Genomic DNA, 144,179 nt, shown 5'->3' on the forward strand with positions numbered 1-144,179 from the left:
AAAATAATTTGGCGACCCCCCTGAGGGGTCACGACCCACGGTTTGAGAACCCCTGCTATAGCAAGACGATTTGAAAACAATGTGAGGCAGAGGTTCTTATTTCTTGGCCTCCTGGGAGTGTGTCTGTGCAGTTTCACACAGTTATGAATTGCAGGTTTATTAAGATATGAATACACTGGAGGAAAAATAAATAAAAATGCAGTATTAAAATACTGTATTCTTCTGCCTCCACACGTCATGTCCTAGTATGAGCGAATAGGGGAAGGGATCAACATCATGAGATCCCTTGTTTGAACTGGCAAAAATCTGGATTTGTGGTTCAAAGAATATGATTATTCATTGGCAGAATTAAATTACCTACACCACATTACTTCACTATATGTTGCGCTTTGACAAAATAAAACCATAAAATGCAACGTGTATGGTTCCGTAATACAATTCCAATGGTGAAAGCTGTGTTGTTTTACCCCATGAAGGAATGGTGGATTCGGCCACGGCTGGAAATACCTGTAGGCTAATGCGTTTCTCACAGAATACAGTAATAAGGCAACCAGGACCAGCGCATTGATCTTGTCTGACATTCACTTTTATTGTGTTAAATCTGGTTTTGGTTCATCAGCTGCTTGTCTTGTTTTCTGTTTAAACATCTTTTAAATTAAAAGGCAACCATTACACCATCGCCACCATCATCGTCATCATGTTGAAAACCATGCAGCAGCGTTTAATAAACATGAAGTCTACTGAGATAGTCATACTATATGTGTTCATTGTCAAAGTCTGCAATATCAAAATTAAAAGGAATCATAAAATGCACTTTTTTTCTTCTTTTTTCTTTTTAAAACACTTTTTGAAATCCGGCTATTCATGGTAAGCCGCACTCAGCCCGGTACAAACTGTACATACATACGCAATGTCTAGTACAGTTGTGTTAACAACATGGAGGAAAAATAAATAAATAATGATGGAGACAGAACAACATATACAGAGAACAGAAGTGCATTTCCTATGCATGAGAACTGAAAAGGTCATCTTAATCCTATGCATCGCTCACTGTACGCCGGGATTGGTCTGGTTTCACACAGACATCGAAATATTACATGTTGTCTAATAAGACCGGTAGGTTCTCAACCCCTTTTCCTGGACCAGGGCCCACTTTTACATCTCAAAAGTGTTTTTGAGATGTGCATTCTGTTTAATCGGTTGCGAATGAATGAATGTTGCATCATCATTCAAATCTTAGTATTTTTGTTGATTATTTGGGAGCCCACTTGCATATCTTCATGGCCCCGGACCACAAGTTTGAGAACCACTGGTCTAACAAAATAAAGAAAGGAGAAAAAAGAAAAAACATCATTCCTGCTGGAGGAAACGTAACAACTGACCGACCAATGAAGCCTTTCATCAGACTAGGCAACGACAATAACGATGCTGACAACAAATGCACTGGAAAATGACATCTTGACAGTCAGCCCAAAAAAGTTTACGAGTTCCCTTTTATGGGTCTGACATAATGCCGTCCAGGACCGTCCAGATCCGACTGGTCTGACTGACGGCAAGGCAAAGAAAGCAATCAAGGTGTCTGGAGTCTGTCAGATTGAGTCTATGAAGGTACCAGATTATTTTGGAGTGAACAACAAACGGCCTTAGCCACAAGCACAGTGACCCAACCCCTTTCAAGTTTCAACACGCCAAATAAATACACTGGCCAATATGCTCCCGTCAAGTCATATTCAGCACGTCATATGAATGAAATGAGCCACGCCTGAAGCAGTGAAAACAGCTCACCGGCGTCACTCTCACATAGCGTTTTGTATTGCATCTCGAACATGTCTAAGTACCATTAACACAGGTACACGCCAGCTTAAGCACACAGCTTTCCAATGCTTTCAGCCAGTTAACTCTACGATACTAGGCCAAGTTAAGAAAACCTGAGTATGGAAATAACAATAACGCGTGTACACACACACACACACACACACACACACACACACACACACACACACAATCTGCCTCTATCACTAAGTCATAAAAACATTACTGTAGCAGCTAAAAAGAACAAAAACGCACTAGCTGAACATTGCGAGTCAAAGAAAGGCAACGAAGATCCATTCTGGACCAAGACTGGACCACACTAGGAAGTGTACTGGGTCGCTGTGCTGATCTAGAGTCACTTTACATTCAATATGTACACGAGTAAAGATGATTCCAGATTCTGCGTCCACTCCACGAGGCTTCGCGGTTATGCATCAGAAATGTTCTGAGCTTGGAGTGAGATGACAGCGAATATTTTGATCTCAAATGAAGCATATCATTAGGACGTGCAGGAACCGCACATATAATAACCTTTTGACTGTCCAATCCCGGGTAGCTCAGTCGGTAGAGCTTTCGCTTTGGACCACAAGGTCTCGTGGTGGCTATGACTGAGTAGCAGGATGTGTGATAAGTACTGGGAGCTGATGGAAGGTGATGCTGAAATTTGCATTGGTTCCCGCAGGATCCCGTTCCAAATGCAGGGCTCATGCATGTACTATTGACCATATTCACATGGTGGCCATTTTGAACCAAGGGTCGATAGGGTTTGATTTGTCACTCAATCACTCACACATGTACAAGCAGTGACATTTTGTTTTGCTATTCGCCATGCGTGAATATGGTCAAGATCGATGTTGAAATTAAGAAAGGCTCTGCAGGGAGTCAAAATCCAATGACAGGACGGACTCATTTGTGGACAAACTGTGACAAACTATATTTGAGATCTAGTAGTGTGTCCCCTACCCAGACACTATATGCTGCTACAGTATGTTGTCTGTGAAGCCACTAATAATTGTATTACTCTTATATACCTGTACACAAGACGTAACAATACAATAACCTTGAAACTCTTTTGGAGCATGTCATTCAATATAGGCAAAATGTCTTCAAAAGAACAACATATTCAAAAAAAAGAAAAAAAAAAAAAAAACAGACCTACAAGCTCACGACCCGGTGCATTGCAATGCCACACGTTGTGAGATTGAGGCTGGACTATTTTCGTTATTTGTCGTGAATCGAAGTATATAGGGCTTACATTGTTAAGTTGAATGATGTCAGACTGCTAAAACTTCCACTGGTCTTAAAGGAGCACTTCGCCCATTCTCCAATCAAATCTTCATATAATTGGTACTATTTCATTATAAAATGGCACAATTTCCGTGTACTCTCTCTGTGTCTCATTGGTGGGCTGTGGACAGCTCAGAAACTGGCCTACCAATGACATCATCGATGGGGATTCCAAGCTAATAGAAAGTATATTCTACAGTATTTCTTTTTCGGGAAAGTTAGCATGCTCAAATAGGGAGCCATTGTTCTTGCATAAATAAATTAAATAAAAAGACTGCTTTTTAAAACTCGTTTGAAATGACCAAACCACGCCTACCGATGATGTCAGGTTTCCGAACAGTCTACAGCACAGATCAAATAGACAGACATGGCGCTGTTGCATAATGAGCATTCGTGAGAACCCATTTGAATGAAGATAAGGGTGAAAAGGGGTGACGTGGTCCTTCGATAGCTCAGGTCAAAAGGACGTGATCTCAGCCTTGCAGAGCACAAACATGGCACTCATTCTCAGCTCCCTTTCTGCCCTTCTAGTACTGTACATTAGTGAGTTATAAAGGCACCGGTGCTTACAGTCATGCAGTGAGAACATTTTGATCTGTGCACTACCCGTACCGAATCCCCCCTACTAGCCCAGCCCTCTCTCACACACACACACACACACACACACACACACACACACACACACACACACACACACACACACACACACACACACACACACACACACACACACACACACACACACACACACAGCCCTCACAAAAATAAAACAGTGACAGTAATGTGTTCAAAAACACTTCAGTTTTTCCTCTTAAATTGTCACCATTTCTTTAAACATTAATTAACTTAGGAATAAAGCCCGACAACTGTACAAACTTCAGGAAGCCTTTTCTCTTTCTCTCACGGCAGGTCTATCACTTGATGGCTTTGTTGTCGAGCTGGAAGAGATCCAAAAGCTCCAGCATGGCCTTACTGATGTTGGCACCAAAACGATGGGAGTCCTGAGACAGAGAGAGAAAATGAATGTGAAAGCTGAAACAATAGACTAGAAACTGAGAGAGAGTATGTGTCAAATGTGGGGGTTCGTGTGTGTCTCAAAGCCTCTGCCTGATGGCCGAGTGTTACATTGGTGCCGTGACCTGGATCGGGTTTCCACGTGGCTCAGAGCCTCTGCCTGATGGTCTCAAAAGTCTAATATCTCCCCCAGTCCATGGGGATATCCCTTTGGTCTAGTGGTTAAGATGTTGGACTTTCACGTGGGAGACCCGAGTTTGAATCCCGGGTGTTAGACGCGGCCAATTACATTATCATTTGGGGGTCCTTGGCACAAAAACGTTTGAGAACCACTGCTGTACTGTCAGGGGCCGATCCAATGTATACTCACAAGCTCTTGTTGATTCAATATTTATAAAAACCCATACACACACTTAAACCGCTTTCACTTCCAAAGATAGCAAAAATAGTCAACAATAATAGATCTTCTCTTTTGGATAATTTTGTGACACTGTGTGTTCATTAAAAAAAGGAAAATGTTGAAATATGGAGATTCAAGGTTTCTGCCCGACAGCAGCATCTGGGAACGGCGTGTCAGAGATCGTCATTGAGATCGCCACTTATTTTGAGAGACCCACCAGCGACAGGTTGTGAGCTGGTTGCCTCTGGCTAGCCTCCTGCAAAACTGTGGCGTAAAAAGCAGGCATGACAGGAAAGAAAACGGCTACACTTACAGTTTCTGGGCTGGAGTGTTTGCTGGAGATGTGGAAGTTGATGAGGTTCTCGCCAACGATGATATAGGAGACGCCGTAGCCGTCGTCAGCCACCTGGTGGGCATGAGGAAGACAGGATAAGATAAGATAAGGTTGGAAGGTTGAGTCAGGGACAGTGGTGGACAAAGTACCCCCCCCCCAGTACATGATTCAAAAGTGTGTGTAGTTTGCATGTTCTCCCCGTGTCCCCTAGGGCAGTGGTTCCCAAAGTGGGGTCCGGGGACCCCCAGGGGTACCTGAGGGAGTTCCAGGGGGGACCCATCTATTTTGTTCATGTTCATAAAGTGCTAAAGTGTTTAAAGCAGTGGTTCCCAAACTTTTTCATGTCAAGGACCCACAAATTGACACTACTTAGCCTGTGGACCCCCATTTGAAAAGATATGCCAGGGACCCCCATAAGTAACTTGAATCCACGTGGTGGTGATGATGTGAAGGTCAAAGGTCAAGGAGGAGTGTTGGGGTGAAACTCACCGGACCGAAGCCGCCTCCAGAGGACACATAGTTTGGGTATTTGACCAGGTCAAACAGCTCCACCTGCTGGAGAGGAGTCTGACTGGTGGACAGTCTCCACGGCTCTGACAGCACCTAACACACGCACACATGCACGCGCGCGCACACACACACACACACACACACACACACACACACACACACACACACACACACACACACACACACACACACACACACACACACACACAAACATACAGGGTCTTTAGGCACAGCGTCATGACCCTCATTTCATGATCATAGGTGAGAGTAGGAACGAAGATTGCTCGGTAGACAGAGAGATTCTAGCTCAGCTCTCTTTTAGTCAGCTGTACTGTGCAGTACAGCGACTGCAATACTGCCCCTGCTGCTCCGATTATCTGGCTGATCGCCTTCTCTGTCCTCCCCTCACTCGTAAACAAGACTTGTTGGAAGTATCTCGGGGCAGACACGTCAACACTCAACAAGTTAAACGAGGACAACGTACAGTTGTTCATAAAAACATAAAAAGTAATGGAGCTGGGAACTTCTTCTTTGGTCCATCCATTCCTGGGTCATGCGTATTAAACAGCTTATATCTTGGGGAAGTGAAAAACAGGCTTCTTCTCAGTGTGCACATGCTAATGCTAATGGTCAATGCCCATGTGCAAGTTGAGATTTGCTCAAGCCTCCGAGGAGAGCCGTGCGGAACAGAGTGACAAAGTGACTGTGAACGGACAGAAAAGTGTATGTAGGATAGTTCAGAAGTTATTGTATATTACATTTTGTAATGAGGTCAGCTGACAAATTGCTGCTTGTTGTCCATAAGCCACATAGTCAGAAACAGCTACCTAGAAAATGTCAGGCTGGCTCCCACACAACCTGTTTTTAAAACCTGATTGATATTTTTATTCTTGTTTAATTGTATTCTGTGTTCTTGTATTGCATTATGTATATATTGTTGTTATGCCTACTGTGCAGCACTTTGGTCAATTGTACATATTCCAGATGAGTAGCTTCAGCAGCAACCAGTATAGTAGCAGTGCACTGTACCTCCTTCAGGAAGGCAGAGTCCTCTTGGAGGTACTTGGAGATGACGTAGAGGCAGAAGAGGTGGCGGTCGATGCCCATCCCTGTCATGGCCAGACGGTACATGTTCTGGTGCTTCTCTGCCGCTTCCTTCAGCAGCCTCATGCGCTCTTCTCTCTGTAGAGTCACACACAAAACAGAAGAGAGGATGATGATGATGGTGTGACAGCAAAGAGGAAGGTTCTTTGTCTTAGTCGACGAAAACAACACTGCAGTCACGACGGCTACATACAGGGGAGATGTGGTGATGCTTGTGGGGAGAAAGAGGCTAACGACGTCTACATACAGGGGAGATGCGGTGATGCTTGTGGGGAGAAAGAGGCTAACGACGTCTACATACAGGGGAGATGTGGTGATGCTTGTGGGGAGAAAGAGGCTAACGACGTCTACATACAGGGGAGATGTGGTGATGCTTGTGGGGAGAAAGAGGCCAACAACGTCTACAAGGGAGATGTGGTGATGCTTGTGGGGAGAAAGAGGCCAACGACGTCTACAGGGGAGATGTGGTGATGCTTGTGGGGAGAAAGAGGCCAACGACGTCTACATACAGGGGAGATGTGGTGATGCTTGTGGGGAGAAAGAGGCTAACGACGTCTACATACAAGGGAGATGTGGTGATGCTTGTGGGGAGAAAGAGGCTAACGACGTCTACATACAGGGGAGATGTGGTGATGCTTGTGGGGAGAAAGAGGCTAACGACGTCTACAGACAGGGGAGATGCAGTGATGCTTGTGGGGAGAAAGAGGCTAACGACGTCTACATACAGGGGAGATGTGGTGATGCTTGTGGGGAGAAAGAGGCTAACGACGTCTACATACAGGGGAGATGTGGTGATGCTTGTGGGGAGAAAGAGGCCAACAACGTCTACAAGGGAGATGTGGTGATGCTTGTGGGGAGAAAGAGGCCAACGACGTCTACAGGGGAGATGTGGTGATGCTTGTGGGGAGAAAGAGGCCAACGACGTCTACATACAGGGGAGATGTGGTGATGCTTGTGGGGAGAAAGAGGCTAACGACGTCTACATACAAGGGAGATGTGGTGATGCTTGTGGGGAGAAAGAGGCTAACGACGTCTACATACAGGGGAGATGTGGTGATGCTTGTGGGGAGAAAGAGGCTAACGACGTCTACAGACAGGGGAGATGCAGTGATGCTTGTGGGGAGAAAGAGGCTAACGACGTCTACATACAGGGGAGATGTGGTGATGCTTGTGGGGAGAAAGAGGCTAACGACGTCTACAGACAGGGGAGATGTGGTGATGCTCGTGGGGAGAAAGAGGCTAACGACGTCTACATACAGGGGAGATGTGGTGATGCTTGTGGGGAGAAAGAGGCTAACGACGTCTACATACAGGGGAGATGTGGTGATGCTTGTGGGGAGAAAGAGGCTAACGACGTCTACAGACAGGGGAGATGCAGTGATGCTTGTGGGGAGAAAGAGGCTAACGACGTCTACATACAGGGGAGATGTGGTGATGCTCGTGGGGAGAAAGAGGCTAACGACGTCTACATACAGGGGAGATGTGGTGATGCTTGTGGGGAGAAAGAGGCTAACGACGTCTACATACAGGGGAGATGTGGTGATGCTTGTGGGGAGAAAGAGGCTAACGACGTCTACAGACAGGGGAGATGTGGTGATGCTCGTGGGGAGAAAGAGGCTTACCGTCTCGTCTCTGAGCATGGAGCGGACGAAGGCACACGTCTCCATGGTGCAGGAGCGCACCGTCTCCGTGCGGCCCTCTCTGAACAGACGGGTCATGGACGCTTCGTACGTCAGGCAGAACTTCCCCTTGTCCTGTAGCAAGGAAACACACCGCCCAGTTAATATAAGCGCATGATATCGTCTCCTATCTCCATATTCTAACGATGTGTGTATGTGTGTGTGACTGTGTGTGTGTGTGTGTCTCCATGCATATACCCTGTAGTGGGCGAGCTGCAGGGCGATCTGGATGAAGGCGTCGGGGCTGGTGCGGCACTTCTTGATCAGGCCCTTGCCAAAGTCGTTAAAGGGGATGATGTGAGAGTCCACGTCGTCCGCCAGTTTCCTGGCCAAGGTCAGAGAGCTCTGAATCACCTCCTGGCACTGTGGAGGGCAGAGGTGTAGGGTGGCGTAATGGGAGAGGCGTTACACGCATGGTTACACCACGTGAACTCTCCAACGCCCCCATTCTGAGTGAGACATGCGGCAGAAAATAACAGATCTACAAGCTCACAACGCGTTGCAACGTGACACATTGTGAGCTTGTAGATCTGTTGTTTTCTGGCAAAGAGGTTTGGTGGTGTAGAAGGAAACAACAGCATTCGGGGGTTTGATATTATTAATACATTGCTGTATTCTGACATTTCCATTTTGAGAACTACTGCTTTAAATTAATTGATTAACTAGACTTGTTAGGACTAATTGGATTAGTTAGACTTGCAGGTCACTTACATCATTTACTTACAACAGTCATGCACATAGCTAAACCTACCAGCAGAGGGCAACCAAGGTCTACATAATTCTAGCAGTGCTGGAAGTACTCACATTTTAGCCATACCACAATATAGAAATACTGTATTAAAAAAAAAAACTAGTATCATCAAACTGGTTAACTTAACGTATGTTTTTTTGTAAAATATTAATCTAAATATGCAAAGTAACTCGTAACCAAAGCTGTCAAATAACTGCAGTGAGTCGAAAGTACAATATTTGCCTCTGAGATGTGGTTGAGTTAGAAGTAAATAAATCATTGGAAAAAGTGCAAAAACCCCAAACTTGCACTTACCTACAGTAATTGAGTATACAGGTACAGTACTTGAGTATACAGGTACAGTACTTGAGTATACAGGTACTTGGTACTTTGCTGTTGTTGTTGTAGCAGTGTCCTATACCAGTGGTTCTCAACCAGTGGTCCAGGGACCACCAGTGGGCCTTGAGGGGGTCCCAGGTGGTCCCCAGCTAAATGATGGAGAGTTGCTAACCAAATGGCCCCTATATATCTTTAACTCTTGAGAGTGTAAAATGAATTAACCAAATAGTTTTACACTCTCAAGAGTTAAATTATTGTTACACATCTGCATTGCTTAATTTAAAGTCCACACAATTCAACGTTTGCCTGTTATCTCTCCTAATGGTATACCACCATCAATACAGAATGGAATTGTGGACAGAATCTTGTCCAACGACAACAAAATATAAGTTAGTTTTGGATCTGAGAGGCTAAGGGCTCCATTTTCGTCACCAATAAACACCTTATCCAAGTTATCCCTAAACTTCTTTGCCTTTTTTACTATTTTGCAAAACATTTTTTTAAATGGCCAGTCTACAAGCTCACAACGTGTCAATGTAGATTAGTTTAGGGATAAGGGGTTTAGTGGTGATGAAAATGGAGCCCTTGATCTCATCAAATGGTGGTCCGTCGCTCAAATACCCAATAAACAATGGGCCTTGATATTTTATTGGGATGAAAAGCACTGCCCTATACCTCAGCAGGGATGTCCCACTGGAGCCGCTGGGGACCAGGCAGGGCGGGATGGGGTTCCCCATGGCAGTGACCCTCCTCAGTGTATCCCAGTTTGATGGGGTCCATGGAAAGCACATGCTGAAACACACAAAGGTGTGTTTAGTTTATATGCTTGTTTATATGGTTTATATTGTTGCCCTGATAGGGCAAGTCAAGTCAAGTGGAATTATTATTTATACAGCACGATTCATACGACAAGCCCAAGACTCAATGTGCTTCAAAATGAATACAAATGCAAAGGTCAGCGGTGACACAAAATACACATCATTTTACACAATTACGCCGGCGACCCGAGCCTTGATCGATTGATTTAATACTACTAATACAAGATTCTGCTAAAATTATAGCACAAAAGGACTGTCAATTCAAAAAATTGCGGTTAACGATTTAATTGCATACTTTTAAAGTAAGTATAATAACAATAGTGGAAATAGCCTCGCTCAATTGCCATGTGTTTTGAGCTTGTAGATCTACTATTTCCACAATTTAGAAAATGTTTGAAATTTTTTCATGGAAATGATTATGACGATTATTATACCAAAAAAGGTGATTATCTCAAATAATCGTGAGTAAAAAAAAAAGGCCTACAAACTAGTTTATTAGACAAGAAGTAGTGACCACATACCTCCCAGAGATGTCCAATGATTGGAGCATCGGCCCATGAGTGCTCTGCGTTCAGTCCCATAGTACCGTTCTTGAACACGATGAGGTTGAAGGACTTATCAAACCATCTGAAGAAGAAAGAGCTCATTTTGAACCATACTGTATGCCAGCGACAGGGCTTCTCAAACATTTTCATGTTCATTTTAATTGCAACCAAAGGTCGCAGTTCACAATTTTTGTCACTGAATTTGTCACGTCACGTCATATATTGTGCCCGGGTCTCGTGACATCACTATGACATAGTAAATCAGGGATCATATCATAGTAAATGCGACCTGCTGTCGCAATTAAGCCCATATACTGTATGGAGATCCCTGATGTCATCAATATTAGTATATGGATATTATGTCAGAACCTGTTCTGACATTCCAGATGTTGATCCTTCCCCATCTTCGATGTCTCCCTTTTGACTGATACCTGTCTATTTAAACTGTAGACGGACCTGCCCCAAAGTTATTTGTGCAGCCGCGCCCGGCAGTCGGCTAGAGAGAACTAGAGTTCTCAACTGGTCCGAAAATTAAGGCCAGGCCCTACCTGGGCCCTCATCAAACCCTGTACACTCAATACACTGCCCCTGCTGCCACCCTTAGATCTCAATATATGTTCTGACATTCCATATGTTGATCTGACGTCATCAAACCCTGTACACTCAAGACACGCTCCATATATGGCCAGTGCGCTTCTCACCCCCAGGCGTCTTACTGGTTATTGTTGTTCAAAGTGTTTAAAAATAGCTGATCTACAAGCTCACAGTGCATCACGATATGACGTCTTGTGAGCTTGTAGATCAGCTGTTTTGGGATAGCCGAAGTATAAAATAGTATAAAAGTAGTTAAACAGATTTTGATGCTACATTAATTCATATTAGCTGGGGACCCCCTCAAGGACCGTGTCCAGCAACGCATTGTGAGCTTGTAGATCTGCTATTTTCAATAATGCATAATGAGTATTTTGTACTTTTTTATTATATTATTATATTTTTATTACCAATACTTTTGTACTTTTACTCGAGTAAATGTTGAATTCTGGACTTTTACTTGTAACAGAGTATTTCTACATAACAGTGCAGTATTGATACTTTTACTCAAGTACTTTTTTCCACCACTGATCAAATCCAGTTGAGAGGGACCACAGACGTACCTGTCATAGCACTTTCCATGCAGCAATGACTTGGCATAGCAGTCCAGAGACTTGACGGGGTTGTCCGCCTCATAGCGCTGCTCTGTGTCGTCCAGGGTGACCACGAAGGCTGCCTTCTCGATGATGTCCAGAGACTGCTTGTTCTTACCGCGGCCGAAGTATTCGTCGCGAGCCTTGGCCCACGGAGTTCTGCAAGGCATTAACAGAGAACAGTAAACCAGCCAGCAATAAGATGAAGAGACTTTTATTGATTCTGTGGGGGGGAAATTCAGTCACCAAAGGCAGCACAGCAGTTAAAGTTACAGGGCAAGAAAAGTACTGTAGATATAGAAAGGTAAAAGATATCGCACTCAAAGAAATGCCATCAATAATGAGCAGTATAACATAAAGTATAATGCTGGAATAAATGGTGCATTTACTTAGCACCTTTATCCATTACACTCACCCATTCACATTTCACACACAGATGCCGGAGGAAACCATGCAAGGCACCAACCTGTACATCGGGAGCAATTAAGGGTTCAGAGTCTAGCTCAAGGACACTTCGACACACTAACTCTGGGGGAGCCCAGGTTGGAACTGGGAACATCCGGTCACTCTACCCCTGAGCCACTGCCGCCCAGGCAGTACTGCCACACCAGAGCGGAAACCCGTTTTGCGCTGCCGACAGTTTCAGCAGAAAAAACGGGTTTTTAGACAGCTGGTGGATGGAGAAAATGCTCCACTTCCGCCGACGACTTGCGCAAAGGCCAGCTTACATCTGACGCTCTCCTCCGCGTCAGATGTAAGCTGCCGACAAGCATAAAAATGAAGTGTGTCACCCGGCAGTGATAGGCACTAGCCAATGGAACAGATGCAGCCTGCAGCCCATCCACTGGGCGGGAATTCACTTGTAGTTTTCTTCTTTCACGGAGTCAAACGCCCCCTGGGAGGGAATTGTGAAGCCATGTCGAGGGATACAGGGAGACATCTGGGCAGTGGGCACCTCGAAGTAACATTCTGTCCAAATTGTTAACAAAACATTGAAAAATCGTCTGAAGAAATGTAAAGCAGTGGTTCTCATGTTTGCTTCAGATCACCCCTGTAATCTTTTCATCCATGGCACCCCTGGCTGAATTACATTGTCATTTACTGTAACTCTGATCCATGATGACGTTGAAAATAACTTTATAAAATAGCCCGTTCTCTTCAGCCTCCACAGCCCTTCTCATCTTCATCATCCATCTTCTCCGTGGTGGTCTAGTGGTTAGGATTCGGCGCTCTCACCCCCGCGGCCGGGGTTCGATTCCCGGTCAGGGAACACTGTTTTATGATGAATTCCTGTTCTGTTCTTTAACTATATAGAAGTGTCTATTTGTACGTCTCTAAATGTTTTGATGAATTGAACAATGTGGACCCTGTTGTAAACAAGTGTAATGCTTAATTGGGTCGTCCACTCACAGTTAACAGTCTTTGTATTGAGTTTGTGCTTGAAATGTATTGTAATTCTGCAAACTGTTAATAAATATTTAAATCAATCAATAAAAAAAACTCTTCTCACCGCCACCAACACTAGTGTAGCCTCGGCCGGGAGGCGACCCCGGGTTCCCCATTCCAATGGCACGTACTGTACGTTAACCAGTCTGTGTCAACATCTTGTCAGTTGTCACTCACTTGTCACTCTCACGCCCACTTCGCCAACCAAGAAATAGAAGACTACAGGCCATCAAATAGGCTTCCGTGTGCGTCTCCTCTCTGGACCGCCCAAATAGCCCCGAAAGAAAAGTGTCGGCTGCCGACAGCCGAAACGGTCGGCAGCGCAAAATCTTTTTCCGCTATGGTGTGGCAGTACCCAGGAAAAAACAAAGAACTCACAGTAAGCATGACTCGTTACTGTAATGAACAGCTGTTAATTCCCTACAATTAGTCTATTGAGCCGAGTGACCATCATGTACCTCATCATCCCTCTTCATAGTTAATGGCTCCCAAGGGGAAACACAACACCAAAGATTTACAGTCGTCTGTGCTTCCCCTTGGGGAAGATTAATCTATCATTAATCAATATCACTGTTGATTCAGCGAGGTCACCAAAAGTACAGACCCAACAGCATGATGCGGAACTCGTATGAATATTTGAATGAAGCATCTATGCGTGGAGGAAAGCCTGGATCCCGAAGTGACCAGTGAGCAATTACTACATGTATGTTGTTACTGTCCACCACTGATGGTAAGTTAAGTACAGCACTCAAGTAAATGTAATTCATGACCGTCTCCCGCACCTTTCTCCAGCAGTGAGCGCGGCCAGCGTCTCCTCGCCGGCCTGGGGCTCCGACTCGTCCGCCAGGATCCTGGCCATCTGCTGTTCGATCTCCCGCGGCAGGAGCAGCCGGCCGTCGTAGAACATCCACACCTTGAAGTATCGGCCCTTGTGGTAGACGGCGATGTGCTTGCTCTCGTTCACGTGCTGAATGACGTCTGGCGACAGAAAGACAATAAGTAGGTGGAGGAAGACGTGGAGGGAGGGTGGAGGGGTAGGATTCATTATTTTCTTGTTCCGCCCCTAACTCTCCTGGTCCTGTAACTAATGTGTGAATGAAGCTTAATCAAGATGACGCTGACAGTACAAGGACCCGAAGAAGAATGAAGAATCAAGAGGCACTATATGGGGTAGGATCTGAGAGGATATCGTCGCTGTCAGGTATAAACCCTGTATGTCCAAAACTGTTACTTTAAACTTTTCATCGGTTCAATATTTACAAAAAAAACTATTCATAAAAGAAAAGTAGGCCATTGATTTACCTAAGAAATCAAAACATGGAGATATTAGGTTTCTGTCGGACAACGACGAGATGCTGATGTCATAGGATTTCACACCACAGTCAATTAACAAGATTTACCGAATACTTTGATCATCAAAGTTGGAGATAGAACAGCAATGACACATTGTGATATTGCCATTTTCCATCAAGTGTTATGCCACTTTTACTGATATTAATTTCAAAAAACAAAACATAAAAAGTATATAAAAAACAGTAGGTAACGATTAGACTAACCAATGCACCTTAATATGGGCAGGGTAGAGGGTGATGGATGTAGAGCGATTTGGGAAATGGGTTTTGGAATACAATGGGTTGGTGGTACAAATGATTGTTTGAGGAGCATCATTCAGAGCCAAAACAGAATAATGTTTTGTTTGTTTATTTGTTTGTTATACATACTATTTTGTGCGATGCCCCAAGGCTTCAAACAACCATTTGCCCTGTTACAGGTATGACAGGAAAAGAATGTCTATGTTAATAGAACAGTTTGGCCCCCAAGCACAACGAGCTCGCACCCAGGTTAATGTTTAGCCTGTACTGTACATCTTACTGTAAAGGCCCCGCCGCCAATGTAGTTTCACCTGGAATACAAGTCAGGGGGGCTGAGTGCAGAGAAAATTATAAAAAAAAATATAAAAAAATGGACAGGGGGAAAAAAAGCTGCAGAAAGTTTTTCACTTAACACCCCGAACGCCCGGGGGTATTTAGGACCATTAAATCAGGGCACCCAGCGGGCACCACTGCAGTTTCAGGGCCTATTTCAAGGTGACATGGCGCCATCTTGGAAGTAGCTAGATGTAGCCAAAACACCCCCGAGGGGATCGACAATAGCAGCAGCTATGATTACTTCTCACACGGCAAGCGACGGGACCGCGATGAGCGTTAGAATTGGAAGCATTGATTTAGATCAAGAGTTATTCAAGTTTTAAGATTTTCGATCTCATCCACTAAAATGGAGGGGGACCACTTTGGATGACGTCCCAACCGGAAATCGAATGTTGCCCAACAGGCGCTCCCAGCCTGTGGAGTGGTGCGCTCAGTTATGAAATGATTAATGTTCCGTCTTTTGATTAATCTCCGTCCTGGGCGCTGAGCGTAACTATTTGATAGGGCGGAGACCTCTGGGTGTTAACCAGCGGTTCGGCACCATTCAACGCTTCATCAGTAGCAGCACTTAAGTTACTTGCAATACTTGAGAACCAGTTAGATCATGCAACATGAGTCCTTAACAGACTGGGAGATTATGCTCAATGTTAGGTTAGCTCCTTGCAGAGGACTAACATATAATGAGTTTGCTCAACTTTGAACTTGGACTCCCTGTTCCTTGACGCAACATGAGCAGCAATCTTCTTATTTTTTTTATATATATATATATATATTTTTTTTTGCATTTTCTGCCTTTATTGATAGCTGAAAGTAGACTGACAGGAAATGGGGAGAGAGATGGGAGGGAAATCAGGCAGCAAAGGCCATCGGCATCAGGAGTCGAGCCAGCCTGAGGCCGTGCCGCGGCCTAGGTGTCCGGACAGTTGAGCTAACCGTCAGCAATCTAAATAATAAAATAAGTCTCCACTATAAAAAAGCCAGATATAACTGACAAAGTTAAGATTGAGGGTAACTGTGTTGCCACCTTTCAGATTCCTTGGATTGCAGATGTTATGCCTATCATCCTTTTATTGCATAAAGTATCGCTGAGCAAATAACTGGAATTATGGCTTATTTATGGGGTTTTTTAAAACTGGTTGAGATGCTCTTCTCTCAGAGCTCGATGTGTGACTGTCATACAACCTAAGGATGAAATGATATGCTGTGCATACTATTGACAGCAGAGGGCAGCAATCTCCCCCTCAGTGTCTAAACTGTACAAGTTTAAAAATATTCAACACACAGTTCCTAAAAAGCATAATCCATGGGCACATTTCTCCTGAAGATTTAACGCTATAGTTAAATACTGAATAAATACTGAATACAAAAATTACTATCTGATACAGTAGGGGTCTATCATTCAACAATCTTTTAAGAATCAAAATGGATAGATTAGTCTAGAAGGTAATTAAACCGCTTTTGTGATTATTGGATTAAAACACCAAAATTAAATGCTATTTTTATAATGAAGTTATACAGTATTACTTATTTTCCCTTTGTATAACTTGTGTGTACATATATTATCCTGCTATTTTGTTGTGTTTCTGCATCCTTTTCTAAATAGTGTCTTGTAGCGTTTATGTTTTAAATGAATAAAAGAAAAATAAACGATCCAATACTACTACTGAATATTATCCTATCTTAAAACCTCCTTAGCTTTCACCAGCCTATTATGCAGTGACAAGAGCTACAGTAAGCCTCCCCTGCACGGCTGCACATCTCTAGTAGGAGTTCTACTTAGTCACTGATCTACAATGGCTCGTAGATATATATTTTCGGCAAGTGACACCGGCGGCATAATTACCGGTAAGACATTTGTGTTCCTGCACTCCTGGCTATGTTTCATTCACATACCAAGATCAGTACTTCATGTACTTCACGTCATCATGTCCATACGGACCAGTGTGCATGCAGCATCATTATTATTATTATCATTTAGAGAGATCGGATCAATCTCAATTGCACGCAACGTGCAAAAAGGTGTTGGGGTGGAGGGTAGGAATGAGGCGGTGGTGCTGCTACCTGTGTCTACACCTGGGGTGCGACTGGTGTTGAACATACGCTCGTATTGGGATGAGCACATGGGGATAGTGTGGAGGAGCATGAGCTGGAAGGCAAAAGAGGAGAGGAGTCAAACACAAGAGAAGATGACAACTGAAACCTAAAAAAAAAACACCCCACCCCACCAGGAGAGCAGCAGAGGACAGGACACACACCTAAAAACAAAAAGAGGGACAGCGGCGCGGGTGGAGGAGGAGGAGGAGAATGGGTTTGGGTTGACAAGCAGTCCTAAAGGGTGGGGAAAACGGCCAAGATGGTCGATGTGAGTGGAGGAGGAGGGGGAGGAGGAGGAGGGGTCCATAAACCCACCTCGATGCCAAGAGCAGAGCCCTGAGAGCAGGCGGAGAATTTCAAATTAACCTTGCGCTTTTATAATGAAATTAAAGTGCCCAATTGTTTTGGCCTCAAATGTGTCTGCAAACAAAAGCAGAATGGGCTCTATATACACATGCCATTTTGGAAAGAACTTGGGCCTCTGCCCTACTTCCTTCGCAGGTGTTACCACTGATACTAATGAAGGCTCTGTTCCATTCAAACAGAGTCAGGGTGCTGCTATTGTGCGTGTTGGTTCACTCTAAGCCCTGAGCCCTGAACCCAAATTGACCTTAGTGACGTCAACTGTAAGTGCTTGAGGGTCACCGGTGAGAGGCTGCAAGGGCTCCAAATTGTTGTGAAAGGAATGGGACAGCACTTATAAAGTCATTCATGACACGTTGCATCACTTATTTAAAAAAACCTGTCCTTATTCACAGCCAGTGCTTTAAACATAATTTAACAACAAAAAGCATCAGCAGATTTTAGCATGAGATAACCAAGAATACAGAAATATGCAATCAAACATACACCCATGATCTGCCTTTATGTAGGCCTACATGTTTTCATGTCCATCTCAGCTTGGCCTATTAATACGTCTATTATGTCTATTTTAGTATTAGTTTTATAAATACACTTTCCTGTGTGATAGCGGTTGTAATATTATTCATTATAAAATGCATTTCCATATTATTATACTTAGTTCATTAGTAATTTCTCATCATGTTTCCCTTATTATTATTATTATTATATAGTGAGAAAGCACTATTGTGCACAATAGTACTTTCTCGCTGTTCTCAAAGGGAGACAGAATGGAAGGATAGGCTATATATTTAATAACAATAATAATAATAATAAGGGAAACATGATGAGAAATGACTAATGAGAAAAGTAAAAGAATATGGAAATGCCATTTATAATGAATATTATGAATATTACAACCCCTATCACACAGGAAAGTGTATTTATAAAACTAATAATAAAACGATCAGCTTAAATACTAAAATAGACATGATAGACATGTATAAATCGGCCAAGCATGTAGACACTGGCTGTGAATAAGGACAGTTTTTATAAAGTGATGCAGCCTTAGGATTTCTATCTGCGTTTCTCCATCGGTTTTCCGAAAAACGCGCCCAGTGTGCAACCACCTTTACTGCTGACGTCACAAGTCAATGAGGGTTCAGGGCTCAGGACTTGAGGGAGGCCATTGGGATTGGGCCAGAGTCAGCATCGATGCTGGTTTACGGAAAGGGTGCATAGAGGGGTGGGGCTAAGCCCTCACTGACTCACAGCCTGGGCACACCTGAACTTCCATGCACGGCCAAAAGACGCTGTCTGCAGCAGATTGCCGCGTCGGCCAGATTCCCAGAAAAGCTTGCCCCAGCGGCATTCTGCCGCGTGGGTGGAGCTTCATTTCCATCCACCAGCTGTCTAAAAACCCGGGAAGAGACCCCGGCAGACAGCTTCTTTTGTCCGCGCATGGAATCCTAGGTCTGTTTACACCCTTACCGATTTCAAATGGGACAGCCCTCAAGCCCTCGCAGACTTCACTTGAACACGCACCTAAGTCAGTGAGGGCTCATTGAGTCAGCAAGGGAGCGGATTGCAATTGGGCCAAAACGTCCTTGAGTGGGTTGCAAATGGCCCCGTACGGGTGTGTAACTCAGAGTGTAAAATGGAACCAAATGGACCCATAACTCTCATACACTCTCAGAGTGATGGGGGTCCTTGAAATTAAAAAGGTTGAGAACCACTGCACACAAAATGAACAGAGCCTTAATTAGTATCATCGGTAACACGTGTGAAGGAAGTATAGGGAACTGGCCCAGAAGTAGTAGAGTTATTCATGCTCGTCACATTTAGGCTGAGGGGGAGGAGAGGGGTTAGCCCCCCCCCCCCAAAAAAACTAAAAAACAAAACAGGTGGGTTCTATTCACGGCCGTGCTGGTTGACACCGAGTCCTATAGGTCAGGGTTTCCATTTGGCTGGATGTTTTGGGGACACGGGGTGGGTGTCAGAGGGTCACGGCTGAGCGCGGACGGACCCTCCTCTTACCTGTTTCCAAACCTGGGACACGGGAGGTGTTAAACATCCGCTCCCACTGAGCCGAACACAGAGGAACCTTGTTGGCCAGCAAGTAAATCTAACGCAGCGTCCAGGCAAGAAACAAAACAAGTAAAACAAGAGACAATGTTTACCCAGTGCAAAGGGTGTGCCTGTGTGTGTGTGTGTGTGTGTGCATGCACTGTGCATATACAGATACATGTATGACTGTATGCAACAGAGAAATCATGATGATTTTACTGTATGTTTGTATATATACAAACATACCGTATCGTATGTATACTAAAATGTATGCATTTCACAATGCTAAGCTTGCAGATTCAACATTTGGAATAATTCGGTCGCATTTTGGACTACTTTTGAAAACCTTCACATAATATATGAAGGCATGCCCAAAATAGGAACGCCTGGGTGAAGGTGATTAAGTATGCATGACAAATATTGAACTACAGTATTTGCATTAGTGGTGCATGAGCGTGTCTGTGTGTGTGTTCGTGTGTGCGTGTGCGAATCTACAGTCCATTCATTTAAGCATCAGGCAAATCAACGAAGGCAAGGAGAAGGGTTATGAAGTAGAGGGGCTTTGTAACAGCATGGCAGAGGGAAATATCCAATAAAACATGCACAGAACTATTCATGACCTCATGATCATAGTCCTTCATGCACAAAGCGCTCATGCAATGTGCCTTAAACTTCATCACAATCACTATAATTATGCAAACTGTTAACACAGACCAGAAAACACACTGCAGCAAAGAAAATAACGAGCATACGGGGGATATAACCGCACTCCTTGTATACCTATGGACAGATATACAAACTGTAAATAACGTAATAACATGGGAGATAATGGCAATGGGGAAAATGCATTTCACTGACGTCATCACATTCCTACGTGAGCAAAAAAACATATTCAACTGAATACACACTAGTATTACAACAGGGCATGCACAATGATGCCGTTTATACTAGTCAAATGGATGTGACAGAGCTAGGGCTGGGCAATATGACTTCAAATCACTATCATGATCATTTCAAACTAGAGAGAGAGAGAGAGAGAGAGAGAGAGAGAGAGAGAGAGAGAGAGAGAGAGAGAGAGAGAGAGGGATCTGCTTCTCGATGAATCGATTAAGCAACATTAAATGGGGTGCATACTTAGTTTAGACTAGTCATTGGTTAGACATGGGTTAAGGTTAGGTTTAGGTGTGCTGCCCCGTGGGAGGTTAGGTTTAGGGTGAGGGTTTGAGATAGGTTGTAGTTGTAGGACTACTGACTGGTCTAACCCAGGGGTTTTCAACAGGTGGTCCGTGGACCACTGGTGGTCCGTGGAGGTATTGCATGTGGTCCCTGACCATGCATTTAGTAATGTATATCTTGCACGTATTTGCCATTTTTACTATATATATATATATATATATATATATATATATATATATTACTATTATGAAAATAGTTATAATAGCCATAATGTATGGATGTAGATCTGCTAGTTGAACTATTTAAAATATGGAAGAAAAGAAGTTTAGGGATAAAGGTTAAGGCACGCCCCAGATATAGGGCCACATGTGTCAGTCATCAGTTAAGTCCGTGGACCATCGATTGAGAAACAGTATAAGACATGGTCCCCAGGTTGATCCTTAGTCAAGGTGGTGGTCCCTGGTTCACAATCAGTTGAAAACCCCTGGTCTAACCAATGACTAGTCTAAACCAAAAACTGTCTAAACTAAGTACAGCACCCACATTAAATTGGTCAGAGATTATAAAAAGAAACGTTCTATATCATTTTGTTTAACTGCCCAGCGCTATTAATCAAATGAATGGGAGATATAGAGCTGGAGAGAGAGAGAGAGACAGAGAGTGTACTCACTGGTTTGATCTGGGCTCTGTCCAGCTTCCTTCTATAGAGCATAATGGCGTGGATGGCATTACCTGCTCTGGCAGCCTGGATGGACGTGGGGAACACATACAGGAAGTCCTGGGGAAAAAAAAGAAATTTTGAGTTCAGTGTTTCTCAAACCTTTTAATTTCAAGCAAAACCCAGAACTCCTGAGAGAGTACAAGTAGAGCCCACTTTTGTTTTTCTGCATGGTGCAGGACAGTTACTTGTTACTTGTTTTGACGGCACTTCTTGTTTCATGTTTCTTGCCTTGTATTGTTGTATACGACGGTACTTTCTATACTCTCTTTACCTGTAACTGTTAACTGCAGTTCTGCCTCTGGGCGACTGGCTGCGGGATCAATAAAGGTATCTATCTAAGACCAAACTGAGTGATTAATCGATTCCTCGACTAGACAGACCTAGTTACCTCAGAAGGACCGAGCCGGAGGCCGGAGATGACTTTACTTGTTTTTAGTGATGTGTAGAATTTGTTACATAATGACCAAGGTTCATACGGATTCATTTACGATATGTACTTTTTATTGCTGGCTGGCTCAATGCCAAAGAGTGGGCATACACACATCTAAAGAAACGTGGGAGTCAGATTTAAATCTTACTATTAATGAAGGTTTGTGGTCGTGATAGCCTCTGTTACTGTTAGATGAATAGCATGGCCTGCGATGTGTCCTGCTATTCCAACCATGTGGGGATCGAGTTGTTCCACTGACCTCCACAAACCATGTTGTCCACCTGAACAGACAGCTGCCTCTTAAAGGACTGCCAGTCTGAGTGCTAATCTGTCGTTGTGTTTAACCTTGCTACAGTCACTGAGTTGGCAGACGAGTCCCACACAAACAAGAAAAGACTAGCATGAATACCTTCACGAACGCATTTGCGCGTTGCGTTCACGCACGCACGCACTCACTCACTCACTCACGCACACACGCACGCCTCACTGTCTCCATGAACAATGACCCATGCCTGGTCTGCTACAGTGCCGTCTACTGTCTGCATGCCTCGTTCACACACGAACAGACAGAGAAACAACGTCTCACATCAGATTATGACATAATAGAGTGCTCTCAATGCAAGACAGTTGCTATGGTTATGGGTGGGTGGCTTCTCCACACACATAGCTCTTCTTATTGCACAAATTAAAAGTCAAGGTGGAAAAAACGCTGCAATTGTAAACACACCAACCCAGCTGACAAGCAAGTCCCATGCTAGTACTGTGTTTTCAATTCTAATGAGCCCTCCAGGGGACTTTGGTGATGTAATGTAGCCCCATTCCTCACACACTATACTCTCCTAGGAAGTTCTGAATAAAGGCACAATAATGCTGAGTTCACACATTCATTTTCACTGAAGGCCAGCAACAAGAAGATACACAAGAAGATACATATCTAAGATACATATCACAACGGCTCGCAGTGCGAGGCGAGGCGTGAGCTTGAGGTTCGGCTATTTTCACAATATTTATCTGTGGAACCGAGTCAAACTAAATGAAATTAACTACAATTCCAAGTGCTTGTCAGGATGTGGTCCCCAGTTCAAATATGATTAGTTTGGGGGGTCGCGGCCTGAAAAGTGTAATAATGACCCAGTCACAGACTTCATTCAGTGAAAACAGCCATAAATCTAGAGAGAGGTCTTACCATGGCATAGTAGTTGCTGTTCACCATGATGGGCCCACGGCCATGCAGGTAGATGTACTCTTCCCACCAGTCACTGACCTGGGACCCACAACAAGAAGAGAAACATGACCCCATCAGTCACATGTCAGTCAGACTAAACCACTGTCAGACTAAACCACTGTCACTTTTGCTACTTTATTGTGACACTGTACTGTAGTATGACACATAGTACATTCATTTTATAATTTACCTAAACAATATAAAACGTTGAAATTATGGAGCTACAAGGTTTCTGCCCGACACCAATAATATTCAACACTAATCTGTGAGCAAAGTATCAGCGGCAGTGGCATCTAGGCGCAAAGAAAATAAACTGTGTCTAACTTACGTAGTTGGAGGCCCACCAGGACTTGAGTTTGAGGTACCACTGTAGTCTGGGTCCAAGGTTCTTCTCAAAGTCCTTAGCCAGGCCCTCCATGCGAGCATACTGGTCATCGTCCATCAGAGGGCGGGCTGACTCCAGGTACTGCAAAAACACGTTAAATTACTTGGAAGACAATGGGCTGAACACAAAGAGCTCAACTCAACCGTCGATGGGTTTAATGACAGATGAGCAGCTCGGCCAGAAAAACTGGCCATGTCTCTGCTTTGTTTTCTTGGCAGATAATTGGACGGATTTGTGTTTAGTTGTTAATACCCTAGGCAACAATATCCTTTCATTCCCCCCCCCCCCCCCCCCTGCCCCGCCCCTCCTACACTGAGTTTATCTCACATGGTTTAATCACACGCTTGGGTTTGAGAAGCTCAACATGAACCTTGTTTATGTCTGTTGAGCTGTGGACATTCTCAAGTAGAGTAGTGTTTGGTTTCTATAAATAAGAGCTTTGTTGTCGTCATCACACAAGTGATCAGATTACCCAGGTCCATCTTTAGCGGGAAAAGAAGGCTGGGCTGCCAAGAAGGCTGCCATGAAAAACACAAGACTGAATTCCACAACATCTTCCAATAAAAACGGAATGACGCCTGTTTTGATGGGCTGTTATTAGCCTACTCGTGACAAAATGATGTCATTTTTACAACTATTGAATGCCTCAAAGAGACAATGGGAAATGAAGTGCAGAGGGGCAAAAGATGAGTTGCTAAATCAATATGATGACTAGGCTCTTTTCAAAACATGGCTCACATGTTTCCTCTCCCTGCAGGCAGTTGTGGACAGTAACAAAGTACTTTATATGTACTTAACTTGAGTATTTGCATTGATGGATACTACCGACTTTCACTCAATATCAAAGACAAATATTGTACTAAATCAACTTCTTAAACCCAATTTCAAATAATGAAAATAGCAGATTTACAAGTGCACAACGCATCAATACATTTAGAAAATATCTAATATCAATACAGCAATGCATTGATGTTGATATTTACGTATTTTTTTTAAGCGCATGTGCTTTTGAACCTTTAAGTATTATTAAAGTGTGAAGGACTCAAGCACTTTTTGACAGAGAAACATTCACTTGGAGTATCGCTACTTTGAGTATTGTATTGTGGTCGGTGGAGTACTGGAGTACTGTCGGAGAGGACACGTGGAACTCACTCTTCTGCAGGTGTCCTTGACGGCAGGGACAGGCAAACGAGGCAGAGAGTTCTGGAAGCTGTACAGCATGGGTTTCCTGCCAGAGAACAACTTCACCAACACCTGAAAGAGCACAGCAGGGAGGGGAGACAAGAGGAGAGAAAAATTAGCAGTGTGTTTGACAACATACATGCATCTTACCACAGACCAGCAGACCCCTGATGGATATAGGCTTAAAGTGGTTAGACTGACCCCTTGGTGTCCCCAGGCAACCCTTTTTAGAAGCACTGACCTTAAGGATATAAACTAAGCTAAAATGTATGGGATCACACAGTGCACTTGTAAATCACTCCAGATAAGAGTTTGCCAAATGCCTAATTGTAAATTGTTAACCAGGGGGTTAAGCTGAATGAGACCACTAGCTCAGGACATAGTCCGTCCTTGGAGACGTACACATCGGCACACATCAATAATCAGTTATTTCCTTGTTAGATAAGCCAACGTAGATACAAAATGTACATTTGCTGCACTTCTGCATGACTTTGAGGAACACCTTGTAAACTCTGATTTCGATTATTATTATTATGGTTATGTTGTTAACATAATAAAGTGATGAAGGCAACAAGATAATCTTAATACATCCTCTCCAAGTCACAAGAAGTCTTTGAAACACATAGATCTATGTGAACATTGGCCTAATCTGCCTCAAAAGGTGGATGTACACAGTTCTGACAATGGCTCCGTTCTGACAATGGTCGTGCCTTCAAAAGTGATTCGAAAGTGAATTATGCTCCATTGGAAGATAATTGTATCCAATAACTGTAATATTGGTGGGGCCAGAGACTATATGATGTAATGCTAGGAGGAATTACATTTCTAGTGGGGATAAATGCTTCACTGATAATGGTTAAAGCCAAGTGTCCACCAGCCAAACCATGAGTAGTTTAATTACAGGATAATTCAATTAATTTAAATGTATTAGGCTATACTTCAAATCAAGACAGAGTGACATAACTGTCTGGCCTCCCTGTCCAATCTTTACATCTTTACAAAGGTAAGTATATGTGTGCAGTTTATGAACAAAGCCAGACAAATCAGTAGTGCGGTGCTCGGTGGTGAAGTTGTACTTTAGAATAGATATCCAAGTGTGGCGAAACACTGGGAAAAAGTGAAAGTAGCAATCTTATTAAAACACTAAGCCATTAACGAGACGATGTGCTTCACAAGATCAATATTAACAGCCCTAATAGATTTGCCAAGAATAATATAGTTTGTACTGTAATGTTACACATTGTCAACTACAATCAATCCATATGGTCACTAGGACAGAATCATTTGAAATGGGGAGGGTCCATGGTCTAATCTAATGCAATTCCATTTGGGGGTCTGTGACATGAAACTGTTTGAAAAAGCAGAGGTCTAACTCAGTCCGGGAACGCCTAGGGGTCCTTGAGGGAGTGCCAGGGGGTCCCCAGCAAAATAATGGGTCAATTTGGTTCCATTTAAACACTCTCAGAGTTAAATTAACTTTGATATTACAATATAAATTGGGTCACAGAAATCCCATTAAAATCCTTGAAATTAAACGGGTTGAGAATCACTGCTAGAGTCTTCTCTTAAGGAGGTCCCTGGCATATAATTTCAAATGGGGGTCCGCGGGGCTAATGAGTGTCAATTTGGGGGTCCTTGACATGAAAAGGTTTGGCAACCACTGGTCTAACCCACGTACTCCCCAGGACAGGTCCTTGTCTCACCATCCAGATCCGAGTGGCCCAGGACACAGAGCCGTGGCGGCTGTGCATCCAGCCATGCCACGACAGCAGGCACTTCAGGGCGTTCCTCATGATGAAGATGATGGTGACCCACAGGCCCGTGCCCACCAGCACGCCACCTACTACCTTCTGGGTGTCTGTGGATATGTAGCGCCTGGAGTCCACAGAAGATGGGACAGAGAAAAGAGGGAAGGGGAAAAATGTCACGGGCAGGGCAGGAGTTCGCAAACATTGCTTATAACCAGAACAACTTAAGCCCACTTATCGCCAATACTTTCCAGAAAGTTTTTATATATTAGTCACAGGCCCCTGTGACTAATAAATAAATAAATGGCTTAATAATAAAGAAATGGCTAAATAATAAATAAATGGCTAATAATAAATGTATTAGCCAATCTAATAAATGGCTCACCCCTGTGAGCCAACTTTGTGTTGGCTCAATATATGTAAACCCCACAGACAGATTTAACCACTTTCACTTAAAACCTTCAAAAATAGCATTGCATTAAAAAACCAGGCCGTGCGTGCGTCTGTCTGCCTGTCTGTCTAGTCGTTCAAAGAGGAGGAAGTAATTATCACACAATGAGGGTGATTTATCTAGAGTGGAATAAACTAATTTTTTATGCTAAATGAATCAATCTTGTGATACTCTGTGTACCAAGGAGGAAGCCTTGATGGTGTGTTTTACAGTGCTTTATAGGACTAACGTGGCAATAAACTCATATCTTAAGCCAAACCAAAATACTATCAGGTGGAACATTGACTGCAATGAAATTCCTGAGTACGTATTAATAACAATGCTTCCATAAACAGAGCCCTTGACCAAAGGATAATACACTAACACCACTGATAAGAAAGGAAACACAGACATCATGTACAGTACAGTGTACTGTACTGAGCTGCCAGCTCATTTTGTTTACGTTAGTAGTGTGTAATATATTCACTTGTACCAGACACATACGTGTACACGTATGTGTCTGGTACAAGTGAATATATTAGTAAAGGTAAGCTGTAGAAGCAGGGGGTTCCAAAACCTTTTCAGCTCGAGACCCAAAAGACAAATTTGTTACATCTGCTGTAGGCTGGATTATTGCAACTCGTTATTATCAGGCTGCCCTGATAAATCTCTAAAGACCGTCCAGCTGGTCCAGAATGCTGCCGTGCGTGTACTGCAGGAGCTAGAAAAATAGATCATATCTCTGCTTCATTGGCATATCTACACTGGCTACCGGTTAAATACAGAATAGAAATTCACATTCTCCACCTGACCTACAAAGCACTTAATGGCCAGGCACCACTGTATCTTAAAGAGCTCATTGTGACGGTAGGTCGCATTTACTATGAAAACCTGACCTGTTCTGACATTCCATATGCTGATCCTTCCCCACCCATCCTTCCTCTTTGATGTCTCCCTTTTGACTGATACCTGTCCATTCAAACTCCTCAACTTCCCCAAAGTTATTAGTAGAGTTCTCAACAGGCCCGAAAATGAAGGCCCGGCCCTACCTGGGCCCCCTGCACTGCCCCCGGTGCCAGCCTTAGATCTTCAGCGCTCAACTACTTGTATACCTGCTATTATTGTTATTGTTGTGAAAGTTGTACAGTTGTTGCTGCTACTGCTTGTCTCCATCCCTCTCTCTCTATTAAATTATTTTGTTGGGGTCTCCCTGTTACCCCCTCAAGGACCACCCCAGGGCCCAGACGCAACTTAACTAACTTTCTAGACAATGGACCGCATTCTCTAGGACTGCATTTTGTACTGATCCAGCCCGCAGCACAACCAGGTCACCATAGTGCCTGGCTGGTCTTATCCAGCAGCCTTACCCAACAGGTATGTGTCGGCTGAGCTTGGTAAACATCCCCAGGGAGGGATCCAGCAGGTTATATTTATTGACGGACATGTAGGACACGACCACCACCATGAAGCCGCCAGGGCTCCCTGGGTAAACGCCGGTCATTACCCCATTCTGTGGAACAGAAAAACAACAACAGGTTTAGGTGCTGTGCGCGCGGTGCAACAGTCAACCACTGAAACCCTATATGGTTGACTGAAGTCCCTCAGGGCTCTATGCTAGTGTATTTTCAGTTTTCAGCTATTGTGGGGAAAGCTCTCGCTGAAAATAGATGATCGACGAGCTTGCCAATGTGCAATTTTCTGCAAAAGCTTTCCCCACAATACGTACGGCTGCTGGGGTTAAAGTGTTTAACCACTTGAGTAAAAGTATGAATATCGAAAAATGTAAATACTCATGTAAGGTAAAAGTACCTCAAATTGTACTTGATAAAATCTATTTGCTCTGATGAAGGCCACACGCCGAAATGCCTCAGATTAAAATTGGTTAACTGATTCCTGCCCTGCACCAATATTTTTTGGAGGGCCTCTTCTTTCCACTTTGGTGGATTCTCTTTATTTGACATTAATGTCTTCCTTTGAATCATCCCCCTGGGGGGGATGATTCGCCCAGAACAGCCGGTAAGAGCTTGTAGATCAGCTATTTCTGAGATTTGGTGCAGGAGGAAACAAATCAACTCGGGTCTCTTTCATAAAATAATATCTGTCCACGCGACAGTGACAAGATACAAGCAGTTTTGGTTCACACTGCGTGCTACCTGCAAGTCTTGGGTTATCAATCAGATAAACAATGAGCAAGAGCAACAGGGTCATTGTATGTGAAAACGCTAGCATGTCAGAGGGTCGGGATGATTCAGTGTGTCTGTGTGTGTGTGTAAACAGATGAGATAAATAGGCCAAAGGCTAGAACACAAAGAACAGACAGGAAAGTTACCGTGGCATGTGAGTCATGTCATGTGGGTGTGCGTTCACTAGATCAGGGGTTTTCAACTGATTGTGAACCAGGGACCACCACCTTGACTAAGGATCAACCTGGGGACCACTGTTGTGTTGTAATGGGATGTGGGCTAAGATTAGTGCTTTCGTAACATGGAATGCATCCCATGTCTTATACTGTTTCTCAAATAGAGATGCACTAGAATGACTGAGCTTCTGTTTGGCACTTGATGGATTTCTTTTATCCAAACAGGCAGACATTTAACGCACTGTATGTCTGTATCTCCACATCATGACCCCAGTCAATAAAGAAACACATTTCTCAACAGCATTGAGAAACCCATCAGTCCAATTCATACATTTAAATGCTTGCTGAGTTCATTTCAACTTTGGTAGAGGTTTAGGGAATTATATTACATGGAACAGTTCTGTAAGGCCTACTTCTATAGCACAAAAAATAATTTAACTTGTTGTGATTTTTCTCTCCATAAATGAATGCCATACTTGATCATACTGTGTCACACAAAAGCATCAAATGTACCAGATCCGCAATCTCGGAAAGTGGCGCAGATTTGGTTACTTTGCAGATGCATGTAAGACATCTTATCACAAATTGCAAATAGCTTTTGTTTGTTTGTTTGTATGAAGAAAATATACTGAATCATCCTCCTTTAATGTACGGCGCAGCCGCGCAACTACTGAAGTAATCTCGCCAATGTTTTAAGTTGGCATGGTAAAGCACAATTTAAACTGTGGTAGAGGGTTTGGGTTGTGTAGTTAAGTGAGATATCACTACTGTTGTAGCCACGGTCTTGCCCTCTCACGCCTGTGGTGGCTCTTCTTACTCACCTTGAAGCGAATGAACCTCTTTTTCCAAGAGTGTATGCCGGAGAGATAGATCTGTCGCAGGGCCTCGTGGCACAGCTGTACGTCGATGCCATCAGGGGTGACAGAGAACTGGAAGGCCACCGCCTGGTGAGCTTCTGCCATGGTGGCTGCTGCTGCTCTGGGTCACTGGGGGAAGGGGCACCAAACAGCTGGATGTTAGCAGAGCAAAGTACACTATATACAGGCAAACATACATACACGGTACTGTATGTAGTAGGGGGTGCATACGTTGGCTAGACCCGAGTGGAATAGTAAGAGAGTGGCGACACGCTTTGATCTCGCCACATTGGAACTATCCCATTGAGATAGAATGAGCACTTCCACATTCCATTGTTACAATGGGAGTCAACGCTAGTGTCGCCACTCTCTCTAGATTGCTCTGGGCTAGACATACCAACCACTGCAGTATACATCTTCATAAGATGTGTTTGGCGAAGATATTTGGAGTAGAGGAGGAAAAAAAGGAGGGGGATTATGTATAGATCCCCCACAAGGTTAGATGCTTGCGTTACCATAACATCCTGTGACTATTTCTCTCACGAATGATCGGCTGCCATTGTGAGGGCAAGTCACATATTTAGTGGAGCTGTGGTCATATGAGAATGATGATCTGCCAATGTGCATGGGCAGATCACCCATATCCAGCTCTACCAGCTCCTGTTCCTCGACATCAAAGCCACTATAGGATTCAACAACTACGATGACAGCTAACTCAATTCCATGGTGTAATCTAGGGCTGAGCATCTGAGCGAGCAATAATGTGATTGGATTTGAAAGCAAGAGGGTTTACACAGAGTTAGAAGGCCAAGAGGCCATCGTGTCAGACACAATTAGGTCTAGGGCCCACAGACACACGTGGATACCATGGATATGTTTACTGTGCCACTGCTGATAGCCACCATATGGTGAGGGTCAAGCCATACGTAGTATGTACGTACCACTACCTTATGCATAATAATATGCCCAAAGTATGTAATGTTTATTGAAACAGAAGGTCTCTCCACAATCAAAATCACCATACCTTGCTAAATTCTCAACCGATTTTTAAGCGGTTTGGTTTGTTACAAATACAAGACATGTAAGTTATGTTATGAATGATACAGGTCGTCAAGATACTTTGTTCAATTGAAAATGTGGGTTGTCAACTTGTCATACCAAAATACCATCTTAGATGTTTATGAAACAGAAAATAGATTAGTCTCCTTAATGACTCAGAAGGTACATTTCTTGCAGTGGAGTTATGGCTACAAATATGGCAGTGATGTTGACTTATGATGAGTACGATCCTAGTGGGGTTTTCTTTTAATAATTAATTATGCCCATATAGTAACTAAGAGGGTAAAGGCAACAGAGCAAGAACAGTCAGCTAAGTTCTGAAATTGAAGTCACTTTATTGTACTGCAGCCATATCACAATATTATGATATCCAAATTTCCAAAATCCCATGGATCATGATATTGATGTATTGCCCAGCCCTATGTCTTACATATGTGTAATTGACACGTATAAACATCTCTGGTCTTCTAGTCTTCTAGTTCTCTTTTCACTGTGAGTGTGTGTAACTGATTAGGAAGTAGTCTATCGTTTATATCAGCACATAGTGCCATATAAACCTGGAAATCCCCCCATATAGTCTACAGGTGTTAGTCCAGGCCAAAGTCTATGAGGTCATGTCTATGTAGTATGTAGGTTTGTGCAGTTTTCCTCAAAACATTTATTACATTTAAATTAATTTAAATTAAAATCTATACAGTGAAACTATAGGATACCAGGTATGATTATAATTAGATGGCATATGTCATTATTTAGACTCTAAATAATGACATATGCCATCTAATTATAATCATAAATAGCACATGGCTCTAATTGTTGTGACCACAGGTCGCATATTACCATGAAAACCTGTCTGTCGATCAGTCAGTCACGCCTCCATATATGGTTGTCAGTCCATCACGCCTTGTGACATGCTCCATATATGGCCGTCTCCATACCGTTATATGAAGATCATAACACTGACCTCATCAAACCCTGGATAGCCATACATGGAGAAGACTGGATCACCTAGATCTGCATATATGGAGCCGGCCAGCAGCTCTACATCTGACCTCAAACCTCAAACCCTTAGATCTCCATATATGGAGCTGATCTGTTCTGACATTCCATATGTTGATCTGACCCCCCCATGCCAAAATGCCAGCGCTCGCCCAGCAGTCTGCCGTCACCCAGGAGGATGCGTGCACGTGACCTCGGGTGTCTTACTGGTATAGTATAGTTCTGTGAAACATCAAATACACACATGATATAGGAAAGGAAAATAAAACCATATGGAATTTTGTTTTTTCCTTTTTCTATTTTAGGATACCCGGCAGCACTCTAAATAGAAGTCTTAAAAGTTACTAAGAAGTTGTTGTTCAGAGACGGGAGAAGAATCACTGCATGTCAGGAATTGATCTCTATCTTTTTATTTTAAACTTCATCTCCTGTAGTGTAGAAGAGCTTCTCAATACAAATGATGCACAGATAGAATCTATACTGTTCTCAGTCACTCAACAAGAACAGCTGGTCAGTCCTCCTCTTCCTGACATGGTTGATTTACTAGCTATACAGTAGCTATACAGTATACATTTGGAAATACAGTAGGCGGTGTGAATCAGCTGCTGTAGGGGGTTTGTGTACTCCCAATCAAGGAAGAACAGGTGGTCAAACTGGTGACCTCGCCCCCCTGGAGAGGTTGCTAATCTGCATTAAATATAATCAATGCCACAATGACTCTTACATGAATGTTGTCCACCAATGTATAGATGTCTGAATAATTCAACATCTAATTTAACCACTTAAACCCAATAGACTAGTTGAACAGGGTCTCCAAGGGCTCTATAGGTCCACTAGTAGATTAGTAATTACTTCTACTTCCTTTGCCTAACTGTGCGATTTTCGCGGAATGCTAAAGTTTACACAGGTTATAGAGACATTACAGTTCATGTGGTTAAGAAAGCTTTCACTTTTTGGAAGATGCCTGCCAGAGGAGAAACCAATGTTTCGGACAAGTATACTGCCTTCTTCAGGGTATCAGGCAGTATACCTGTCCGAAACGTTGGTTTCTCCTCTGTGTCCTCAATAAACGCCATTGGTAGCTACGAGTGTGCGACTATACAATCTTTTCATTCAGTATTTTTCCCGTTGGCTGGCACCTCACGAGGACCGGTGTGCTGTGCACCTTTTGCCTATAACATTAACAAAATCACACCCGTGTGAAGTGAGGGGCGCTAATATATTAAAGTCTAACTCATGTTGATTAGGTGATGTAATGGTGATGTAAAACAAACGGTGCCAACACAAACATTAAATGCCATTAACAATAAAAAGACAATATGACGTAATGAGTTACAAAATGACGTAAATGTTCCCATCATTGTCAATGGCGTTTATAAAACAAACTTTGAACTAAAGACAAACATAGCACCCCTCAAAAATAACATTAAACATGTTTTACCCATGCATCATTCTATAGCAGCAGTCATCACTGCTGGTACCTGCAGCCACTGGAGTAGTCTGGCAGCTTGCCTGCCTTAACGTCCCCATAAACAAACAATGAAAACATGATCAAAATACAGCAAGGATGCAGTGTGTTTCTGCAGGTATAACACCAGCAGACTACTCCAGTAGCTAATGGCCTACTGGTTTAGAGGGGAATGAATAAACAACCATTTATTGCTTTATCATTACCGGTAACACAGGGCAAAGTTACAAGCTATGCATTTAAGTTGAAGGTTCTGCTGAGGGCCTGAGATAGCAGAGGTCAACTCCAAACTAGAGAGAGGTCTATAGGATTTTAGTGGTTTTCTCCTCATGTGTGTGCCTGCCGCAGTGCCGCCACCCCTATGGGCTTTCCCCCATGTGCCCATAATATTACTCTGTAGATGATAAACAAAGAAGACACAGATACATATCCAACAAAGCTGTGCTGTGTGTCTATTTGCAATCCCACACTCACTGGTCACACTGACACACTCACTAACATAATGCACTCTCCTGACCCTGGCCTGGGTGCATTGCTTCTCCTCCTCAACCATAAAGAGTAATTACTCAGCAATTACTCAGTACTAGCCTATTACCGCTGGATGTGCATAAGCAAGTCAATACAGCATCTCTGCAATGGGTTTTTTGCCCCATCATCATCAGCATGTACCTGCGAGTCTGATCAGCCTGATGGTACCAAATTGATCCAAAAGGAACCATAAAGGTATAATTACTTACGGGTCCATTTGCATGGTTCCGTTTAACCCATTTAAAACAGGAATGTCAGGTTTTTTTGCGTAATTATATATAAAATATATCTATAGACAAGCTCACAGCCTAGCCTATAGGCTACATCTGCTATTTTTGTGCATTTTTGAAAATTCTTGAAAGTGTTTTGACCCTCTGCAGATCGAGTTTGAAATGAGCACCGAGGATATTGACCGTGCCGTGCGGTGCCTTTCCAGCAGGCAGCCGGTGCCGGCTTCTTTCCCTTCCCTCCCTTCCCCCAGCCATGCAGCCGGTTCCTCCACATCACATGATCCGCCTGTGCTGCTGGAAACTAGGGGAAAGGTCGCCGCGGTGTGCCGGGCAAAAAAAACAGACCTTACCGGCAATGCGCGTTCATTCCGGTTCATTCACAATAGTAGGCAATGAACCACGGTGTCGCAATGCCCCATGGCGGTTTCACACAACAACACTAGGGCAGGTGATGTTTTGGTTATCAGAATAATGCTGCTATAACATGTTTGTTTCTTTGCTGGACCGAGCGACGTGTCCTCAAACTGGTTCAAGACTCAGACTATAGAACGACGGGGGGGAATGTGTCAAACACCCCCCTGTCTTCTAACCGCGCGGTAAACTCCAAGTCTCCAACCACTGGGACTGGGTTTTAATATAATTTCATTTCTGATCATCATTCTCGTGAATCGCCGCAGTAGCCTAGATTATGCAGGCTATAATGCCAATCCAAATTCGACGTGGACGGTCTTTGGGTTTGCATGACCTCAGTCCCTGACTCCACACATGGACAAGACGACTGGCAACTATGGTGCTCCACCTGCACATATAACTCCATTAATTAATTAATGACCTTCACTGAAGAGGTGTCACCCCTGGGGGGGTTGTCAGTCACTGTTGTCACTGTCACCTCAGGTAGTACACAGTAAACAGATGTAACGTGCACCGCCCCCCCCCCCAACCCCATATGTCACCTACAATTTGACCCAATAATAACTTCATTACAGCCAACACAATGGATGTGAGCAAATGACCTTTATACCTTGGGACTTTTGCCCACAAATGTAGGCCTATTGTTATAGTTTACCACATCAATCCATTATGTTTTCCAACATACCAGTACCGATAAGTTAAAGGATTCTTAGCAACAGCCTTTTGAAAACGTAAAAAGGCCAAGTGTGAAAACGACAGACAGAAGAATGCCTGAGAGAGGAGGAATGTCACAGCCAGGCTAATGTGGCGCTGCTTAATTTCAGTTTCATAATAAACAATAACGGACATTGTTTATCATATGCACATAATACATTGCTTCCCATGGCGTACGTGCCAACTATAGGCTACTAGGCCATACATACGAGAGGATGTGTGAGACTTTATCAACGTAAACACTGTGATGCCTGTCTGAACGTGGATGGACATGTTATCACACAGTCATTACGTCGGCGCAATATTTCACACAGGTTTTCTTTTTGGACCTTGCGAGACGCGGCGTCTCTTTCGACCCCTGCAGCCATGATGATGATAATGCGTAGCTACTAGCTACGGCAGAGCAGCACAGAGACGCGGAAGGAAAGGAAGCATAATTATGAGGACGGAAGGATGGTCAAAGGCGAAGTTATTATGAAATATGAACGACGTTTACTCACCAAGCCGCAACGCCGTCCACTAGTGCTGATCGCCTCGCAGATCTACAAATGGGACTCTGCTGGATAGACGTGATTGAGAGACGGTCTCTGCGGCTGATCCGTTTTGTGAGTGTTTGCGCTATATGATACGAGCCCTGTATGAATGAGCAGAGCCTACTGAACACTTGCTCACACACAGACCACCCCCCGTTTCAAACGTCACCTTGCTTGTTGCTTAATGCTATTCTCTAATTCTCTGTGGTTCTCAAATATCGGGTCCACCCCCCTAGAATAAATTAGTTTGACAATTTACCATAACAAATGAATTTCAATCAATTAGGCCACATTAAATCATTAATGACCCCCCCCCCCACACACGCACGCACACGCACACACACACACACACACACACACACGCACGCACGCACACACACACACACACACACACACACACACACACACACTCACACACTAACAACGGCGTCAACTCCGTGGGTGCGCAGGAGCCGAAGCACCCACTGGCAAAATAATAAGCCAATAATAATAAGTTGCGGGGCGGGTGGGTGGGCACCTTCAAATATATAGGCTACTCTAAGGTGGGCACCCACTGTCGTTAGAGGAACCCTCCGCTTATTGTAATGTATAGCCAGTACACACAAGCACAAGCAACTATAATTACATATACTTATTCTACCTATAATTATGTCTTTATATCAACATTCATTTTACCGGCTGTTTATACACAAACATGCAGGCATATAGTGCAGGGCTTGACATTAAGGCTTGTCCGGGACAATCTTTCCGGACATAAAAAGTGCATTAAATGTACTTGTCCGTTGGACAAGAGACTCTTGGTTTCACTTTTTCTGTGAGCCACAATATAATAGCTCAACGACGCCTATACATTTTCATGTCAAGCACTCTCAGACAGTGAAGGGCTGGAGATACAGCGCCCCCCTGAGGATTATTGCGCTACAGTAAGTTTGCTGCACCACCCGCAGTCCCGCACGGTGCGCACCCACCCATATACTAGTACATATGCCAAAATAATGTTTTGGCATTTCCTTCAGATGACCTTGATTTTGCTGATGACCTGTCACCTGGCCCTTCTTTCCCACACTCACCACCAAATGCAAGAGAAAACCAACATAGTATCATCAAACTCAACACGCCTTGGCCTCACCATCCACAGAGGAAAGAGCAAGGTCCTCAAAATAAATACAAACAGCGTTACCCTTACCCCCGTTACCCCCATCAAACTAGAAGGTGAAGCACTAGAGGAGGTGGAGAGCTTCACCTATCTAGGCAATGTTGTCGACAAACAGGGCGGAACAGATGCCGACGTATAAGTCAGGATTGGCAAGGCAAGAGCAGCTTTCCATCAGCTGAAGAATGTCTGGGGACTCGTGGGGAGCCTCAGATCTTCCCATGAACACGAAGATCAGGATCTTTAATTCAATGGTGAAGCCGGTCCTGCTGTACGGAGCAGAAACCTGGAGAACAACTCAAAACACCATGACAAGAATCCAGACATTCATAAATACCTGCCTCAGAAGAATCCTCCGAATACGCTGGCCAAATAAAATCAGTAACAGGGAACTGTGGCAGTGAACAAGTCAACACCCGGTGGAGGATCAAATCATCCAAAGGCGCTGGCGATGGATCGGCCACACTCTTCAAAAGCCTGCATCTAGCATCACCAGATATGCCCTGTTCTGGAACCCACAAGGGAAAAGGAAGAGAGGCAGACCACGAAACACCTGGAGCCGTGACCTGGATGCAGATGTGAAGAGATCTGGCCACAGCTGGAGAAGATGGCCCAGGACCGTGATGTCTGGAGAGCTCTGGTTCGTGGCCTATGCCCAAAGTTGGGCTATAGGCGTAAGTAAGTAAGTATTTCCTTCTAAACAATATTTCCTGCATACACTCCTGCCAAAAAACAGCACAGCATAGTTAAACTGCATGATATAAAGCTGTTTTAAAAGCTATGGTTATGTTTATCAGTACCATGTAGCCCGAATGATCATTACTTAAAGGAGATCCTGAATCAATATTAGATCAACATAGTCATGTGATAATTGAAAGCCTTGTGGTTTAGCCCAGTGGTTCTCAACCTGTGTCTCGGGGCCGCAAGTGGCCCCCCAAATAAGGAGTAAAATATTAAGATGATAATTTGTGGGGCAGAAATCTCTTACCGAATTTTTGTGTTTTTAGTCAGCACTCAGGTTTTAATGTGTGTTTCTGTCAGATATATGCAGGAGGCAGGGCGATTCTGAAAATGAGCCTTGTGTAAATAAAGAAGTAAAAAATTAAATATTACCCGGTACTCTCAAAGGGCACCTACGGACTGCTGCAATTTCAAACTGGCCCCTGTAAGATCTGAATCCCCCACCCACCCCTTCCCCCCCCTTCACTGTATCCCCTCCCCCCCTTTTATGATGATTTCCTATATAGAAGTGTATATGTGTACGTCTCTAAATGTTATGATGAATTGAAAACGGTGGACCCTCTTGTAAACAAGTGTAATGCTTTTGGTGTTGTCCACTCAGTTAACAGTTTTTGTATTGAGTTGTGCTTGAAATGTACTGTAATTCTGTAAACTAAATACTTCAATCAGTCAAAAGGTATAGTACCACTGCCATCATGTGGTCACTTACACTCATGGCCACAACCTCACAGCACAGTTATATGGATGCCACTTGAAAACAATGGTTCTCATTTGCCACTAAGTCTGTGATTAGATTATGATTTGGAGTGGAGTTGAATGTATCTACTTCGTGAGTTGATTTATGTAAGGAAGACACACAGGGAATAACACAGAATAGCAGCAATGGCACTACAGGTTCTGTTTAATGATTAAACTGGCTTCCATGAAACTAGGATTTGAAAATGCATTAAAAAAAGCAATTTCTGGCTTCTGGCTTTTCTCTGCAACACCAGAATTGACTGCAGATGCTTCTTAATATAAATTATAGTTACATCCCTTCCAATTTACTTCTATGCATGACTGACGGAACACAAGACGAAAGACAACACGGGTAATTCTGTTTTTGACAGATGACATTTATTTTCACCAGGCATCTGACATTAGAATCGCTACAGTCAACCATTTTGGAATAGCTGCTAAAACTCCAGTGGGAAAAGAGGGGAGGGTTCATCCTGAACACGTTGTATTAAGTACACCTCAACGATCAAAAAGACAAGAAGTAGGCCATTAAAACATCACCTGCTACCTCATGCAGGTCAGGTTTCATTTCAAATGCATCCGTCTCTGTCTCCGGACCTCTAGCTTCTCCTGCCAGACTGCCTCTAGGGTTGGTGGTCCCGTAAAACATTCAGTCACATTATACTTTTTCCAACGTTTGTTGAATACATATACAGTACATACTGTATTTAATGCCTCCGGTCGCCGTTCTACTGAACATTCAGAAGCGATGGCACACAATCTTTACAAATAGACCAGCTGAAGAGAGGGAGACCACTAGTAATTCACACACGGGGGGGAGGGGTCTCCCACCAGAACTGGGAGAAAGACAAGGGAGAAGAAATGAACACCAACCACATAGGCTACCACTCAAAGTTTGGCAGCGGTGGCTGGTGACTTTGACTAGCCAAATAGCCAAAACGCAGTCTCTTTTCTTATTCTGAAAAGACATTTGGCATGTACGTACAGTATAAGAGCAAAAGTGTTATGAAGTTACATTTCTTGCCGAGGGAAGACTGGCTTACAGCACAGGCAGAGTTCAAAGGCCCATCTTCTCAGAAAAGAAGATACAATTATATACAGTACATCACTACGATAACCAGGTGAACCTCACCTGGAGTCCATTGAGAAGCCCTCATCGTCGAGGTCTGAGGTGAACACACAACTTAGCAGCATTGGGTTTAGCTCTGAATCCAGTTGTGTGATTTGGGGGGTACATGTGAGAGTGAACAGTACATCGCTACACATAATGAAACAATGACAAAAAGTGGTTATCCTCACTTAAACACTGGTTTGCACATAAAGAGAATTTGTAAAGAACAAGAAGACAAGTAGTAGCAATACAGTAGTAGTGTAGGTATCATTCTTTTTCTTCTTTTTTATTTTTTACAAGTGCTAAAGTGTGAGTGGCTAATAGTGATGCGTGATTCACAAGTACAGAACCAGTACCAGTTAAAGACATTGTCACAATTTTGGTCGCCGATTTTAAGCAGCCGCTTGAACTTTAAGAAGAAAACACAAAGCGAGAGAGGACATTTTTTAAGGAGGAAGGGTGATTTCTCTTCTTTTTCTTTCTACATAAATAAAGCCACTTTGATATTTAATGGGGAAATGCCCAGGGGAAATTGATGCAGAGAACACAATCCTGGGGCTATCGAGGCCAGCTACTAACCCCGCTATCTCTGCAAAAAAGAAGGGGAAAAAAATCAACTATTAATTTCTCTTCCTTCTTGTGTGTTGATTCCTCTAAAAAACACCACAATTACCCTTTGAATTAGTATGGGCATATCGGTACGTATTAAGCTATATGCTAGCACAGAATAAGCTGAGCAGCAAATATAGCTTAATTATGTTAAAGTGTGTATGTGAGAGAGAGTGAGTGCACGTGAATTAGTCACGTCATATATTGTCTTGTGAGTGAAGGATATGCACGTGTGTGTGGCCTTGTTTGGATTCAGGATCCATGGCACGAACATTTGTATTAAGCAACAAACATGACAATGAGCGTTTACCTCCAAAAAGTCATGGATAGTAAATAATAATTCCCCTTATGGAGGAAAACCAGGCTTGTTTTACCTTATGCTAAAGTTAGGAGAGATTCCCCCTTTTAGTGTTTTCCTGTGCGCTCAGCCATGGAGTTAGCATCAGAAGGGTGTTGTAGTTAAAAGGTGCAGTGGGGAGGGGGAAAAGTGCAGGGCAGCTGCACCACAGGCCGCCGTCAAGATAGTGTCTTTTCAGTTTTGACCGGCAGGTGGGGGACGCCAGCGTTCAATTGCTGGCCACCTCATCCGCATGGTCAGTGCTGTCTAAGGTGCTTTCCAGTCCACCGCGGGCTCGCCAGATCTTCACTGTCCGGTCGCTGGATGGATGAAAGCAAAAAAAGAAAACCTCACGACTGAAAACGTCTGTATGACCAAGTCCTAATGAGTGATTTGTGAATTATTATAAAAATGCTAATGACAGAAACTGCAAGGTGGAAAACTGTATAATACAACAGCCATTTTCGTGCACACAATGAAAGAATAAATCAGTAAGTGGTTAAAGAATAAAGGTCCCTGCACACTGGACGCGTTTTCGGATTTCCGAAAAACGTGTCCAGTCTGCAACCACCTTTAAGACCAATCTTGGGCTTGCGTGTACTGTATGTGTGCATTGACTCACTCTGAGGCGGTGAACAGATGACTGCTGTTGGTGGAGATGCTGTTGATGGGACTCTCGTGGCCCTTCAGCTCCCCTAGCGTCCCCAGCGTGTCCGTGTGCCACAGCTTAAGAACCCCTGCCCTGCATCCACTCAGCAGGGCTGGAGAGCCGGGCACCACCCCCAGGGCACACACCCAGTCACGGTGGGCGTTGGGCACTTGCTGTTGCACAGGATATCATTATTATTTAACATTTTGAAACTTTTCCCCGTTTCTGTATTATTATGATAGCTACAGCGGAAAGGTGGATGGGGGGAGGTGCATGCTGTAAAACTATTATTTTCAAACTGTTATATCTCCAGGACATCCCAAATCTATTTGGTTGCGGACCACCACCTGGAAATATTTTATGCAGGGACCCCCCACAAAATATTTGTGGGAAAAAAAAAGTATAAAAATAAATAATCAAATAGCAGACCTACAAACTCACAGCGGGTTGCGAATCTCACGATGCAACGTGGCTATTAGTGTATAAGTACTGTAGCTTTACCATTTACACATAATCTCTGGTATCTCTCTATAGCTCCATATATAACCAACAGTATTGTCTAAAGTTCTCTAGACTTGAAATAATATTCCGTACCAAAATTGACCACATAAACTTCAGTTAAAATTGGCTAGCAAACTAAATTAAAGTTGCAGTTTCACGTGCTGTCTTATTCACTGTAACACAGAGAATGGTCTTTAATCATTTTTGTGTTAGAGCTGTGGTCTACCTGCAGCAGGTCTTTCCGGGACAGGTCCCATTTCTTGATGCCATTGTCTCTGGAGCCGCTGAATAGCACATCTCCCTGGACAACCAGGGACTCGATGCCATCGTAATGGGGAGGCTCAAAGTTGTGTGTGGGGACGACGCTGCCCAGAGAACCTTCACTCACATCAAACAGCTGCAACAGACAAAACATCAGGTGTCAAAAGCTACTCTCGCAGGCAGTCTTTAGTTTCGACCAGCAGTGTGACGCCCTTTTCAATCCTTATACTCCACCCACTTTCACTATTGTAGCATTACAAATTACAATTGGTTTTCCAAAACCCAGCTCAGTGAATGTCCCAGAATGTCTTAGCAAAGGCAGAACTAGTAATTCTATTTCTAATACTTAAATATAACAATTGGGAATGGTTCTGTGCTCTGTACCCTTTTGCTTCCTTCTTTGAATGTACTCGCTTGATAAACAGGTTTGTCTCAATTCAGATCTGCTCAGTCCATCAAAGCTTTTAAGTTGTTACTTAAGACTCAGTTATTGTCCCTGGCTAATGCTATCTCATCTTATTTATTCCACGTTTGTGCATGTGCATGCTTATGTGGGCACTGGGCAGTCATGTGTACAATGCTGTACAATGTTTGTTTTTATTTTAATTGATTTTAATTCTGAATATGTATGACCCTGACTCAATGAAACATTCGGAATGGGTGATGCCGGCCTGGGCTGGTAATGCAGCATGACAGTGTGTCGCAGGTTCGAGTCCCGATCCCAACAAACTTTGCTGTGTGTCTCCCCCCCCCCCATCTCTCTCTCCGTTTCACCTACTGTACAACTATCAATAAAGGCAAAAAAGCCACAAAAAATATTATATATATTTTTAAATGGAATGGGAGATGCCCACTTCATAAACCTGATAACATAATTATCCACACATACAGTACTGTATGTACTGTATACCAGTAGTTAGACATGTAGTAGACATTGGAACATGGACCTTGATGTAGTGGTCCTTGGAGCCGGTGATCACCAGGTCTTGGCCATTTCCTGTCTGGTCGACAGTCAGACACATGACGGGACCAATGTGACCCGTCAGCTTCCCTGTGGATGCAAACCTGTTGACCACATACAGCAGTTATTCCATGGTTAAAAACCTTTGACCACAAATTTGCAATCTAATGGTAATATTAAAATAAAAGGTGTAAAGGCAATATCTAATAATGGGGGGGGGGGGGTTTCTATATCACTGACAACTACTCCTTATAAGGTCATGTACATTTGCCCTCAATCAAATTTGACTCCCAAGGCAAAGAAAAAGGAAAATCCATCCTTCGAAACACTGAATATTCAGTAGGAGAGAGGTCCACAACCAACTACCGCCACGCGACAGCTACCAAATAATAATGTTTTGAACACACTGTACCTCCGGAGATCCCAGACCCGGACAGAGTTGCCCGCGGCAGCGTACAGGACCGTCCCGCTGGGGTTGAGGGCTATCTGGTAGATCTGGTTTTCTCCTGCAGGGATGGCAACCGTCCGGTTGGTGTTGGACGCACACATGTCTCCCATGCTGACCTGACCGGATGACCTGGAACATCAAGAAAACCATCCACACACACATGCACACACCACGAGAAGCAGAACAGAAGCTTGTGGATCTGTCCCCCTATTTTGGAGTGGTGCAGCCACTCCAAGGAACAGCAATTTGTGTCCATTTCCTTTTTCTGGTACCAACAGGTGACAAAGTGGTGCTGTTGAGCTTCATTCACACTGTGCACAGGTGCATGATGGGAAGCTGAGTTTGTAGTGTAACACAGTCCAGCACAGAGCACAGTGCAGTACAGACTATGGTGTAGCACATGCACAGGTGCATGATAAGAGGCAGTATAGTACAGCACAGTAGTCCGACAGCCAATAGTCCGACAACCAATAGTCTGACAGCAAATAGTCCGACAACCAATAGTCTGACAGCAAATAGTCAGACAACCAACAGTCCCAGGGATCCGCACGTAATTCCGACGGAGCATTAGTCCGACATGCGGGAACTGCTCGAACATGCGCTGCTCCCGTGCTTGCGGTTATGTTTAGGGTAGGGTTTGAGGTAGGTTGTCGTTTGTCGGACCAATGACTATTGGTGACTATAATCTAGCATTCTAGCTGATCTTGAGGGCTACAGCTAGAATGCTAGATTATAGTCACCAAGAATGTACACAGTTTTTAAATGTACACATTATTATTATCTTTTTAAAGAATACGTCGATTTTTTAGGTAGTTAAACAACTAGTCGACTACTAAACTAGGCAACTAGTCAACTAGTAAAAATCACTAGAAGTGAAAGCCCTAAGTCCCACTGTTCCAATAGTCCGACAACCCAACAGCACCACTCAGGTCAGACACTGGTGCAGACAACACCGTTGCACGATGGAGCAAAAGTAGCAAATCATTGCATTTCAAGCTTGTGGATCTGCTACTTTTGATGCGTTTGTGTGACGTAGTGTAGTATGATCAAATAGGGCGTCAATTTACAAAAATACACAAAAAGGTTACAATTTAAGAGGGCTCCGCACGATAGCAATGATATACACCACACTCACGTCAGGGTGCGGATGCACTTGGCGGAGTCTCGGATGTCCCAGACTTTGATGTAGGAGGTGGACACGGTGAAGACCAGGCTGGAGCTGTAGCGGACGGACACCACGTTGTTGGGATGACCTCCCAGAGACATGATCTCCTGTCCCGTCACCAGGTTCCACACCTTGCATGTACGATCTGCACACCGCCGGGAGAGATACACAATGACTAAATCATTCATCGACAGAATACATTTGTACTGGAAGGAATATTTGCTCAGACCAGCTCAGTGGCTGTGTGGTTAGCAGGGTGGTAATAGTAAAAAATAAATAAAACTAAAGCTAATGAAATAACTAAAGGTAGAATTTGGAAAAACACGTTAAATTAAAGGCAAACAATTCTTTTTAAAATAAACTGCTTTATGTATTTACAAAACTAAATGAAACAAAACCATAGAGAAAATGTCCTTCGTTTGAGTCTTTGTAAAAAAAAAGTCTGGTAATGGCTGGTTTTAGTCATTCTGACCTTTAGATCCAGTGAAGAGGAGGTCGTCGGTACAGTCCACACAGAGGACAGCCTTGCTGTGGCCCTCTGCTACATGGACACACTGCAATGTCCCTGATCGACTGCTCTTAGAGGATGGCACTGGGTTGATTACACCTCTGTGACACACACACACACACACACACACACACACACACACACACACACACACACACACACACACACACACAGTGAGTGAATAGTCATGAAAATAACAGTGTTGTGAAGATTAATAACCTTGGAAAACAAGAGTTAACACCACATAAATCAACAGCACACTCACAGTCAAGCAAACAATTTCACATGCATCCCACTGGGCCAGTTAGCAGCAGCATGCAGCAAATCATAAGAAAGACATGACTCAAACGGTGCACAGACGAGAAGGGCACAACGTGACGACGGACGTGAACAAAGCCACCACGATGAAAGACAAACACAGACACACAGAACCAACCCCCATTTGTGCCTCGAGGTCTGAGGAGCCTCAGCGATCCAGCCTACGATAGATTAACACAACCCAAGGAGAAAAGAGTCAAGACAGTCGAGACAGACGTCTTCATTGGAAACTAGTGACCGACTGGGAGTGGGAACACTTGTTCGATACCATGAAAGGCAGCTGGATCTATAAAAAGGTTGACTGATGTTGTCAGCACATCGGCTCATGGTGTCATTGAACTGTACAGTAATGAAGACATGGCTATTGACTGTTGCAGGGGCCGATAGCCTGGTAGGCGAAATTAAATTCCCTCCACATCACTTACACATGATCACAGGGGTGACATGACATTGTAATTGGCTAGCAAAATTAGTGGGAGGGGCCTATATTAGCGATTGCGGCAACCACACTATGCAAATCATTTTATTGCACCTTTCTAGTTGTCAATATAATCATCGGTGAGGATGATTAAAAGGACCATGCCAGTGTCAACCATTATCTATTGCCTTGTTTCTTTAAAAATATGTTTGAGTTTGCATGTTCTCCCCGTGTCCCCTAGGGTAGGTACCCTCACAAAAACATGAATAACGTGTTCCTTCCACGCGCTACGTCCGGCCGGGGAAACCCTCCCCTGTCAGGTGAAAAGAAGCAGCTTGGACTCCTCATGCATAGAAGGAAGCATGAGGTCAGTCCGCAGCGCCCCAGGTTGGCAGAGGAAGTGTAGCGCCCAGGATTACATTCGATAACACTGGGTGAAAAAATGGGTTACAAAATCGTGGGATAAAAAAAAAAAGATAGTTTGACAATATTTAATAGGGCTAAAACTAAGGACATTTTCTCTATAATTTCTACCGTGTCTAGTCTTAGTCAATGGGCTGCAAGGCGAAGCACCGGTATAGTCTGTGTAAGGGGAAGTCAGTAGTAAAATAAATACTTTAGAAGGTTACATAGGACTCGCAATTCACTTTCAGGTGCGATATTGTAGGTTGTGATGAGAGCTGGGAAACCACACCTTGTGAATACGCTCTCCACAATCACCTCCAGTTTGTGCCACACGGTTAAACAACAAATGTATACTTGGGGATGGCGTAGGGAACGGAGCAGAGGAGCCGGTGGAGGCGTCCATTCATCCTGGAGGGGGAATAAAGTGTCCCGCAGTCTTTAGTTTGACACATAGAATGACTGCAGCTCTCCCTGGCTTAGCTATCATTCGCTATCTCTTTCTTAAACCCTTTCCTTATCTTTCACTTTAGTTGCGATTACATTTATTTATTGTAATAATGCAATATAGGCAACTGTCTTTGAGGTAAATGTATTCTGTAGTACAGTAGTACTTATCTCTCTTTCCTAATCCTATCTAATTTTCTCTAATCTACAGATTATGTATAAATGATAAATCATGATGTCAAAACTAACACTAAACTACAGTATTAAGCACATAATACATCTCAGCTATTGCATTATGCAGCTCTTCTGACATCTAGTTTATTCATGTCACCTACTCTTAACCAGTACAGCCACATTGCATCAGACATTCAGGGTCTGTGACATATTATATCCCGATAAGGAGACATCCAATGTCGTCGTGTTACCTTGGGGATTAGAAAGCCAATTTGGACAAGTTGCCTGCACAGTCTGACGTATGATGGCAGTGCAATGTGCTGCACTGCATGTAGTAGAACTACACTGAAAACTGTATAGTCTCTCAAGCCTATGTCAGCCTAACATCAATCTCACTTCTCTCTCCCTCTACTCCTTACTCATTCTGCAGAGTGTCCGCAGTGCAGCCCCGATACAGACGTTTAAACACGTTGGGGTGTTTACGGGGGCGGGCGCTAGAGGACGGGGGGTAGAGCGGACAGGTCTTGGCATCTAAAGGGGACAGACTGAAAAGGTACAGTAGAGAGTAATCCTCCATTCATGCTGGTTGTAAAGTCCACCCTCTGCTCACAACGTATCGCTGTCGGGCAGAAACATCATATATCTCCATATGTCGTTGCTGTCGAGGCAGAAAGCCCTTATCTCCATATTCTACCATTTTGTGTCATTACGTAAATGAATGACATACCTGATCATACTACAGCATCACACAAATTATCAAAGTATCAGATCTGCAAACGTGGTGCAAAGCGACGAGTTTTGACTTGGTAGAGCTGCTACTTTTGCCATTTTTGAATCTGAATCCTGAACAGGATTCAGGACATAAGATTTCCATCTGACAGAGACGATATGAACGGATTACGTTTTTTTTTCTTTTTCGTAAATGAACGCCCCACACAGTGTCCTGCAAAAGTTGCAAAAATAACAGATCTACAAGCGTTTTGACATGTTGTGAGCTTGTAGACCGGCTATTTTCATCATGCATTCTTCAATCTTTCAGCTTCTATAAATCAAGGCATTCCTCAATACTTGACAAACAAGTCAATTTCCTAAATCGAGTAAAAACTAAACTGAAATCAAACGCCAAAGTGAAAAACTGAATCTTATTCCCAAGCAGAGGAGAGAAGCTCACTCAGGGTTTTTGGCAATCGCAGAAAATTAGTACCACATTTGTCAGGAAGTGTAAAGATAGCAATGTCTTCAATATACAGGTATGATACCTTATATTGTTTTGTTTATATTATTGACTGAGTAGTTAAATAACAAGTTCAACACTGAATTTATGCCTTAAAATTCCATGAATAAAACAGGCTGACTGGAATTTTCTCTAACCTCAATAATCAGGCTACAGCAAGACATTCTTAACCACCGTTGAGGAATATTATCCAAAGACATTGATTTAGGGAACAAACTGTAACAGATCATACCTTTGTGAACATAATGCAATCAGAAGTCCATTCATTCCTAAAGGGAAACTCTGTAATGTGTACTCAAATCAGTTGCTTGACTGTTAATTAACGATTAACCAAATAAAAAGGTAGGGATTTTCGTTGTTAAAATAAGTGTTAAATAGCTGAATTATTTCGATAGTAATCATTGCTAGTGTTTGTTCAGTAACAGGAATCTCCCGTCTCTTTATTAAAGAGGTTCTCAATGTTATCCAATGAGGATAGAGAACTCAGACAAGATGTATGGCAATGAAGTGCTTTAACCTTTTAACCAAAAATCTTACCCGGCCTAAAAAAACCTTACCCTTAAATGTTATGAACCAAACCAAATGGACCTGAATCCATTTTGTTTAAAATAAAAGGTTTGGTTGAAAAGAAAAGGTTTGCGAATCACTGGTCTATATACTGTACAGTACAGTACACTGACTACAGTATGTAGCCACTGGAACAATTACTTAAAATTCAGTGTAGAACTTGACAGACACACCAGGCACAGCAGAATTACTGATTTAGTTGACACACACACCATGCTTTTCTGAAGCAGGTAAACCCAGAGGAAGAGTCATTAGTGGAGTTGGAAGAAGGATACAGTAACAGTAAACAGTATGCGACTTGTTGGCTTCTCACAGCCTCACAATGTGGGACAAACTGCCTCCTTACTGTTTCATCTCCTTGACCTTGGAGCGGTCAGACACCGCTTGTGCCTTCTCATAGGTCTTCCTGCGAGAGAGCGGGGAAGGTTCCGGAACCCGCTTTTCGGAAGCTGCAGTTGAAGTTCTGGAAGCGGAACTGCCGTGTTTCGCGAGTTTGTTAGCGTTAGCCACGGAACGAACGACACAAGGACACCAAAAACATACATAACATAAGAATGATGTGAAGCCAAAAAGAAAATAACAATGCAATAATGAACAGCATGCAGTACACATAGAAACAACGTTACCTGACATTTTATATAGTCCCCAAAACAGTGGCTCTTCTTTCATCAAATTGAATAATTGTATTACTGTTGGACAGTGTGCATCATTCACGCTACACAGTGTCCGCCCCAAATCACTGCCTAGTTTTACTGCGAACACGCTGTCAGCCAAGTTACTCTTGCAAACAGTTACAGCAGTTTACATTTTGAAGCGCAGCCTTCTGCAAGGTATTTTAAAGCCATAATTGGTAAGAAGTTGAGCTTTTAGTGCATATGAATGAATACAATGCAATTAATAACATGAAAGAAGGAATAAGTTGCACGCTACTGCAGTGAAAAGAAAGGAAAGAATTTTGCGATTAAATAGTTATTTCCTACAACATGCCCACGACTAAGACTAAGACTAATTTCAGTTGTCTTGGTTAGGAAATTATTTAACATACAGGAGGGCTAAAGGACAATGTCAGGCAAAATTGTACAGTGATATAACGTAGAAAAAATAATATATATAAAAAAACTAAACAATATCAACGTGCAGGAACAACAGCAGCGGCAGCAACAGCAGCTTGCAGAGTGAGCGAAGCGTCAGGCCTGGACTTACATGCTGCCCATTTTAGAGGAAAAGCCAGGGGAGTGAGCAGTGAGATCCCTGTCGGCACATCCGTCAGGTGTTTCAGCCAGTGGCAACATGAGGGGGCTGGAGAAGTCAGTGGTGGGGGTGTCAGGGGCCGAGTCACTGTTAGCATAAAGCAACTCCATCTGGGTGGTGGTCCTTCTACGGGCCTGTAGCGGAATTCAATTCAATTACAATTTAGGCATTTTAGCAGGTGCCAGAGCGACTTACGTACAATAAGCAAGGTAATCGCATACATAGAATGCAATGAGACAATGTAGCGCCACAAGAAACTAGGATCCCAGGTGAACCAAGAACCCAACGTCAGTCTAAATCTAAACAATATATCAGAATAACAATCTGTACATTGAAACTATAGCATACCAGGTAAACAATAAACCTAGCATACGTTTAAATAACAACATAGCATACGTGCAAATAATATCTAAATGACATTCAATCTTAACATTGTGGAAAACAAGAGCGACAAAGACATGTCTGCATAGTATAGCCAATTAGCCATATATCTTGGTCTTTCACTAGCATCAATCAAGACAGGAATACAAGTGTGATTGAGAGATAAATCATAAATAGTCTGTCGGGTGGAAACCTCATTTACAAAACCAATACTTCTCACTCAGAAAATGGAAAACTGTGTTCCATGGATCCAATAGTTGTTACAAGCTTTTACTGTATATCAAATTCAGACACAACCACTTTCACTTCAAATAAAATGCTGATCTACAAACTCACAATGCGTCACAATGTCACACATTGTAAGCTTGCAGACCTGCGTCAGAAAAGCTGACATGATGCAAGCAAGACAATTCCAAAACTGGCATACCTTATTCCTCGATTTGGACTCGCCACAGAGTTTCATGAGGTCGGATGCCAATGTACTGGATAAAATAGAACATTTGATACATGAACACTACTGCAATACTGTACAATACAAAGGCATTTAGCAGATGACAACAATGTGCAAAGAGATATGACCCCTAGTCAACCAACTGGGTAAGTGGCCAAGCAAAAACAGTCCTTAGCCAACAAATATGTGCTAGAAACTAAAGTAACTTGGATACAATATAATACAACACAAATTCCCCTAACCATTAGATGGTGCTGTGTACTTACTTTCCATCAGCAGACGGGCTCTGGGCAGACTCATCACTGCTGCTGTCATCTCCATTTTCTGACAAACCAGAATGGAAAAAAATATTAAAGCTAATGAACACTCCTTGGGTGTGAAGTGACTGAAATGACAATGCTCTGAACTGATACTCAACTATTTAATGTCCAAATAACCCGTGGGTTCCAGAAACCCACAGGGTTCCTTAGGGGCTTCTAAATGAACCCTACCAGGTCTGTAAATCTGAGGGAGTACAAATGGAACCAAACTTGTGTACGCATTTATACACTCTCAGAGTTATGGGTTGTCCTTGAAATAAAATAACCGGGGTACTAAAAGGCTATGAGCTTTTCATCAATTAATGTTTATGGTGCTTTTCCACAGAATGGTACCGACCCAATTCAACTCGACTCTGCTCGCTTTACTTTAGCATAGCTAAATAGCGTGGGAAAGTGCTAAACTATTCTTTAGTTGAAGCTAATGTTAATGTTGTGTGGAAACTATCTCTTTCTCACCTGTACAGTTCAACAAAAACAGTTTAATAATATTTGATGCGAGAAATGAGCGTCTCAGTTGCTTAAAACTGATTAATTACCATTTACAACAGCTAGTTTAAGTTTGTTAACACAACAGTATTCAGGAGCTTCTGTGCAGTACAGGGGGAGTCCATGTGATGCAATGGTGCAATCACACTAGTGAGTGATCATTCTCTCTAACCAACCAGCAGTCTGCAGTGTTTACACGTCACCTCAGGATGACGTGACGATACAAAAAATAAAGCTACCAGAAAAACAAAAGAAGCTAGTAGAGTCGAGCCGAGCCAGTAGCACCATGTAATGGAAATGCGCCATTAGTTTTAGTTGATCTAAAATGAATGTTGGTAAAGATGAACGAGAGAACTCAGAGAAGCAAATGGTAAAACAATGCCAGCTGTAGCGCCATGCCTTTTCATCCATAAAATGATAAAAGCACGGTCCTTCATCCTCTCGCTGCTTTCAACGGTGTACCAAAACAGGAGAGAATAGGAGGTTCACAGGTCTAGAGACAGGTCAGTTGGGGAATGGGTTATAAAAGTGTGTGACTGTGTGTGTGTGTGTGTGTGTGTGTGTGTGTGTGTGTGTGTGTGTGTGTGTGTGTGTGTGTGGTCACTGTGGTGTGTGTGTGTGTGTGTGTGAGAGAGAGAGAGTAGGGGATGAATAAGCCCAGTATGATATGATATCATACAAGACAAAGAAGGGTCAAAGGGATTGTTAGCCCGTTGTTCCCAGGAGGTCTGAGAGGAATAAAACAAAAACTGTGTTTTAGAGTTCCTGCAGGAAGGTTCCGGAGGTTCTGGAGTTAGCTGGGAAGTGCTAAAGCATGGTGGCTGTAGCACATGGTGAGCTAGAAGGATGTGTGGAGAAAAGGGGAGAGGAAGAAAAAGAAGAATGCCTAATTTCTGCTCAGTTGTATAATAGGCGACAAGCTTGCACAACGCACTTTGAGCTTGTAGACTGGCTATGTCCGGCACGCGGTGACACGGCCTTACAACGGAAGTATAAATCAGGAAGAAGAGGGGTAAAGGGGTGGGGCAGACAAATGGAGGGAAGCCTGGTTGCATCGCACCTCATGCACCTGCATATGTTATGTTGTTTAGTTAGTTCCACAGTGTGGGGAGAGAGAGGGCGAGGCCACCATGCATTGGTAAACACATAGAATAGGAGTCTAATGTATTTTCCACTTACCAGCTGGGATGTTACCTAGCTCTGGAAAACAGAAAAGAATCAAGGCCACATGGGGAAACAAACACAAAATCAAAAACACATTCCCCCAGCGTAAAAAAAGAAAAGAAAAAAAGATTAAACAAACACAAGATAAACAGCTACTTTAACTGGACAGAGGCTGGCATAAAATACCACAAAATAGAATATATTGGCCTGATAAATTAATAAAAATACTTTCAAGGAACAGTCCGGTTCATGGGTTGAATATTAGTTCCATACCAAAACAAATACAAATTTAGTGGGACATTTAATACCAGCATCTCTTCAGTGAGAGGCCAACAGGCAAATGGCAGCTAAATAGGCCCAGTCATGCACTAAACCAAACTAGCCACACAGCCCTGGTTCTGGAAGCACAAATTCTTGGCTGGAATACCTGAAAAATGTCAACTGTCGTTTGATTAATATAGGTCAAATTCCTGATAGATGAATGGAGGTGTCATATGAATTTCTGTTTCTGTGTTGTCTGCTCAGTATTGTACAAGGGTGTTTCTGGGTGGACCACTTAAGGGTTTCAAGTGGAAACCTCATGTCTAAAACTGTTACTTTTCAGGATTCAAATAAAAAGCATCTACAAGCAGGCTTGCAGATCTGCTACTTTTGATGCTTTTTTGTGATGCTGTACGTAGTATGATCACGTAAGGGTGTTAATTTACGAGAAAAAATAACATACAAAAAGTTAAAATATGGCGATAAGAGGTTTCTGCTCTACAGCAACGATCTGCAACGGCTGTGGTGGGTAGCGGTCAATGTTTATTCCAATCCAACCTAGTATGGTCTATATCAATGGTTCTTAAACCTTTCAGTCCAAGTCCCAGAAGACACCTTTGGTATCTCCCTGGGACTCAAATGTACTAAATAAATGCATTGTGGATTAACCACTTCATTTTTCAATGAAATTTGTCACGACCAATACACAATTGGTCTCCAACCTCATTGTTTGGGAAACGCAGCTCTATAACATCCATACCATGAATCCCACTTCCAGGAGCAGGGCAGAGCCAAGGGGGGTTTTGAGCCTGATTCATTAGCTACTCCAACTCAAGAGCAAACATCTCAGCTACACGTTCCAGTTTGATGCGAGATCCAAGGTGCAGTTTACCTTGCAGAGCGTTCCCCAGCAGGGCATCCAGCTCAGGGTTGAACTCTGCTTTCTCCTTCAGCATGTGGAAGAGCAGCTGGTTCTGGGTGGCGCTGGTGATCTCCGTCTGCTTCAATCTGCCCTCCATCACCTTCACCTGGGACTCCTTCTGAGCTGCCTGGAGGCCCTGCGTGAGGACAGAGCACAGTCGCTGCTGTAAAGTAACTGGGTAATTGTACTTGAGTATGTTTGCTCAAGTACTGAAAGTACATTCTTTAGGTATTTTTTACTGTACACGGCCAGTACAGCTTTATATAAATAGAGAAAAAAGTAGAGAAAAAGAATCCCGCACACTGTCTTCACTTGAATTTAGATTTTATTGAGCAACGTTTCGCCTGATCAGCTCTACTTATCAGCTCCAGTTATCCGACACACCTGTCCATTGTAGGTGTGCAGAAGGACTTTTTTCTTATAGCTTTATATAAATAAAGTTTATATAGAGTATGGCGAATACAGTAGTACTGTACCTTATTGATGGCCATAGACATGAAGTTGTCGAGGAGAAACCGGGATTCTGTCAGTGTACAGGAGCAAATCACAGCGGAGATGTCCACCGTGTCTCCCTCCTCCTGGAAACGCACAAGATTATTTCAGTGAAATTTTGTTCATTTTAATTTATTCAAACACTCTCTGGCATCGCACCAGAAAAATATTAGTTTTGTTCTGATTTTGGATGGTTCACTTGTTTAATGTAGTTATTATTTGTGAATACCTAATCAGCCTGCCTTGTGTTAATAGTATACACTTGCACATATCTTGCACACTCCATGGAACTGCCTTGGTCCTACCAAGAAATGTCTTCACACTGTGTTTGTAAAGGTGTCTAATAACACATCTCACAAAGGGGAATCTGTGACAGCTGCTGAAAGTTGGGGTACCATTCATAACCTATATGCAGGGAAAACATTTTGCACAAAAAACAGTCCTTGGGCTTAAAACGGCCATAGCCACTACAATACAAACTCACAGCGCATTACTTGTACATCTGCTATTTTTTTACCAAAAAATCTTGAAAGTGAATTTTTTAACACAAATCTTCTCTTCTGTCACACAAAAAAGACCAAATGGGGGGTGGGTCCACAGCTAAATATACATCAATTTGGGGGTCCAAGCCAAGAACTACTCATTTAGAAGGCATTTGTAGAATTGACCGGTATTGCGGTGTTTAGGCCATGTATTTAAAGACTTCATGTAAGTTGTGTGAAATCCACAAGATGGTCACATATCTTGGCAGGTCATCCATTTCACCATAACTTGCCATGCTGGAGTGACTGAGTGTGAGTGAGCGAGTGGCCGAGGTTTGGGGTATCGGAATTTGGCTTAAATGTCACCTTGGCTTCCTCCATCTGCATGATGTTGGCCTGACAGTCGGCGATGCTGTCGTTGATGTAGTCGATGTTTGCCGTCAGCGTGTCCATCTCCTCGTTCAGGTGAAGCGCCGCCTTCTCTGCTTCCGGTGCCTCCCCCGACAGCCGGTCCCGCTTCCTGATAACCTTCTCTTTGCGCTTGGTCAGCTCCTCCCGTTGCTATATAGGTAGATGGGCACAGGACACACCCCTTCATGCATGGCAAACATCATGTGTACAGACATCACCGCAACCACAAATGTTATTTCCTGTGGTAGATCACGCCGGCAGTGTCGCATTGGAACAGTTATTATTCATTAACCTAATTGTTGTTGGTCACACTTTACTTAGAGGAGCAGTTCACCTGAAAAACGACTTATTTTCTATCAATTAACCCATGAAGCCTTGAATTCATGTAGATTTTTTGTTTTTTGTCGCATTCCTGACAACAATTTGATGACCAGGTCATCAGTCAGTAGGAGCCTCAGTAGGAGTCTCTTTGAGTCAAGGCTTCATAGGGTGTGTAATTGATTGTTTGGGGTGAACTACTCTACTACTACTGCCAGGGAACAGTCACACTTTAAAGGTCAGCTCGTAATCGCTTTTATAATGCATTATAATGCACTTAAGTCTTCATATTCAATTATGCATAACAAGTAACAACTTATATAAAGGTTCATGAAGTATCATATAACTGCTTGGTCATAACGCATTATAAGCTCAGCGGAACAGTACTGTTAACACTAGAAGGTCTGAGAGGTCATTTTCACCGTTTTTGTATTATTTTGAAGTTGATTATCTTTGCCCATGAAGCTTTCAGAAGGTTCCCCTTCCATGAGCATCATCATCCATCACCATTCTATCATCTCAGAAAATCTACCGTACATAGTCATAAGTGTTCAAAGATTGTGTTCAAAGATTTCCACTCTGGAAGGTGTTTTCAACTCCCGAAGACACCTTTCTCGTCTAAACGGACACCCCGCAAACGATATTAATTTGCCGTTTTCTATGGACAGCGTTCTTGTGTAAAGGGGGCCTCATAGTGTTGTTTACCTTCAGCAGGCGGTTCATTTCCACCTCCATGTTGGCGATGGTCATCCTCTGCATGATGACGTCAGTGACACGGCGCTCCAGAGACTGCCACTTCCCCCGCGCCACCCGGGTGGAGTACACGCCCGCTGAGCGCCTGTACAAGGACCTGGGTACCAATGCAGGTGAAGTTAAAGGGATTGTGACATTAAAAAAAAGTTTTTGTAATTTTTCTTAATTCTTTTAGGTTTTCTGAGCTCAATTGCACCCACAAAACCTGAACTTTTAACATTCAGTAGATTTCCTGTGATCTGACAAGACAAGTGCTCTGATTTTCCTGCTGTTTGTGATCACAGCCTGCAAATCCCATATTGATGTCACTGTTTTCACTGTTTTGCCTGGTTTCATTGCAGCTCAAAAGGCTTCCAAACCCCAGACAAAACTGCAGATCACAGAAAATCCACTAAGGCTTTTTGTTCAAAACAATCAATCAATTTTGAAAGCCAATGTTAGCTAATTAGGATGGAATATGAAATATCGGACAGATCTGTCTTGAACACATGACTATAGAGATACGGTGTAACGATTTGCGAGAATTTTGGACAGATTCTGGAGGAGTAATATAAAAAAAAGTTTTTACAAAAGTCGGCCTCCTGGTGGCACTATAACAGGCCGTTCTGGAAATGTTGAGGCAGAGGTTCATCTTGGTATCCAGATTCTGTCCAAAAATCCCGCAAATGGTTACCACGTACTGTGACGCGTATCATATCGCTGTCAAAATGCATCATTACACCCCTAACACACACACACACACACACACACACACACACACACACACACACACACTGACCTGGTACCATTGGGGGCGGAGTTTCCAGGCGCATACATGCGTCCAGAGGGGGGTCTGTGGGCGGAGTCCTGGAGAGAATCCGTAAAGTTGGACTTCCTAACGACCTTCCCAGAGGCGGGTCTGGCCTGCCTCCTCAGAGCTGTCACCTGGTGCACATGCACACACGCACGCACAAACAAGAAGAAATGTAAAAGCAATTCAATAAAATGTATAAGAATAGGGTTTTAAAGGAGTAGTTCACCCAAGAAGTTACTCTATTTCTATCGTTTACCTACCCGGTGTTGACTGGTGCAGAGTTTGGGAATTCGTTGACCTATTTTTTTATATCATTTTGCTGTTACGTGGAGTCTCTGATTAATTCCCTGCATCAAGTTTTTTTCTTCATTTTTGGGTGAACTACACCTTTAAATATGGACATTGTATGTCATGACATGTTGTATGTTAAGTTAGGCAGGCATAACAGAGAACAGAAGCATTGCCAGTGACTTGCTGAACTGTTTGAAGAGTACACATATACCTGTCTACATGGAACTATATGCATTACTTCATTAGTTAGAGATGTGTCATATGGTGGCTCACCTCTTCTGTCTTTCTCCTCAGAATCAACTCCTGTTGCCTCTTCTGAGCCTCCAGTAACCTCAGCTGATGCTAGAGACATGTCAACGACACAGTGTGAATACAAACAGTTAATGACTGACAGCAACGATAACTAGCATTTATATACTGTATATACAGCAGTTATGAGAAACATGATGAATGTCATCAACAGAATGAAAAGAGCCTTGTTGCCGACCTCCTGCTTGCGTTGGTCCTTCTTCAGGGTAGCGATCTCTCTGTTCCTGCGAGACTCATTCATGCGGTTCTTCTCCTGCTGTTCCTTCATTTGCTTCATCAGACGAACCTGGTCCCAACAATAACATGGTAAACATTCAACAACGTTACAGTTGATCACAGATAGTCTGCAAAGCCAGTGCTGTCACAAGGAGAGCGGTATGTTGCTTGTAACTAACGGTTAATCTTAATCTTCTTATCTTCTTATACCACCATAATTGCCGTTATGGCGATACGAAGGTGGTGGGGTCGAGTGTTGAGGGGGATTCAGGTGTGTGTGTGTGTGTGTGTGTGTGTGTGGGCGATGGGGTGGGGAGGTTATGGTGACACGGGGTTAGGGGGGGGCGTCTGGGTGATTGTTGTGGTATGGGATGTGGGGTGGGGAGGTGCTTTGAGGCAGGACGGGTCACTTTCTCTTGTTGAACTAATCAATGGTCTTAAAAAACAATAAAAAATCGTCTCTGTCGGGTGGAAACCTAATTACGTAAAAAAACTGGATTAAAATTCAAAAGTACAAGCCCAAAACGCTTTGATCTTGTGCATCTGATACTTTTGATGCTTTTATGTGACACTGTAGTAGGATCAAGTAGGGTGTTAATTTACAAAAAGAGAAAGTTGGAATATGAAGAGGTTTCTTCCCAACAGCAGCGATATACCAGTGGTGGAGAACGTACTCACATTTTAATGCAATATAGAAATAGAGAAGAAAAAGTGTACAAAAGTATTGGCATCAAAATGTACTTAAAGTACCAAAAGGAAAAGTACTCATTATGTCCTGTTTCAATGTATAAAAATGTTTTGAAAATAGCCAAACTACAAGCTCACAATGCGATTATTTTCAAATGGCCGAAATGAAGTGGCTTATGTATGTTTTGTAATAATCAAAATCCACAATGTAGTGGAGTAGACGTAAAAGTATTGGAAATTGGAAATACTCCAGTAAAGTAAAAGTACCTCAAAATGTTACTTAGGCACATTGAGCAAATGTATTTACAGTAATTACTTTACACTGCGATAAACAGTACGAATGACAGTGCGCCCAGACAGTAGCCTCAAGAAGCGCCAAGATGCCGCTTAGAGCAGGCGTCACTTCCTGGTTTTTAAACATCTGGTGGATGGAAATGATGCTGCAACTTCACACGTCGGCAAAAAAAACAAACGCAAACACTTTGCCTGCGCACTGTCGCACAAGCGTCCCACCTTGGTTTTCTTCATCTCCGTGACGTCCAGCTGGAGCTTCTTCAGCTGCTTCTCGTACTGCGACTGGTTCTTCAGCAGGCGGGCATGTTCCTTCTGGGCAGACTGAAGCTTCTGCATCTCCTTGTTCATCACGCTCAGCTTCTTCTCGTACTCCGCCTTGATCTTACGGGCCTTGTCGTCCTGGCCGCTCTCCACTGACCCTGTCGGAACGAGGACACAAAATGGCTCCTTTTCCACTGCCATGACAGACGACCCCTGAACCTTCCACAACCCAGTATATAGTTTCCTCTAGAACCATAAACACCTCTGAAGTAAGTGGAAGATGAAGATGAAGATCTTTGAAAATAAAATTATTTTATTATTTGTTACTCAAATCTTTGCTTCAGCGGGTCCCTCCCTGGAACAATATTATATTTTGAGATGAGGGGGTCGGCGGCCAAAATAACTCTATCTATCTATGCTGACCGGCTGTCAGTATTGAGCAAATATTTTTATAGGGGTTTCTTGTGACCGTGCCAGGCAGGAAAAAGTCAAACTAGGGGGTTTTCATTATTCTGAATCCATTCCAATCTACTTAAAGCGAAAGCATTTTTGACATTTTTGCCTGCCATAGGAGGATAACCTTTTCACTGCTATCTACGTTTATAAATGTAGCTAGGCTATCGGTACCTACTGGTTCTAACTACGCGTATGTTCGTAGACAACCACATACTCCATATATGAAAGCAGCGACCGTCAATTTACCTTTTAGCATTGCTCCGGTTAGTATGGAGAGCCTCCATCCCCATCAGCTATGGGATTTTTAAATCCAGCTCCATTGAGCCTCCATTAATAACAGGATTTTCAAAGCGCTTTACCTCAAAAGGTTCGAGGACCGTAACCCTATAGATTTAATGGTAGGGTCACAAGAAAACCCTATAAAGAAATTGCTAAATACTGACAGCCGGTCAGCAAGTGGATTCATGAATGTATGTATATAGACAATATTTTAGGCCAATAAAAAAGACTATATACCAAATTTCCCACCAGTCCACCTCGGCTGCCGGACTATATAGTTTACTGAAGCACTACACTGTCTCTCTGCAATTGATGTAATGCATGTGATTACCTTGCTTAAATGCCTAAATTGTAAATTGAAACATTTCTTGGTATCTTTATAAACAACCTCAAGCATATGGCGTACGTTGTGCCTCCATGCTCAAGCTAACTTTCGCATTCGCATGACTCAGAAACACTAGCAGGATCATTAATTAAGTAGGTGTAACCCAGGTAAAATAACACATCACATTTCTAAGACTGAAACAATAAATATTAGTTTTTGTAATCGTCCTCATATAATAACGTTTGTCGGGTGGAAACGGCATAATGTACTGTTACTTTTCAGGTTTCAAATAAAAAAAACGTAGCTAATGTAGCTAATCTGTTATACTTTTAGCAAAAAGTTAAAATACGTAGATAGGAGGTTTCTGCCCGACAGAGACGACTAACTTTCACTCGTAGTTGAGTAACATTTAGCCTGAGGCTGACCTATGCTTTTCTGGGCATAGAGGGGCGGGTGTCAATCTACCGCTGGCAACGGTTGAACGGACGGGGGCTAAAAGGAAGAGTGTGTGTGAGAGACAGATTAGACGGTGAAGGGGATGATTAATCAAGGTAGAGATAGAGAGACACAGAGAAAGAGAGGGATTGAATAATCAATAATCAATCAATGATCTAATCAAGGAGGGAGGGAGAGAGAGAGAGAGGATGTTTGTATGTTTTCAATAAAGCTCCTTTGAATTGAAATTGAAAAATTGCGAGAAGCCTCCCCCAGGCTTTTTTATATCTCCATCGAAAACAAAACGCCTGCGGCCTCCGAGGCTAAGTAAGTAAGATTTGACCAGGACCAAGTAACAGGGGCCGAGTTGACGTTGTGCCCACCACCACTATACTATACTGGGTCCATTCTTACTTACCCATGTTCTGCAGCACACGGTCACGCTCCAGCTGCGTGTCCCTGATCTTGCACTGCAGCATCATGAGCTTCTGCTCGTACTGCTGCTTGAGGGTGTGGAGCCGCCGCTGGCTGTTCTCCAGCTCGTCGATCAGCTTCTGCTTGATGGCGATCTCACACGTGATGTTGGCCAGGTCGGCCTGGAAGTTCTCTGAGGTGGAGGCGAGGTGAAACGCACATGACTTTAACCCATTTAGGACGGGAGGAACCCCTTTTGGTGTTTTAAGTTATAGTCATAGTCATGTTATACTTTACAGTAGCTATTGAAAAATAGCAGATCTACAAGCTCATAGCGCGGCACCGAGTGCCACGCTGCTATTTTTGAAAAGTCGTGAAAATGTGTGCAATTCTTTGAATGTATATTCTTTCACAGCAATTGTTAACTCAAATCTTTGCGTCTGGAAGGTCCCCGAAACAACATATTTTGAGATGGGGTTCGGCGGCCAAATTCATAATTTTGGAGCTCCTTGACCTGAAATAGTTTGAGAACCACTGATACAGAAACATAGGTTTTTAAGAAAACCCATATAAAGCTAAGGGCTGTTCACAACCAAGCACTATGTACTCTATAGTCGTCCATGCTAAACCCTTAACCCTAACCCTAATTCATACTGGGTTTTGTTTTGTGATGAGAATCTTGTTTCACAGTACAATGGAAGTCAATGAGGAGCCATTTTATGGATTATTAATTTCAAGTCAACTACTGCACAACGGAGCCATACATGTCACTAGTAACTAGTGTACACTAGTTACTAGTGTACATCATGACCCGGTAAGAAAACACAACCCAAACCAAAGTGTCCTATTGACGATATTCAGACCGCGGCCATCTTGGAAGCAAGGTACTAACTATAGGTGCAACTTCCCATTGACAGCCCATTCACCCAAACAGAAAAGTCCTATCTGATTGTATTAAACAACATCAAACTCCACCATTGCAGCTTTCTATCTGCAAAGTGTTTGTTTCATAAAAATGTAGACTTGTTATGAGCTACTTCCTTGCAGGTGATTTCTTTCCTAAGTATTGGAGTTTGGAGGCACAGGGCTGTTGAGTAATATCCAACGAGCAATCCCAAACTCTGACACAATAAAATTAAAATAACCTGCACAGAATTTCTTGACAGGAAGCAGCTCATAACATGTCTACGGTGGATTTTTATGAAACAAAAACTTTACAGATTGAAAGAGGATAATTCAAGCTTTCCTACAGCTGCAATGTTGGTGAGTTTGACGTTGTTTAATACAATTAGATAGGACTTTTCTGTTTGAATGAATGGGCTGTCAATTGGAAGTTGCACCTAGTTAGCATCTTGCTGGCAAGATGGCCGCGGTCTGAATAGCGTCAATTGCTTCAACTGGTATACCTTTCTCATCCTGTTCAGAGTCGGAATCATCAGAGCTCTCCTCAACGTCCATCTCCTCCTCATCCTCCTCATCTTCCTCATCTGCATCCTCATGGTCGCTGCCTTCCTGGACCTCCTGCCACATGACATGTTGTTAAAATGTTTTACATTTATAATAATAATAATATTTTAGCATTGACGCTACCGGACAATCAGAAATGACCTTCGAACATCACGCGTTTTGTCAAAACCATGGAGAGCTCCGTAGATTTAGAGTTATTCAGCTTTTCAGTCCGCCTGTATACAAGAACTGAACGGCAGTACGCATGTGCAAAACCGGTCTAGGATCTAAGGAGGAAAGGCCACACAAAAAAATAAAAATAAATAAAACAGCAATCCCGTTTGATATCAATAATAAAGCTTATACGACAGCGTGTTCCGTCAGAAGCAGTTGACAGTTGGATTGGAATCAATCACCATTGGCCCATTCAGAAAATCACGAAATGACAAAGAAAATGTAATTACTTTTTGGGGGTAAAAAGACAATTCTATGGTGTGGATCCTTTAACAAATTTAGCTGGGGACCCTCTGGAACACCCTCAGGGACCCCACTTCGAGAACTACAGATCTAAAAGGCAGCGACGCAACTGCAACAGCTTCAATATCACTGCCTTCCATACATTAGAACCTCGAGAAACTAGTGAATAGATGTCTGATCAATTAGTTGCTCTTGTGGGTATGAGTACAGTCTACAAATATTGATAATTTTTCTTAGTGATTATTCTATCGATATAATACATTTTTTATATTAATGGATGGCTTTTTGTATTTCTGTTGCATATTAAAAAAATATTTACCGTAAGTCTATTTCCCCCCAAAAAATGTATTGTATAATATTTGTATTAGATTGATTATTTCTTATAAAATCAATTACCGGTACATTGATTAGTTTGATTACCATCTCAGCCTCCTCACTCGCTCTCTCTGTAATCTCCTTCTCTTGGTCGTTGTCAGGGACCTCCTCTTTGACAGCGCTGAAACAGTTAAACAAGAACAGTGTCAACAACATTATCCAACAACTTGCAGTGCACATTACAATACACTCATTCATATTCTGCAGGCACAATACATGGCAATCTTAATACAAGGAAATATCAATGGGCTTCAATGTGTAGTGTACTTCCAAAGGCACTCTGTACTGCACATGGCCACAGAAAGCATACACAGACTTCATACATTATACATGAGCAATGAATACACTCATCACTGTATGTGGCTCACAGCAATCCATGTGTGTACAGTAGAATACATAACAGTCTGGCAGTGTTGCAGTCAAAGGAATACTGTAGACTTTACTGTAGACTTAAAAACGTGCGTTATGATTATTCAATGAATTGAGACCGTAATCGATGCCAAAAAGCAACAGTATTCCTCTAACACAGAAATAGGATGCTTTTCAAACATGTCATAACATTCTGTATTAAAGCCAAAAAAGCATGACAGGAATAAGTAGCACAACAGAACTCTGTTGGATAATGATTTATCCAATTCAAAGAGTTAGCAGGCCGGTGGTATGCACAATATCATCCAGACAGGCTGAATAAACAAGGGAAAAGAAAGATTAACAGAGGGAAAAGAAAAATAGGTAGTTACCATACCCTGTCAAGTTACACAGAAAAATAGAAATGCTGTATAAATAATAATAATAATAAATAAGCATCTGACTAAGATAGTCAGTCATACAGAGCATGTAAGATATCACATTTGCTTCAGACCTTCTCAAAACAACTCAGACTTGGAAAGATTCCACATCCACAATGAAATATGGATTATATTGTCGACAACCAAAACGGAGCCACTCCGTCAAGTTAGGGCTTTCAGTGGGGGAGTTGTCTGAGAAATTCAAATTACCTTTGTACACAAATTAAAGTTGTGAATATGTCCAAATCAATAGTAGTACCACCAGGAAAACTGTATTTTTTGTCATAAAACTACATGAAATTTGTCCTCTGCAGTTACTCTTCACAATTATTATTAGGATCAATTATTAGGACCCGGGTGCTATTAATACAGCAGAGGTTAGGTCTATTGCTTAGCTACACTTTGACACATACAGTATTATCTTTGTGGTTAGAGACAGAATTGTGACCACCACTCTCAAAAGGAATACATCCATATTTTGTCAGTTTTTCTGTATCGTTTGGTGTGTAACCTGAATGTCTGCAGAAACAGCAGGTGTAGACCCATAGGCCGTAGAGTTTCTGTCTGTCCAAGCTGAAATGTTTTCTCCAAATATGGGGAAAACGGGATTAGATAGTTCCCAGGAGAATGCCTGGAGGGGAACATGAGAATCGTGGAATTTCTCGGTGGAAAATTGGGAATGTTGGCGAGTGCACTCCCAGGCTGGACATCTTTCCAGTCCCAAGCTTGTCTTGACAGGCCATGAGGAAAACACTAATTAATAGGCAAATAGTGTGAAGGGGGATTGTGAGTCAATGGTTGAGGGATAGATGGGACCTCGGTAGCCACTAAAGAGCATCTACAGGAAACATTAAGTCTTAGTATTTGGTGAGGAAATTATGTGGTGCTAAAGTAGTAGGTTTTTCACTCCAGGTGTGGCAACTACCTGTCGAAACAATACAAAACAAAAAAAACTCCACATGGTGAATTATAAGGACGGTAAGGAAGCAAAGGAATGTGGGCTAATCTTTGGGTGAAGACAAGGGGGCGCGTTATGGGGTGAAGACAAACCTGGCGACCTCAACCTCCTCCTCAACCTCCACCTCCCCCTCCTCCATCCGTCTCTCTTCCAGCAGCTGCTCGAGTCTTCATGGGGGGGAGAGGTTGAAGGTATACAAGGGATGTGGAAAGGATGGATGGGAAAATGGAAGGAAGAAAGGTCAGAGGGTAAAATGCAGACATAATCCATAGCATCCCTGGCATATCGTTTCAAATGGGGGTCCGCCATCCGCGGGCTAATTAGTGTCAATTTGGGGGTCCTTGACGTGAAAATGTTTGGGAACCACTGCTGTAGGAACAAGACTGCTTCTCACCGCATTTGAACCCTAGCTAGGACAGTGGACAGAACCTCCGCTGTGCGTATATAAACCATACCATCTAAACAAATGTGTGACAAGTCAAAACTATTTCCAGCAGCAAACACGACATGCACAAATAGTAAAATTGTCATTCACGTTGAAACTCAAACTCAATATAAACAAAGCTGAATGTATATATTACAAAATAAAATATGTTATGACTTACCCCATGCCTTACCCCTTGCCTATCCTACATGTTTTTCATCATCACAGATTCATTATCTATTATCTCACAGTAAATGCACAATTATTCTTGTTTTGTAAGAAAGTATATTTTTAACATTTCTTAGTCTTGATTTTGGTCTAAAATCAATGCAGATGTTTATGTTTTCTCATGGCAATGAAGACCCATTGAATTGAATTGAATTGTTTAAAGTTGCTTCAGAGTCTACCGGCCATACCTTTTCTTCTTCTTCTTCTCCCTCTTTTTAAGTTTCAGCAGGTCTTTCTTGGCCAGCTCGATGATGTCCGAGGTCTCCTTCTCGGGGGCCATGGTGGAGAAGGAGCCTGGCCCTCCGTAGAGGGACTGTCGGTTGGAGGCACGAGAAAGGTTCTTCCTCAGGTTCTCACTGACGGCCTCGCTCTCCAGGAGCTTGTCCCTGGAGGAGGGAAGGGGGACGCAAACAGGTGCCACATAGGTCACAATTATTAAAGAATCGCCTGAATGCAAATTATTTAACATAATTGCAATAATTGCACATAATCATTAGCATCATTGCACAGAATCATTGGAATCGTTCTGTAGACAGAGAGAGGTACAGTACTCAGTTATTTACCTCAGTTCTTCTATCTCTTTGATGTAACTCTGTATCATGTTGCCAATCTCCTCATTCCCTCCTTCACCTGGGAGATTAATTAGAAGATTAGATTTTTGTTGTAAGTTATACAAAAGACAATGAAATAAGAATAGCCATTAATACTTTTTGGGGTACTTGGTTAAAAATAATCATACTGAACTCATCCACAGTCATCTTGTGGATTACAGTGGATGACATTTTACAGTTTGTATTATCTATAGTAATTTGTTTTGAGATGTATCTGTATTCCATTCTCTGCTGTAGCGATGACCCAATGCCATCTCTTCCAGAGATGATTCAGATGAATAAACGATACCATATGTGTATTATTTGCAATCTTCTAAATGCATTTTGTGGTCTGACTTTGTACGCTTTCGCTTGTATATAATTAAATAACGTTTGAATTTGACTATTATATGATATGATCTGATCTCAAATATTTTTCTTTCTTTGGCTCTCATTGTAATTTTATCTACACAGTATTATTCCCTGCAGCACTAACCCAATATTTTCCCTTGCGGATCAATAGAGTTAATCTTTTCCAGTCTCATTTTCCCTTCTCTCATATCATATTCTATCTAATCTTCCTTGGACTAATTTTATCCCATCACACAGGGAGACTGCGAGTTTCTGCAAGTTTGCACACAACTGCAAGTTTGAGCACAAAAACACAGCTGCTGGGTTTTGTTTTGTAACTCGCAGGCTGAATTACATGATATATAATGGAATTTAAGCCTTAAAGGCCTGCCTTTAGGATGCGTACCCATCTATCTATGAGTGTGCATAATACATAGACTACAAATGGGACCTTACAGGTCAATTTGGTTACATACACTCACAGTTAAATTGACACTGAGGAATATAGTAAACACTATTGAAAGGTTTTTTTCCCCCCTTTTCTTTATTATTATTATTATTTTTAAACTTTTTCAGGACGTGCAGCAGACATGCTTTCCCTCCCACACCCTACTTTTCCTGCCTTGGCCTTACTTTCCGTTATTTCATTAAATAAATTAATTTCATTAATTAAATAAATCCTGCCCTAGACACCCCTTCCCCATCACCATACTGTACCTGCCCTGGCCAAGGCCTGGTTGGCCTGGTCACTGAGCACCTGCGTGACTCTGGCTCTCTGGGCGTCGATGGTCTCCTGCATGGCCTTCACCCGCACCCTGAGGTTGCTGTTCTCTGTCTGCAGCATAGACACTTCATGGAACATGTCACTGAAGCTGTCCATGCTGTCCTCTCCCGCCATGCGTTTACCCTGCGGGGACAACAGTGGTAACTCAGTGAATGCTGTGTATATGCCATGGCTATGTGCATCATACTGGCAGCTACAAAGCAAAAGGTAGTGCCATTCCTTTTCCATTGGATGCCAGCGACGATACAAAGCAACGGTGGACGTTTGTACCGGCTACAAAATCTACAAAGCTTCAATCCAAGTTGAGCTGGCTTCAACTGCAGCTAAAACTGCAAAACGACCAAGCGTTGTTTAACCAGTTCCACTCACCTTCTCTCTTCATAAAATTCCTGCTTGAAATGTGGTGGAAAACAAATGATTTCCCTCAGCCAGTTCTGTGTTCTTTTTAACCGCAGACTTTATACGTTTCTTGCTCCTCGGACGCACTCTTGAAGTCAACAAGCGTGTTGATCAACACTAAACACTTCAACAGCGACTCTGGGACAGATATTCTGCATCACTTTGTAGCTCCCGAGTGAACGCAGCATAAATGTATGACTTGTTGACAAGACCCGACCTACAAACTCGCAACGATCAAGCTTATATGTTGGATCTTGTCGACAATGCATGACTCCGATATACATACAGTTCGTCGGAGCATAAATCAGGATTTCTCTCCATCTCTCTCTCACCGTTTTGTACTCCATCAGTTCCATCTGTAGTCGTGCAATCTCGGTCCTGAGAACACTGATCTGCTGGCTGGCTTTGTCCTGGTTCACCACCACCTTGTTCTTGATGTTCCTGGCCCGGTTGGCATACTTCAGCGTGTTCAGCGTTTCCATGAAGTCGCGGTCCGACGGGCTGATGCAGGCGATCATCACTGTTTGGCTGACGGGAAGAAAGCAAGAAGAGTGAGACAGAGAAAGAGACGGGAGAGACACACACATGGTTGAAAGTTGCTGCCATTTGTCCCAAATGTTTTATAAAATTTGTGTTTGTTTTATGTCTATAAGAATTCTATAAGTAATCATATCACCTACTGAATTATCAAATTCAGATGTACAGTTCAGTAGTACGATGAGATATCTTTACAGCAAGGAGTAGTCGGTTAATAAAAATAGCAGTGAAAAAATAAAGGAGAAAGATCAAGACAGTAAATGTACACTCAGGAGTTTGTTTGTCTAAAACCAAAAAAAGAAATGTATATGTTCGAAATCAATGTCGTCAAGTAAAATGACATAATCGTGACTGCCCTACAAAATGAGTAATATCGTCATGGAGGAAAAGGTAGAATTGTGTCGCTGTCGGGCAGGAACGTCGTACTGTGACGGTGTTTTAGTCCACATACCTGTTTCCACCTAAGGAGTCCTGCAGCAGGCGGGTGAGTTTGGAATCTCTGTAAGGCACATGGGAGGATCGCTTGCTTCTGTCGCCCAACGCACTGATTACATTCCCCAGAGCAAGCTGCACAAATGATGCAGGAGAGAAAGAAAATGGGCTTCAGCAAAAACACACAAAATCAGACGTCATTGCATACTAAAGGAGGACTTTAATGTTTTAAAACCAAATCTCCAATTGGGTTGTCAGTGACTCGTCACTAGTAGTGCTCACTATGGGATGGTACCATTACTGTCTACTCTCTGAGGCACAGCTAAAAAAGGATTACTTCTCGGCCTTAAGCACATGACCCACCAAATTCCAACACACTTTGCTAGTTTGGGATTGGCTCACGGTAGCCGACAGACTTAGGCAAATATCTATGGGATTGATATTCATGATAGTCAAAAGGACAGTATTGCCCTCAACACCCTCATACCTGTCTAACTACGCAAACATGATCTGTTACCACCAACATTTTGAACAAGATTCTCATTCTATACTCTGCCACCAAAATGTGGAATGCCCTGACAGAGGCTGACACCATTAAAGGATATGTAACACACAATGTGTACAGTACCTTTTCATTAGTCTATTGTCAGTGCAGGTACAGTAGCCAGCCACTTGATGGCGCAATTGTCCAATGAGTCAGTATTACTTCGCTGTACTATGAACTACTTTCAACCTGACACATCCCTTTTTTGACCATGTCATGATATTGTTATATTGTTATTCAAGAAATTACTGGAAAAAAATCATGAATCATTTGAAATAATAATAATTAAAAACAAAATGTAGGAAACAAAAAGATAAAAGGGACACGACCAGCATTTGGGAACCAGTGTGGTAGTAGACTAGTATCTCACCAGTCCACAGTTGATGGACCAGTGTGGTAGTAGACTAGTATCTCACCAGTCCACAGTTGATGGACCAGTGTGGTAGTAGACTAGTATCTCACCAGTCCACAGTTGATGGACCAGTGTGGGAGTAGACTAGTATCTCACCAGTCCACAGTTGATGGACCAGTGTGGTAGTAGACTAGTATCTCACCAGTCCACAGTTGATGGACCAGTGTGGTAGTAGACTAGTATCTCACCAGTCCACAGTTGATGGACCAGTGTGGGAGTAGACTAGTATCTCACCAGTCCACAGTTGATGGACCAGTGTGGTAGTAGACTAGTATCTCACCAGTCCACAGTTGATGGACCAGTGTGGTAGTAGACTAGTATCTCACCAGTCCACAGTTGATGGACCAGTGTGGGAGTAGACTAGTATCTCACCAGTCCACAGTTGATGGACCAGTGTGGTAGTAGACTAGTATCTCACCAGTCCACAGTTGATGGACCAGTGTGGGAGTAGACTAGTATCTCACCAGTCCACAGTTGATGGAGATGCCTTCTTTGGCTCGTTCGCCCGTCGCTCCCGTCCTCTTCAACCTCTCTGACCCGGCCAGGTCCACAAAGTGGAACTTAGCCGTCAGTGTCTCAAACTCGTCTATTTCAGAGTTTCCGTTGGACACCTTCTCAACAGTCTCATTGTCTTGCTGGGGTATGGGAAAGACAAAGCAAAACGTAGTTTAGAAGTGTAATTCATTAGGCATTTAAAATTAGTTAATTCTACTGTGTTACCTTCATGTAACCATAGCATTAATGGTCATTAAGGTCCATTTATTTCCATTTGTACACTTTCCGAGTTAAAATGAACAGTATATGGACACTAGAGACCTTTTTATAATAAAAAAAATCTCATACAAAATAATCAACACAACACTGTTATATGTTTGCGTACAAAATTTGCGAGTTGGATCTGCCATTCTCGACTACGGGCGACAGCGGCCGACCACAGCGCGTGGCAAACCGACGGGTCACACAGGTGGACGGACGTACATTGTCGGAGGCACAGACGCGGACTTGGCACAGGTGGATGGTGAAGATGGCGTGGGAGCGAGAGCTCTGCACATTCATCTGGGTGCTGGCTGTGGTGCGGCACAGAGCCCCCAGCTTCAGGCACTGGATCATCTGAAACGTCAACACAAGGTGCTCCGTCACTGACGGTATCATGTACTGTAATAAATCTACTATCAGACCACACACACACACACACACACACACACACACACAGCTCAGGGGTGGAGTGACCGGATAGGAAACGCAACGTTCCCAGTTCGAACCCGGGCTCCCCCAGAGTTAGTGTCGTTTCCTCTGGCATCGGTGTGTGAATGAATGGGTGAATGAAATGCACATGCACACACACACACACACACACACACACACACACACACACGTATGCATCTTTCTTTAGATAGATACCAACCCATATTGTATTAGTAGTCACAACCTTTTCCACAGTGGTGACCAGGTAACACTACCCGGATTTTGTGTTTTTCTTCTTTTCACAGTGGCACACACACACACACACACACAGATGCGTGATACACCTACTACTGCTGCCTTGGAGGCCACGGTGCGCGTGGTCACACCCAGTTGTAGATGCTCACACAGTGTAGAATCTAGAATCAATATCATAAAACTAAAATGTATGCCAAAAATATATATATATATTTAGTTTTTCTTCTTTTTTTAACTCTTTCAGTACCACCTGGTGGTCACCAGTTTAGGCTTTGGTTGCCAATTCGCCCATTATAAAAAATTTAATTCTATTATGCATGTAATGTGCATGTCATCACCTGTACACCAGATTAGAGGAATTTTCAAAATATGAAAAAAAAAAAAAAAAAAGAGAATCTACCAGTTTGTGATCTACTGGTAGATCATGATCTACCTTTTGGGCACCCCTGGTGTAGATGTTCAGTTTGTTCACACAGTTTCCCAAACAGTGGGTCTGTACCCACTTATGAGTCACAACTCGAGTAAAAATCCCATTTATTTTTCCTACGTAAAAAATAATAATAGTATATTATATATATATATATATATATATATATTTACTGTATAATATATATATATATATATATACCGGTATGCTCACACCTACCTCTGCCTCGGAAGACACTGTGCGTGTGGTCACACCCACGGTGTAGATGCCTCCCGTTGCATCCTCATGGATCTTGATGTGAGATTTCCGACTCGTGTCTCGCGACGAGTCAAACAGATCCAGCACCTCCTCATTGTACAGCTACAGACACACATGCACGCACACACACACACACACACACACACACACACACACACACACATGTACGTACGCACGCACGCACAGACATACACACACCGCTTTAATGTTGAGAAGAAAGGGAGTACAACCGCCCCTCAAAGCATCAAACGGCAGGTCTGGTGCATCACAGAAGCAGGACATAACAGACAGACAAAAATACTGCAAATAGTAATTGCCTTTTTATTTACAGCTACTGTAAGTATAAACAGTGACTAACATGCCTAGTACATCTTCATTAGAGTCACTTAATAAAGGCACTGAAACATCAGCACCTAAAAAGGCAATTCATCATTGGAGATTCTCCAGTGCTTAATTATTTCTGATATCTTTATTGTTATCATAAGGGCTACAATCAATTACTTTCTTGGCAATTATTCTATCAGTTATACTTAAGTCAGAAGGATAAAATGTACTAGTTTGATTAACTATTGCAGCCTTAGTTATCATTGATAAGAAGCTGAATTTGTAAAATAAAAAAGCTGAACATTAAGTTGTGGCCATTGTGCAAATACTTTTCCACATTTATTTCTAGTATGATATACAGTACCACCAGCAATGACTGGGCAGCCACTTCACCAGTGCTGAAGTGGTCCTTTAATGCTATAGCAATAAGGTATAATAGCTGTCACTTAGGCTTTTAAAATGATGAAAATTCTGCTGTCATAAATGAGTAGACCATATTATATTGTTATCTAGCTACAGGAGCTAGAGAAATGAAACAATAAATATGTAAATAGCATGAAGATGGATAAAAATGCAAAGCCTTCTCAAGCAACATGATTGCATTTCAACGCCTGAACATAAGCTTGAATATTTTATTAGTCAGAAATGTAAACAGCATGTGGTACAAAATACATTAAAGCTAAAAAAGATAACACAAAAAAGTCCTTTGATGGAAAATACAAAACACTTGATAAATGGGTTTTCATTTTTTAATTTTATGTTTATTTTATTTATTTTATTTTATTTTATTATTTAGTATGGCTGCTGTATCTACTTTGGCTACTGAAACGAACACATAACGTCAGAAATGAATAACGTTTGTATTGTGTAAATATCCAGAGGTTTCTGTGGCTGACAGGACGGCCTCGTCAGCCTGTATCTAGAGGTTGACAGCTTAGAGTCCTAGCCTGTGTGTCCATCAACAGCCCATGTATCGGTGAAAATAAATAAACTCCTACAGTACCTGCTCATAACCTAAAAATGTCTAAACCGTATGCCAAGAAAAGTGCTTTATAAATGAACACACTACAGCTTTATAATACTGTAGACTTGATCTACTTTCACACTCCTCCACCAGCCAATTTTTATTAAAATTTTTGCACGTGGGAATTAAAAAATGCCCACGTGCAAAAAATAAAATAAAAATAAAAATAAACAGCCCCTGAGATTAAGATGTAAAACTGAACATTATGTGGATTATGAAGAAAAAAAATGGCATGGGGATTAAAAGTAATAATGCAACCCATCATCTCTTTCAGTGCACAAATTATTCCATTCATTTGATTCCATTCAAATTGTATTTCATTTCTCACGGACATGAGAAAATAAATATGCCCCCAGAAACCTGGGTGCCCCTCACTTCACACAAGTGTGATTTCTATCTTGTTGCCTAGAGCTGAACCAGTACTGGCAGCATGCCTGAGGTTAGTTAGTGTCCGCCCTCAGATTGGGAGGTTGGGGTGGATTCCAAGGCCAGGTCATACCAAAGGCTATACAAATGGGACCCAATGCCACCCTGCCACCCTGGCACACCCCCCACATGTCTAGGGGGTGGTACTTGTACATGTATGAAAGTCACCTCACGCTACATAATCAGGAGACAATAGCCTCCTACCTCTCAGGGCCACATGGCTCAGCAAGGCTTATACTTACAGAGCTGAAATATCGTCAACTAGGGCGTTTGGAAGTGGGTTTGTTTTAGGCAAGCACCTGCCGTTTTCAGCTCTTTGGTGGGCACACAGCCTCGGTCTGTGTGGTTTCCACACCTCTCATTGAGGGTCTCACGGCTCCGCCGCTGTCAGCCCCCCCCCCCCCCCCCCAGGCCATGCAGCTGTCTGTGTGTGTGCATCCCATCCCCTTTAACCCGTCCGCTCGCAGACCCTGACTCGACACTTCCTAACCCCCCCACCCCCTCCGACGATGACAGCTGCTGCACTTCAATTGTCAGTGGAGACATGTTCCGCTTGATGGAGAGCCAATGTTAGAAGCTTGTTAAATAAGCGGTGTCAACAACGCGCAAGTCTGACCCGCACTGTGGTTGTGAACGCCCGGAAGGGATGGTGATGGGAAACCATGCTTTGAGCAGAGCAGAGCTGACATTTGGCGTTCAAGAAGAGCACAACACCCCCCCCCCCCCCATCCCCTCTGTATACTCAGAGAGAAGAGCACAACAGAAAAACCCATGTTTCTGTCAGTCGTTCTCAAACATTCTCATGTCAAGGACCCCCCAGATTAGATGTAATTGGTCACCGACCCCCAACTGAAAATATGTTATTCCAGAGACCTCCAGAAGCAAAGATTTGAGTTTAAAACGTTCGCTCGGAAAGAATATATATTCAAAGATTCGCACCACATTTTCACGATTTTTCAAAAATATGAAAATGAGCTTGTAAATCTGCTATTTTTCAACAGTTAAAGCATAACATAATGCTTGAAACACCAAAAGGGGTTCCCGTCCAAAATGGGTTTACAGATACACCTGTACTGTATTAATCGTGAAAATAGTCGATTCATGCATTTGGCTTCTGGGGGTGCATACTTAGTTTAGACATAAGGTTGGTGAGGGGTGCGTTAAGACGACCGGATTAAGGTTGGTGAGGGGTGCGTTAAGGGTTGGGAGAGGGTTATGGTTAGGTTTAGGTGTGCTGCCCCGTGGGAGGTTAGGGTTGGGGTGAGGGTTTGAGATAGGTTGTAGGACTAATGACTGGTCTAACTACAGCAGGTGAGTAGTACAGTAGGTGGTTGGGTACCTCAAGGAACTGGGCGTTGATCTTGAACTCTGGTACGGGGCGTCCCTCGTCCTGGGCAGCCTGCCGGCGCTCCTCCACGCCCTTGTAGAGGTGGTGGACGGCTCTGGGGATAATGCCCAGCTCCTCCTCTCCGATGTTAACGTCAAAACCCGTCCCCATGGTGTAGGTCTTCCCCGATCCCGTCTGCACGTCAAAAACACAGACACAACATTGTGGAGAGTTAAACACTAATCAGAAGGAAGGAACCCCCTGGTTGTGGACTGAGGTGGGTCTCCAAATACATTGTAAAAGTTCTAAGATTTGAATGATGATACAAATATAAAAAATAACTTAAAATATCCTACTACAATTGATTGATTAAAATAAACATGAACGATTTCAGGATTTTCATGTGGGTCCTGTTCCAGAAAACGTTGAGAGACCCTGCTTTACTCCATAAGGTGTAACCTGACTCCGCCAGCTGGTGGCAGCATTGAGTTCCTCCTCCTGCTCCCATCTGGTCCCTCTCAGGTAGAGACATGCACTCCGAGCCGTTTCTGACCGGAGAAATACGCTAGAGGCGGGATCAACGCGATACTGATGACGTATTGAAGCGCTGCCACAGTGCAAATGTAAACACAACCTAACAAGATTACAACTCGAAATTATTATCATCATTTTTGTGCTGTTGCTTCCGGTTCATCGTTTCTGCTTGAGAGAGACCAGATCCAGGCAAGAGGAGGAAACTTGTGAACTCAATACTGCCGCAATCTGGTGGAGTCAGGTTAGTGGGCCTGCACCATACATTATGTCAGACATGATGTCACAACTAGCTAATTGCACATAAACATAAAACCCTATTACTTCCTGATAGAATAAACTTTACACTAAAACTCGATTTATACAAGAATTTAAATATTACACAACGCATTGTGACTCTCCTCTATGAGCTTCAGAATTATCACACACACACACACACACACACACACACACACACACACACACACACTAAAGGGGGAGGGGAAACGGACGGAAAGAGGGATGATACCGAGGTGGTGTCAGATGGAGGGGCAGAGAGGACTGGAATAATTTAAGATAAGGGAGGCGGGAAAGGAAAACTTAAGGTAACGTTCAGCGCCGCTAATACAGAGGAGGAAGCGAGAAAGGGTGATAAGGCAAGGACAAGATGATAAGGTGCAAAGGAGAAAGAGCCCATGGAACAGGGAAGTAAAGCCATTAAGACCTGGGGTCTTCATGTGGTTTTCATGTCAAGGACCCACTGTTTGAGTCTACAGTATTTACATTAGTGGTCAAGGCCAAGGTACAGACTGGGCCAAAATACTACCAGTGTGTGTGTGTGTGTGTGTGTGTGTGTGTGTGTGTGTGTGTGTGTTTTTTTAAGTCCCCCCCCCCAAAAGCCTCTACACAGAGAGTTCTATGAACCGTGCCTCCTGTGAGTGCCAGGCGGAAAGCAGCTCTGTTGTCTAGGAAACCTAGACGGCAGTGTGTGTGTGTGTGTGTGTGTGTGTGTGTGTGTGTGTGTGTGTGTGTGTGTGTGTGTGTAATTTCCACATGGTAGAGAGAAGATGTGAACAAAGTACTCAACCCCAGTGGCTGAGTTAAAGTATAGCTACTCAAATAATAGGACACAGTCACAGTCAACTAGTGAAAGGTGCTGTCAAAATAATAAAATAATAGTACTTTAGTTCAAGAATGCAGAATGACCACAAACTCACACCGTGGGAATACCCTTCAACGTTGTATAAAGGCAGGGGAGCGACGTCGCTGTCAGGCAAAAACCTTGTATGTCCAAGATGGTTACCATTTTGTTAATGCTTTTTATTAATTCAATTCATATTCCTAATAACTGCACACTCAGTTGACTTCATCATTTTCACTTTCGAAAGCAAAAATAGCAGATCCACAAGCTCACGAGCTTGTAGGTCGGCTGTTTTCACGCAACACTGTTGTCCGACAAAGTAGGGCATTATTGTTCCAAACAAAACCATCAAAGATGAAATATGGAGATGCAAAGTTTCTACATGACTTCCATCATTTGTTTGCTATACCGAAAAAATAAATACAAAAATGTAATAAAAATACTTTATGTGGGCCCGATAAGCTAGAATGTAAGTAACTAAGTACATTTACTTAATTTCTAAGTATTTGCACTTTACTTGAGTATTTCCATTTTCCAATACTTCTACTCCACTACATCTCAGATCCAAACATTGTACTCCACTACATTCATTTGAAAATCTTAAGTTACTTTGTATTATTACAAAGCACTACATTAACCACTTACTTTCATCCTTTTCTGTATATACTTTTATTTAAGTAAAAACTTTTAGTACTTTTTCCACCACTGCCCAGAAGTGGGATTAGTGAAAAACAAGCCCCGTGGTGAAACTCCTGATCAGACTTATTGCTTTGGCGCCTACAAAACGGCTGCACTCGTTACTGTGACTGTATGTCAGAGCATGAGACACGTCAACAACATACGTACACACCGTGCATGAACACGGACCATGTGCCGCAATACATCTATTCCTGGATAAACCCTACAGGTCACAGGGGTCGAGTTTCCGCTACAGAAATCTCTGCTACTGGGTATCTTACCCAAATGTCAACACTCTCCACTTTCTACTTCCTATATCTCAGTCTGCACACACGCACACACACATTGAGAACAGAACGTGACAGGCTTTAATGAGAGAAAGCCACATAATCTTGCCTGTCCGTAGGCGAATATGGTGGCGTTGTAACCCTCGAAGCAGCCGTCGATCAGCTTCTCCGTGCAGTGGGTGTAGATGGCGTCCTGCTGGGAGTCCATGTCGAACACATAGTCGTAGGTGAAGGCCTTGTCCTTGCCCAGGATGACCTGGGGCTCGCCGGGCATCACATACGTGCAGATGTGACATCCCTCAATCTTCTCCCTGGCCTGCTGAGGACGGATCCTGCATGGGTACAAAAACACACATGGAACATGTCAGCAAAGCATTAAGCCACGGAGCCGTCATGGAGTAAGGACGTGAATTAGTGAGTACTAGAGCGGCACAAAACCTGCATATATTCTCGCGATGTATTATCTTCTTAAGTTATACCAACTATTTGGATTGTTACTCGGCCTGAATTATGAGCAAGACAGGCAAACCACGTCAGACTACACTCACCGCTGGCGCTGAAGCCTACTTCACCAACTGAAGTAATACGTGGTCTAATCAGAAACCAGCCAATCAGAATCAGAAAAGTATACTAAAACTAACCGTTTTAGAATGCTTAATGGCGGCAGGGTTGGGGTCTGTCTTTTACACACAGTGATGGCCTAAACTAAGCAATGATTCTCAACTCGCTTCAGGGATAGCACTTACCCCGTAGCCATTAGACATCTGAACTCATAGATATATGCATATAGCACTGAATGTAATTGCCTATGCTGCTGGTTTTTGTATTGTATTGTCCTTCTTGTTTGTGTATCTATGGTTGTCTGTATATGTTGAGTATGAACCAAGACAAATTCCTATCAACTTGTTGACATGGCAAATAAATGATTGAATCTTGAATCTTGAACCTATTCAGGCCGTGACTCCCCAAAATAATCTGATTTGACACTCCCGTTGACTCTCATTGTAACAATGGAATGCGGACGTGCTCATTCTCTCTCAATGGAATAGTTCCAATATTTGGAACTATCGCCCATAGGCACCCGCTTTGCGGCGAGATCAAAGCGTGTCACCACTCTCTTACTACATTACACCCTGACAAGCACTTTGAATGTAGCAGTTGAGGCATTACTTTTTCGGTATATATATATTAAATAGCAGATCTACAAGCTCACAATACCTCGCGATGTTGCCTCTTTCTTATATTATTTGATAATTTGGCCACAAAGTTTTTTTTTTATGATCAGTACTTTATTTTAGATTTTTTATAAACACATAAAACAGAGAACTTAAAATACAAATACAAACAACAACAGCAGAGAACGTATTCATGGACAGACAAGATAGATAAGATAAACAAAAAGAAAAAAAAAGAAAAAGAAAAATCTAATTTGAAAATAGTTTACATTATTTACACGACCAAACGCAGCATCATCAACCATATCATAATGTGTAGTAATACAATAAACAATCAAGAGGGCATTGCCTGACCATGGATCACACCAAGGGACCTGCAACATGACTGAGGAACACGTCCCACTTCAGATCATATTTATCCAACTGATTATTCTTTGGCCACAAAGTTTGACCAGTTTGTATACTGTAGTGCTGCAAGGCATTCCCCCTCCAACGTGGCAACTGTCTCTGGTCTCTGGAATCTTTAGTGAATCCAGGTTCACTGTGGATTGTTTCCCTGCAGGCCTTCCAGTGGGAGTGCTCTCCCTCCCCTGGCTCTCTGACCTAATAACACTGTGTCCTATGAAACACCGCTGCCGTGTGAGGCTGTGAGCTTATGTGTGGAGTTGAGAATGGCTACTATAGTTATATAATCCGTGTCTATGTTCCTGTGCATGTCTGTGTGTCTGTCTGCATGTCTGTGTGTGCGTGTTTGAGAGAAAATCTGCAGGATTAAGTGTGTGTGTGTGTGTGTGTGTGTGTGTGTGTGTGTGTGTGTGTGGGACAGAGCTCTGATGCTGTATGTCTATAATGTGTTGCTGACCAGATGAAATATGACTGTATACTGTATACTGTACACCGAAATGCATCCAATGTGGATATCACAGCCATAGTCACTGTGGTTACAGGAAAACAAAGACCGTATGACTGGGATGAAATGATGCAGTGTGCAAGTTGAGACGGAAAACCGTATTGTATTAATGAGAAGCAAGTAGGTATGCAATGATACCAAAGGTCCATATACATAATATCATGACACCAAATCCATGATACGATATTTATCACCATGCTTAAAATAAATACAATCACCGGTATGCACCTGCCGAATTCCTTATCATGATATGCTCAGTATTATGGATGCTATGGTTCATTCAGGAGAAGCACTCTGCTTGTTTGTGCCACTTTAACTTGTGTCTGTCGGTACAGAGCTGGCAGCACTGTTTGCTTAAAGCCCAGTTAGCTGTGAAGCTAAATGACAAGGCTATGTTGCTGTGCCAACAACAACAACAGGTCAGACGTTTAGCTAAAATAACCAAGCAATCAGCAAGAGAGTCGCTACAAAGTATATGGCTGTTTCACTCCGCTGGTGTTCAAGCAAAACGATAGCATTTTCAGCCTGAACACCTATTGGTAGATGTTGACACAGGCCTATGATAATAATACTGAGACATTTGTTTGCAATATCATTATAACAACAATATTGTTACATTCCTAGAAGCAAGCCGTCTTGCTGATGAAAATGAAAACAGGTGAATGGTAAAATCTAAATGGGAGCAGAAAATCTGTTTCATATACCGTCCTGTCTGTCTGTTGTATACCGTCCTCCCTGCCTGTCTGTCTAATACATACCGGAGGACCCTAGTGCCCCTTTGCCTTTCTGCAGGTTTGTCAGTGTGCGTCTTGTGTGTGAGCGTGCACGCACGTGTGCATGCGCGTCTTTTCCAGTGTGGATAATAAGGGCTGTATTGTGCGCCGGGGCACTGGGGGCAGAACAATGCTGTGAGAGGGAGTACAGTGCATCCATTGTGTCCGTCTGTGTGTCACTGGATCCCACCAACTACTGTACGGTACGCCGGTAGGATGGAGGACGGAGGGATGAAAGATGGAGAGGAGGAGAGCCCTGATGACGGCTAACTGCTACATTATTAACCCATTTAGACCTAAGTTCGATTCTACAAATGCCTTCTGAATCATGACAGGTTTCTGAAAACCCTGTCAGTCGTTCTCAAACATGTCAAGGACCCCCAAAAATATATGTAATTGTCCGCCGACCCCCATCTGAAAATGTTGTTCCAGGGACCCTCCAGAAGCAAAGACTTGAGTAAAAAACTTTCGCTCTGAAAGAATATATATTTATTTTCACGATTTTTCTAAAAAAATAGCTAAAGTATAACAATGCTAAAAACACCAAAAGGTGTTCCCGTCTTGAATTGTTTTTCAAACCTTTTTCCTATTAAGGACCCCCGATGTATTTGACTGCGGTCCCCATCTGAAAATAATTTGTGCCAGGGACTGGCAACATTTTTTGAAAATAGACGATAAACTAATTTTGTGGAACCACCTCACGGACTTCAGGCTGCCATTCAGGATTTGGAATGAATTAAAAAATATATAAATGTATACGGTAGTTATGGTTATGGTTATTGTGCTTGGTCTGAACAGCGCTTTAGGCATGAGGGACGGCAATGCAAGACAGTCTGTCAACCATAGAAAAACCTGTCAACAAGCAATCTGGGAACCCATGGGCTATGTAATGGGTTTTCCTTTGAATTTGCCTCTGGGGGCAGCGGCAAACAGAATGATAGCATGATGGCAACATCATGCTATCCACACTCTGTTTGGCGCTTTGCTCCGCCTTAAGCCACCCTCTTCTCCCATGTTTTCATTCCCACTAACAACAATGTATTCACATTCTGAATGAGCCTGCCGACAGATTCAGAAGAGTAGCATGGAATCTGTTCTTGAGACATTAGACAACAAGTAAAGTGAATGAGGACTAACCTCGGCCCTTCTCCCTCATCAACTATTATCAAGCTGAACTTGAGAAGCCACTTCACAGCTAAAGCTTGGTGCGAGACCAGTGTTGCCATGTCTCCTTATTAGAAGTGACTTTGGGCTTGTTTTTCTGCATAGCCGATTGTAAATATACAGGTGGTTGCATTTTTTGGGGACTTGTTTCTTAAGTGTAGTTGCTAATGCGGGCTTGCTTCCTAACCCAATGGTTTTCAATCATTTTCATGTCAAGGACCCCCAAATTAATATACAGGTATGTGTGTGTCTTATTAACCAATGAATCCCCCCCCCCCCCTCAAGGACATCTGGAGGGTCTCCGGACCACAGTTTGAGAACCACTGTCCTACACGTCAAATCAGATTGAAAAGTGCCATGCTGACAGTAAAATGTCAAAGATGTGTATGAATGTGAGCCAACCCATGATGTGAACAATGCATAAATCCCCTACACCTCCTCTGTGTACTGTAGCTTTTTCGTTGCTGTCCGGAGGAAACCTCAACTCCATTTTTGAGGTTTTTGATTTTATTCCATAAATCAGTGTTATAGAGCGTCGCAGTCCCACCCCCTACCAGGGCCCAGGAAATTATTCCCCGTTCATTTTCCTCATAGACATTTCAAAAAGTATTTATTTAAAGACCTTTTAAGCCTTGTATAAACTATAAAGCCAACTCGAGTTGTGAGAAATCATGACAACAAACTAAAAAATTCGGGCCAAACAAATAATTAGAAAGAAGAAGAAAACGGCAGGTTACAACACTTTGGCCCTCATTTATCAACCGTGCGTACGCCAAAATATGGGTGCACGCCGAAATTGCCGACATTTTTGACATTTACCATTTCCGCCAAAGCTCGAAATTGAACGTGACAACGTGCAAAATCCACGTTTGCTCCTCAGCTGGCGTACGCATTTTTTTCTGTCTATACACAAGCGGAGCAGAATTGTCTGAACTGCTGACACTGTCACAGGCATCTAAACATATGTTTTCACTCCTAAAATGTTAATATAAAACGGTATGTGTATGTAAAAAACAAAAGAGAGATTTCCAACTTTACAAGTAATTAAAATCGCGCAATTAAAAACAATATAACATGTTTACAATGTATTAGTTTGTGCTTAATCAAACACTTGTTATGCGAGCGCACTTGTGAGATGATTTTGGAGCGCATGCGGACGCGGTGATGCGGCATATGCGATTATGATATTATTATTTTTTTAAAGGCATGAATGGACTGCACGCCTTTATTTCCAAGTGACAATGACAAGCATACAATACAGCTTGCCTATTTGTAGTAAGTACTAGCAGGCTATAGGCGTAAGGGGCTTAATCATTCACCATTTATAAGTGCTTAGACAGTTTTGACAGTTCAGATAAAAGCGAGATCATTTTCGGGGGTCGGGAGGACGGGACCGCGGCGTGCGTCGCCAACACATACCAGCGCAAGCGGCAAGCCTTCATCCATATGTTTATGATTCGTTCATCAATGATCAAATCACTACATAAACGTTGATTGTGAGCTGCCTTGACGACATGATAGCCTATCTCTCATGCAGGCATGTCACCCACAGGACTTTAATATCACAGCAGTGCGCAGTATCACGCCTTCGCCGTGCACTGCGCACGAATGGGTAAAATTAATATAGGCCAGCCTACAAACTAATTCCATTCATGGCGATGCGATGTCGATGTGTCATGTATATGCGTGCATGCGTGGACATGACAGCAAAGCAAGCGAGGTGAGAGGAAAACAGACAGGGTAGGCCTACAACTTTATTTAATTCATGCAGGTGTTCGTTCTTTATTTAACAAGACACCAGTGGGCTTGCAAGTTGCGTGTGCTTCTGCGTGTGTGTGTGTGTGTGTGTGTGTGTGTGTGTGTGTGTGTGTGTGAGAGAGGTGCGTGAGGCGGGCAAGGCACGGGAGAAACCTTTTTTCCATGGTTTCCATGGTTCCCACAGGTCGTAAACATGTGTTCAGTCGCAAAAACGAGGGCGAGGCTTGATTTCATAGGGCGTGCCAGATAGATTTCAGCCGTCACATTTATTAATGTCAGAACGAAATTAAGGAAGGATCAGCTGTTTGCGATCACTTTATAAATGCCGTGGCGACGTGGGTGTACTACGAAACCTGCACTCGAATCTGTGGCAGATTTTACACTCGATTGATAAATGAGGGCCTTTGTTTCTTGTTTTTCTTCTTTGTAATTATTAGTTTGGTCCAAAATATTGTGTTTATTGTCATGATTTGTGACAACTCGAGTTGGCTTTGTACAACACTTAAAAGGTCTTTAAATAAATACTTTTTGTATGTCTATGGGAAAAATGCATTGGGAATTATTTCCTGGGCCTGGTGTCGTCATGTATTGGTATCAAATATTGAACCAATGGAAAAAACGCATTGGACAAAACCTCTTAACTCCATTGGACCCTCAAACTGTCTGCTAAAACAGCTAACTCCACCACCTCTCTCCTTCTCATGCAAGTAATTGACAATTTTCGAAATCTGGATGAAGTAAAAAATATATATATATAGTATAGAGTATATACATTTTCAAAAAAGGCGTCATGAGGCGCCAGTGGCAACGAGGGGGTGACGGGAAAGGCGTCCAAGGGCGTCATGTGGCATTGAAGGAGTTTTAAAAACGTATATCTTTCATTTCCTGAAACAGGACAGCAGAGATATGCTACATGTGCATCTTACTGCTGCTTGTTTGCACTGACTGCATTGTCAGCAATTTAGGAACTGCAGCTGCTCGCCAGCCTCTGCTCTTAAGTCAATCTAGCGGCACAACAGCAAAATGACCAGAGTGCATAGCAATACAAAACGTAAACTTTATTGAGAGATTGCCTCCAGAGTACAGGTTCATGGCAACCGACAAGAACCGGAAGAACAAAGAGGATGTTTGGGGGGCTCCCATAGAGGTATAAAAGGATAGGAGGGAGGACCTCAAACTTGAGGTCCGGGATGACAAACGTTACGCACATGACGTCAGTGAACGGCCGTCCACCGCCATGAACGTGCTGCAGTTCCACTTTTTGCCAGTAGGTAGTGGCAGCTTCAACGTTGGATAGCCTTACTGGGGGCTTGGGGGCTCCTCGCTGGTAGGGGGGCCAGTAGGATAGATACAACTGCAGTGACACACAGTAGTGTGCCTAACCAGTCTCACCCAAACGCAATATGGACACTAGAATAGTAAATAATATCAAGCCCGAACTCACCCAGCCACGGTGAAATAGCACTTCCGTACTAGTGAAAGCCACGCCTCTGTCGCGGTCAAAATAGTAGTTGAGTAATATGTATCGGTTTTTGTGTTTTCTAGGCGTGTATGTACGGAATTGCAATTCTGTGCTATTTCGCCGTATTTCTGTGAGATGGGGTTGAGTGTGCACTAGGCCAGGGAGGAAATTTCATTGGCATACCGTTACCCCTTTTTAGGGGGGGAGAAATAACTGGCTACACAATAATAGGGAGAAATAATATCTATTATCTGCTGTGTCAAATTCATAATATCCAAGAAGAATCCTCTTTACACCACTTGCACATCCAGAAATTGTAAGACTGTAACATAACTAATCCTCTTCCTTTGTCTTTAGTCTATAAATGGGCTGCGTAATCCTTCGCCTGGGGGTTTCATGTTCTTTCCTAAAACGTTAAATGAGCCCTTTTCCCATTGGCTGTAGCCTACAGAGGGAGACATTCTCAGTTATCATAGCAGGCTACAATGAATTGTGAACTGAGGATTGAATATTGTATTTTTGTTTGTTTAGATGTCCCAGCACACTCTGATAAGACATTCCTTGAATCACAGCAACAATTCCAAACCCACAGGAACGCACCCAGGGTGAGTAAACCGTCTTTGAGTACTTAGAAAAGATATTATCAACTGTTCAATGGAAGTGCAACATCCAAAATGGCATGAGCAGGTATTTTAATTGCACACGAAACATTCTTAACAAGTTTAACATTTATCTCTAATAGCTCCTTGTTTTGGTCATGAAAGTGGTTTTAAATAGTACAAAGCCAATTTGAGACATAATTTTTTGGTGCAACCACTCCTATACAGAGTTTTGTGTGTCTTTTTTCATCACCAAGTGTCACTGTTCCTGTGGGTCTGGAACTTCTGGGGACCCCCACACGGAGTTGCACCACTCACTCACTTCACACAGGGTGTGATTTTATTTTACAGTTTGCATTTTACACAAAATGTGTTTTATCCCTTAAACTCATGTGTAGTAGTCAGAATAGTTGTATTGGATACAGGAGGAGTGCTGTTACCCGTCAATCCACACGTTTATATCGTTGCCACTGACACGTGCAGAATGACTTGCAGTCAATGCCTCATCGCTTGTGAATAAATCACTAAGCGTTCAGTCACGCTGCCACGCCTTACCGCCACACTAGATAATAACCATGATTTGTTCCGTGTATTTTCCAGATCCAAAACAAAAGAACCTGCGGTGAGCAAAAAACCCCTGTTTTATCTGCACAATTTAACAGTTATCCCCCTACATGTTAGCGTCTGAGCCTTGGGTGTTAATGCTCCGCAGACGGTGGTTTGGGGGAAATCAAACATGCCTAAACCTGTTACTGATGCACCCCATGCAGCCCACCACCCTGCTACCACACCCCTCTCTGATGCAGGGTTATTATAGTTAACGCACATTGTTTTTGTTTGTTATCTGAAATGGACATAAAAACGAGGCATTACAACACAAACAATACCGGTAACTCAATGCAACTGTATTGTGTGTTTACTAACCACCCCTAACTAGAATCATAGAGGAAATGTCCTGTTTTGGTCATTGTAAAAAATCTTGAAAGATACTGTAGCGAAAAGAAAAAAAAATCGGTCATTTTTGCTATTTTTCTGACCTTGTTCAATCTCGCCCCTGACCAATCTATATTAATAAAAAACTAAATAATAATGAATAAAAAATTGAACTAAAACGAAGTCTTTAAAAACACAACTACCGTAAACTCGAAAACACACTTTAACCCATTCAGGGCGGGAACCCCTTTTGGGGCAGATCTACAAGCTCATAGCGCGGCACCGAGAGCCGCGCTACGAGCTTGTAGATCTGCTATTTTTGAAAAATCTTGAAAATATGGCGCAAATCTTTGAATGTAGGCCTTTATTGCCTTTATTTTTTATGCCTTTATTTTTATATATTTTTAATGGAGGGACAGACAGTAGTAGGCTGACAGGAAATGGGGAGAGAGATGGGGAGTGACATGCAGTAAAGGCTGTCGGGATCGGAAGTTGAACCAACGGCACACTGCCAAGGTGCCTGGACCGCTGAGCTTCTGAGGGGTTCCTGGAATAACATACTTTCAGATGGGGGTTGGTGGCCAATTACATATCATGTGATTTATTGTTTTTTTAATGTAAACAGTTTTACAAACAAAAATGTCAAAGCGAAATAAAAAATAAAAACTGTAATAACCTGCCTGCTCCCTCTAGCCACGCTCACTCTATAAATCATTAAGGGAGCTGCACACACCGCCACAAGGCAGAGGTGGACAGGTGTGTGTGTGTGTGTGTGTGTGTGTGTGTGTGTGTGTGTGTGTGTGTGTGCGCTCACACACACACACACACACACATGTATGAAGGAGTCATGCATGCACATGCACACAATGTGTCCTTGGTTCACCTAATCGCAAATGTTTGTATACTACTCTGCACGCGTGCCTGTGTGTGTGTGTGTGTGTGTGTGTGTGTGTGTGTGTGTGTGTTACCCTCTGTGTGTATGATGTGCATGCATACAGTACATACTGTATGTATGGTGTATGTATGCACACTGTATTTTCCCCACAATTCACTGCAGAGTAAGGCTGCTGACATAAACAATACACAGACTAACGTCTGGCCTGGCCAATCTCTAAAAGTCAAAGCCGTGCAAAAAGCTAATCACAAGAGTGGTGGTCTCTTGCACGCACGCACGCACGCATGTGACGCACGCACACACGCACAATAGAAAGGTGCTAATATTTAGATTTGCTGAGACAAGCAGTGTGGCTACCTTTGATGATGTCATCTGCCACTGGGCTCTCTACTGAAGTTAAAGCACAATGACAGAGAGAGAGAGAGAGAGAGAGAGAGAGGGGGGGAGGAAGATGCATGAGAGACAAACGAAAAGAAGCAGAAAGAGAGATGGAAAATTGAGACCAAGGTTGAAAAAGGCAGAAAGTGGTGTGTGCGACTGTGCGTGTGCGTGCCATGCATGCACGTATGTGTGTGTGAGCTTGTAGAAAAGAGAATTTAACACACTCATTTTTCACCTAAACAATGACGTGGCAATACACTTGAAGTTTAAGCGTCCGCGTGTGTGAGCGTGTGCACATAAACACACATGCACACATGTACTTGGCTCAGTGCCGCGTTGGGGTTCATTGTGTGCAGTGCATGTTTCTGTAGCCATAGTGAGACTGAGACACACTGTGGGCTCACAGTACTGGTGCGTAGTTGCACTGCATAATGCCTCACTCACTTACAGACACTATAGGAGTCTAGGCCTCGGGCAAAATGAGTGTCTGCAAATACATTTCTGCATTTGTTTTAACCTGCTCCGTGGCGTGTACCAGTCAGGTGGGTTTGTCAGTGCAGTAGAACTGGGAGAGCGCTATATGCAGTGCAAATGCAATGACTTGCATGCCAAAGATGGCCAATCTACAGGCTTGTATTGCAGTGCATTGTACGCTTGTAGAGTAGATGATTGTCTGACTTTCAAAATGGACCCCCAAAATGATATGTACTATACCTTACCTGTTCAGAATATATGAACACCAAAATATGTACAGTGTGGGTAATGCGATGTAGATCACATTACTGATTGGGAGGGAATTGTCCTGTCTCGCTATAGCGAACGTAGGCTACACTATGGCAAACATTTTATGCCCAAAAAGCATGTTTTTGCAATAAACATTTTTAAATTACGCATTTGCAGCACCCCCTATTGATGAAAATGGAATTGCTTTGGGCCAACCACCCTCTACATGTGAATAAAATTTGGGGTGGCTGTGACATTCAGTTTGTGATTTGTGCCATATTTTTGTAAAACAGGCCCTCCCACTAACTTTGGCAGCGGATTACAGCTGAACGAAAATTCTGCATGGTGTTTTAATCGGATACGTCCAGAGATCATGTGAGATGATTTTTGTGAGATTTGCACAAAAGCTGTAGGTGGAAGAGCCAAAAGTGTGCTTTGAAGAAATGTGTAAATGGAGGGAAATCTATCCCGACGCAAATGGGCGTGGCCTATATGGGGAGATGCGTTATGACCCACGGTATCCAGGGAGAGTGACATTTTGATTTTACGACCTACGGTTCCAAAGTGTTGAGGAGGTAGACACCGACATTCATCACACGCATGATCCGATACTACTGTATAACTCAGAGAGTACAAATGGAACCAAATGGAACCTTGCGGCCGGGTTAGACCAGATTAAACCAATGTTAGTCCAATAGTGACCATGATATATGAGAATATATAGTGACACCTGAGACAATCATTCACTACTATGTAGACTGATGTACAATTATACCTCCTGTAGCAAAGCCATCTCTGTGTAAGTACTGCAGCTACAGGATACTAGTATGCAACCGACGGGCTCTTTCTGCACTGCAGGGATTAGAGACTGGAGGTGCAGGTTGAAGGTGGTAGAGAGAGCTTATCACCCTAAAGTGGAAGAATTTACTCTGTGGGAAACTGAAATGCTATCTGGGGTAATGCTATCACTGAAGTAGCTGTTAAGACTTGTGGTGAGTTAGCTCTGGTCCATAGCTCTATGTTACCGATATTCCAGGGCTCACATAAATGCAGACCAGCATTTATTTCGCCGGAGTAAAAATATTCTCTACGTGGGTTTTCTCTGGGCAATATCGGTAGAGGGCACAGTGGAGTAACTAAAAGTATTATTTCTTTCAGTGGAAAAACAATCCCTTTTTGGCCAAAAAGTACCTTGTGTGGTGGGGGGCTCAGAGTGCTTCCACTAAGGAAAGTAGGCTTTCTAATGAAACAAACCGCCTTTATATTGGTGAGAAGCAAAAACGTTATTTTTATTTACACTAAAGACTGGTCTGTATTCACACGAGCCCCGGAAGTCATCAGTAACATAGCTCTAAATGCAAAGCATTAGAGCTATGGACCAGCTAGTGGTGAGTTGTGGGGCTCCCAACTCCTCAGTAACCTACTGTAACAGTAGTCAGACAGTAAAATATCTATGCAAGCCCATCTGTAAAAGAATATTATCTCTTCCGGGTCCAAAATTGTTAAAAATGACAAAAACATCAAAAGTAGCAGATGTACAAGCTCGAGCTGGTAGATCTGATACTATTGATATTTGTGTGTGACACTGTAGATTAGAATGATCAAGTAGGGCATTTAAAACATGGAGATAAGCGGTTTCTGCCTGACAGCCAACGATATATACAAATTGTACTGTGTGTGTGTGTGTGTGTGTGTTACCCTTGGTTCACCTCTGTGTGTATGATGTGCATGCATACAGTACATACTGTATGGTGTATGTATGCACACTGTATTTTCCCCACAATCCACTGCAGAGTAAGGCTGCTGACATAAACAATACACAGACTATATATTAATGTTTGGCCCAGCCGATCTCTAAAAGTCAAAGCCGTGCAAAAAGCTAATTACAAGATTGCGGTGGTCTCTTGCACGCGCGCGTGCACGCAGTGCATGGAGGATGTTCACAATGTTCTTTAGTGCAAATAAATGGGTCTCTCTTTATGACGGAGGACAGTCCGCTATGACTTTCCGAAGACATGAGGAAAGGCGGTTGCCATGGGGACTGGTAATGGAAGAGGGAATTAACGCAAAAATAATGTGATCCCGGATTCCCGGCAGCAGGATATCAGTGTGACGAGGCTTTCTGTGAACCACATTAGGAGACAGACTGGCACCCACTGACTCCATGAAGTGGACAATTCACTGTTGTGAGTGACGCACAACAAAGTATGTAATATCATTAGCTAATTAGCCAATTAGTAGGCTACTGTGCATCATAATCCATGTGCATCTATCTACCTACCAATCTATTCTCAGTCCGCCAATAACTTAAATCTAAATGTCACCAAATTCTAAATACAAGCCATGACACTTGGAAAGTTACATTCAAGTGTCTAGTCTACCTCTGCTCCATCCGCTGAGCCACATTGAGGAATGTTAACCATGCCAATTTTTAAGTGTGTTGAGTACAGACCTTTCTAGATATCATTTATCTAGAAATGTCAACAGCAAGATTGCACGGCGCAAAAGAGGAAAACATTGAGATTTGGTCTGGTATTGCAGATTTGGTTAAGGACATGATTTAGTCATTATTATTTATTTATTGTATGTTCCCATTGCACAGTGGTAGGAGTCCTGACATTGTCTCTTTGTGGCATCTTTGGTCCCGGGGGGAGGGGTGGGTGGGATTGTTTGTTTTTGTGTTCCTTGCTTTTGCTGTTATGTGTTGTTTTTACATGTGTTTTGTTTTCTTTATTCATTCATGGTGTTAACATGTTATTGTAATTTATTGTCTTAACTGGTTCATGGCCAAGGACGTGTTTTTTGACGTGCTATCAACAAATCCCTCAAGGCCAAGGACGTTGTGGACGTGGTAGACAATAATTCCAAAAAAAATTAATAAAATTATCATTTTTTTCCGATTTTTTTGCATTTTATTTTTTATTTTTATGTAATCTACAAAAAACCGGCCTTAATCCGCGCGATCGTGCACTATCGTGCACGCGCGCCGTCTCTATGTGAATCGCGGCAAAAAACCGGACATTTTGAGATCTTCTGGGCCTTTTTTTAGCTTAATTTGAGTAAAATAAGAAAGAGCTAATGCTAGTTTAGCAATGCGGAAGAGTCAGGGTATCTTCTGAGATGTCAAACTTTCACTTGTTGTTTACACCCTTGAACAGGAAGTGATGTCAAGAGATTTGACTCTAACGGCATTTTCAGCATAATGGTGCGTTCCCGCCATCTGGTGGCAGTTTTGGGTGTTACAGTTAAACTGCCGGATTATATATATATAATTTATTTAGACCGCTGTTTTTTCTTTTTGCATGAAAATGACAAATTAAGAAATGGGGCATTGGCCAGCATTGGCGACTTTTTGAATGGCAATCGAAAAATGTGAGATATGACCACAATGGCATGAAATATCTCATTTTCAAGCTGCATGTCTCTACTTCACAATGAAAGAAAAATTATGACTCTAGCATATTCCATTGTTTAGTAATAAGCATTTTAATACACCTTGGTTTTCAGTGAACAGTGAAACCAAGTTGTACTAAAATGCTTATAAGTCAACGAAGGAACATGCTAGAGTCATAATTCATTGTGAAGTAGAGACATGCAGCTTGAAAATGAGATATTTCATGCCATTGTGGTCATATCTCACATTTTTCTATTGTCATTCAAAAAGTCGCCAAATCTGGCCTAAGCCACAAAAAGATGTGATTTAAGGCTGGGAATAAGAGGGTTAAATAAAAAAACATTTGATAACAAAAAAAAAGTGTGTTGAGTACAATAATAAGTTTATGAAGTCAGAACATTCTTTGTGTCTTTATAACCCTTCTACATCAGGCAAATGTCTTATTACTGATATTGGCCATGTTCTTGTTTTAAACCCAAGGCTTACTGTATGAAGCACCTTTGAGTAAACTTCATGCCGGGGCGAGTGTCCTCGTTTTTGGGGGATTCAGAATATGGACACAAGTGTAGAAATGGGCACATAATGGTCCAGAGACTCCAGACATGTTCAAAGTTAAATTATTTAGTTCTCGTGTATCGCTGCTGTCTGGCGGAAACATCTTATCTACACAATTATTAGTCTTTATGTCGTAAATAATTAATTCCCTACTTAATCATACTACAGCATCACACAAAAGTATCAAAAGAGCAGATCCACAAGCTCAAAATGCGGCATGAAGCTATTTGAGCTGCCTTGTAGATCTGCTAATGTTGATACCTTAGGACTTTTGGAAATACCGTATAAGGTTTCCACCTGATAGACGATTATGGTATGCATAATTACTAATGTTCTCATTTTCGGCAAGCAACATCACAAGACAAAGTATAAATGAACCTATAGTGTGTTGGTGGAGGAATAGCAGTAGAACAACCAACCAGGCGCTCAAGAGGACAAAGTCTTTTAAAATAATACCTGGTGCTCTTGGAATGATGGGGAAAAGAAAACAGGTTTCAGATTCCAGGCACTCATAACAATTGTAGCAGGATAGAACAAATCAATTTAAAAGCAGTTATTGAGGGGGGAAAAGGATGTCTATATGTTTTGACCACACAGCTGGCCTTCATCAGGACATAATGATAGTGGAATATACTGTATCTCTAGCAGTGCAAGTCATGCAACAGTCAAATCAGTAAGAGATAAACAATATGTATGCCGTTTCTACGCAGCGCTATGACATAAAAGTGCCCTCTTCCTTTGGAGTGGTCCATGTCCCAGAGAAAACACAACTCACAGTCTTTCTTTGTCTCTTTTACCTCGACCACTCCTAACGTCAACACGAGTCATTTTGGAAACATGTATTCCGAGACACTGGGTCCTGTTCTAGGCATTGTTTTTTGGAGGAAAACATTTGTCAGAGCAGAATGTGATCACCAGTGATGTAATAAACTGCATTTGACGATGATATATATTATATATAGTGACTTTTTCCCAAACTAGGTTCAGGATGGAAATGTATCCATTCACTTCATTGTTTCCTTTGTGACCTTTGAAGATTTGTCCAAAAAAGCTGTACCTTTCCAGCTTTGTAAGAGGTCACCACACTGATACAGTAGGGTTAAACATTTTGAATATTTTTGAAACAAAAAATATCGTTTGTATGTACAGTATACGACTAAGTATACAGTAGGTACATGATGACAATCAAAGGGGGGCGGGGTCCCCCCAATCCCCATGTACACTATACTAAACCTAACACACGTTCACTCAGGTCCTCCGATAAAGGCCTTCTGTCTATCCCTACAACCACACTCAAAACGAAGGGTGACCGCGCATTTGAAGTGGTCGCCCCCACTTTGTGGAATGCCCTGCCCCTTGAACTGAAGAATGCAGAGTCTGTCGACGGTTTTAAGAGATTGTTAAAAACGTATTTATTTCGCCAGCACTTTATTTTATGATATATATAAAAAAAAATTGCTTGATTTGTTGCATTTTAATGTTTTACCTTCTACTGTTTGTTTCGTGCCCTTATTTTAACATGATTATTTTACCTGTTGTACAGCACTTTGTTTCGAAAGGTGCTCTATAAATAAAATGTACTTACTTACATAGGGTCTAACGTACCCAATCACCTCTACATCTGTCTCCTCATCTCAACCGTTCCAATATCAACAAATGCTGTTTTGGCAACGAAAAGAATAAAGAAGGAAAAAAACTAATGGGAAGGCTCAGTGTAATCCTAGTCTAACAGGTAAAAGCATGTCCCTCTCCAGGGAGACACTAACAGTGTCAGGAAACCAAAGCCAAAACCTCTGCTCGTGCAGCCTGAAATCTTCCTGTGCAAAGAAACAAAAAGGGATAGGAATTAATTGGACTGGTTTCTACACAAGAAAGTGTCATAATGATGGATTAGAGCCCGGCAGAAATACTGTTATTAGCAGGCCCACATATGCACTATGCAGTATGCACTCAACTCTAAAGTACACAAAGGAAAAGGTAGACAGCTTATTACTTCTTGGTTATTATATAGCGATAACTCAAGAGTTCTATTGAAGACCTAGGATTAGAGATGGGCTGATGCCATTTTGTCCTTCCGATAACAATACTGATACTGATACTTCAAACTTGAACTTGCAGGAATAGGGTTTTAGGTCACAGGTTATGTTTTATGTTCTGCACGTTACGTTGCAAATTTGTACTACTGCTACCCTGAAAAAGAGAGCTCTTGATCTCAATGGGTTTTCCATCTATATTAAGGGTATTTTGTTTTTAACGCATAAGCCGCACGACATTTATTGTCTCCACCAGGCCGAAGGCATGGGGAGAGAGTATGTTTTGCACTCCGTCCATCCGTCCGTCCGTGTGTGTCCGTCCGTCCGTCTGTGAACAGCTAATCTCCGGTACCGTTAATTTCCAGAACGGCCTGTTATAGCGCCACCAGGAGGCCACTTTGTGCAAAACAAGTTTTTGGACAGTACACCTACACCTACAGATTGGTACACAGTCTCTCTAGAGCCATTCAACGAAACGAGTCTTTCGGTTTCTCAGACTCCATCCTGATTGGCTAAGATTGGCTTCTAAAGTTCGCAGGAGTGCTCAGTGTCAAACAAAATGCTGCAAATCATGAACACATCGTGTGATTTCCGTTAAATTGTGTACGCACATTCCCACTAGGCAGAGGAAGAAATGCCACATGAACATTTTCAACTCAGCCTCATGGTGGCGCTATAACTGGCCAAAAAGTTTACCTCCAACTGCACGGATCTGTGGATAACTTTGTACAGTATGTCAACTCCCTAGAGGCCAAGGAAAAACCTTTGCCTGGAATTTTTCACATCTGCTCTTTATAGCGCCACCGTGAGACCGACATATGTAAAACACATTTTCTAATATTACTCCTTCAGATTGGTCTAGTTCCATTGTCTTTCCATGCATAATATGCTAAACCCGATATTTGTTTAATTCGCCGTTGTTAAATGGTTAATATAAAAATCTTTTTTTGTCGCGACCATTGTAACGAGGCGGACGCGTTATGATGACTATACGGAAATCAACCAACCACCAGCTTGCAAGGGCTTCTGGGACACTGAACGAGGGGGTAGAGACAATCTTGGCTCGCTTTGCTCTTTGTCTGTGACCCGGATCGAAAAAGTGGCTTATGTGTCGGCTCAATAACAAATCATGGGACTTTTCAAGCGGATTTTCATGGATCAAAGGCGCAAATACTTCGGCGTATGCTCCAAAGGTAATCCCGGCAGTGACGGTATTTTGTCATTTATACTATAACACGTGGTACAGTATGTGTTAATAATAGCAATACAATACTGATCTGATACCAGTGCATAAATCTAAATAGTGCAGTAAAGTATAATAAATAAACAAGAATACACATACAGTACAACATCAATTTAAAAACCAAACATTAAAAAATCGGATCCTGTATAGACTTGCATACTCCCAAATATCAGCATTTTATGGAGTATTGGAGGCATTGAAGGCCAAAGCATTTCCAGGGGTCCCCAGCCAAAAACGTTGAGAACCCCTGTCCCCTGCTATAGATGACAAGTTTTAACCTGTGCTAGTAAATAAAAAACAAGTACCTAAACCCTGTACTGTCTCCTTTAGTTCCACAAAAAAGGGAGAAAACAGAGCATAAAAAACAACAAGTTTCCAAAGACAAATAGATATCAAGAGGCCAAAGTCAAACAACCTATTACTTCGCCTTTGATATTTCATGGATGTCTGTTGCCGTTTGCTCAGTTAAAAAGATAAGTCTTAAATAGACAAAAGAGTGGCGGCACAAACCGATAGCCAAAGTGCTGATAATTTATTAGGATGCAGAGTAAGAAACCAACTTTCGGCAGATGCAACTGCCTTCTTCAGGGTATGAACTGAAGAAGTATACGTATTTTCTTTTCTTATTAAGACTTATCTTTTTAGATGTTTCTGCTTCATGCTGGCACCACTATTAAGACTGGTGTGCGTATAGCATCCTCCTGCACACCATTTGCTCAGTTGCCATAGATGCGGACCGAGTCAACAAAACGCATGTGGGTGCTCACATTTTAACAACCTCTAGGAAGGAAGAGAGACCACAGGCCTGCATGCATCAGCCCCACCTAACCCTTATCTGACATCTTATTATTGGACTTAACAGCTTGAAATTGAAGCCAGACCTTGGATATGGAACATGTCTGGCAACCTGTGAGGCCGTAATGTTGCCCTGACTACAAATAAAGATAAAGCACGTCAGTGGCCGGGTGGCCTCGCCTTGGTACGATTACATTAACTGTCTGGATCAGTGGTTCCCAAAGTGGGGTCCGGGGACCCCCTGGGGTACTTGAGGGAGTTCCAGGGGGGACCCAGCTAAATTATAATTTGGAACCAAATGGACCCTTTGGGTCTGTAACTCAGAGTGTACAAATGGAATGGAATTTGTATGCTCTGAGTTAAATTAGCATTGATTTTACCAAATAAATTGGGGGTCTCAGAGATAAAAAATGCTATTCAATGGGGGGTCTGTAGATTAATGCATGTCAAACTGGGGGTCCTTGAAATTAAACAGGAGCCATACAAATCTTCTCTTATTGGGGTCCCTGGCATATATTTTCAAATGGGGGTCCGCAGGCTATTTAGTGTCAATTTGGGGGTCCTTGACATGAGAAAGTTTGGGAACCACTGGTCTAGATGTCCAGTTCAATCCAACCACAGCATTCCTGTCCTGGAAACTAAATGTTGTCTAAATTGTGTACAGTAAAGTAGTACTGTTTGCATTTGGTTGCACAGATAGTGCTGGCCTGCTGGGTGTATTTTTGAGTGGTGCAACCACTCCAAGGAACAGCAATGTCTGTGTGTATGCGCCTATATGTGGCCATGAGCACCAGTATATGACTATAGGGTTCACTTCCAGTAGGGGCGCTGTTGTGCCAGAGAGAGAGAGAGAGATAGTATTAGTGCTGCACTGTTGCCTGCTAATGAGAGAGAGAGAGAGAGAGAGAGAGAGAGAGAGAGAGGGGGGGGAGGGGGGGGGGGGTTGCACCACTCAGTTCACACGGAGAGACCTCCTCTTGTCTGGGCATTATTGCAAATCATCAACAATGGCTGCTGTGCAGTGTGCTATGTCCAGAAGTGAAGCTGATCTGAGATCTGATACACACGCACGCAACGAGCACACACACGCGACGAGCACACACACACACACACACACACACACACACACACACACACACACACACGCGCAACGAGCACACACACACACACACACACACACACACACCCCCCTCCAAAACAAACATGGCTGTGTACCCTCTGTGGCACGTTGATAATGGCTTTACTGCTTCCTGTGGGGTCAGGAGGTCATCAAGCAGACCGCCCCCCTCATTATAAGAGGTGTGAGTGTGCGTGTGCGTGTGCGTGTGTGTGTGTGTGTGTGCGTGTGTGCTTTTACTATACTTGAAGTTGTGAGGGACAAATGTCCCCACAAGTATAGTAGAATTTGAGAGGACTTTTTTTTGAGCGGCTCTCATATGCACAGCTTTGTGTGTAGGTGTGTTTGAGAACGTGTTTGTGTTTGTAGCACGGAATGTGATGATTTGATTGGCTGATATATGTTGATAAGGGCAGCCCTCACTTCGCACAAGTGTGATGTTTATGTTAAATATGATTTTTAGAGTTAGGATTACATTTAAGAAGAGATTCAGGGTGGGGTTAGGTTAGACATTTAGAGGTTAGGTTTAGGGTTAGAGTTTCTTATTTTATGCAGTGATGTCAGACACAGAATAATTGCTCACCTGGGAAAAATATATGTAACAATGTCAATGCCGTCCTAAAATATTGATGTCCTCTGAAGTGTAGTAATACTGTGGTTGGAGGGGAGGGGAGGACAGGAGGAGTCAGGAAGGGATGATCTATTCTCTAGCTGTCAACATAGAGAGGAGACAGAAACAAGACCCTTCCCTCGTCGCATATCCATATTGCTGACACCACAAACACACACATTCACACACCTACAGTACACATGCAGAGACGTACTACTACTACTACTACTATAGCCTCACTTGACGGTATGCAGAAAAAACATCTGGCAATGCACAATGTTTACAGTATTTCCTACAGCTCCCTGGCTGAAAAAGGCTAAAATGACACGATTTTAACTTGTCTAACGTGCAGGCCGGATGCTCAACTGTAAAGTGTAGGGAGCTATCCAGTGGCGTGTGCCACTGCCAATGTAATGACACGGCAGAGATCGTTCCTAAAACTACTCAAAATGCTTCTTGGTCATGATGCCAAATGACATAATTGTACTGAATAAAAAAAGTCAAAACAAACAGACAAAGCATAAAGCCCTGCAGATTTCGGTACAACCTGTTTGCCATTTGCGCCCCTAAATGTAGTCTGCTACTCTGTCTACACAATCTCCACACAGAGTTTGGTCCAAATGTACAAATGGCGAAACGGAAGAAATAAGAGTAGCAAAGTGAGACATGTATCAAATCAGAGGCATGCATTAATTTTAATGCATGCATGTGTTAAACAGCATGAAAGGAGTCAGCCACACTAGTGCTTTGTTTCCTATACAATCAACACAATACGTAGAATTACGTTTATTCTAAACCTATGTTCATGCTTTTCTACATACGGCCACCTAGTTAAAGAAGATGAGGCCTTAAAGGGACATTTCAACGCTGGAAGAAACTGCAGTCACTCAATGTCAATAGTATTTGTAGTAGATAACAGTAGCACAATTTGAAATTTGCACCCTATGGCCAGAAACAAAAACACAGACAACATGTAGTCCAGAAAGGAAGTGAGACCAGTGTATATGACATCAGTCACATCACTGGCACTTTGAAATACTAATAAAATATATATAAAAATAAAAATAAACTTACAAACAAAAACCCCAGGAAAATGTGTCTTGTGTCCTAAACATCATTAAAATAAGATCTGGTTGCAAAAGGGGTGAAGTGGCCCTTTAATCTTTGCTCTTATGAAACATCCAAGGTTTTTATTGATAGATATTTCTATTCATATTTTATTGATTCACATATTAATGTAATGTTAAAAATTGTCCTCACTCGGGTGGACAGGACTGCCCTGTCACCGAGTAAGGGACCTCTTGTTTTTGCATGTTCATTCATTCTATTATCAGCTGTCACCCACTCCAGATTGATTCAAACTGGAGGAAACAACTTGACCTAAATGACACTCTCACCCCATGAGATAAACCGTGAACAACAGAATCCGTAATCATGGAACATGATTACCAGTCAAAAACATGTTCTGTTGTTTGGCGTGACTGGCGTCTGATGACGCCTGACCCTAATCACGCTGTTCGACCTATGGAGAAGTGACACTGCATTCTGATAAAACATGACATGATTGAATTGTATATATACTATTGTAAAATGATGTAACAGTGTTCAGAAGCTCTTGCGGTACGGAGAATTCTCTCTCCTACCATATTCCATCATTCTTGTCACATATTTCATGTGTAACATACTTTGTAAGAACCGAAGAATTCACTAAAGATCCTTGTATTAACCTGTCGTCCGTGTGAACATTCCTTTCAAGTCTTTTTCCCTCTGGTTTTCCACCAGAGAGCGTACTTTTGAGTTGTTAGTTGAGCTGTCTCTAGTTTCCAAGGAAAGATAGTTAAGGTGGAGTTAAAGTGTATTTCTATACTTATCATTTGGTCCATATCGAGCGGTGTTTCCTTTGCCTATAGAATTTCACAGCTGGTTTGTGAAAACATTAGGAGGGGGGCTAGAACCTGCACAGAATTCACCTTTCTGTCTATCTGGATACGGATAAATCTTGACCGAGCCGGTGCCTGCAGCCTGGCTGGTCGGATCGCAAAGCAACAACTCAACAAAACGTATGTATTTGTAACCTTATTTAAAGTGTTCTAAGTACCAATACTTCTCTTGCTAGCTGGTGGACTGTTGAATTCCTGTAGCGCTACTGGCTTTCACAGACAAACCGGCTTTCTATTTTCTCAGTGGTTCTCACTTTTCTCTCTCCTGGCATTTGCTGTGTATGCATTGTTTGAATAGAAATCAGTCGTTCAAACTTCAATATGAATAGAAATCAGTCGTTCATATATATATATCTTAATCTATGCATCTAAATATGAATTGTATCAGTCGTTCATATAAACCAGCATCTTATTTAGCTTGAATAGAAATCAGTCGTTCAGACTACTGTATGGATAGAAATCAGTCGTCCATATAGATATATCTTATAGCCAGCATCTTATTTAGCTTGAATAGAAATCAGTCGTTCAAACTACTATATGAATAGAAATCAATCGTTCATATATATCAGTAAATAACAGTTCTCTCTCTCTCTCTCTCCCTCTGTAAAACAGAAGAGTCAGTTTGTAACTAGGCCAAGGTCACTGAAATTCCTGCCTTATCACTAAACATTCCTATCTCTGAAGTAGAGAGCACTAAAATCTGAGCAGTGTAACACTGACCTCCCCTGTCCAACTGTCGTATTTCTCCCCTAAAACACATCACTTTGCAATTTCTAGAATGGGGAACTTAAACAAAAGGCAGAATAAGCAGGAAAGAAAAGAAAAACAACCACTGTTAACACCGAAAGGCAAATCGGCCCAGAAAATGACAGAAGTGAAAAAAAAAACCTTTCTCAGACATTTCCGCAAGACAGCTAACTCTCATTCCCTTTCCAAAGATGCAGGCAATACATTTCCGGTAGGGGATGAAATCACATCTCTGCTACCTCAGACTTTCTTTGACAATCCAAACAGAGGTAACACACATGATGCCATTGAAAAAAAGGATAATGATGATTATAATAATAATCATGACTCAGATAATGACGCGGATCAGTCAGAAGACATTGATCCAGATGATAACAGCACAAATGTTGTTCCATTTCCACTGCAGGTCCAGCTCCAGATCCAGGATCCTGGGCCGTCTGTCAGCACACCGCATAAGGGGGGTAAGAGAACATCCAAGCAGAATCACATCTCACTCACACCAGATAAACCACCGCTTATTCATAACCAGACAGTAGCCCCCCTTGCGGGCTTCGGTTATGAATACCGGACAAGAGACTTTAAAAAAACGGCAAAGTCTTTTCCTGACATAACAGCAGACCCACAAGCTTGGGAGACCATTTTGAGAGTACAAGTTGCAGAACTTCTATTGGATACCGAAGAAGTCCGAGAATTAATTCAGGCCAGCTGCCCGACACTGGGCGCTTACGAAATTTCACAAGGGGTAAATATCACACATCATGGTCAGGGGCACAGCTATTTCCTGTACCCACCCCAAGTGAATTCCACCCAAATACAGCACAGATTTCGTAATGAACGACACGAAGACGCTTTAGAACTGATGATAAAAAACACCAAAACTCTCATGAGAACTAAGATGGAAGTACAGGCAGGGCTCACGGAGGAGGAACAAAAACCAGGCTATCAGGAAAAGCGGAGCAGACAGACGGCCCCGGATTCAGGACAACGGACCACACACGGTAATACAAAAACACATCACACTCAGAAAACTCCAGGCCGCTCTGCCCGTACACCTAGAGATTGGACTAAGGTCATTTGTTGGAATTGTGGGGTCACAGGCCATCCCTCTCTTAAATGCCCACAGCAGATTGTTCAACCATTTGCCTACTTTCCTAAACAGTCAGGGAAGCCCCAAGATCCAGGGCCTTCTGCCAATGCCAACACTGCCCATCCACCTAAAAAAAGGACTAAGGTCATTTGTTGGAATTGTGGGGCGACCGGCCATTCACTTTTCCGGTGCCCTAAATCAATTGTTCATCCATTGGCCTACTTTCCTAGAAAATCAGGGACACCCCAAACCTGTTGTCATTGCCAAAAGACAGGCCATACCAGTTGACTACCCATTCTACCCACACTCATACAACCTGCCCAGACTAACAACCCAGGGCCTTCTGCCAAAACTGACACCATCACTTGTTGGAATTGCCGAAAGGCAGGCCATACCGTTTGGCGGTGTCCAGACCCATACGTCCTACCCGCTGTGCCCGCACGCATAAAAACCAACTTTCAAGACATCTGGTACATAGCATTTGACCCATATTAACAACCCGCTATTCAAACATGCTGTCTGAGTACCAGTCCCTTCTGCCAAATGTGTGTGCGTCTGGGTGAATCTGTTCTTTTGTGTTTGAACACTAAAGAACTTTACTTCCCAGTTGGATGATTTGACAGCCATCTTGGCTAGTTTCCGTTCTCAAGAAAACATATACTTATATCATTTATTACTTTATTATTTTTTGCCCTAAGCCCATTTGGAGAACTCATGCGGCAGGGCCCCATAACACCTGACTGTCTTGTGTGTGACAATTGTATTTTATACTGCCTCTATTGTCTTACAGAAATTAGGCACATCCTAACGGCCTGTCGCCTACTATCCTTCTTTAACGCAGACCTGCATCCTGGACCCAAGCCAAGGATCGCAGTGTTACCATCTGCAGACACAGTCAGTATGCTATGCTTTCTATACACTTCATGTCTCTGCGGCTCAGTGGAGACGAAGATTTTACTTTGCCATCAATTTAATCCTCAATGGGGGGGTGAAAATCTCCCCTGGAACATTCCTTAGTCCCACAAAACCATTTCACACTCTTGAAATGGACTTTGTGGGTCCTTGGCCGTAAGTCCAGAACTTACAAAACCTCTTGGACATAATTGTCCCATATAGAAAAAATAAATAAATTTATAGATATTAATAACGCCTTTACAATAGTTAGAGCCCATAGTGAACACATTATCTGTTATTATGGCGTTCCCCAGACTTTATACTACAACAGAGACTAATTTTTATGCACAGATTACAACACATATCTGCAAGTCACTATGTTTTGAGAACACTTGCTTCCTTGTTATAGAAACATCAGAATGACCCCAGAACATAAGGGAACGCAGCCGACCTAACGTCAAGGTTGTGGGTCCCGTAACAGAAGCCACATACAGCTTACTTTAGAGAAGGCCAACTGAATTACTAAAGCTAGTATTATATTATTTTTGGCCGACCAAACTTAGCCCTCCATTTTCCACACAACAGTTAGACCAGGAGTTCCCAAACATAGCACATGAAATGAAAAGGTTCCTGTCCTCAAAACCCATTGCTCCCACTATCAGAGAAGCAGTACCGAAGCCTGTGCCAGTGTATGCAGACTCTGGCGAGAGACCACACGACATCATCCCGGGGGATTACGTCCTACTCAAGCCAACTCTTCAAACCAAGGGAGGCCATCAACCGTGGGGGAAGGCTTTGTGGGAAGGTCCCTATCAGGTGAACACTAGTACACTCACATGTACTCAACGTTTTTGGAAAAGACCGCTGGATCCCAGTGAGACAAGTAAAAAAGTCTCCGCCGCCGTTTAAAAAGAAAAAAAACATTGACATTGAGGCATAGAGTTACATTACTTGGAAACTTTATTGACAGGCGTAGCTACAAAGGGATTTCCTATACCAGGATTTGTCTCAAACCACACCTGTCAATACTTAAGAGTCTCCGATAATGTGGCCCTGCGCTGTTTTGTTTTTATTTTGTTTATTTTTACCAACCCGACCTGGTCTTCCCTGCACACCGGGAAAAGGGCACATCTTGTGGTGTGACACCGCCAGCCTGGCCCTCCAAACTGCCAAGCCTGAAAACCCCAACCCAGGAGATGACACACCAACACAGGGGGACAAGATCAACCTCTCCACTTTATATGGGTACTCTGAAACGCACACACGCACACACCGCGCATTGGAACTCTGTGAGGATAATACAGCATGTGCACATTCCATCTTACATTACCAAGCTCTGAAACACACCGAAGATTGCTGGATATGTAAACATATGCGCTATAATCATGAGGTCACACCCTTATCCTATAAATTAATCAATTACTTGCATTTTGAGAAAGCATTAGGATCGGACTCTGTTTGTGCATTACCTCACTCAATGCTTATGCTTTTACAATTAGCACTGACTAGGGCCATGGATGACTACTCATTATTACCTCCACACAATATTTCCTGCATAGACAACGGCATGGTTAACGCACCTAATCAAACGTTCATAGTCCCACTTACCAAAGCAGAGACCTGTGTGTGTAATAGCCATGGCCCTCATGTCGGATACAGCCAGTGTGAGGTTAATGTTATGATTCACAATAGCACCACTGCCAGAACTACTACTCTCACCTGTTCCCTCACATGGCAGAATGGTAACACCTATGAGTTTCCCTGCCCCTTTAAGGGACTCTCATCAGCGCCTGGTTTATTTTGGGTCTGTGGACAACATGCATTTGCCAGCCTTCCTTTACTATGGACGGGCTGTTGTTTTCCGGCAGTAGTACAACCGGCTATTACTGTATACGCCGTAGATAAGTTACCAACTAACGACACCCATCGCAATAAGAGGTCCACTTATAAGGGATACATTGTCGCTGAACCATTCACTACACAAGCAGAGACTGTGGGCTGGGGAATTTTTCCCTTCGGAGGTGTAGTAGCAGCATTGCAGAAAATCAATAAGTTAGGGATGGAAATTCTCACCCTAAATACAGAAACTACTAGTAGCCTGGCCGCCCTAAATTCAGAACAATTCCAAATCAGAGAAGCAGTTTTGCAAAATAGGATGCTTTTGGATATTCTCGAATCAAGGAGTGGGGGATTATGCAGGGTGCTACACACTAAATGTTGTTTTTTCATTCAAAATAACTATGAAAATGTCTCTTCTGCCATCAACAGAATGCGTGAGGCGGCTCGGGAACCCCCCCCGGCTGATGACCTGGGCGCTTATTTGCGACATCTCGGATACGGTTGGATCAGCTGGGTGGCGGCCGTCGTGCTCCCCGTGGTTATCCCTCTGATAGTCATTCTGTCCACTCTGCGTTGTTGCATTATCCCCCTGGTCAAACGGTCAGTACAACGATTATTTAAGTCCCAGCAAGACATTCTGTTGGCACTGCAAAACCCAGAACCAGAACGAGAACCAGAATGGACTGATTTATACCCTCTCCCATCTTCAAGGGTTTAAAGAAAAAAAAAAAAAAAGGGGGGGACCCTGTATTAACCTGTATTATCCACTTTGACTTTGATTTTTTTTCATATTGCAATTATTATTATTACAACTCTGATAAAAAAAAAAAATTATTATTTCTGTTTTATATTATTTCTCTATTACATTTAAAAAAAAAAAAAGAAAGAAAAACATATTACAATGATTATTATTATTACAACTGATAAAAAAAAAAAATTATTATTATTTCTGTTTTCTATTATTTCTATATTACATTTAAGAAAAAAAAAAAAAAGAAGAATGTTCACATTTCTCATAACTAATCATGTTCTTGTGTTTCTCTGTTTTTGCTTTATTTTCCCTTCAACCTAAGAAAAAAAAAAAAAAAAAAAAGAAGGGAAGACATTATCAGACAAGCTCCATCACAGAACCAATTGACTATCATTCATCTGTCACGAGGAACGGGTGGGTATAATGTGTCATATCTGATGAGAAAAGTGACATTTCTTTCATGTGTTGTCCCAAAGTATCTACCATAATCATTGTGCTATAACCATTAGATTTAGACTCATCTTTATTATTAGATTATTTTTGTGCAAAATGTCTTTTTCTCCACACAATTGTTTGAACAGCAGGGGGCTCCCGGGTTGCGCCCAGAGAAACCATGAGTGAGTCTCTGCTACCCCTGAAATGCTGGTCCAGAGGTTAAAAGTTACACATAACTCTGATAGTATGGAGACCGAAGCGAACTCCAACCAAACACAACGATTAAAACCATGCTATAATGAGCCAGTGGGGGACTAGCTGCAGGTATGATCTGATCTTAAAAGATTCCCCAGATAACAACAGAATGAAGGAAACACATGAGAAATGGATAAAAAACCTCAAGAAAGAGGAGAAATGAGGAGAAATGAGGAGAAATGAGGAGAAAGAGGAGAAATGAGGAGAAATGAGGAGAAATGGAGACATTCTACGGAAAGACACATGCAGACCAGACAGGTTGGTCAATGTGACAGAGAGGCCTGCCGCTCTCTGACTCACACACAGGTCCCGGTATAAATGATTATGGTGGCATCTGAAGGAGAGTTTGTGGATGGGTGTTTTCTGCCTCATCACTTATGATACATTTGCCTATTTTGTTCACTCTTATGTAGATATACAGTCCTTGAAATTGAAGAAGTAAAATTGAAGTAAAATTGAAGTAAAATTGAAGTAAAATTGAAGTTAATTAATCAATTAATCAATTAATTAAAGTTATTAATCATGATAAGTATTATTTTTTGCCATTATGATTTGTATTGAAGTACTTTTGTGCCTGCCCACTGGTCACTTTTAGATCATTTACAAAACCCAGCATACAGATGATGCTAGGGGGTAAAACTGAGAAGGAGCCTCCTAGTTGAAAAGAAAAAAATATATATTTGTGCTGATTTTTAACATGGTCTAATCTGTGATCAAGATGAGGGATTTGATAGATATTTCTATTCATATTTTATTGATTCACATATTAATGTAATGTTAAAAATTGTCCTCACTCGGGTGGACAGGACTGCCCTGTCACCGAGTAAGGGACCTCTTGTTTTTGCATGTTCATTCATTCTATTATCAGCTGTCACCCACTCCAGATTGATTCAAACTGGAGGAAACAACTTGACCTAAATGACACTCTCACCCCATGAGATAAACCGTGAACAACAGAATCCGTAATCATGGAACATGATTACCAGTCAAAAACATGTTCTGTTGTTTGGCGTGACTGGCGTCTGATGACGCCTGACCCTAATCACGCTGTTCGACCTATGGAGAAGTGACACTGCATTCTGATAAAACATGACATGATTGAATTGTATATATACTATTGTAAAATGATGTAACAGTGTTCAGAAGCTCTTGCGGTACGGAGAATTCTCTCTCCTACCATATTCCATCATTCTTGTCACATATTTCATGTGTAACATACTTTGTAAGAACCGAAGAATTCACTAAAGATCCTTGTATTAACCTGTCGTCCGTGTGAACATTCCTTTCAAGTCTTTTTCCCTCTGGTTTTCCACCAGAGAGCGTACTTTTGAGTTGTTAGTTGAGCTGTCTCTAGTTTCCAAGGAAAGATAGTTAAGGTGGAGTTAAAGTGTATTTCTATACTTATCATTTATGAAAGACAGTTTACAATTTAAGCAACAGAACATTCTAAGGCTACTCTGACCCACTCGTATACTCTTTAAACTCATGCAAATGACTGAAATCAGTCGTGGTGACTGACAACTACAAAGCATGCACATGGATGGTGTTTTTGCCCTCTTCCACCAGCACTCAGCCATGTCCTGTTGACACAGGGTACCATCTCTGTCTGTGTCAACAACGGGCCAGTGGCCCAGGGAGGGAGTGACACTAAGGTCAGCCCTGAAAACATGGCTGGCCAACAGCTTTCAAGGAAACAAGATAACAGAGATAATGGGTCGGGAGATAAGGTTAGGATATATGCAGCTATTATTGCACTTTTACTAAAGTAGAATGTCACAATACAGCAGGCCTTTCACTTGTAAGTTACAGTATTTCTATATTGAAATATTGCTACTTTTACTTACTGTAAGTACTAAGTAAAGAAAGTTGTCTACTTCTTCCACAACTGGTTATAATGTGCCAGAAGAGCCTGGGTCATGACAAAGTTAACGCATGTCTATGGTTAAACATTTGTGTCTCTGTTTAGTTGGGAAGATTTAATGTAAACTCTAAAAGGGCTTGGAGATATGACAAATCAATACCGTGATCACTTTTGCCTCGATTACGACTTAACTCGCCTGCCGCCATCACCTCCATCTGATTGCTGAATTTATACTCCAGAACCGCCACCGTTCACTGCAATGATAACTGTCTTATTTTGAAAGTCGTTTCACTCGGAAACTGAGAAACAGGAAGTGAAAAAACGCCATGTAACGTGTCCCGCAAATGCTTTTGTAAATGTTGTAACCGGCGATCATATTGTTTATAGAAATGAGCCAATCAAGCTTGTTTTGTTCAAAAACTCAGCCTGGAAGAAGAATCCAGGATATTAGGATCCTAAAAACATAGACAGCATAAGCCAGCCGACTTTCACTTCCATTTAGTTTTTTCATCACACCAGAACTGGAGTGTTACAGGCGCTAGCAGAACAGAGTTGTGAACCAAAATCAATACATATTTATTTGTTGTTGTTGTTTTGCTTTATTTCTCGTTGTCTGTGTGCCTGTTTTAACTTGATTGTTTTATATTGTTAACAGCCAAAACTAAGTTAATAATATGTAAGGAAACTGTCACAAATTAATACTGTACATGAAATAGTGGCTCTCAACAGCCTGTGGACAGTGGATGTTGTGGTGGATGCATCCTGCTGTTGGTAAGATTAAGATCCATAAAAATATATCACACACCATAACACCGGATAAAGGCGCTATATAAATGCACCATTCTTTATTCTCTTATGTATCATTGAGCCTTGCACCTATAAGATTTGTTTCTCTAACCTGGAGTATTGCGGGTTGTCTGCTTCGGCAGTACTCTTCTCTTCTCAGCCCTAGAACTGCACTGCTATCTTTTGCCAGTGATCATTGTGTAACAGTGACATGATTAATGCAGGTGCTTGTGGGCTTTGCTGAACCTAAACAATTTCACAGTTTCTTGGCCCGGTACCTGCCGCAGTGTTGATGCAGTTGTCTCTCTCTAGCTACGGCCCAAATGTATCATTCATTACTTGGTTGGCAGAGCGAGGTTAATAACACTGTCTGGTGGATCCTTCCTCACACCTGATGCAAATACACAAACTGCTCACACTTCATGGATATGCAGATTAGAACCAGACAGCTGCAGGCATGATAGTAGCAGGTGGACTGGGATTAATTTGCATACACTGCTTACTACACAGTCTATACGTAGCCTATATTTTAGTCAAGAGACACAGGGTCAGACATTCAAGCCTGCCTGGCGGTGTGAAAACTAAAAAGCACTGAATAATAATAAGCTACCCTTAGTTCGCGGCAGCATGCTTCCTTACTGTACTTGGAAACACATCGTTTAATAGTCATTTGCAGATATAGACTGGAGCAATAAATAACAAGGTGACAGCTCACTAAAACAAGCAAACCGTGCTATTTGTGACCGTCTGAGATCTATTTCTGATGCTGTTCTTGGCAGTTTGACGACGGTGGAAGTTAAGTTACATCCATAGCCTATTTGTAGTATGGTCTCCCCTCCACATAAGATGAGGTGCAAACCTTGTCCACACAGCAGGGCCCATAGCAGGCCAGTTGATCGGTATCTTGAGGAAAAGCAAGATTGTAAAGATAAAGAACATTGTATGGTACTGAAATAAAAAGGGAGCAGGAACATAAGAGACGGAGAAAACAATTACGAGAGGGGGAAGTGCTGTCCAGCATGTAAAGACAAAGACAAGAACAGAACAAGCGAATTGCTTTCATGAGCATGGATTGAAAGCGAGTAACTGTACTGTAGTACTGTACTATGCAATTACAACCGATTTATCCTGTGTCAGCTTGCTTGCTTTCTGTCCGTGCCAGTTTAAAAAAATAGCGGTTATAGCATATCACAATGCATCATCCGAACATCAACATGAGCTTCTAGATTGGCCATTTTTGCTAATTGTGTAAGCTATAGAGCTTATAAGCAGTTACAATTTGTTGTTTTTTGGCATTAGTAAATGAAATAAACAAACACCAGAAAGCTTGGGAAACCACTGCCTACCAGGCTACCACTATCCATTATTATTTTTCTAAAACACGGGTACACACACACAGGCCTTACGGGAGGTCCAGTAAAGCCACATATATCAGATCGAATTGTAAACTGTAAACACACCATCCCACAACAGTAGGAGACATATAGCCTCCATTCCATGCCATAAACATGTCTACACGTGGTGGCAAGTGGGGGGGACGCATGGTTTCTGCGTTGGTGTGGATGCGTCTGTCAGAAATGTGCTGACTCCTCACACAGAGGTCATGATATATAGATAACTGAGGACTTTCAGTGACGCTGTGGTCGCTCTGCGTCTATTTCGGTGACGACTTCAGTGTAGGCTATGCTTAGCGGTGTCTTGGAACACAACACTCATCAGTCTAGGAAGAAAAGTGTGGCTACTAAAGAGCGAAAGCTCTTGAGAACCACGCCCCACTCTTTTAGACGACTGCATTACAGGGTTCTATTGACAAAGGCCTTTACCATTCAGGTTTTGTCCTGGTGCAGAATGGCCCTTTGGGGACTGAGTGACTATGCATGACAACAGTAAAAGCAATGAGTCCGTTAGCTGATTTGAGCGTAAATCTATGCATTTTTCTCTTATTTCTGACCATTTGATAAACATAAATGCCGAATTTTTGCTTGAGTTTATTGAACCCAATTAACAACATGGTGTAAATAACTGTATTAAGCCCGACAGCGATTTCCACTGCCATGGCCTTACACCACTCTACCCTGTGTCCCTGTTTTTCCTACCCGATTTCGCACCAGTGAGGGGTGGGAGGGGCTGGGGGCCGTCTGGACGGTTATGAATCTTGAACATAAGGCAACTAAATCAATTGTAAAGGTTGTTTGCTGTAGTAAATAAGGCAGTGTTTGAATCTGCATACAGGGCTCTCGCCCTTCCACCCCTCACTGGTGCGACATCGGGTAGGAAAAAACGATGATACCAAGGTAGTAGTGTCAATGCCAATTACCCATCACAACGCCAAGTAAGGTCAGTTATGTTGTGAGCTATTCAAGTCTAATCAGCTATGAGCCAAGTCTATTCAAAGGTGATATTGGTTAAGTTCCAAACAATCCTTCTATTTAGCGCTCAAGGCAAAGTCCTTGTAGATCTGCCTCGGTAGTGATAAAGTTACATTGAGTCATGCTTAAGTTGTAAAAAAGAATTATCTTCGTATAATTCTTCTCTGAATGTTCGACCCCAGAATAGTGACACTTCTTCATCAATTACATGACCACTCATCATTCATTTAAATAGACTATGCTGCCTGTAATATTCATGAAATACAGAACTATATGTTCCTTGGGTATAAGGAGAGTTGGGCTGTTGATTTATGGTACAAACCAAAACTAAGAACATATCGTCTTATTAAAAATAATTATGGCCCTGAACCTTATGTTTCACAAAATGTATCCAAAAGAGATCTTTTTGTGCACAGCTGCATTCTGGGACCTTACCATTTACATTAGCTTTAGAAACGGGTAGATTCATTGGTACTCCTGAGGAGGACAGAGAGACATAGTGTGTGAATTGAAAGATTATTTTTGTTTTACTGCCCATTATATGAATAATTAAGACATTATTTTGTAAAATGACAACCATCTGTGTTTTACCAACTCATGCCGGGCGTACACCGGCAGAACTGCTCAGCCTGGTATTCCTAAAGTAAACTAAGTAAATGATGCTTAAACGGTTAAACATAGCCTGTATTCCTAACCTTAACCTGAGTAAATTGGAGCCAAAACCTAACCTTATTCCTAAACTGGTTGGTTCTTCTGAATAGAAGAACCTTCTGAATAGGAGAACCAACCGCACCAATCGGTCGGCATGAGTTGGCGGGGGAAAAAAACAAGTGTGAGAAGGATTATGGGCGACGGTACCCGTTACCCTTCCAATGAGTATGTTTAACCAGAGAGTTGAAAATGATCACATGTGTGTGCACTGAGTGCTCTCAGTTCTAATTGGATGTGGCAGTTCCACCCACTCCCTCTGCATTGTGTTGACATGTTCAGAGCCGCCCAAGCTCCACAATGGGCTGAATAGTTTGAAGCAATAGGCAAAAGAAAAAAATCACACCCGTGTGAACCGAGTGGTGCAACTCCCCTCTCTCTCTCTCTCTCTCTCCCCCCTCCTCCTCCTTCTCTCTCTCTCTCTCTCACTCTCTCTCATTAGCAGGCAACAGCGCCCCTACTGGTACTCATTATATGATGCTCACACATACTGTACATAGCCGGGTGAACGTCACATACATAGGTGAACACGGACAAAGCTGTTCCTTGGAGTGGTTGCACCGCTCAAAAAATAGATCACTCTCTGCTGATTTCTAATCGTCTGCACCTTTGATAAATTGACGCACACACACACACACACACACACACACACTCCAATTCGAAACTGGCCCCTGTAAAATCTGAATCTCCCCCCCCCCTTTTTCCCTCACTGTATATGTTTCTTTTCCCTTTTTGCTTCCTTTATGATGAATTCCTGTTCTGTTCTTTAACTATATAGAAGTGTCTATTTGTACGTCTCTAAATGTTTTGATGAATTGAACAAGGTGGACCCTGTTGTAAACAAGTGTAATGCTTAATTGGGTCGTCCACTCACAGTTAACAGTCTTTGTATTGAGTTTGTGCTTGAAATGTACTGTAATTCTGCAAACTGTTAATAAATATTTAAATCAATAAAAAATCCTCTCTCAAATAGTTATTTAGTCTCAAGCTCTTGTTAATACTATACATTGGTTCAATATTGACTGAAAATCTAAAATAGCCGATCTACAAGCTCGTACAGCCATTTTTTCTACTTCAATGGGAGGGTAGGGTATTAATTTGCTAATCATACAATAAGAGATAAAAGGTTTCTGCCAGACAGCAGTGAGATTTACTGTTGAGGTTGTTATGCCACTGTTCTTTGATTATTTACCTTTAATATATTATATATATATACACATTTCTCTATTATACAACCTTGAGTCGCAGTGTTGTTGTGTGTAATACGTTTGGGTTAAGGAGCTTGAGGTTTTTGCCTTGGGATTGAGCAAACCCTTTAACCTCCCCCAGCTTAGTTCAACACAAGTCGACCTGTTCTTCCAAACTCCGTCAAAAGGTACACAACACTCTGGACATTTTGCTCCCTGGGTGTGCATTAGCCCGGCTAGCCCTGGCATAAACATAGTTTATGTTTACATAATGTGCAATCAGCAAGCTGCACAGACTGCGCCTTGCACATCACAGCATGCATACATTCCAGACTACAATATATTGTAGTTTTTGGAGGGACGTTTTATTTGCTTAGTGCAATGTACCACCATTGTTTGTTATTGAGGGTTAGGTCAACACTGAAGGGAAGGGTGGTTCTGTAACAGTTCTGGTTGAACCAGCCTGCTAAGGTTATTATTTCAGGCAGGTATAATTGATGTTCAGGGTGATGGCAGACAAGCTTTAAGCATCAAAGCAACAAGTGGAGTATTATGGTTGGTGAATATATACACTACCAACTACTAGGAGTACTTGTCTGCTCTCTCTTGTTCTATAATGCCAACAACAAGGCTGACAGTTTGCAGAGATTAAAATACTGTAGGGTGCATTTTGCATCCCAAAACACAGTTCATACTTAAGGGACGCAATAAAACAACGACCTCTGCATCCACGGGATGCACTACTGCACTACTGTAATTAGAGTTGTCCCGATCACGTTTTTTTGCTCCCGATCCGATCCCGATCATTTGAGTTTGAGTATCTGCCGATCCCGATATTTCCCGATCCGATCACTTTTTTTTGCTCCCGATACAATTCCGATCATTTCCGATAATTCTTCCCAATCAGATACATTTTGGCAATGCAGTAAGAAAAAAAAAGGGACTAAAACGCTTCCGAACTGCCGCCCCGTGTCCGAAACGGTTGAGAAATGACAGAGTTACTGTGTGCCGGTCCCTCTACTGTACCCTCTACTGTACTGTACTGGCACACACGAAATCATCATATACAGTTAATATGGGCATGTGTTTGTGGTGTGTTAGGTTGCACACAGGTGGTGAAAAACAACCATGCCGTTTTCATGCTCATACCCAGCCAGCCAGGCAGGCACCCACACACATAAGTCCAAGGGACTGGCTTGCACCACTCAAAAAGTTTATTTATAGCATTATCTTTTATTCTTTTTTTAGCATATATTATTTTATTAGACATTTCTGCCTTTTCATTATTTAAAGGGGGGAAAAAAACCTTATATTGCTATTTTAATGTGCCTCATCATTATGTTCAAGGGAAAAATAATGCACCTATGCGCTCACACGTGGTGCAGAGTCGCAGCACATGCAGGGAGGAGAGGAGAGCTCTCTGGGGAGAGGAGGGATTCACAGCAGAGTGCCGTGTCGTACAGAAACATTTACAAAAGTTTACAATAAAGATCTCTGCATGAGATATTATGCTTATATTATTAGAAGAAGGGTTTCTATCTACAGTCATGGATTGGACATAGAGTATTTTGTTGGGACTTTTCAGACGGAATATTCTTCTGCTCCGGGTGGACAGAGCAACAACAACGAGTTGTTTTTGCTCTCTCTCTCCCTTTTTAGCACTCAAACAGCGAGTGCAGATGCAGAAGCAGATCTGAACAAGACGGTGCTTAGAAGCCTGTTGATTCGAGTTTACTCCGCTGTGTGTGTCTCTGTGTATGACGATCAATAATTATTCCACCGAGTGGTCTTTGCGAGGGCTGGATTCTCCTCATCATCTCTCTCTCTCTCTCTCTCTCTCTCTCTCTCTCTCTCTCTCTCTCTCTCTGTGGTTCCTTCTTTTTAAAAGTCGCTTTAAGCGTCGGTTGTTTCAGTGCAGCCGCTGCCGCTTGTTGTCGTTAGCTTTCTGCTATTAGCCTACTAGCCACGCAAGTTACACGAACGTCGCCATTCGTCGCCCAATAGCAAATCTACAAGATCACAGCGCGTTGCGAAAGCAACTCTTTGTGAGCTTGCAGATCTGCTGTTTAGGGCCAACGTCACTGTCGTGCGCTAAGTTTTCCTAGGAGCAGCAGCAAGAGGCTGCTTCGAGAGGAGGATGTTTTGTTGTTATTAATTATGAACCAATCTGTATTAAAAAACAAAACTAAAGACTCGGGAGGATGACTTTAAGACTTATAGATGGTCACGTTTCTTCTGTAACGTTAAATACAATTAAGAAAAGATTTAATAAAAAAAAAAATTATTATATTTAATAAATAATTTTTTCCCGATATTTTTTTCCCGATCCCGATCTTTTGAAAATGACGTGATCGGGCCCGATCGATCGGGAGGCCGATCGATCGGGACATCCCTAACTGTAATGTATTTTATTCTAGTTTATTTTGCTAGCTTTAGTTATAATAATAATTTCTGTAGTTTTCTACATGAATATAACCACATTATAGTCATGAAAAAAAATGAAATGGGAGTTAAATGCTGCAATTTGTAAAAATGGCAAAATATGACTCCTAACGTCATTGAAATGAGACTCATAAAATGTCCCTGGGACTCATCTAAAAGACCATCCCTGCATCCCGGGACTCATTACATAGAAAACCTATTTACATCACTGAGTTTGTACTGTATGCCACCGCTTCTGCTTGACATTCTAGGTGACGACAGACAAGCCATGTGGATCAAATATAGAAGGCGTGTCACATCCTGTGATTTTCTACAACTCGCTGGAAGTAATTTTGCAATTACCAGTAAGTGACATGACATGATCGTTTAGCTTCAAATGAAAACCTGCAGGCTGTAGGCTACACGTTGGCCACTTCCAAGTTGTTTCAAAGCAGGTGGAGTGTTCTTCCTGCTTACTGATTACTGATGTTTCTGTACAGTTGAAGGGTATAAAAATGCTAATGGAAAAAATGAATCACTTAACCACCAAGTTAAACCTATACTGTACTTAGTTGAACCAACAGAGTCCCCCAGGGGTCTATACTAAGCCCACCAGCCCAAGTTGGTTTATGGGGAAATAAGGGCTTTGGAGTAAGGCAAACAATTCCGGACATATGTAGTACTGTATAATATGCTACACACTACAGGACTATTTGTCACATCTATTGTCTGGACACTCTATACTAGGCCTACTGGTTAGTAATTTTGACAAATCAATCTAGAAACTTCAACATTATTTAATTGCACTTTGATCATGTTGTCAAGAGCCTTTGCCAAAGGCTTATACATTTAACATTCGATACCAAACAGTGCTCAGACTGCTCACTGATTCGGAATGAAATACATACTTAATATGGATGAGAGGAGGAGCTCAGATGTGTGCCTGTCACCCATGGCAGCAGTGGTCAAACACAAAAGGTCTGACAGAGACTAAAGCCTCCCCAGAACCTCTGCTTTGTTCAGCTCCGCCGAACCAAGCAGCCTGGGTCAGGAGTCAGCCACGGACCCACAGACACTAACAGCACAAACAGACTATACCCAGGGTACCTGCTCTCACTACACAGTTGATTCTTACAACAAAACTGACGATTGCTGGGATGTGTTATGCTGCCGTACACTTCAAATGGACAGCTGAACCTCAAGCTACCATTAACGTCTGTTCTATATCTCTTCGTATTCATTCATCAGAGGTCATTTCATCAGCATTCAGCACCATTGATTCTGTTGTTCATCCTGTCAGTATAGTCACACTGGAACAACTGTGACGCATCATGCTTGTTTACACTGCAGCGCTGCTTGCTCACAGCGCTGGATAGAGGATGCAACAGCTCGTTGACTGTCTGACTCCTGAGTGGTTTCTCTGTAATCTTGTGTCTCGGTGGTGCTTTGGTTGTAATTCTAGCTTTGCCTCCTCCACATCTGTGCTTATTTAGTCTCTTCACAGTTCTGAGACCGCTCTCTGCGAGATGCTCAAACCAATTTGACTTGACCATAATAAAAGCATGTATTCTAAACCTTGGGACTAAACTTATCTGAGATAAACAGGGGCATTTAGGTGAATTGCACTGTTATTTAAATGTCCCATTTCCTCGTTTAGTGTTTTATGTTGTCATTGTGAAACATGAAGAGCACCGTTTCCATCAGACTGAATCTTTTTAAACCTTAAAGCTCTGTGGCCTTGTGGTTAGAGTGTCCGCCCTGGGACTGGGAGGTAAGGGTTCGATCCCTGGCCGGGTCCAGAGCCATCTAATAGAAGAGTTGCAATATTGAGGGGGCAGATAACAGCCCAGCTACGTGGTTCATGTACTTGCGTGAGCCCATAGACTCCAATGCATTCCGTAGACTTCCAGTTATCCCCATGCTCAATATAAGTCTAGATGTAGAAGAGCCGCCATTGGACTGGCCCCATGAAGTGAACAGAGTTTGCGAAACTCTGTCTAACTCTATGGCTCTGGCCGGGTCATACCAAAGACTCTGACAAATGGGAACAAGTGCCTCCCAGGCAGCTCAACCCTTGATCAAGAGTTGGATTTGGGTAAGTCCCTGCGTCATAATAGTGGCATGTCCAGAGAGTGTACTTGTACATCATGTCCAGGGGGTGTACTTGTACATCAAGTTGCCACACGCTAAAAGGAGATAGGCTCCTGCCCTATTATAATATGGGGCTCATGGCTCGGCAAGGCTTACTTATGGATTCCCTTCCTCTAGGGAAACCTTGCCAGTCTCCATGTTTAGGGCTAAGCAACAGAGAACACCTCCATCTGAAGTTTGCTAGGGATTCAATGCCTTGCTCCAGAATAAGCCCTTAAGCCCTCCTGTTTTGCTTTTGTTTTTCAAATTATCCTTTTTTTAATCTTTGAATTTTCATTTTTTAATAGACAAATTGTTGTGAACTTGTGTAACTTGTAAAATATTTTCCCACTAACCCTGGGGGACCCTATGCAGTCAACTAAGTGCATATGGGTTTAAGTAGTTATGTGACAACCTCAGCAATGAACCTATCATTGTAAATGACTACCTTGAGCACATGATAGCCAACATTCAAGGGTGGCCATAACTGAATGGACAGAGTTGCCTTCTGGGGATCAGAAGGTCCCCGGTTCGCCCCGCAGCCATGGCCTGTGTCCCTGAGCAAGTTCAACCAGGTAAAGGACAGGAGATGGTTGTCTACTTTAACTAGTGATCGGAAATATAGTCCATTAGGTTTACCAGTGTGTCCTTTAGCAGTACACAAGCATATGCCACACACACACACACACACACACACACACACACACACACACACACACAGTTATAAGCGTGTCAGTGAAATGTCTGTATACTCAAATGTCAAATCAGACTGGCTCCAAAATACACATATAGAAGGGTGTGTAAAAATGCACTTGACAGTAAGCACTGGAAACATGTGAGGTCATTAGAGCTACACACCCAAACCCACACAATGGGAATTCAAAACCCTGCAACATTATAAAGATCAATTATCTTTTTCAATAGATGCAAAATGTGAGTGCTTCAAGTAAAACCTGATGTGCATGCCCACATTTTGCATAAAACAAGAGAGGCGGTCAAAAGACAGCATGTAGAGACTAGAGAGACAGAAAGGGTGACAGAGGAAAATGACAGAAAGAGACAAACAGATGCCAGCTGTCTTGCCCATCCTGCCTGTTACTGTGCCACATCACCAGGGAGCGGTCTATTTCATTCAACACAGTGGCACATCGATAACACACATGTAGGCCTACAGTATTGAACTGATGATGGACCTGAGTCTGGTTAGTTTGTTGACAAAACAAACTAAACATTGTGGGCAGTGGGCACCATAGATATGGTGTTGGCACCTCAAAATCACAAATGGGTGTTGGTCTCAATCAGGTAAAAAAAAAACAGCCTCAATCAACATTACTAAGTAAAGTAACCGACTGAGTAGCTCAGCCAGTCTCGTTTGAAAACACAAAGCACTACATTTAGCACAGTGCAACAAAGCTCTGAACGGTTGCTTTCCTTTGGACAGTTAGCTGTCTATGAAGGACTTTCTTTCATCGATTAACCGTCGCTCAACAAACAGTCGAGTCTTTGAGGGGGTGGATGGATGGATGGATGGATGGATGGAAGGATGGCTGGCTGGCTGCTGCCCACACGGGAGGAGAGTGAAACGCTATGTCCCCGGTGAGGAGGCCTTGAGGACTGGCTACTGTACAACCCTCCTCCCTCCCTCTGACAAACTCCCAAACCCTCCTATAACCCGCCGTAGTTGACGGTGTCACTTCCCCCCCAAAAAAGAACTGAGCTACAAACGATCAACGCGTTGCATGCATCGCGACGCATTGACCTTTTTCTTCAGCCGTTACAAAAGATGATATCATTCATCCGTCTTTATGTCAACACGGGCTGGCAGAAAAACGGCTCCTATGCCCCGCCGCCTATGCACCTTGCATCGCCACGGGGGGCTGTAGGCCTACTGTATGCAATGCTGTGTCATGACAAATAAAAAAGCAGCGCAAGACCGCAAGTAGTAGGCTACCTCAAGACAAACAGCGTCATGGAGGCCCACAGCATGCCAAAATATCCTCATTATTGCCGGCTGACTGGAAATGGGTCAATAGTGTGCTACAGCTCAAAACATGATGGGAGATCATGGGACTCGTCTCTATCTGCTGGCCAGCCTTGGGTCAATACTATACTATCATATTTTATCGAGTCTGACTTTCGTATCGTAGATATCAAAATGATAAAAACGATGAAATGCATAGACCGTATAATTATATAGTCTTGATCCAAGGCTACTGCTGGCCATCATCAACAAATGCTGCATGATCGATTCGATCAAGCACACCAGTGACAGGTGCAATTAACATGATTATATTATCAATGAACATATCGCAGCACTCAAAACAAGATATTGATGCCTTGCAACACTGTATAATTATGGAATCCTATATTCTTCAATATGCTTTTTTGCAGCATTTGTACTTAACTTGCATGCAAGGTGCAGTCAAGAGTCGCTTACCTCAGAGCCACTCGAACAGTGCTCTCATCCTGGCCCGTTGTCATGGCTCCTCCACAAATAACGGAGTTGTTGTTTTCTTCGTGAGAGGAATGGAAGCCGAAATGAATCCGAAATGCGTTGTTAAAATATTTTCATTGGAATCTCAAAAAAACTATAGCGCGCGCACACAAGCTGGCTAGCGAGTTGAAGGTTCAGCGGAGCCGAGCAACGCCTCACCTCGACTTCAACATCGCCATATCTATTAATAATAGCAGTAGAAGCTATAATAATCACCATAACAACCGGTTAACAGAAGAGGCAATGTGCGCCATCATGTTGTCCCCGCGTTTTGTTGCGTGCATTCATTCCCCCCCTGCTGCTTCTACACGTTCACACGGCACTGACGGCATCAGTACACTACACAGGGACAAATGCACGAGTCTCTCGCTCTCGCTCTCTCTCTCTCTCCCTCGCAGCTCGCTCGATCCGCAATGCGTCATCAAACCACGCCTTGCGAGCTGACGTCTTCTTTCCAAAGTTTCCACACAAAATGTAGCCCAGCTTTGCATAATAAAACAATTAATAACAATAATTGTACATTATATAATATGTATAACTTGTTGCAGTCTTGTATAGGCTGGCCTGCACACTAAAATGAATAGTCCTGTGGTGCTGCGTGCTGACACACACACACACACACACACACACACACACACACACACGCACACACACACACACACACACACACACACACACACACACACACACACACACACACACACACACACCGACACACACACACATACACACACACACACACACACACACACACACACACACACACACACACACACACACACACACACACACACACACACACACACACACACACACTGTCACACGCACACACACGCACCCACACACGCGCACAAAATGCACAGGCTTTTACGTATTTACGTATCTTTAGCGCCATCTGGTGTCTATGAAGGCGGAACGTACCATACTCTAAGGAACGTATACCTATTCTAATGAATGAGCTTTGAATACCCATTACCCAGCACTAACAGCCTGTAATTTTAGGGAACGAATTAATCAAATAAATTTTATACAAAAAAATGTAATCTCAATATCTGCTTCACATTAAATGATCAAATATATATTTATTTTCATGGCACACTTATCATTAAAATAATGCCATACATTCCATCATGGTAGCTGGGGGCCACTTAAACATTTGGCTTTTGGTGACTAGTTTTTGAATTTTGACATGGTGTTAGGTGGGTATATAGCCTATTATATATGTTTTCAAAAAGCTGTGCAAACGCATTGGGTGCGACCCCTAGTGAATGGATAAAAGAGATTTTAAATGGATTCTGTTACTATTGGGTGTGCTAAATAACACAAACATTTTAGGAAAACCAGAAAGGCATTGTTTTCAAGATGAGGCTTTTTGGCACGTGCGTGCATGCATGCGTTCGTTCGTTCGTGCGTGCGTGCATGTGTGCGTGTCTGTGTACAGTTTGGGCAACTTCACAGAATTATAAGCATACATATTTCTTACGTGAATACAAGCGGCCAAAATGAGTTTTCTTCGACGGGTGGCTGGCATCTCACTTAGAGATAGGGTGAGAAGTTCAGTCACACGAGAGAGACTCGGAGTAGAACCGTTACTCCTTCACCTGGAAAGGAGCCAGCTGAGGTGGTTCGGGTATCTGGTTAGGATGCCTCTCGGGCGCCTCCCTAGGGAGGTCCTCGACGCACGTCCCATTGGGAGGAGACCCCGGGGCAGACAAAGGCGCAGTTGGAGGAAACACATCGACTCACTGGCCTTGGAACATCTCGGAATCCCCCAGGAGGAAGTCACTAATGTTGCTCTGGAGAGGGAAGTCTGGAGCACTCTGGTGGAGCTGTTGCCCCCGCGACCCGACTTTGGATAAGCGGTTGAAGATGGATGGATGGATATTGTCAGTATATACTGTAATAACATGTGCTGAACTAGTCAACAATTGTCCAAAATTACATGACGATGTCATGACGATAGAAAGGGGCACAGCCGCACAGCTATAGGGAACCAAGAAGATAAGATCCTATACTCCATATATGGGGCTGTATTACCATATATGGAGCCACCACTGCATGCAAAGCTTGGCCTTGTGGCTATAAAAGGTATGATATGTATACTGAGTTATCATTTTATGTGTAACCTGTTATGTGTTGTTAATAATTATAGGAAACATTTATACTCTATTCTGCCTTCACCATCACATAATATTAAGAAGCAACACTTATATTCAGCAGCATGGCAGCAGAGGAGCAGGATAACAACGTAAATCATCATCAGATGCAAGATTCCTCCACTCAGACAGGACCTCTAACAGAGCAGGACAACAGCTCAGACAAACCAAAGGCAAAAGACACCTCCACTCAAACAGAGCACAGCCCTGATGAGCTGGACAAGACCTCAGATAAACAGAACAAGGCAGATGAAGGGCATCTGCAGATGAGAGGTTGAAAGGCTGAGGCCGATTAGATGAGATGCTGAGGCTGACGAGGCAGACGAGGCAGAAAATATTGACCTGAGGAGAGAAAAGGACCAAAGAGAGTGACAACCCTTCATTAAGACTCTCTGTTATTCTGAAGCTATGTTTTAAACCTTGTTATTATCAACGACCGCCAGTTTGGCTTGCAGGGTTCATTTAACTCTTGAGTGTTTCAGACCCATGAGAGTCTATTTGGGCTGGACCCAACGGTGATAAACAGTATTTTGAGCGGTGCTAAGCACTCCGTGTGGCTTTGTGTCTATATCTACCCCCTATGACATCATCATCATTATACATCATCATCATGACAAAAGACACGGCTTACTGAAAGCTCAGTTATTGTTAAACCTTTATGCTGCCTGTTGTGATAATGTCGTTGTGATAATACAATTGATACAATGTAATGTTATGAGGAAACGATAAGGTTTAATACACTTCTTTGTCAAGCAGAAGATGAGCGGCGCTAGTGGTATTTATGAGCAGGAGTACAAAAACATACTATTTATAATTTTTAAAATGCTCCGTTTGGCCAGAAAACAATCGCATTTTGGTCATTTATTACATAATTTAATGTGGAAAGGCTGTGCCTGTTGCCTTTTAGAGGCCCGTAGCATGAACACTACTTTATCCGACATCGACTTTGGCAGAATAAAGAACTCCTATAGTACCATATATAGACCCATATTACCATATATGGAGCCACCAACACACAAAGCTTGAGCCTGTAGCTATAAAAGGTATGATATCTACTGAGTTATCATTTCATGTCTAGCCTGTTATGTGACTGCTAATATAGGAAACATTTGTACTATATTCTGTCTTCAGCATCATGGATAAAGCAATCACAGAGCCATCGGCAGTCCATGACAAATCCAAGGCTGATCCAAAGTCCAAGGGCGAAAGGTGTGCATGCAACAAATGTGCTTTGAACGAACAACAACAGAATTGGGACAAATCTAGCAAGGCTAAGCCGAAGAGAAGAAAAGCCGTAATTAAGGAGCCAGAATATATGACACCTATCTGGGTGTCGCCCTTGCGCCCCATTCAGAGCATGCAGGTTAAAGTGAAGTGTCAGCTAGAGGACGACTCAACTCAAACAGAAAAGTCCGCTTTTACAAAGGATGATGACGGTGAAAAGGCTGAGGTATGGAGTATGACCAAGATAGATGCAGATGACACGCCCAAGTCAGATCAACTGGACGTGGCTGAAGCTGGTAAAGGGGACATGTCCAAGGCAGATCAACTGGACGTGGCAGAAGCTGATAAAGGGGACATGGCGGAAGCTGATAAACTGGACGTGGCTGATGACCAGGGTAAGTCCATGACTAAGCCTAAATTGAAGATAAGAAGTACAAAACCTTCATATACTACCCCTATGTGGACATCATCTGTGCCCCCCAGTCCGCATGTGAAGCAACAGCAGCTGCAGCACTCCTTCACTCAGACAGGACCGTTACCAGATCCGGTCATCACCTCAAATGTGCTGGAGGACACCTTCACGCAAACGGAGTGGGACTCTGGTGAGCCGGACATTAAGGCAGAGGCCGGTGAAATGGTTGAGGCCAACTCTGAAGCACAGGATGAGGCCAAGGCCGATGAACAGAATGAGGCCAGTGAAGGGGTCACGGCGGAGGCCGGCGACCAGGGCAAGGCTGAGGCAGACTAAGGAAAGTCTGTGGCTGATGAAGCGAAAGTCTGCAGAACCATAATCAGGACCACAAGGCTGATGAACAGGACAAGTCCATGGTCCATGGCAAGGCCGAGAAGGCTTAATGAACAGGACGAGGCTGATGAACAGGACTGTCTGAGACTGCCAACTAATGGGACAGCTGGGGACTGGAGGACAACAGGACAAGACTGGGGCTGACTAGGGAAATCTGCAGCCCATGAAGGAATTTTTTTATCCCTCTGCTTTTTAGTTTGCAATACCTTGCAATTCATACACACATGTGCCATTGTCCACTGTTAAAGCTACAGGCCATGGTGTGTATTGTGTTTACACACAGGTACAGATCCTGGTGCTGAATGGAGTAGAGTTAAGTTTAGCTTGCTTGTTGTGGTTGTAAATTGAACTGTTTAGGCCCTAATTCAATTTTTTTCCTTAGTAGCAATCCACAGAATAGAGAATTACAGTTTGTGTCCAGAGAAGTTTCAGTAAATGAGAGAGCAGGGGGGAGAGAGAGAGAGAGCGAGAGAGAGAGAGAGAGAGAGCTATAGTGGCATGCAAAGAAAGACAGACAAAACTGATCTGAATAATCCAATCATCTTTTTTGTTTTACTTATTATGCTATATTATGTTTTACGTTACGTTACCGGTATTTAGATCATCTCTCAGCAATTAGTAGCACTATGGTAATTTTGCCCAATCAACAGCATGTAGGCTACAGATTTTGCAAGGTATGCAATGTCTTGAATACAAGGAGGTTTTTTGTTTGTGTTCATTTACAGCGAACGAAGAATTAAAAAAACAAGAAAATACTCTATGAATCGAAGTATAAAAAACGATTAACAACTGCAAAACGATATCAATATGTGTTGGTTTGTAAACAACGCTCACAGTGTAATCCAAATCACGCAGTGTTTACCTTTCTAAAATATAACCATAGATGAAGAAAACAGAGCCTTTAAACTACTTCCATGCAAAATCATCTCATGCTCGAGTGATGCACCTCCCTTGGTGTTTGAGTGAGTGTGAATGAGCTTCTGTCGAACCACGAATCACGCCATGCACGCATGTCATGTTCGTGTGAATGTGCAGTTTGTAGGCTACATCCACAGTGAACAATTACCAGTAGCCTAATTGATGACAATGACAATTTATTATGTATGATTCCATTTTTGCCCAACTCAAACAACTCAAACAACATATTATACATTTAAAGTTGTATAGGCTTATGTACTGTATGCATGTTTATATCCAGGATTTTGCATATATTTCATGTAAAGTATATCTACATGAAATGTACACATTTGAAAGTGCAACTTTCTGATTGAATGAAGTCTTGTGAGCATTAAATAACACATTCTTATATATATCATCTTTCAAACTATGGCTCCAGGGTTAGGTACAATAGGGTACAATAGGGTAGGGTCAACGGGTAGTATTGGGATTGGATGAGATATTTAATCTGTGGAGCATCTCCTTCTAATTTGCAATATTCCTTCTCGTTGCATGTTCAACCTGCAATTTCAGCTGTTTTTGTTGTGTGGCCAGCTGCTACACTACCATATATGGAGACAAATTACCATAGCCTATATAGTGAAATATCACCATATAAAGAGCCACCAACACACGTCCAACAAAGCGCGGCCTGTTGGCTATAAAAGCTTGTATGTAACTGAATCATCACGTGATAATGTGCAACTGCTAGCACACAAGCAAGATAAAGGAGAAAGAATTATACTACTGGTTTCATCAACATGCACACAGACAAGAAACTCAAACTAACCGAACTAGAACCGGTCCCTGTCCGGGACAAGTCCAAGGTCAAAGATAAACATGACAAGGACAATGGTGATCTCGACAAGTACAAAGCTTATATGGCAAAATATAGAAACAGCACACTTAAGGCATATACTACATCCATCGGACCCAAGCCCACTATCTCTGTCATACCCAAGCCCACATCTAAGCCCACATCTCTGTCCACATCCAAGTACACCGCACCTATGTTCACACCTAAGATCACATCTAAGTCAATCATTCAGCGTGTGCTGAAGCAAAGTGTGAAGACATATCCGATGCACATCTCCACTGCTTTATCTGTGCCCATCAATCAGCATGTGGTGATGGGAAGTGTGAAGACACATCCGATTCAGAATCAGGAAATCCCCGGTCAGACATCGCAGGACTGCTCCACTCAGACAGAACGTATAACAGAGCTTCATCCAGATATGTATCAACGACAGGACTGCTCCACCCAGACAGAATTTATACTAGAGCTGTACAACACAGATAAGCTGCAGGACTGCTTCACTCAGACAGAGTCTGAGATCACCTCCGATAAGTCCTCAACAGAATGGAACAAGACGGAGGCCGCAGAAAGACCGGACAAGGCAGAGGCCAGAGAACGGGATGCGGAGGCAGCCAGAGAACAGGCAGAGGCCTTAGAAAAGGCTGGGGAACAGGCCAGACAATGGCTGGAGATGAAGTCCAGACAAGAGGTAGAATCCGGAGAACGGCTGGAGACGGAGGCCAGAGAATTGGTAGAGGCTGCAGAATGGATGGAGTCCATGGCCAGAGAACGGGTAGAGACCGCTGAATGGATGGAGACAATGGCCAGAGAACAGGTAGAGGCTGCCGAATGGATGGAGTCGGTGGCCAGAGAACATGTAGAGTCCAGACCTGGAGAACAGGTAGATGCCGAAGAATGGCTGGAGACAAAGGCCGAAGAACGGGAAGAGGCCAGAGAATGGATGGAGACAGTGGCCAGAGAACAGGTAGAAGCCAGAGAATGGCTGGAAGAGAAGGCCGAAGAACGGGAACAGGCCGCAGAATGGCTGGAGGCGGTAGCCAAAGAACAGGAAGAGGCTACAGAATGGCAGGAGGAGGAGGCCAGAAAATGGTCTGAATGGCTGGAGAGAGAACGGGTAGAGGAGGGTGAGGCCAGAAAATGGGTAGAGGAGGGTGAGGCCAGAGAATTGGTAGAGGAAGGTGAGGCCAGAAAATGGGTGGAGGAGGGTGAGGCCATTGAATGGGCTGCAGAGGCCAGACAATGGTCTGGATGGCTGGAGGGTGAGGCCAGAGAACAGGTGGAGGAGGGTGAGGCGAGAGAATGGGTTGCGGAAGCCGGAGAAAGGGGTGAGGGCGAGCCCACTGAACAGGGCGAGGCTGTGGCTGCTGAAGGGAATGAGGATATGGCTGCTGAAGCGATCAATGAGGTCGTGTCCCCTAAAGTGAATGACGAGACCAACACGGAACCTGTTCAACCTATACAAGAGCCTGACACTAAATGGGACAGGGAGGAGGCCGGTGAATGGGATGGGTCCGAGACCATTGAAGGGGACGTGGACCAGACAGAGACCACTGAACGGGTCGGGGCTCAGGCAGAGGCCACTGAACAGGGTGAGTCCGTGGCTGGCGAAGGTGACAGGGCCGCTGTGGCCACCGAAGGGGATGAGGCTGACATCGCTGAACAGAATGAGGCTGTGGTCGTTATCGGTGATGAGGCTGTCGCCGCTGAACAAGATGAGGCTGTGGCCGCTGAACAAGATGTGGCTGTGGTTGCTATCGGTGATGAGGCTGTGGCCGCTGAACAAGATGAGGCTGTGGTTGCTATCGGTGATGAGGCTGTGGCCGCTGAACAAGATGAGGCTGTGGCCACCGAAGAGGATAAGGCTGACATCGCTGAACAAGATGAGGCTGTGGCCACCGAAGAGGATAAGGCTGACATCGCTGAACAAGATGAGGCTGTGGTTGCTATCGGTGATGAGGCTGTGGCCGCTGAACAAGATGAGGCTGTGGCTGCTGAAGGAGATAAGGCTGAGGCCACTGATTAGTCCTCCACTAACTGATGCAAAACCTATAGCTATAGAGCCGGCCTGATAACGTTATCTACGATAACATTATCAGGCCACTATCCAAGACCACGGACGGCGTAGGGCTAGGCCCCAAACAAGCCCAATTGACTGACTCCTATGTAAACCAGCCCCCCCCCCTCTAAATAGACAGCATCCTTGGCTTGACTTACCACCTTCTACTCTCCCCTTCCCAGCATAAGGCCAGACCTTGGCAGTGTTGCTGGCCCTGCTGTCATGTTGCGGTGGTTGTCTTTTTTTACCCCCCCATTATTTTGTCCTTCTTTTTTGGGTGTGGCTTTGTGTGTTGTCTATGCATTATTATTCCACCCCAATTCCCATTCAATTCAATGGGAATTACTTGTGGGTTTGTGTGTTTATGCATTATTATTCCACCCCCAATTCCCTTTCAAGTGAATGGCAAAACAAATTTACTATGACGTCATCAGTGAGAGTGGCGACACTAGCGTTGACTCCCATTGTAACAATGGAATGCGGAAGTGCTCATTCTATCTCAATGGGATAGTTCCAATGTTTGGAGCTATAGCCCATAGGCACCCGCTTTGCAGCGAGATCAAAGCGTGTCGCCACTCTCTTACTATTCCTCTCGGGACGTCATGGGCCACTACATCATTATCAGACATCATCATCATACATCGTCAAATACTTGCTAGTGGGTATACATTAGATCAGCCCATCAAAGGCACCGCTCATTTTACACTGGGGTGTGATTTTTTTAATCTCAGTTTAGTCATTATACCTCTACCACTGTATGGCCAATTGTGTTCTCTGGAGCGCCACCCCTGTGGCACCCGGATGCCCCATGGTGGCTGTCTTGTGTACACATAGACCTTGGCATTTCTTTACTGCACTGTGAGTGGGCTGCACTGCCACATGACGCCAGAGGTCCACGTGGAAGCCACACCATTATTAAACCCCCACATTTCCTGTGCACACTGTCAGTAGTCCCAGTCCAAATGACTACCCCCACTACTTTATTTTCACATAATATAATATTAGATATTTTTTTAAATATTTAATAGGATTGCATGTTTATCTGCAGCTAACCTCACGAATCACTTGAACAATCAGTGCCAGTTTTCTTTACACTGCCAGTAGGCCAAAGAAGTGCCACACATTTTTGTATAGTCTCATACTTTTTTAACCACATTATGTTCTTAAATATCAGTCCAATCAATGCCGGTGTATAACTGGCTTTCGATGGTGACGTAAAAAAAAGATAGGTTTCAGATTACATAGACATATTACCTTTAATTCACCCAACATATCTTCATTACATCACCATCAACATCAGTATATTATACCTCAGAGCATACGCACATTCGTACGAGCAAGACCACAGTACTTGCGCAAGTAATTAACATTAAACACACACACACATTTTGTATCTTATTCTTGGCAAATGAGATATGAAAATATACTTGCCGTATATATGGCAACGTTACTGGCTGCTATTACCATATATGGATCCATATTAGCATATTTGGACTGGAGATACCAAAACCAGTCCCAACTTGCATGACAGGTTGCTATATAGGTTATGGTTGCCTGCCCCGAGTCATCAGTTAACAACAGCCAATGTGATACTTTACTGAAGCAATTTACTCCTTTCCTTGGTTTGCCCCATCATTAGGTATATGTTGAATGTACTGGTGATAGAGAAGATGTCCAAGGCCAATGAATGGGACAGGTCGAAGACCAATGACCTGGTCATTGGCCTCAGCCTGGTCCCCGGTCAACGGGACAACACCGAAGCGGAAGACCAGGACATGTTTAAGGTGGAAGGGGACACTGCTATGGCTAATAAACAGGGTGAGGCTGAGACCGAAGAAGAACAGGACCGGTCTAAGGGATCGGCCTCAGAATTGTCCATGACAAAGCTGAGGCTAGTGACCAGGTCATTCTCCACAGACTTTTCAGAAATAACGACCTTGTCCAGGCTGAGTGAATGGGCTCTGTCCAAGGCTAATGAACTGGACCCCCATAAATGGCCCAAAGTACAGGACAAGTCTATGGTTGATAAACAGCCCTCTGCTTTGTCCATGTCCTTGGAATCTGCCTTGACCTGTTCATCAACCATGGACTTGTCATGTGTTGATGATGAACAGGATATGTATATGGCTGATAAATGGGACATGTCAGAGGCAGAAAAACTGGGCTTGGCTGAGGCCGATGACCTGGACAAGACCAAGGCCAATGACCTAGAAAAGGCAGAGGCCGAAAAACAGGATAAGTCTAAGGTTGATGAACAAGTTGAGTCCAATGTTGAGAAACGGGACACGTCAGAAGAAGAGAAATATCTGTCTAAGGTCCATGACAGCAAGGACAAGTTTGAGACTGCTAAACAGGTCCAGTCCAACCCCAAGGTATCAGATAGGTCTGAAACATCTGAGGCAGAGGCTAATAAATTGGTCAAGACTGACAAAGTTGTTAGACAAGTCAAGTCTAAGTCCAAAAAACAGGACACATCCAAGGCCGACAAACCGCATTACAAGTATACTGTCGATAAACAAGGCGAGTCCAATAAACTAGACAAGTCAAAGGCCAAAAAACAGGACATGTACAAGACTGCTAAATCTTACAAGATTAAGACCAATGACAAGGACACTTCCAAGGTCAATGAACAGGAAGAGACAGAGGCTGATGCACAGGAAAAGAGGGATGCCATTGAACGGGACAAGTTATTCATACTGGAAACGTTCAAGCCCAATAAAGAATGGGCAAGCTGTCAAGACACAATGTGTCTATGTTGTCGTTGGAAGCCAATTTGAGGCGAATGCGTGATATCTCCGGGATCTCACCATCCATCTACTCTGTCCTTTATAGCATTAATTGTCATGCCTTTTTGTATAGACACTGTCCAGGGCCTTCTGGGAAAGACATGTCTTGGCCCTGTACAGTATAGTATTGATTCTACTGTAGCCACTAGCCAATAAGCAACCCAAAGTCAGTGTAGCTCAGAGTGGCTCAGAGCCTCTGCCTGATGGCAAAAGTCTAATATCTCCCCCAGGTGGTTAAGATGTTGGACTTTCACGCGGGAGGCCCGAGTTTGAATCCCAGGTGTTACTTTGGTGCCGTGACCCGGATCGGGTTTCCTTGTGGGAGGTCAAAAGGGGGGTGAGTGTAGCAGAGTGGCTCAGAGCCTCTGCCTGATGGCCTCAAAAGTCTAATATCTCCTCTGGTCCAGAGGGATAGCCCTTTGGTCTAGTGTTAAGCTTGCATACTGAAACCTTAGTTTGACTTCTTTCCAACTACAATATCAAAATATTTCAAACTGCCCACTGGCAATGTACACAAGATATTTGGTCCTGAAACCGTTTGGGAGATTAGATCCTGGACAAACAAACCTGGACACATGCACATCAGAAAAATTGCTTCATAAAAAGATGCCATACTCTGGTGAATTGCATTGTCAAACAACAGCCACATTATACAAACCTGTAATAAATCCACATAAAATACTGTGGTCAGAAATACGGTATTTAAAATACTATAGCCTATAGTCGTATACATGCACCCATGATGAACTTTATTTATTTTGCACTCACTTTGTTATGTTATGCACTTTATGTTCTTTCTCTCTACCTTTAACTGCAATATGAGCCTGCACAACCAAGTTTTTCACCCACCTTACTTGTAATGTAATGTGATGTGATTCTGATTCTGATACCATACACTACTTTAAGGGTGTCAAACTCATTTTTGGTCACATACTTATACTTAATCCAGGTTGAACCAGTTGTCCACATTCATGCAAGAACCTTCTCTTATGAATCACAGTCTCTGCTTCTACTGTTCTACAACTACACAACGTTTAGCTTCATGAATTTAGATTTTTGTTTAATAGAAGAATATGAGCCTCATGCGCCAACCGTTCTTAAGAAGTTCTATCAGATTCCCTCAATGTTTTCTTAGCTGTGATTTGTTCGTAGGTAAGAACAGAATCTACGCACACTGTGGAGCACTCTTAGGGTGCCTTTTTTGTTCTTAAGTGCAATCTTAAGTGTGAATGAAGCCTCAGGCGTCATTCACACCAATCAAGCTATGTTTGGTCGTTTTTTTGGGCCACTACAATGCTTTTCCAATGGGAGTCATGGTTTGAGGCCTCATTCACACGTACCAAACACCAATCAAGGAATGTTTGGTCGTTTTTTTGTTTTTTTGGGCCACCACAATGCTTTTCCAATGGGAGTCACATGGTTTGATCAAACATTTGTGTTTGATTGCTGATTTCTCCCCCCTCATCAAACAAAAATGTTTGGTCAAACCATGTGACTCCCATTGAAAATGAATTGGAACAGCAATCAGACATCGCACACGGACCGAACATTTGTTGTGTAGGTGTGTACGAAGCCTCATCAAACATTTGTGTTTGATTGCTGGTGGTGTTCTGCCCCTCCCCCCTCATCAAACAAAAATGTTTGGTCAAACCATGTGACTCCCATTGGAAAAGCATTGTGGTGGTCCAAAAAAATGACCAAACATTTTCTTGATTGGTGTTTGGTACGTGTGAATGAGGCCTCAGGCCTAAAAAATAATTAACTAGTAATAGCCGGTAATATATGTTGCCGTTTTAGACTTACTTAGAGTAACTTTTTCAACACGGCATAATGGTACGCCTCAGTAATGGCTGCGCCCAACACCTCTCTGTGGATTCGTTCATGTTCAAGTGGTAAAAATTAGGCTTAGGTCAATTTTTTGATATAATGTGTGGTGACGTTTGAGTTGAGCTTATGTATGTATCGGTTGTATGACCGTAAAGCGGAGAAGCGTGTTTTCAGTCCAGGTGGTCAAGTGTTGGCTTTTATTGCCTATATTGTGGGCTCACCGCACATTCCAGGCTAAATTGTACGGTTATAATGTGGTGAAACAGCTGTCTGATCAAAATTATCTCATTGCCAGAACACTAATAACCCCTACAACTGTCACAACTCTGTTTCAGCCATATGTGGACATATAATAAATTAACAGCACTTTTCTGAGAGCATCATTTGGCCATATCTATCAGATTCTGTAACGATGTGGGTACCCATGTCTTTTCTCTGTGTACAGATACTACTCCTCTGTCAATGTAGATGACAATACGTCCAAATGTGTACAACTGTTTGCCCTCGTGGCGTTTGGCCAACAGGGGCATGAAGACGATGTTGTTCTCCTCTGCTTTGGTCTGGATCAGGTCTTTGAAGTTTGTCTGCAGACTTGCACCATGGCCCCTCTGAGCCACGCTCTCCGCATCCCTACGCTCCTGCAAGGCTTCGTATTGGAAGTCCTTATGTCTCTGTTTGCACGAGGTATACGCAATGTTCTCCCTCGCAACAGGCTGCATGTATTCAGCCATGCCTGACGACACTGCCCGGTTCATAATGTACAGTGCTTCATTGAATTTGTCTTTGATGAGTGGTTGAGATAACACCATATCGCTGAACATGTTCTTCCAACCTAGGTACCACTTTGTGATTTCCTCATAATTAGGACTGTTATTCAGCCACGAACAAAGGACCTGCAGCCACTTGGGAAAGAAGTTTTTGTCCAATAAGAACACAAGGCTGGATGGGGACATCATGCCATCCCAGTCCATCACCCAGTGAAAGTGCTCCATCTGCTGGTGGTGAGGATTAATAACCAGCTCCACAAGACACAGAGCTAGTTTAGGGATGATGTTTTTAACCATGAAGGCTTCCCATGCTCCTGAGGAGAACACATCTTTCCACGGCTGCAGTACGAGGCGAGCCGAGGTGTCACTGGGATGCCACCACTGTAGAGCATTAGCTAGCTTGCTGCGGATGGGAGGGTACAAAGGCTCGAGACGTGATTGGAGTAATGGTAGCCATGGGTGAAGCCAGAAATGGATGGGCACCGTGTCAGTTAAAGGGTTCCAGTTATCCACCTCTCGCTGCAGGCGGGGTAAGATGAGTTGTTCTAACAGGTGATCCAGTATCCAGAGGGGGAGGATTGGAGCCCATACTTCCACACAGTCCACCATGGGTCCAACCAAACAAGGCTGCCAGCCTGACACACAGGTCCGCATCACTGGGACCAACACCTCCCACAGAAGTCTATGGTAGGGGTCCATGCTTGCTTCCGTGGTACTAGAGTGCAACTGTCTCGATTCAAGGATTGCCCTCCATTGCCCAACCTCTTCCAGACCATATGAGCTTTCCTTCAATGGGTCCCAAGTACGCAGCTTCTCTTTAAGTAAAGGATGAACCACAGCCACAGCCAGATCACCCATTCCCATAGTCTTATATTCTTCATAGTATTCTGTCTGCAAGGTTTCAAAGATCTGAGCACATTCCTGCAGGCTGGGCCCCACCACTGGTGACAAGTCTCCAGACTCTAAGCGCTCCACCAATTCCAGCACAGCCTCCATTCTCTGAATGGCATCTTGCTCTGCTGTGAACCTAGTCTGCAGGGCAGCGGATTCATGGCTCAGAGACACAACATCTCGCTCATGCTTTAAACGTCTGGCACTGTGCTTGTTGCTCATCTGACTGTAACCGTAATACACCTTCGGTTCTCTCCCAGTCATATCGATCACCTTAACCTGTGCCAGTTCTCCAGCAGGTGTTTGCGTGCTCCATCCAGACAGCTTTCCTTTTGCCTTCAACTCCTCTACAGTCATGTAGGAATACTTGGGCTTCTTCTTTCCTCCTGCATCTGTAGGATCCCTCCTCCACTGGTCGAGCTCCTTCTGGAATTCCTTTTCCTCCTCATCCTCCGAGTAAAAAACGGGAAAGTCCTGGAGGCTCTTCTGGGTTAGTTCATTGCTGTAGGCACCAACTGCTCCCTTGCCCTTGTGAACCTTTGCCTCGATGGGGGTTAGAATACCTTGAGCATTCTTGCCCAGGCCTTTTCCTGGTTGGTAGCCCATCTTCAGTAAAAGTTTCTGTCCAATCCCTTTTGTGTGCTTCTCCCAGCCACCCAGGTCTTGACCAGTCCATATCCCAGCAGCAAACTTCTTGGACTGGTGCACACGGAAATTACCCCCCATCTGGAGTTTGGTGGACGCAGACTCAGTCTTACGGATACCTCCTCTGACAAAGCTCACTGGTGCAGTATAGTCTTTAGATCTCTTGCCTCCAAAGCTGGGCCTCTCATCATCAGCCCAGATGCCATAGGTGGCCTGATCCTTAGTCTGTCTGTGTCTCTGTGTGTCGCGAAGAGACTTTAGCATTGTAACAATGTGGCAAGAACGTAAACGAGAAGCCTAGGTCCTTGTATAATGTAGAGATATCTGAGTTGTACAGCCGAAGGCGATGGCGTCTCTCTTTGTGAGGGCTGGACTTGAGAAGACGCACATGGGAAGGAATGTAGCCAATAGTGCTTTCATTATTTAACGGGTAATAGGGCTTGGCTGGATGCTGATGTCACAATGACATGTCAATTGTCTGGAAGCTTGTCACGATGACGATGCATATGGAGTTCTGCATTAATGATCCCAGTGCTAGATGCCCATATATGAGGAACTACATCAGCCTGGTCCAAATGGAGATTGTGATGTCAGACTTGGCCAGATAATTGGTAGAGGAGGGTGAGGCCATTGAATGGGTTGCAGAGGCCAGACAATGGTCTGGATGGCTGGAGGGTGAGGCCAGAGAACAGGTGGAGGAGGGTGAGGCGAGAGAATGGGTTGCGGAAGCCGGAGAAAGGGGTGAGGGCGAGCCCACTGAACAGCAAGGACAAGTTTGAGACTGATAAACAGGTCCAGTCCAACCCCAAGGTATCAGATAGGTCTGAAACATCTGAGGCAGAGGCTAATAAATTGGTCAAGACTTACAAGTTATTCTTACTGGAAACGTTCAAGCCCTAAATGTGTCTATGTTGTCGATGGAAGCCAATTTGAGGCGAATGCGTGATATCTCCGGGATCTCACCATCTACTCTGTCCTTTATAGCATTAATTGTCATGCCTTTTTGTATAGACACTGTCCAGGGCCTTCTCGGAAAGGCCATGTCTTGGCCCTGTACAGCAGTATTGATTCTACTGTAGCCACTAGCCAATAAGCAACCCAAAGTCAGTGTAGCTCAGAGTGGAGTGGCTCAGAGCCTCTGCCTGATGGCAAAATTCTAATATCTCCCCCAGGTGGTTAAGATGTTGGACTTTCACGCGGGAGGCCCGAGTTCGAATCCCAGGTGTTACTTTGGTGCCGTGACCCGGATCGGGTTTCCCTGTGGGAGGTCAAAAGGGGGGTGAGTGTAGCAGAGTGGCTCAGAGCCTCTGCCTGATGGCCTCAAAAGTCTAATATCTCCTCTGGTCCAGAGGGATATCCCTTTGGTCTAGACTCTAGTGGGTAAGCTTGCATACTGAAACCTTAGTTTGACTTCTTTCCAACTACAATATAAAAATATTTCAAACTGCCCACTGGCAATGTACACAAGATATTTGGTCCTGAAACGGTTTTGGAGATTCGATCCTGGACAAACAAACCTGGACACAAGCATCAGAAAAATTACTTCATAAAAAGATGCCATACTCTGGTGAAATGCATTATCCACACTATACAAACCTGTAATAAATCCACATAATATACTGTGGTCAGAAATACGGTATTTAAAATACTATAGCCTATAGTCATATACATACATGCACCCATTACTTTATTTATTTTGCACTCACTTTGTTATGCTATGCACTTTCTCTATACCTTTAACTGCAATATGAGCCTGCACAACCAAGTTTTTCACCCACCTTACTTGTAATGTGATGTGACAATAAAGATTGATTCTGATTCTGATTATGATACCATACACTACTTGTAATGGTGTCAAACTCATTTTTGGTATAGGCTACCTGCATTGGCTAAATTCAAATTAATCTAGGTTGAACCAGTTGTCCACATTCATGCAAGAACCTTCTGTCTTATGTATCACAGTCTCTGCTTCTACTGTTCTACAATTACAAAATGTTTAGCTTTATGAATTTAGATTTTTGTTTAATAGAAGAATATGGGCCTCATGCGCCAACCGTTCTTAAGAAGTTCTTAAGAGGAGATTTGTTCTTAGACCCACTTAGGAAGTTTTAAGAAGGTTTTGGGATCCCTCAATGTTTTCTTAGCTGTGATTTGTTCGTAGGTAAGAACAGAATCTACGCACACGGTGGAGCACTTTATCTTTGTTCTTAAGTGCAATCTTAAGTGTGAATGAAGCCTCAGGCCTCATTCATACCAATCAAGCAATGTTTGGTCGTTTTTTAGTTTTTTTGGGGAGCGGCATGCACCTGGTGGACAAACGGTTTTCAACAGATAGACAGAGTGAAAGACAGCACAACACAGAGATCATGCCTGTTTGTATTGTAATGTATCACTGCACTTCGAAAGGAAAGTAAATGCAACCAAAAAGGACATTGAACCTGTGGACAATCTGTTTCTTATATCTGCGTACATCCAAAGTCTCTGGGTGCATCAGTGGGCTTGTTGGCAATGTGGAAATGTTTGGAACCAACAATAGAGCCACAACAATATTATTTGGTGATACAGGAGTATTGTTTGGACAGTTCTGTTTTTCACCAACAAGTGGCGCTTTTGCTTCACTTTTACAGAATGACACAAAACCACAACATTGCAAGCTTGATCAATTTCAGTGGTTACTTGTTTTAATGGAAACTGGCATGCATGTGTTCACTAAAGATTTCTGAAATGATTCCTTTTTTTCTTTTCTTTTTTTCCTCTTTTAATCTGTGATTGCAATTTGAAATTAATACAGATAACATTTAATCCATGTTTAAAGTTACAGCAAATATACTGCAAATAGATGAGTGGTCTAAATTCGACACACTCGTTCCACCCCACGACAGGGGGTGCAGTGCCTGGTGTCGAGTCGGTCGGACAGAACCGCCCCAAAAAGGCCTCTGCCCACGGACTGTGGACCTGGCCCCTGCCCATTGTCCAATGTCCATATATGGAGCTGGCCTGTTCTGACATCACACCACTCCATATTTGGGAATGCCTGACACAGAACTCCATATGCTGGCCTGTTCTGACATCGCAACACTCCATATTTGTCGGACCCACAGTTGTCCAGAACCCCAAGAAGGCCTCTGCCCGGGCTCTGGACAGGGCCCCTGCCCAGTGTCCATATATGGAGCTGGCCTGTTCTGACATCATTCTGACGTCTGCATAGACTCCATATTTGGGCATGCCTGACAAAGAACTCCATATATGGGCATAAAAGGGCATCTCTGACATCATAACTGGGGTGTCAGAGGTGACGTCACTCTGACATACCTCTGACATCTCAACGCTAAATATAGGTGCCTACGCGAGCATAGATGGATTTAAGCTAAGAACCGAGATCAGGACGCCGACCTAGGACTTCATACCAAGATCGAGCTATCGACCGCCGGACTTCAAGAACCGCTCGTCTCAAGAGGACCATATCTATCCCTTCCGAAACTTCGGAAGGTTGGATTTTCTCGGCCCAATCCCGACCAGATCCCCATACTTGGGCCTCGGTCACAATAAGACTTTGCATATAAAACTGCATGAGCAAGTTATGTGTTGAGGTAGGCTATACAGAGTTGGTAAGACAAGTTTGTTATATTATATTATGGTAGAGTCATACTGCAGCGTGTAGCCTATGAAGTATTGGTATTTTGCCAGTTGTTGAGAAGCCGGTGAGAGCGGTAGAACGACCATGCCATAGAGATGGACAGGAAGAATCAGACGTACACCTTACTGGAGGACAGCGAAAGTGATGGAGAGGCAGTGAAAGAGAAGGAGAAAGGGAAAAAGAAAAGCAAGGACAAAGGAAACAAGAGGAAGCACATCAGGCAGAAAAAGAAGAGCGAGTCATCAAGTGAAGATGAACCCACAAAAAGAGACGAGCAGGAGCCCAACAAGAAAGAAGTAGAAGAAGAAGAGGAGGAGTGGGAGAAGGAGGACAGAGAGCGAATACAAGACCTAGAGGAGAGGGATGCTTTTGCTGAGCGAGTGAAACTGAAGGACAAAGACAAGACACGGAACATAGCGGAAAGGACAGACAAGAAGGCTTATGAAGAGGCTCAGAAGAGACTGCAGTTGGCTGAAGATGACCAAAGGAAAATGTTGCCAGAGCTGAGGAAGCGATCCCGCTGGGAGTACCTGCAGAAGAGAGAGGCAGAGAAGCTGGAGGACCTTGAGGCCGAGATCAAAGACGATGAGTACCTGTTTTCTACTGAGGAGCTGACAGAAAGGGAAAAGAAAGAACTGGAATACAAGCGCAACCTCCGCGACCTGGCCAAAGACTACAAGAAGGCCGGAGCCCACGAGAAAGATGAGAGAAAGAACAGATACTACATGCCAGAAGAGAAGAGAAGCAAGGAGGTGCCACAGAGGGACCTGGAGTTCGATTACATGCCCATGGAGCTGGGAGGAGAGCAAGGTCGCTGGGAGGAGAAGAGGCTGAAGACGGCCTTCTTGAGCTTCGGGGCCAAGAAGGAGCGGGAGCAAGGCATGCAGGAGGAGCGAGAGAAGTACCAGTTGATCCTTGAGGAGGATGAGATGATCAACTTTGTCAGCAGTGCCATCACCATGAAGGGTACCCTGTCAGAGAAGGAGGCACAGCGAAAGAAGCAGTCCCTTCAGGAGGTACGACGCAGCCTACCCGTTTTCCCCTACAGACAGGACTTGCTGGATGCCATTCAGGAACACCAGATCCTGATCATCGAGGGGGAGACGGGCTCCGGAAAGACCACACAGATCCCACAGTACCTCATTGAAGATGGCTACACCAGAGGAGGCATGAAGATTGGTTGTACGCAGCCTCGCAGAGTGGCGGCAATGTCTGTGGCAGCCAGAGTGGCAGAGGAAATGGGCGTCAAGCTGGGCAATGATGTGGGATACAGTATCCGTTTTGAGGACTGTACCTCAGAAAGAACAGTTTTGAAGTACATGACAGATGGCATGCTGCTAAGAGAGTTCCTCACCGAGCCTGACCTAGCCACCTACAGTGTGGTCATCATAGACGAAGCCCATGAGCGGACCCTGCATACAGACATCCTGTTTGGACTGATCAAGGACATAGCCCGCTTCAGACCGGACCTAAAGGTTTTGGTGGCCAGCGCCACTCTGGACACGGAGCGCTTCTCCAACTTCTTTGATGACGCTCCCGTCTTCAGGATACCAGGCAGGAGGTTCCCGGTTGACATCTACTACACTAAGGCTCCAGAAGCAGACTACCTGGAGGCATGTGTGGTGTCTGTGCTACAGATCCACATCACTCAACCTTTAGGCGATATCCTGGTCTTCCTTACTGGACAGGAGGAGATTGAGACTTGTTGTGAGCTGCTTCAGGAGAGATGCAGACGACTGGGTTCCAAGATCTCTGAGCTGCTGGTGCTGCCCATCTACGCCAACCTGCCCTCTGACATGCAGGCCAAGATCTTCAACCCTACTCCGCCTGGAGCTCGTAAGGTGGTTGTGGCTACCAACATAGCGGAGACCTCTCTGACAATAGACGGTATAATCTACGTCATTGACCCCGGCTTCTGCAAGCAGAAGAGTTATAACGCCCGCACTGGCATGGAGTCACTAATTGTCACGCCGTGCTCACGGGCGTCGGCCAACCAGAGAGCAGGCCGTGCTGGCAGAGTGGCTGCTGGGAAATGTTTCAGGCTGTACACGGCCTGGGCCTTCAAGCACGAGATGGAGGAGACCACAGTGCCTGAGATCCAGAGGACCAACCTGGGAAATGTAGTCCTTCTGCTCAAAAGTCTGGGTATCAATGACCTGATTCATTTTGACTTTATGGACCCGCCCCCTCACGAGACCCTGGTATTGGCTCTGGAACAGCTGTATGCTCTGGGAGCTCTAAACCACATGGGAGAACTTACTAAGATGGGTCGCAGGATGGCTGAGCTGCCAGTGGATCCAATGCTGAGCAAAATGATCCTAGCCTCTGAACAGTATAAGTGTTCAGAGGAGGTGTTGACCATAGCAGCAATGTTGTCAGTGAACAACTCCATCTTCTACCGACCTAAAGACAAGGTGGTACATTCCGATAATGCCAGGATGAAATTTGTGGTGCCAGGAGGGGACCACGTGGTGCTGCTTAACATCTACACTCAGTGGATGAAGAGCGGCTACTCCACCCAGTGGTGTTACGAGAACTTCATCCAGTTCCGCTCCATGAAGAGGGCGCGGGATGTAAGGGAGCAGCTGGAGGGTTTGATGGACCGTATAGAAGTGGAGGTCGTCAGCTCCCAGAGCGACATCACTCCCATCCGCAAGGCAGTAACAGCGGGGTATTTCTACCACACTGCACGGTTGAGTAAGGGTGGCTATAAGACGGTGAAGCATCAACAGACGGTCTATGTCCACCCCAACAGCTCCCTGTTTGAGGAACAGCCACGCTGGCTCATCTACCATGAGCTGGTCTTCACCACTAAAGAGTTCATGAGACAGGTGATTGAGATAGAGAGTGGCTGGCTTCTTGAAGTGGCTCCTCACTACTACAAGAACAAAGAGCTGGAGGACAGCAGCAGCAAGAAGATGCCACGCAAACAAGGCAAGATAAAAGAGGAACTGGCTGAGCATGGCAACAAGTGACACAATCCCACCCGCACTGGTGACGGCTCTGTTTGCCAACACAGAACTGAGTGATCTGTCCAGAAAAATTACAGTTGATCAAAACCTCACGTGGAATTGTGCATATGCTATTATCGTTGTGTGAGTTCAGCTGCAAAAAGGGAATGCTTGTAACGGACCCACAGGTAATACCTTTATTGTTTAGTATATATTCAGTGTTGTGAGGCATTGGAACAGGAAGTGTGCCAACAACTGATCACAGCTGATGTGAATCAGATGATTGGGACTCAGCTCAGCTGTGGCACTGGGGTTAAAAACAAGGAAATGCTGCCTCAGTACAGAGAAGACTTGAAACAGACAGCACACAAATGGTGTGGCTAAAGTTGGTTGGTTATGTGGATGGCTAAGGAAAGGAAGGCCAAAGGAACGGTCAAATGCCAACTAACCATGGAACTATTGATACCACACACACACAACATAGCACCTAGATAGATAGGAGGACAAGGTATTTTATTGATTTGCTTGCACTGTTATTGGTATTATTGTTGAATATATGCAGAATTTTGTTCATGTATTGTGTAATGTAGGCCTACTTTAGTGATGTATGGAAAAAGTATGTGCCTGAGATTTGAACAGTTTATGGATTATATTGTAGTGATTTATGACCATTGATACATTGTATTTTGTTTCTGTCCCAGTTCTACGTTGATCTATGAATAAAGCAACTTCAAAATCATCAGTTCAGACTTCATCCTTAAAAGGCCAGCTGGGTCCGCTACAGTAGAACTTTACCTGAATGGACTCCTCATCATCTACCACCTGCAACCTTGAGTTTTTTGTCACGTCACTGACAATCCCCATACATGGGGAAAGCCCCCATATATTGTGCCCAGGTCTTGTGACATCACTATGACATCATCAGGGATGATAGTAAATGAGGGATCATATAGTGTAACGGACCCACAGGGAGGTTTCCATGGTCAATTTGTGTTTTCTTTGAGGCTTTTATTTTGTCCAGTGTCCACTTTAGTCTGGAAATGTGAAGTTATTTTTACATCTGACCTCGTGCATTGTTTTTTTACACCTGCTGCTTAGCGGAGGTTGTAGTGTTGTAGAGGAGGTCTCCCCGGACATGTGCGTATGTCACACTAGTCGATACATAGAAGGATTTTTTGGAATAAAGGAAATAAATAGGCCTACAGTCGAATGGGGTGATATATAATAGCTACAAGAGAATGACAGCTTGGCACCCGTGACAGCAACTTTTATTTCACACGCATGCACGCACGTGCGCACGCACGCAAACACAATGCACAGGAAGCAAAGATTGTGTGTTCTGAAAGTTTTAGTTCCTGTTTCATCGTCTTTCGTAAGAAGTAAGAACATTTGTAATTTCCAACTCTCTCTTTGTTGTAGTGTAAAGATATACACGTTGAGCCGTTTATGTTTAAAGTTGATCAAATAAGTAAAGGAGGGAGGGAGGATATACAAGCTCCAAATATCAGCCTGGACAGTGATAGAAGATGGACCAGCTGGGCAGTATGTTTGAATAACATAACAGACCACACATCAAATAAGGTAATACAAAATCCATTAAAAATGCTTCTATCTTTGGTTGTACTTCACATCATTAAGTCTTTTGCACAAACAATGTCACTGACACTGTAATAATGTGATTTGTTTTAAAGTGCTTTTAAAGCCATGAGACATGAGAAGAAGTCACTGGTTCTTGACATGGCTGTGCTGAGGCATAGACGCCACACAAAGCCAGTGCCGTTTCCCTGCACAGTTATGCTAAAATGTATTCATTTTTGTGGGGAAATCACGCTAAAATTAGTAATGAATGCGAATAAATAAATTAATACATGAATCACGCTGATTGATTGAAGTATTTATTAACAGTTTGCAGAATGGGTACATTTCACATGGGAGCACAACTTAATGCAGACTGTTACTCACGGGTACATTTCACATGGGAGCACAACTTAATGCAAAGACTGTTACTCCTACCATTATTTATATATATTTTTTTCTTTTCTTTGATGTAACATTAACTATGGCCTGTGATCAATATTTTCTCACCCAGAGCTTTCTGTTTGTGTCAGGAATAAACCATGGATGGACTTAAGGAACATATCTTGACAACTCTCAGCGATCTGGGAGAAGATGACTTTAAGCAGTTCAAGTGGCATCTGAAGCTTCCTGTTCATGTTGAAGGCCTCCAGCCGCTCCAAACATGCCACCTGGAACACGCTGACAGGATGGAGACAGTGGATCTGATCGTGCAGACCTACACTACTCATGCAACTCAGATCGTGGGGAATGTCCTGAAGAAGATCAACAGGACTGATCTACAGGAGAAGTTTCTGAACCGACCCAAAGGTAGGTGAA

The 144,179-nt window shown here is 43.1% G+C and overlaps 4 protein-coding genes across 11 annotated transcripts; 1 reads left to right on the top strand and 3 right to left on the bottom strand.

Moving 5' to 3' along the window:
* Window positions 1-564: 564 nt before the first annotated feature.
* cpt1ab (carnitine palmitoyltransferase 1Ab (liver)) lies at window positions 565-36,208 on the bottom strand. Of its 4 annotated transcripts, none has more exons than XR_013963986.1 (20): window positions 36,050-36,208; window positions 30,108-30,272; window positions 28,295-28,437; window positions 26,453-26,624; window positions 24,720-24,821; window positions 23,511-23,648; window positions 23,144-23,221; window positions 21,477-21,584; window positions 19,601-19,688; window positions 13,985-14,180; window positions 11,727-11,915; window positions 10,549-10,654; window positions 9,885-10,001; window positions 8,339-8,503; window positions 8,084-8,215; window positions 6,387-6,539; window positions 5,337-5,450; window positions 4,827-4,919; window positions 3,799-4,100; window positions 565-3,724 (listed from the first exon to the last, which is right to left on the bottom strand). XR_013963986.1 is itself a non-coding variant. In XM_080762488.1 (20 exons), exons 3-20 carry the CDS (start codon window positions 30,246-30,248, stop codon window positions 4,014-4,016), a joined length of 2,322 nt encoding a protein of 773 aa, XP_080618614.1. In that variant the 5' UTR covers window positions 30,249-30,272; window positions 33,640-33,714; window positions 36,050-36,204; the 3' UTR covers window positions 565-4,013. The 4 variants fall into 4 exon arrangements, 3 of the variants coding, with proteins under 3 accessions (XP_080618614.1, XP_080618615.1, XP_080618613.1); XM_080762488.1 differs by adding an exon at window positions 33,640-33,714 and having other exon boundaries at window positions 565-4,100; window positions 36,050-36,204; XM_080762489.1 differs by lacking the exon at window positions 19,601-19,688 and adding an exon at window positions 17,192-17,276 and having other exon boundaries at window positions 565-4,100.
* A 2,873-nt stretch (window positions 36,209-39,081) lies between these two features.
* Window positions 39,082-120,620, bottom strand: kif21a (kinesin family member 21A). 5 transcript variants are annotated; one of them, XM_080761834.1, is made up of 35 exons: window positions 120,231-120,620; window positions 77,973-78,195; window positions 75,260-75,442; window positions 72,108-72,248; window positions 71,000-71,131; window positions 70,486-70,656; window positions 69,085-69,200; window positions 68,429-68,624; window positions 67,631-67,820; window positions 66,536-66,602; window positions 66,161-66,358; window positions 65,413-65,487; window positions 63,620-63,695; window positions 62,683-62,797; window positions 61,281-61,469; window positions 59,326-59,525; window positions 58,088-58,195; window positions 57,874-57,942; window positions 57,295-57,440; window positions 56,469-56,613; window positions 55,401-55,595; window positions 54,537-54,638; window positions 54,031-54,196; window positions 52,893-52,913; window positions 51,174-51,231; window positions 50,884-50,938; window positions 50,028-50,209; window positions 49,171-49,299; window positions 45,229-45,365; window positions 44,727-44,901; window positions 43,556-43,720; window positions 43,130-43,247; window positions 42,148-42,318; window positions 41,394-41,593; window positions 39,082-41,091 (listed from the first exon to the last, which is right to left on the bottom strand). In XM_080761834.1, the coding sequence occupies exons 1-35, from the start codon at window positions 120,272-120,274 to the stop codon at window positions 41,001-41,003; spliced, it is 4,749 nt and encodes a 1,582-aa protein (XP_080617960.1). In that variant the 5' UTR covers window positions 120,275-120,620; the 3' UTR covers window positions 39,082-41,000. The 5 variants fall into 5 exon arrangements, with proteins under 5 accessions (XP_080617960.1, XP_080617959.1, XP_080617963.1 ...); XM_080761833.1 differs by having other exon boundaries at window positions 63,602-63,695; XM_080761837.1 differs by lacking the exon at window positions 65,413-65,487.
* A 12,654-nt stretch (window positions 120,621-133,274) lies between these two features.
* LOC308314485 (tuftelin-interacting protein 11-like) lies at window positions 133,275-135,461 on the bottom strand (the record flags this gene model as incomplete). The annotated part of the gene is made up of 1 exon (XM_080762116.1): window positions 133,275-135,461. The coding sequence occupies one exon, from the start codon at window positions 135,459-135,461 to the stop codon at window positions 133,275-133,277; it is 2,187 nt and encodes a 728-aa protein (XP_080618242.1).
* A 7-nt stretch (window positions 135,462-135,468) lies between these two features.
* Window positions 135,469-141,874, top strand: LOC308314486 (pre-mRNA-splicing factor ATP-dependent RNA helicase DHX16-like; the record flags this gene model as incomplete). Its single annotated transcript, XM_080762117.1, is given in 3 exon segments — window positions 135,469-135,481; window positions 138,885-138,916; window positions 138,918-141,874. Coding segments are annotated over 3 exon segments (2,937 nt in total). The 3' UTR covers window positions 141,810-141,874.
* Between the last annotated feature and the right edge of the window lie 2,305 nt (window positions 141,875-144,179).

This window comes from Protomyctophum bolini (genome assembly GCF_963924005.1).
Source record: "Protomyctophum bolini genome assembly, chromosome: 4".
Lineage (NCBI taxonomy): Eukaryota > Metazoa > Chordata > Actinopteri > Myctophiformes > Myctophidae > Protomyctophum > Protomyctophum bolini.

Excerpts from the sequence above, each read along its gene's own strand:
- kif21a (XM_080761833.1), bottom strand. The coding sequence starts at position 120,274 with ATGACAACGGGCCAGGATGAGAGCACTGTTCGAGTGGCTCTGAG. Across the intron at positions 65,488-66,160 it reads GAGAAGAAGAAGAAGAAAAG|ACTCGAGCAGCTGCTGGAAG; the intron begins GTATGGCCGGTA and ends CCCCCCATGAAG. Across the intron at positions 51,232-52,892 it reads GCTAGGTAACATCCCAGCTG|AAAATGGAGATGACAGCAGC; the intron begins GTAAGTGGAAAA and ends CTGGTTTGTCAG.
- cpt1ab (XM_080762487.1), bottom strand. The coding sequence starts at position 30,248 with ATGGCAGAAGCTCACCAGGCGGTGGCCTTCCAGTTCTCTGTCACCCCT. Across the intron at positions 23,649-24,719 it reads TCAAGGACACCTGCAGAAGA|TACCTGGAGTCAGCCCGCCC; the intron begins GTGAGTTCCACG and ends GTGTTTTTGCAG. Across the intron at positions 10,655-11,726 it reads CATGGAAAGTGCTATGACAG|ATGGTTTGATAAGTCCTTCA; the intron begins GTACGTCTGTGG and ends TTTCTTCTTCAG.